This window comes from Lethenteron reissneri, chromosome 12 (assembly GCF_015708825.2).
Source record: "Lethenteron reissneri isolate LAM-NWPU_2019-01 chromosome 12, ASM1570882v1, whole genome shotgun sequence".
In the NCBI taxonomy this organism is placed as follows: domain Eukaryota; kingdom Metazoa; phylum Chordata; class Hyperoartia; order Petromyzontiformes; family Petromyzontidae; genus Lethenteron; species Lethenteron reissneri.
Window position 1 is genome coordinate 848,872 of NC_083790.1, and position 120,975 is coordinate 969,846.

At 52.2% G+C, this 120,975-nt stretch overlaps 6 protein-coding genes across 10 annotated transcripts; 1 reads left to right on the forward strand and 5 right to left on the reverse strand.

The window, feature by feature from the left end:
* Positions 1 to 3,937: 3,937 nt before the first annotated feature.
* LOC133341716 (proline-rich transmembrane protein 1-like) lies at positions 3,938 to 11,797 on the reverse strand. 2 transcript variants are annotated; one of them, XM_061550364.1, is made up of 5 exons: positions 11,741 to 11,797; positions 9,531 to 9,844; positions 7,384 to 7,625; positions 5,563 to 5,799; positions 3,938 to 4,998 (listed from the first exon to the last, which is right to left on the reverse strand). In XM_061550364.1, exons 2-5 carry the CDS (start codon positions 9,547 to 9,549, stop codon positions 4,810 to 4,812), a joined length of 687 nt encoding a protein of 228 aa, XP_061406348.1. In that variant the 5' UTR covers positions 9,550 to 9,844; positions 11,741 to 11,797; the 3' UTR covers positions 3,938 to 4,809. The 2 variants fall into 2 exon arrangements, with proteins under 2 accessions (XP_061406348.1, XP_061406347.1); XM_061550363.1 differs by lacking the exon at positions 11,741 to 11,797 and having other exon boundaries at positions 9,531 to 10,395.
* Positions 11,798 to 14,039: 2,242 nt separating this feature from the next.
* LOC133341713 (alpha-N-acetylgalactosaminide alpha-2,6-sialyltransferase 3-like) lies at positions 14,040 to 31,777 on the reverse strand. Its single transcript, XM_061550357.1, has 7 exons — positions 31,572 to 31,777; positions 23,588 to 23,662; positions 22,905 to 23,249; positions 22,532 to 22,775; positions 21,960 to 22,143; positions 20,795 to 20,902; positions 14,040 to 19,817 (listed from the first exon to the last, which is right to left on the reverse strand). Exons 1-7 carry the CDS (start codon positions 31,596 to 31,598, stop codon positions 19,622 to 19,624), a joined length of 1,179 nt encoding a protein of 392 aa, XP_061406341.1. The 5' UTR covers positions 31,599 to 31,777; the 3' UTR covers positions 14,040 to 19,621.
* Positions 31,778 to 35,280: 3,503 nt separating this feature from the next.
* Positions 35,281 to 53,283, reverse strand: LOC133341714 (alpha-N-acetylgalactosaminide alpha-2,6-sialyltransferase 3-like). Its single transcript, XM_061550358.1, is given in 7 exon segments — positions 35,281 to 35,459; positions 35,461 to 35,620; positions 35,848 to 35,955; positions 36,887 to 37,070; positions 41,667 to 41,910; positions 42,374 to 42,583; positions 53,194 to 53,283. Coding segments are annotated over 7 exon segments (972 nt in total). The 5' UTR covers positions 53,221 to 53,283; the 3' UTR covers positions 35,281 to 35,420.
* Positions 53,284 to 56,332: 3,049 nt separating this feature from the next.
* Positions 56,333 to 77,363, reverse strand: RAB14 (RAB14, member RAS oncogene family). The gene is made up of 8 exons (XM_061550365.1): positions 77,161 to 77,363; positions 71,390 to 71,475; positions 69,577 to 69,630; positions 67,675 to 67,852; positions 66,757 to 66,823; positions 66,427 to 66,514; positions 65,648 to 65,678; positions 56,333 to 62,906 (listed from the first exon to the last, which is right to left on the reverse strand). The coding sequence occupies exons 2-8, from the start codon at positions 71,439 to 71,441 to the stop codon at positions 62,729 to 62,731; spliced, it is 648 nt and encodes a 215-aa protein (XP_061406349.1). The 5' UTR covers positions 71,442 to 71,475; positions 77,161 to 77,363; the 3' UTR covers positions 56,333 to 62,728.
* A 4,364-nt stretch (positions 77,364 to 81,727) lies between these two features.
* LOC133341712 (keratin, type 1 cytoskeletal 11-like) lies at positions 81,728 to 90,162 on the reverse strand. Its single transcript, XM_061550356.1, has 11 exons — positions 90,076 to 90,162; positions 88,930 to 89,262; positions 87,795 to 87,877; positions 86,762 to 86,918; positions 86,067 to 86,231; positions 85,589 to 85,714; positions 84,941 to 85,161; positions 84,429 to 84,523; positions 83,990 to 84,008; positions 83,520 to 83,600; positions 81,728 to 82,858 (listed from the first exon to the last, which is right to left on the reverse strand). Exons 1-10 carry the CDS (start codon positions 90,160 to 90,162, stop codon positions 83,540 to 83,542), a joined length of 1,347 nt encoding a protein of 448 aa, XP_061406340.1. The 3' UTR covers positions 81,728 to 82,858; positions 83,520 to 83,539.
* A 5,850-nt stretch (positions 90,163 to 96,012) lies between these two features.
* LOC133341708 (interleukin enhancer-binding factor 3-like) lies at positions 96,013 to 119,123 on the forward strand. 4 transcript variants are annotated; one of them, XM_061550349.1, is made up of 19 exons: positions 96,013 to 96,143; positions 97,045 to 97,122; positions 97,860 to 98,131; positions 98,914 to 99,091; positions 99,812 to 99,968; positions 102,753 to 102,844; positions 103,260 to 103,355; positions 104,094 to 104,205; positions 104,653 to 104,750; positions 104,891 to 104,999; positions 105,837 to 105,962; positions 108,109 to 108,296; positions 108,825 to 108,947; positions 109,397 to 109,531; positions 110,030 to 110,146; positions 110,578 to 110,613; positions 112,843 to 112,933; positions 114,584 to 114,637; positions 117,398 to 119,123. In XM_061550349.1, the coding sequence occupies exons 2-19, from the start codon at positions 97,120 to 97,122 to the stop codon at positions 117,535 to 117,537; spliced, it is 2,127 nt and encodes a 708-aa protein (XP_061406333.1). In that variant the 5' UTR covers positions 96,013 to 96,143; positions 97,045 to 97,119; the 3' UTR covers positions 117,538 to 119,123. The 4 variants fall into 4 exon arrangements, with proteins under 4 accessions (XP_061406333.1, XP_061406334.1, XP_061406335.1 ...); XM_061550350.1 differs by having other exon boundaries at positions 105,837 to 105,947; XM_061550351.1 differs by lacking the exon at positions 110,578 to 110,613.
* The last annotated feature ends 1,852 nt before the right edge of the window (positions 119,124 to 120,975 follow it).

Here is a 120,975-nt window from a genome sequence, read left to right on the forward strand (position 1 = left end):
TTCCCGCTGACTTGACACTCACTCATTAGAACAGCCGTGTCGAGGACTCGGTCAAGCAGACTCACCGTCTCATTGACCACCCTGCAGGTCACCACAACGCACTCACTCACCCACTCACCACACTGCAGGTCACAACAACAATCACCCACTCACCCACTCACTCACCACACTGCAGGTCACCACAACGCACTCACTCACCCACTCACCACACTGCAGGTCACAACAACAATCACCCACTCACCCACCCACTCACCACACTGCAGGTCACCACAACGCACTCACTCACCCACTCACCACACTGCAGGTCACAACAACAATCACCCACTCACCCACCCACTCACCACACTGCAGGTCACCACAACGCACTCACTCACCACACTGCAAGTCACAACAACACTCTCATCCACTCACCACCATGCAGCTCACAACACTCACCCACTCACCCACCCACTCACCATACTGCAGGTCACGACAACACTCACTCACCCACCCACTCACCACACTGCAGGTCACGACAACACTCTAACTCACCCACCCACTCACCACACTCCAGGTCACCACAACGCACTCACCCACTCACCACACTGCAGGTCACCACAACGCACTTACCGACTCACCACACTGCATGTCACAACAACACTCTCACCCACCCACTCACCACACTGCAGGTCATAACAACACTCACCCACCCACTCACCACACTGCAGCTCACCCACCCACTCACCACACTGTAGGTCACAACACACCCACTCACTCACCACCATGCAGATCACAACAACACACTCCTCACTCACCCACTCACTACACTGCAGGTCACCACAACACACCCACTCACTCACCACACTGCAGCTCACAACAACACACTCACCCACTCACTCACCACACTGCAGGTCACAACAACACTCACCCACTCACCACACTGCAGGTCACCACAACACTCACTCACCCACTCACTCCACTGTGGGTCACCCCACTTCTCTTTTTGCCTCTTCCCTCGCAACTGCTCCACTTTGGAATTCCCTCCTCCCGTCATCATCCTCATCAGCATCATCTCCCAACCTCTTACATCACTCATACCCCGGCCGCTCAATTCAAGAAACGCGTGGCTACACCAGGATCCAGTCCACCTTCAGCCGTGCCGTTTGTTGCTGCCTGCTCGGCGTTTTGGCCCTCGGGCCTGTGCTTGGCAACCGTCGTTTCAGCATAAATTAAACCACTTGTATTGTGTGTAAACATTTATTATTGTAATGAATCCTCGTTACACGTGAATAATAATAGTAGTGGTTTACCTGCAGGCAAGTTCCCCAAAATGAACCCGAGCTCGCCACACAGCTCGGAAGGAAGCTAAGCCGGGCTTCAGCCTCGACAGTGCTTGTATGGGCGACCACCATGCGTATAACAGGTGCTATAGGTTACAGGCTGCGGGGAGGAGGGAGGGGGATACAAGCCGGAGAGCAGAGGGGCAGTGCAGCAACATGAACGGTCGTTCTGTACTGTGACGCCTCCACGGCTGTGACCTCCCCTGGCTGAGTGCACGAGATGGCACGACGGGAGCGATGAATCGAGCAAAATGATTAAACTTTTCGTTTCCTCGTGGTCGACTCCTGGTGCCCCTTTAAAGATGGTGGCCGCCCCCCACGTCCTGCCTCGCGAAGGCTGGAAACCCCCTACAAGCCACGCCCAGCGTGGCACGGCTGACGATGCTGTTGACCTCCCGTCCAGTGGCACAAGTGGGACCAGGGTCGGTATTTTTTTTTTAACCCCCAATCCCCCGGAATGATTTTCACGTATGATGTATCGATGAATCGAACCAATAATTGATAGGGTAAATCCAATTACTTAATTAATCGAATTACAGTCCATCTCGAGTTCAAAGTAAATTACCTCCGACGCAACAGGGAGTACAACCTCTAATATTGTGTTATAGCCTGTTAACTGTATATGTACACTCACATCCAGCAGCAGATAGAGAACGGCCGATATCAGCCCCACGCACCCATCACAGCTCCACGTCACCGCTATCGATCCGAATTTGTTGAAAAAGAAACAAAATGAAATCGCGACTAAAACGTTCAAAAACGAAAGTGCGCACGTAAAATACCCACCGATAAAAGAGACTGGGTCCCCTCCCCCCAATCCACCAACCCCCACTGACCAGCGTGGGGAAGTATGGTCAACTGATAACGAGATTCGGTACAGGCAAGGAAGCGATGCCCCCCAAGCCGCCACGAGGAGGTGCCCCTGAACGTGGTGGTCGAGAGGGTTGAGGATGGTCAGAGCACAAACCCTCCATTTGAGGCCAACACTCGTATCAACCCTCGCCCTTCCCTTACCCCCCCCCCTCACCTGAACCCTATAACCAGATCCTATACCTCCCTAACCACAAATAAAACCCAACCTCGACACTTGACCCTAATGCCACCCATAATTCAAACTCTTCCCCAGCCCAACCCTACTCAGTATTCCAACCCAACCATTATCTGTAACCCTATCTGTATCCCAATCCCAAACGTTACCACTACCCTGAACCCTGCACGCACTCCGACCCTGCCTCTACCCCATAACTCTATGCCTACCCCTAACTCAACCAGTAACTGTAGCCATAACCCTCCATTTGCCCTCAACACGACACCCTTAACACTACCCCCTAACACTACCCCCTAACACTACCCCCTAACTCAGCCTCTACCCCATACCGAATCATAACCCTTATCTATAACGCTACCCCGACCCAATACCGCATCTCCAATTTAAGTTAAAATCCCACCGTTTCGTTTCAGTTTTCATTCCAATTCCAGCCACCGGATGTACGTGTGTTGAACTTCTTTCGCACCGTACATAGCCAACCGTACGGGGGAAGGACAACAAAATATGCATGCCACCACATGCCACCCTTGCCTGCTCACTGACAGTCTATAGGACTATATACAGTCTATATATACAGTCAACATTGAGTACGCATCACCACGTGGGCCGCATTGCCACGTGACGACTCGCTGGGCGACACCGCTGGCGTGCGCGCTGGGGTTACAAAGTCTGTGCCATACTCATCGAGCCAAACTAAGGCACCCCTATGAGGGTTCATCGAGCCAAACTAAGGCACCCCAATGAGGGTTCTGTGTGGAATGAGACGATGGTTCTGGAACGGATGTAATGAGGGTTCTCTATAAGATACATTCTCAAATGCATGAATGCAAGTCAGCCCATTGTGAAGGCTACCCGGTCAACCGTGGGAACACAGGACACACACACACCACCTATACATCATGAAATATACAAATGCACGCAAGCTGATCTGTACAGGTGCGCACAGGTGTGCATGGGTAACAGTCCCGCCCTGCAGCCAACGAACAAATACATCAATAAAATTAAAATGCAACCCATTACAATCATCATCATGAGCATAACGCGCTTATTCTGCTGGCTGCGTGTGCACGTGAGAGTCGTCTTACTGTGAGGGCTTTGTACAAGCAACGCACCGTGGTGGGAGCCAGGGCCAAACCCAGCTGGCCAGATCTCACCGGTGGGAAGGGGAGAGAGGCCAACACGGAGGCTGCGCAACTGGCGGAGGCCGAGTTAGAGTCCAGGGTTGCTACGGGCGTCTGTGTGCGTGTGTGCATGCACATAGCCTGGCACCAGCGCCGTGGTGACGGTCACCATGTTGAAATGTCTGCGTGTTAGTCCCCAAGGTTGTTTTTGTGCAAGCGCTCGCAGGGCTTAATCTCAGCTGGGTCTGTCCCGCTTGCTGATCCTGCAATGTCATTTCACCACCTGGCACACCACATCCAGTATACCCTATTGCTATGGCTTCTGTGGTTACCCGTCACATGCCACACGCTCCAGTTTACCAGTGCGCTGTAAAATGATTAGTTTGAAATGAAGCCCCAGATGTTGGTAGACGTGGGTTGAGCCCGTGGTTAGTCCAAGAGGGGGGTGGGGCGCGGGTGTCAGACACGGGTCAGAGTCCAGGACTTGCTGCAATGCCTCGGCAAGTCAAAGCGCCTTGCGTTGCATCTCATCTCGACCGTTCCAAGGCCCTGCTGCAGTCCAGCCTAGGGGACCGCCAGTAGCAGCTGTCTCTGCGTGGTACAAGGTGCACGAAGAACCGGCCCGCACACGGGCATGACTCTGCCAGTAGGTGGCGATGTTATGTGCTTTTATTTCCCAATAAAATAATTGGCGAGGAAGTTATCAAACTTTATAAAATGTGGACCGTGACACGGGCACACATGGTCACATCTTTTCCCAATGATGTCACGGGACCTTTCACGTTCATAGTCGGAGGGGACAACAATTATCTTTGCGGTGAATAAACCCGCAGTTGTGCAATGGGCAGCACAGCCCAGAGGGCATCGGCTCGATTCCACCTCCTGGCGCGGCAGCCGAAACAACGATCGCAAGTTTCTTAAATTCACCCCACACCACCTCTGTCCGCAGGCGGTCGAGTCGGCAGGCCGCGTGAGTGGTAGGGTAAAGTGTGGGTACTTCCACCTCTTCTGAGAAGTCTGCCCAGCATAAAAGAGTCGGCCAACACTCCGTTCCAATGGGCTGCCCGATAGCTCGCGCGAGCGGAGGCCCTTTCCGCGGGCAGTGGCGTGAGCGAGCACTTGCAGGGCTGCACCTCTACCTTAACCGGGGTAGCTGGCGGGCTCGAACGGCGAGCCTCTGTCACAAGCAGCCCGGTGTGGCTCCGTGCCGTGCCACAGAGTCTCAGGGGTCCTCGGGGGGGGGGGGGGGGGGGGGGGGGGGTTGGGTGAGAGCGCTCCCCCCCCGGCCTCCCCCCCGCCGCACCGACCTTGGCGGGCCCGGCTAGTGACCCCCCGGCGCCCAGTGGGCCTCCTCGTGACCACGGGAGGCGATCACCACCACGCAGGTGACGATGGCGCACAGCACCAGCGCTGCGATGCCCACGGCCAGGCTGATGAAGGCGAAGTTCCGCGCCTGGCGAGAAGCGATCTCGGCCGCCAGGACGTCGCCACGCAGCAGGGCCGCACGTGCCTGTGGTGGTGATGGTCGTGGTGGTGGTGGTGGCGGCGGTCGTGGTGGTGGTGGCGGTGGGGAGAGGGAGGGAGAGGCAGAGAGAATCGTCAGCAGATTCGGCAGCATCACCAGAAGTAGTGGTGCCATCATTGGCAGCATTAATATCATGATTATCAAAAGTAGCAGAATAAAAGTCATCCTCATCAGCAGTAGCAGTAAAATCCTTGTCATTATCATCATCATCACTGCCACATTCATAAATCCCCCTCCTTAACCTCCTCTCTTAAAGCTCACCTATTCTCTATCACCCATTCTCTTCCACTTCCCTCGCCCCTCCACTCCTTTCCGTCCCTCCCATACCCCGTTGTGTCACTCATTCCTCAATCCTTGTAGCGCCCCCCTGCCATCTACATCGTTCCATTGTCACCGTTTTGCAGGCAATGCCAGGGTTAGATGACAGCCATCACAGCGAGCGATGGTCATCTTCATACGACTCTCGGCCTCACCGCCTCCATCTCCGGCACACCTCGGAAGAACCGGCGGATGCCATTGGCAGGCTCGGTGCATCTCCCGGCTACCCACCTGCACGGCCTTGAGAATGGCGAACACCCCCGTGGGCCAGAAGCAGCACACGGTGCTGAAGACGGCGATGGGCAGATAGTCGTGGGGGGGGGCCCGGGGCTCGCCTCCCAGGAGGGTGCCCCCCACGTGGATCCCCACAGAGGGGACCCCCCCGCCCCCTAGGCCCAGGGGGAGCGGCTGAGCGTGGCCGACGGCGGTCGTGCCGACGGGGACCGCGCCGTACCCCGACACGAACCCCTGCGGGAGGGGTGGGGGTGGGGTCAGCGTCAGGGGTCACTCATCCAGCAGTGTGCGGCCGTATCTGTGTGTGCGTCTGTATGTGTACGATCAGACGCGGTGCTGGCCAGCCACCCCCTCGTGTGCCGTGCCGGCCTTCATAGGTGCTGCTTGCTAACATCACCTGTCCCAACAGTCCGTTAAGGCTATATGGGGGATCTGTGTCTTTGTTGTGTGCACTTGCCCAAAAATCCTGTTGAGGTTATCGGGGGGATCTTAATCTTGCCTGTGTGTTTCTGTATGTGGACATTGTATGCGTGCAGTTCATTGTGCAGTTGGCTTACTCGTCTGTGTGTACGTATTCCATTGCGTATTATTTCAGTGTGCGCATGCCGGCACGTGTATGTGTGTGTGTATATATATCTGCGCATGTAGATATATTATATTTGTCATATATGTACGCGTGTGCAAACTATGTGCTTGCGTCATGAGTATTCATGGAGAGCCAGTAACGTAACGAACGCTGACTCGTGTGGAAACGCGGAGTTTTACGAACGCCGAGAATCAGCCGCGTTGATGGAGTGACAAATGGGGACTTATCGCGAAGAGCAGCGGAGAGGTGACCGACTTGTCGAGGTCACAGCAAGAGGGAAAGACGACGCGTGCTCGGGGCACGTGATGAGACGATGGCTTGGTACTGATCTAGATTCTAGAAACTACCTAAGGGGAGGTGGGGGGGGGTCCCAAAAATAGCCCCCACCACCCCTACATTAGTAAAAGAAAACATTTGATGCATTTTCTCTGCCAATATCAATACAATATCAACTTTCGTGGTCTCGGGGGGAGGGGAACGATTGAAATGGCGTCGACGGGATTCCGTCGCGCGCAGGGCCGGCACGTGGCGCGTGATGTCACCATCGGCATGGCGACGAGGCCTAAACCCTTCGAGTTCAGCCTCCACGTGGCAGCGCGACTCGAATTGTCGTTCGTATTGTGTCCCCTTTCTCTGTCACCTCCCCCGGTTCAGAGAGATGGACGATAACGCGTCGATGGTGGTAATGCTACAGCCGCACTGCAATGGAGTGCGGTGCCGTGGAGGCAGCGAGGGTTGGCGGATCACGCACACGTTCATGAAACTCCCTTCTTCCCGTAGGCGTCGAGGTCGCAATCTCCCGGCTTGCCGGGGTTTGTCGGCAGTACATCAAGTGGGTTAATCTGCATCTCTGTTCCGTCAATATGGAGTTTAAGTGTTACCCCCACCGCGTCGCACGCATGGGGCTTCTGCAGCTACTCCGGGCCTGTCGTGCCACGTGTATAATCACTCGTTAATAGTTTGCCGGACATCCCAATTGTAGGACCACCGAGCTTGAGCAACTTTGGGTCGCGTGGGTGCCGTCTGTGCTCCCCCCCCCCCCCCCCCCGCGTTTCCGTGCGAAATGTGAGCCGCGCGTTACAAATACTACTTGCGTCTTGAGGTGGAGCTTGAATGAATGACGACGCCGCTGTACGCAAGCGAAGCGAAAAATAATATTACAAATCATTATAAAGCTCGTGAAGAAGAGTGGTGATGAGCGACGGCAGTGAAGAGTGTAAGCACACACTGACCCCACCGACGGGGTAGGCCGGCATGAACCCCGCGTAGGGGACCGGGTAGGGTCCCGGCGCGGCGAACCCCGGCTGTGAGAACCCCGGAGGGGCGGCCGGGCAGGGGCTCACGGGAGCCGGGGTGTACGGGGGCCCGGGGTAGGACCCCCCTGGACCGAGGGGGGTCTGGGAAGGGGTCTGCACGGGGGCCGAGGGGATGGGGGGCATCACCGCCTGTGCGTACTCAGGGGGAGCTGCGGGGTCTGGGCGTGAGAGAGGTGGGGGGGGGGCCGAGAAATATCAGCAACAGCATCATCAGCATCAGTATCATCAGCATCAGTATCATCAGCATCAGTATCATCAGCAGCAGCATCAGCAGCATCATCATCAGCAGCAGCATCAGTATCACCAGGAGGCGCTTAGTGATACTGATGATTATGATACGGATTCCCCATAGCCCCGTGCGAACTGCTAAGCCCCCCCGCCCCGACACCTCCCTGCCTCCCCCCCAAAAAGCTCAGCCCCCCAAAATTCTTATAGTCAAGTAAAACAATGTTGGTGTCACATTTCTCCAAATACCTAGGGGGTGAGCGCGAGAGCGGACACCCTTCCGACCTCCGCTCGGCTCTTAATCTCCACGTGAATCCTTGGGTGGTGCAGAGTCCACCCGGCACGCACATTGCCCAGTAGCCGGAGTACCGGGACGTGTGCCAGCCGGTACTCTGGCCACCCGGTAAGACCAACTGGTACACAGACTAAGCACAGACAGTCTAACTGGTACACAGACTAAGGACAAACAGTCTAACTGGTACACAGACTATGGACAGACAGTCTAACTGGTACACAGACTAAACACAGACAGTCTAACTGGTACACAGACTAGGGACAGACAGTCTAACTGATACACAGACTAAACACAGACAGTCTAACTGGTACACAGACTAAGGACAGACAGTCTAACTGGTACACAGACTAGACACAGACAGTCTAACTGGTACACAGACTAAGGACAGACAGTCTAACTGGTACACAGACTCGACACAGACAGTCTAACTGGTACACAGACTCAACATAGACAGTCTAACTGGTACACAGACTAAGCACAGACAGTCTAACTGGTACACAGACTCAACACAGACAGTCTAACTGGTACACAGACTAAACACAGACAGTCTAACTGGTACATAGACTAAGGACAGACAGTCTAACTGGTACACAGACTCAACAAAGACAGTCTAACTGGTACACAGACTCAACACAGACAGTCTAACTGGTACACAGACTAAACACAGACAGTTTAACTGGTACACAGACTCAACACAGACAGTCTAACTGGTACACAGACTCAACACAGACAGTCTAACTGGTACACAGACTAAATGGTACCTAGGCTAACCGGTACACAGACTAACCAGCACTTAGGCTGACTGGTACACAGATTTATCGGGATGCAGATGACCCATCCACACAGCCTCACCAGTACCTAGACTAACTGTGCCCTCGACTAACCAGTACCCAGGCCAACCAGTCCACGGACTAATCATCACACACACGGATCACACACACAATACACTGATACACTTGTCAATACAAAAATCGGTCAATCATTAAACTGACATTTGCTGCGAAGCTCATCACCTTGACGGACAATTGCTAATCACGTGGGACACGTTCGTGATCTGTATTAAATCTCTGCGTGTGTGTATTTACAAGCAAACATTTGGAAGAAAATAGTGAAATCTGGTCCCAGACCCACACACACACGGGGTCTTGGCAATAACTACCCCCAAACCCCCCGTGTGGGGTCCTAAGGGGGTCTGGGGGGTACACGAGGTATGAGAGAGTCTGTGGGGTACACGTGGCGTGTGTGGATGGGACGGGGTCTGTGGGGGTACACGTGGCATTAAGGGGGTCTGAGGGGGTACACGGGGTCCTAAGGGGGTCTGAGGGGGTACACGAGGTATGAGAGAGTCTGAGGGGGTCCACGTGGCGTGTGTGGATGGGACGGGGTCTGTTGGGTTCCGAACGGGTCCCGGAATCTGAGTGGATGCGGGTATATGATGATGTCCTAGGTGGTATGAGGGGGTGGTCTGTGGGGGTACACGAGGTATTAGGGGTCTGTGGGGGTGCACGGGGTTCCTAGGGGGGGGGGTCCGTGGGGGTCTCACCGTGGGGCCGCTCGGCCATGGCGCGGCGCCTCCTGTCCCCGCCGCGGGGCTCCGAGGGGGTCGGCGCGGCCGGCGTCTGCGGGAACCCCGTGCATCGGGGCCCGGGCAAGGAGACCCCCACGACCCGCTCGGCCCACGACCCCTACGACCCGCGGGGGTCGTGGTCCCAAGCGAGGAGGAGCAGCAGCAGCAGGAGCAGCAGCAGGAGGATGAAAGAGGAGGAGAGGGCGGAGCGCGCCGCCAAGGGGACCCGGGACGATGGAGCCCCTCGGTCCGCGCTGGGAGACCCCCGACACGAAGAGCGGCGAGGGGGCCTGGCGGAGAGGGAGTAGCGCAGATCACGACTCGCTCTCTCTCTGCCTCTCTCTCCTCTCTCGGTGTCTCTCTCGGTGTCTCTCCCCGTGTCTCTCGTCTGTCACGAAAGGCCTCCCTCTCTCTGTGCGTCTCTCCTTGTCTCTGTCCCCGTCTCTCTCACGATCTCTCCCGGCTCCCCGTGTGTCTCTCTCCGTGTCTCCTTGACTCTCTCTTCCTATTTATTGCTGCCCCCCTTCCGTCTTACTCCTCATTCCTCTCCATGTCCTCTCTCTCTGCCTCTCTCCTTCTGCCTGTCTCTGTATCTCCCTCCCTGTTCACTCTCCCTCCCCGTCTCTTCACATTCTGTCTTCTCTCTAGCCCCGCGTGTCTCTCCCTGTTCTCTCCATGTCCTCTCTCTCCGCCTCTGTCGCCGTCTCTCTCTCTCACTTGGGCTCTGGCTCTTCCTCTCACTCTCCGCGTGTCGATATCTCGCCTTGTATCTCTCTCCCTTTCCTCTCCCCCCTCCACCACCACCACCCTTCTCCCTCCGTCTCTCTTATCGCTTCCCTCTTCCTTCCTTCCTTAATTTCCCCCCGACTCTCCCTCATCTCCCCCCTCTCTCTCCATTATCCCTCCGCTATCTTATCTCTCCCCTCCCTCTCCTTTAGCTCTCCCCGAATCTCACTCCCCTCTGTCCCCGACGTACCCTGTTTCTCCCCTTGCCTCTCCCTTGCCTCTCCCCCGTTCCCCCCCCTGTTCCCCCATTGCTTCTCCCCCCCCTTGCCTCTCCCCCCCCTTGCCTCTCCCCCCTTCCCCCCTTTCGCCTCCCCCCCCCTTGCCTCTCCCCCCCTTGCCTCTCCCCCCCTTGCCTCTCCCCCCCTTGCCTCTCCCCCGTTCCCCCCCCCCCTGTTCCCCCCCCGTCCCCCCCCTTGCCTCCCCCCTTGCCTCTCCCCCGTTCCCCCCCCCTGTTCCCCCCCCGCCCCCCCCCCCGTCCCCGCCCCCCCCCGCCCCCCCCCCGTCCCCGCCCCCCCCCTTGCCTCTCCCCCTGTCCCCCCCCCCCTGTCCCCCCCCCCTGTCCCCCCCCCGTCCCCCCCCCCGTCCCCCCCCCGTCCCCCCCCCTGTTCCCCCCCCCCTGTTCCCCCCCCTGTTCCCCCCTCCACCCCCCCCCCCCTCCGCCTCTCCCCCCGTCCCCCCCCCCGTCCCCCGTCCCCCTCCCCCGTCCCCCTCCCCCGTCCCCCTCCCCCGCCCCCCCCCCTGTCCCCCCCCCTGTCCCCCCCCCTGTCCCCCCCCCCTGTCCCCCCCCCGTCCCCCGTCCCCGCCCCCCCCCCCTGTTTCCCCCTCCGCCCCCCCCCCCTTGCCTCTCCCCCCGTCCCCCCCCCCGTCCCCCCCCCCCGTCCCCCCCCCCCGTCCCCCCCCGTCCCCCCCCCCCGTCCCCCCCCGTCTCCCCCCGTCCCCCCCCCCCTGTTCCCCCTTCCTGTTCCCCCCCCATCCCCCCCCCTGTCCCCCCCCCCGTCCCCCCCCTGTTCCCCCCCCCGTCCCCCCCCTGTTCCCCCCCCCGCCCCCCCCCCCTGTCCCCCCCCCCCGCCCCCCCCCCCTGTTCCCCCCCCCCGTCCCCCCCCGTTCTCCCCCCCGTCCCCCCCCCCCCCCGTCGTCCCCCCTGTTCCCCCCCCTTGCTTCTCCCCCCCGCTTGCCTCTCCCCCCGTTCCCCCCCCTTGCCTCTCCCGCGTTCCCCCCTTGCCTCTCCCTTTCCTCTCCCCCGTTCCCCCCCCTTGCCTCTCCCCCCCCCCCCACTTGCCTCTCCCCCCCCCCCCACTTGCCTCTCCCCCCCCCCCCCCACTTGCCTCTCCCCCCCCCCCCCCCACTTGCCTCTCCCCCCTTGCCTCTCCCTTTCCTCTCCCTCGTTCCCCCCCCTTTACCTCTCTCTTTCCTCTCCCTTTCCTCTCGGCGTGCTTCTCTCACGGGGACGGGCGTCGTCGGAGAGCGCGGTGACGTCATCCCACCGGGATCGGTGACGTCATCGAGGCGACGAGGATTGTCTCAATGTGTGTGCGTGACGTCACTACACGCGTGAGCCCCCACGGGTAGAGGCGCAGCTCTGCAGTGTCTCGTTCACGCCGCCGCTGGCGGAAGGGCCTCCACGAGAGGAGGGTCTGAAGAGCCCCTCCAGAGGAGAGTGATTGGCCTACTCGTCCACGCTCGTCGGCCAATGAGTGACGAGTCGTGTTTATTATTGTTGTTGTTATTCACGTGTAGGGGGCAACGCTCTATCCCCGTGCAGACGGGACACACAGATGGCGAGTGGTCCACCGGCTGCGCCGCCTTCTGGCGAGGCAGGGTACGGCACCTCCTCGAGGCCCACGGGGGAAGAGAGATGCATTCACACCCCATCTGTGCGGTGATCCACCAACCCTCGCTGCTGCCTCCACAGTCCTGCAGACGCTGCATGTCCAGGTCGCTTGACGTTTCGTCTGGTCAAACAAAGCAAACGTTCGCGTCATCGCGAACCGCTCTCGAGTAGTAAATTGTGAGCAATTGTCTGCAAAGCGCGTCAATTACAAGGAGTCTGCCACCTGAACCCTGTCACGGGGTCCCACGTGGCCTCGGCGGGACCTCCAACGTGAACACTTTGCTCCTTGCACGCTGCGGGAGACCCGGCATGGAGCTTGCTGTATGTGGGACATGGAGCTTGATGTATGTGGGGCATGGAGCTTGCTGTATGTGGGGTGGGATGCGGATTTGAGTTGGGGTGGGTGGGGTAGGTGAGGCTGGTTGCTTAATACTCGAGAGCTTATGTTAAATGTGGTGTTTTTCAAAATGTAAATTCCATCGAATTGCACTGTGCTGAGCTCTAAAGATGCATCTACAGAACCACTCACGTAGAGACCCGCAAACTCACACACAGATCTCTATGAAGGAGGATGCACCATCACAGCAATACGCCACTCCGCGACTGCTGACGCTGGCTAAACCACCTGAGTGTAACGTTGCAGCTGTTGCGCCACATGAACCATACAAAGCACGAGAGAGAGAGACAAAGGCGGCCGGGCGCTCACTGACAAGCCACGTGACGCAGTGACAACACCTCACCAACAGCACGTGGAGTCAACCTTCATCATTTTAATGCAATACAAGGTTCTTTACAACGGCCCTTCAGAGAGATATAAAAAAACAACCACAAACACCCAGGGAGTCCAACTTGGACCTCGCAGGTGTGTTGAGAGAAGAGAAATGACGTTCCTAAAGGGATTTCTAAAAAAGAAAATCGTTCAGGCGACGCTGACGGATCCCAGGCACAGGTTGTCGGGTTGGGTGAAGGCGCAGCCCCTGCAAGTGCTTGCGGGCCTCGCCACTAAAAGCATCTCTAGATGAGAGCACACCCCCCTTACCCGCCAAGAGGAGAGCAATTTCGGCCTCCTCTTCCACGCTGGTGCAAATGTCTTGGAAGAGGTGGGAGTGCCAACCCACACTTTAAACCCACCACGCGCGTCCTGCCGACGGACTAAAGCGTGAACCCATCCCGACCGCTGGGTGGACAAAGACGGCGGGGGTGGTAGTGGTGGTGAGGGATTTGAGAACCTCACCCTTATTGCTTTCACTGCCGCGCCGGGATGTGGGATCGATCCGGCGCCCTCTGGGCTGCAAGAACAACGGGAGAAGTGCCGCTGATCGACGTTTCACCACCGCTGTGGTCACCCGCAACGCGCACGGTGTTCCATGAATTCGTAAAAAAAAAATCACCAGCCAATAAATAATATAGTTCGTCAATATTAAATTGTTTTCCATTTTTACAAAATTACTATTTACCGTATTCTCCGGATTATAAGACTGACCGTTTCCAATGTACAGTGTTTTAAAGCCAATGTTGGTTGGCTGCGTCTTTCGAGTCCGGTAGCCATGTGCGCGTGTTGTTATTGTGTGTCTGGGGAGCGGTGGCGCAGTGGTTAGCTCACTGCAATCCAAAACCAACGACTCGAGTTCGATTCCCGCTCAAGACCAACACCAGTGGCGATTATCCGAACCGGTCCTGGGTCTCCTCTAGGTCGAATCGGCCTCAAATAAGCACCTGGTGCGATGCGAAAACATCAGCACTGGGGAGACAAAGGCGGTCCGGGCGTGGTGTTGGCCACACCCCCTCGTGTGCCGTGCTGACCTTCACAGGAGCTCGCTAACAGCACTTGCCCCGGCAGTCAGTTAAGGCTATAGGGGTGATCTTTGTTTTGTGTGTGTGACCAGATCTGTATAACTTTATTGAAAGGGGCACACGTTTTGGAGTGCGTCTTACTTTCCAGAGCGTCTTATCAGCCGAAGAATATAATATTTCTGTTTTTATTACAAGTTACAAAAAAAACACTGCAAGGTCATTCGTATCATATTAAGTTATAAAATATATATCACACGCAGGGCTTAATTTCTAACTTCAATCGGAGCTGTCCGGGGCTGAACTCCGGAAAAAAAGATTACACCCCACGAGAAATGAAGCCCTGATTGCACCTTTTGTAGTAACAACTGGGTGTGTGCCTCCCACACGGAGTGAAGTCGCCTCGATGGGGCTCCAACCATCGACAACACGAACATTTATAAATATGTTAAATACTATCGGTGGACACTTTCTTCAAAGGAAGGCGTTAGTTCGCCCAGAGCGTGCGAGACGCGCGGTCGATCTGCCCACCTTTGAGACTGCCAAGGCAAAGTACGTAAGACGTAGCCTTCACAGACTGCACGTAGCATTGTGGTTCTTTTATATTCGACGGCTTTTCGCCAACAATATTACGATTCATAACGAGTTTATTTTGGGTGAGATCGTGCCTGTAAAAATGTGAATTGTATTGACCGTAACCCTCCCCACACCGAGCGACAGAGCCAATCAACTCACGTTGTCACGTGGACGATTGTGGCCGAGTGATTTGGGTTTTCAGCACAGACCAGAGGGAGGGAGGAAGGTCCAAGCAACATGTTGACAACTGCACATGAACGATGCTTATCTGGAGATTATATCCAGCATCATCAGGCGTGAACAAAGCTCAGCTCTCGCTGACATTATACCTACACGATCTAAACCAAAAGAAAATTATTACGAATCAGAATGTGCTCGTGTTTCCGATGGGTCATCGTAATCCTTAGAAATCATCAGCAGGACCATGCCCACCTGTAGAATGCCAAGGAAAACAGTTTGTTATAAAAGTCATCTTAACCTTTAGTGCCCATCAGCATGCCATGCTTACTCATATGCTGCAAAGGCAAGCACGGAGTGTTATATTGATCTTCGTAGTTCTTGAGTCTCATCAGTGCATTATGCCCAGCTACAGGCTGACAATAGTATACAATAGTGTTGTGTCTTAATGACCACCACAGTTCATAAACAAGGCCATGCCCACTTACACACTGCCAAGACAAGCACGGATGGTTATATGGGTCTTCGTCATCATTCTAACTCATCAGCAAGCTATATACTTCCGAAGACACACTGGGGCATTACCAGTGTCTTCATAATTATTAGAGTTCATCAGCAGACTATATCCACATACAGACCTTCACAGACACTCGAGTGCCGTGTCTTCATGATCACCGTCTCATTAGCAAAGCTAAAGACTGCCAAGTTAACGTCAGTCTTATATGGGTCATCATGGTCATTTTGTCTCGTCAGTGACCCATGGCCACTTACGTGCTGCCAAGGCCAGTACAGTATTCCTATATCTATAGCACACGTGTCTTCATGATCACTGGAGCTCATCAGCAAAGCAGTGCACTGTCACAGACAGCCAAAATAAAGTTTAGTGTTATATGGGTCATCGTGATAATCAGGCCCCATCAGTGAGCCCATGGCCACTTACACGCTGCCAAGGCAAGACACAGCGCATCCATCACGCCCGGACGTGTCAGCCCTTAATTAAATCAGCTCTGTCGAACGTGCAGGCCACCCTTCAAATTAACGGGTTCCTCCATTCCATTAATCACCTACGATTCGTGGGTGGAAGGGGGGCGGCCGGGGCATGCCTGAACTTATCACCCCGCCTCATCTTGCGTTTGGCAATAGTAATAATAATAACACTACTACACACAGTGTTATAATTACTATTGTGTGTGGCTCTGTACGAAGTCTTCGTACTTTGTCAAAAGTACGAAGTCTACGAAGTTCCCGTCCTGTGCGCCGGTAGCTTCTTCAGGAGCTGACTTAAGCAGAACCGGTGTTGCCGCTTCGATCTTTTACACTATTTGAAGTTGCTGATTTGCTTTGTCCGGGAGCAAACCGCAGTGCCCGGATAAAGCTGCTCACTCGTACGTACGAGTGAGTACGAGGGCACAAACCGAGGTCACCCGGAGAGCTGATCAGTTCAGTTCGCGTAAAGATGCTCCCCGGCACGTGGAGCGAAACATCGGACATCATCCACCAAACAACGCGACGACACATCGGAGAGCTTACACAGTTTGGCACTCGCCTAAAAGCGGCAACAGCCAGCCACGCCGAACACTGAACAACAACATGGTTCTAACACTTTCTCATAGGCACGTGCGGGGTTTAGCACCACCTGGTGGTCGAGTGGGGCAGTTGCCACCTGCAGACCCACAGCCCCACCACGCCCGGTTGTCATCACCGCGCCCCGTGGCCCAGGCTATCTTTTTCTTAGGTTTTTTTCGGTAAAGTCACGTAGGTAAAACATCAAAATTAATAAAAAATAAAATAAAATAATTTTGATGTTGATGTTTTACCTACGTGACTTTACCGAAAAAAACCTAAGAATATGAATCCTTGCAGTCACGAAAGCTTCAAATCTAGAATCAGGCTGTCTTTGTCAAGGTGATTTCGTGTTGTTGTGGCTGCTGCTGCTGCTGCGTTGGCACTGGTACACAAGTACAATTAACAATAACAACCTCGACACATCCTCATGAGAACTAAGCCCAGGAATGAATCACTAAGCGGATGGTATGCATAGTTGTCAATCCCTTATCACTGCCTACCTTAATACAGACCAATTCAGACTCAACGTTCACTCTACAAAGTCCCATCACAAGGGAGAAACACAAATAGACAATTTTGTTTTGCCCATATTAAAACGGCTGTACGCTGTATGGACCTGAAAACTCAAGTGCCCTTTACAAGAATACGGGTAAACCAGTTGGGTTGACAGCTAAGGGTATAAATACTGTTCATCAGGACACATTTGTATTATGTAATTCTCAGCGGGACCAAATTTATATTTTACTGATGTATCTATCCAGGCGGGCCACGCTAAGTAGTAGCACTCTCTTTCAGCAGGGTCCTGCATTGCGTTATGTGTAAGATGCGTTCAGCCGGAGCACCCGGAGCACACACTCTATCCCCGTACAGATGGAAACAGATGGCGATTAGTTTAACACGGAGGCTTTCGCGACCAATATCATCCATACGTTTTTTTTTTGGGTTAGATCGCCTAAATATATAAATGTGTCCTTAAACCCGCCACAACGAAGCAGTAAGGTTTGTCGTGTAAACGGAACATGCCAATTCGTGAGAGGCCAGCTCGCCGGTATTATGGATCCACTGGTTGTGCGACTGCCTCCTCCTGGACGGAGATCAGAATCTTTATACTGCAGGAATCCGATGAGCTATAAAGCGGTCTGCAACTCTTATCCGCTCTCTTTGTGCTGTGAACAAGGGTCATTGCCCGAAACGTCGCCGACGATAGGCCACGGCGTTCTTGACGAGAATTGCGTTTTGTCGCTGCAGCGCAGAAGATGTCTGTCGGTGTGAAGAGTGAGGAGGGGGGAGGGATGGTCACGTTTGGACGATGCTCCAGCCCCGACACAACTCTTGGCATCAAGTTGTGTTGGGTAGTGCCAGGGACGTAACGGAGAGGAACTTTGGCGAAATTCTTCTAAGGGTTTTGAAGAAATTGGACACAAATAAATACTGTAATATGGGAGCCCCCCCCCCCACACCACCCCCTTCTCGGCGTGACGGCCATGCCGGCAGAGGTGCGCCCTCCCCGGCAGAGCCGCTACGAGAGCACCGCTGTCTCAAAATCGGCCTACGACAAACAATTATCGCAGATGTGATCCAATACGAATACAATTTGAGTAGAAAGTTGTGCTGCTCTTAGGCACTTACTCGAGAGAAAATCCGGCGAAATTGATCAAAGCCTTACCCAGAACTAAGAGTTACCCGCTTGGGTAACGAGCGCTAACAGTTACCCGCCTGGGCACGACGGCCCTGCCGGGTGAGGCGCGCCCTTCCCGGCGGGGCCGCTATGCAAGCCCTGTGGTCTCGGTCGCGGCCTACGAACACAACGGACCCGTGCGCCACTGCGGAGCGGGGCCCCCAGGAAGCCGCGGGCGACGTCCGCCCCCTGGCGGCCGCGTGCGGGAGCGCGCACGGCAGCCGCGGCCCGTGGTGCCACCAAGGGTGGTGGACACAGCGGGGTCACATCCTGACGGCATCGCCGTTATCATCGAAGTACCTTGACAATGACCATCGTCATTGTCACCAATTCAGCATCACGACCATATACTGTATTCATTTTATATATGGCCGTGATACTACATGGTCCATAGCAAACGGATATTGATGTTATTGATTATGGTTTGATTCAAACCCATGCGACGCGGACTCGGCAACTCCCAACCGCTGTTCCACCCATCTGGGTCCAATCTAAATAATTCCATCCCCACCCATCTCCGCGTTAGATGTGAGGCCTCTCCAACGAGTACTTGTGGCTTCCCCGTGTAAATTCGGTGGTGTCAATGTGAGTGTAAGCCCCCCCCCCGACCCCCAGCCCTTTTTCGCAGCATCTCGGTGAGGTTGGAGTCAGCGGTACACAACCACCGGACCCTGTGGGTAAGAGATAATGGTCGTATATGTTTTGTGTTCTTGAGCATGATTGGAATACGCCGCCATGGTCATTAACGGTGGCACACGACCGGAGCCACTCACCTCTCCGTTATGTGTGTGTGTGGGGGGAGTTGTGCACCTGAAATTCTAGTTAATAAAATTGTCCTTCAGTTTGCGGAGTAAATCGGCTGTGCGTCGCGTAACCCGCGACGGGCTAGCGAGTGGCAGCAGCGACGTAAGCATGAAATAAAAAGGCATTTTTGTTGTTTTGTGTGTTTTTGTCGAGAACGGAGAGAGACGAGTCACAGGCGGTCGGGGTCGTGACCCCGGGAAAGGGCGGCGGTCTCTCCGGCTCTCGCTTGAGGTGGTCGTCGTGCCGACTGTGAAGGCAGAGGTGAAGCAGAGGGACGGGAGAATACACCCCCCGCCCACCCCACCCCCCTCCAAATCAACTTCATCTCCAGCGGTGAAGAGAACGACTGCTGCTGTTGCTGGCCTGCACATGCAACCCGGCTCAGGGTTCGGGCTATGTGGATCCTGACTCACGTATTATCCAGATCAGAGCATATGCAGTGGATCATCATCTCGTCCAGATCACCTCGATCTGGCTAAGGGTAAAATTCATCCGGATTCCACACAGGAATCATAAAAAATTAAGTTCAGGGTTTTGGATAATCTGGATCTGGATGGTATTTCAGATGATCTAGATCTGGCAAAGGAATCTTTATCATCCAGTTCAGGGTTTTGGATCATCAGAATCTAACCGATGAGTCCAAATCCAGCACAAGCATCATAAAAAAACTGGTTCAGGATTTCAGATCAACCAGATCTCACCGATAGTTCAGATGATGAGGATCAGGCGGGCGATTACAGATCATCTGGATCCAGGATGGATTTCATAATCAGACAAAATCCATTACGGGCATAATAAAAAATCCAGTTCGGGATTTTGTATGATTCCGGATCCGGCCAATGGTCAGGACGATGAGGCTCAGGCTGGGGGTGTGGGCCACGTGGGGTGGGAGAAGGCGATGCGGTGGTGCTTGGCCCAGCGGCCGAACACGGCCTTCTCGGTGAAGAAGCGGTGAGCGCCGGTGCGCGCCCTCTCGTGCACCGCGTACTCGCTGCACTCGTTGCGTCCCTGAGGGTCGTAGTAGTGGTAGGGCACCGTGCGTGCATTCGGCCGGCTGGAGAGAGCATGAGACGAGAAACACACGGACAAAGATCCCCCGCGTAGCTCTTGGGGGCAAGTGCCGTTAGCGACCACCTATAGGCTGACACGGAGTAAACCACGTCCAGCCGCCTTTGTCTCCCCAGTGTTGATGCTTACACAATCGCACCAAGTACTCATTTATGGCTGAGTCAACCGGGTTCGTAGTGCAGTGAAGCGCTGAATGTTGCGCCATCGCACGCTCGTTCGACGCACGGGCGGGCTCGGGCGTGCGGGTGCGCGTGTGCCTGTGCGTCACCGAGGCTGTTTGCTTTGTTTGCTTTTTTGAGTTCCAGACCCGCGACCGTCGCGCTCCCTCTCTGCGGCGATTCGTTCGCTAATTTCTATTTATTTTAAAATGCGTGAGCTTGGGCAGGACACGTCGCTCGCAGGGATAAGGGAATTAAATTTCTATTTATATAAAAACAAATGTCAGATTATACCGCACAAATGTCACATTGTACTGAGCGATTGTGCTGCTGCCCACAATATTATTGTAGTGATGTACAGGGTTATTTTTTTTATGTTGGCCAATTAGAGTCAACATAAGTGAAACCCCACGCATCCAGTACAGTTTATAAACGACTGTAATTCACTTTGATCAGTTTATTGTGGACTCCGCCTGTTCCATCTGTATGGATGACGGTGCTCTGGTTTCCTCCCATGTGTGAACACATTGATTACATCTTCATATATAAGGGACCACAGAGCTCGTGGGGGAATTTGGTACCGACTCACTCTCTATGTGCTCTGAAGAGCGGCCATTGTCCACTGCGGTACCAATTATATACCTTTTATTTTTAAGGCCACAGAGTTATCGATGAAGCAGTAGAGTTATGGGTGAGTGGGGGAGTAAGTTAGGGTCCATGAGAATAAGGAATTGGCATCTGCAGTCGAGTTACGTGTGAGTGAGTGATGGTGAGCGCGAGTGAGTGAGTGAGTGTGGTGAGGCACCTGCAGTAGGCGTCGTCGATCATGCCGTACACGTGGATGCTGTCGCACACCTCCATGGCGAGCACCATGGTGAACCAGCCCGTGCTGAGGTACGCGCCCGACTTCAGTCTGCGCCACGTCACACCACGCCACACCACGCCACATCACACCACACCGCGCCACACCACACCGCGCCACACCACACCGCACCACACCACACCGCACCATGCCACGACACACCACCCCACACCGCGCCATGCGTCACACCGCACCACACCAAACCGCGCCACACCACGCCACACCACAACGCGAGAAGGTGGAGGAGGGGAAGAGTGAGCGCTTGTTCACATCATCATAATTTCCAACATCATCTCTACAGAGCACTCATTTTAGAAAGCACTTCACGATACACGCACTGTACCTGACTTCAGCTTGGGACCAAATCTGTGACAGCGACACCGCAAAATTACTCCATCAGTGGGACCGCACGCAGCAGCGCTCACTGTCACGCCAGACAGCGCAACCACCGCAGCCTGGGCTCTGGCAAACCCAGCGGCGCCTCCCTTCCTGACGATCGGCCCGCGCGCTACGAGAGCGAGCGAGCACGCGGGCGCCAACCGCGCGGAACCCAACCACGCGAACTTACGACCGTTAATTAATTCATTAATCATGGGAGATGAAGTAGAGGCGGGCTGCGGGAGGGGTGGGGAGAGGGGGATGAGGAGATGCGTTGCACCGAAGCTCCCGGCACGCGGAGCCAAACGCCGGGCGTCGTGCCGAACGACGCGTGACGACAACCCAACAACGACCACGACGCACCGCCTAGACAGCCTTGCGGTTAGCACAACCGCGACAACCCGCACAGCAGCAGCAACGGAAGCATTGGCGGGGCAGGTTGGCGGGGCAGGTTGATGTGCGCAGCGCTGGAGGTGGAGTTGATCGGATTTACTCACAAAGTGGGATTATCACCTCTCCTCGCCACGCTCCGTGAGTATCAGGGTTTTACATGGCGTTTCAGATTATCTCGATCTGGCAAAGGGATCTTTAAAATCCGCCTCAGGGTTTCGGATCATCGGAACCCCAATAGCACAGGCAACGTCAAATATCTGGTTCGGGATTTCAATCGCTCCCCCCTCCCTCTGCCCCTCCCCTGTCCCGTGTCCCCCCCCCACCCGCTGGGTCTCACCGGTCCTTGCCCGTCTCGTTCTTGAAGATCTCATCGCACCGCTGCATCTGCTCGTCGGTGAGCGTGAAGATTTGCGCCCAAGGGAAGCGCGACTTCAGCGCCAGCAGGGTGCGGTAAACGGTGCCCGGCGGGTCGCGCTGCATGTTCCTGCGGGGGCCCCAGACCACGTACGTGGCGTTGCCCTCTACAGGGGGCGAGGGGGGGGGGGCAGAGGAGGCGCGGGTCACACGTCCGTGTCGGTGTCCGTGTTGGTCTTCGTGTGTGTGGGGGGTGGTTTGTGCGCTGCGCTGCAAACCCGGCCAGCCGAGTTCAATTCCCACGGCCACCAACACCAGTGACGATTATTATCTGAACCGGTCCTGACTCAGCCTCAAATGACCACCTGGGGTGGTGTGTAAACATCGCCCTTGCCCCAACAGCCTGGGTAGGCCACAGTGGCGGGTGGGGGATCTTTGTCTTTATCATCGTGTGGCAAGAAAACTCCCTCCCCCAGGTGTGTCCCAGGTAGCTGCACATTCTCGTAGACGTACTTAAGGTATCTCCCCACTCCCCCCCCCCCCCCCTGTGCTCACGCGTGTTGTCGCTGCCGTTGCCGAAGAAGGCGGCGGCGGCGCGCGCCAACAGCGGCACGCTCGTGTGGGACACCACGCGCACGCTCGTGCGGGCGCCCACGTCGTCGCGGTAGCGCGGGGCGAGCACCGCGTTGTTCATGCGCCACACGCACTCGGCGCCGTCGATGTCGCGACCCGCGCCGGTGCCCAGCATCTGTCCCGAGCTCGACACGAGGGCGCAGTCCCCGCAGCGCAGGCGCAGCGGCTGCGCGGGGGCACACGGGGGAGTCGCGATCGTTATCACCGCCGTCGTCTTCGTCGCGCGATAAATCGTAGCGCCGTCACGCGGCGCGACGTCTCGTGGTGTCGTCGCGTGGCGGCGCCGCCCACTCACCTCCCCGTGCGGGACGCCCACGTAGCCGCGGAGAGGCCTGGCGGGGAGCGGCCGTCTGGCGCCAGGCGTGGTGCGGCGCTGCCCTCGTTCGGGAGGCCTGCCGGGCGGCGCTCTGGTGTGCTGCGTGCCGCCGGGCGGTCGGTGTCGCGCCGCAGTGGGCTCCGGGCTGCGCCCTGCACCCTGATCGGAGGGCACCGGTGCGTCCTCGGGGCCAGCTTCCTCCACCCGCCCCTGCTGCTGCTGATGATGATGCTGCGGATGCTGCTGCTCCTGTTTCATCAGCTGCTGCCGACGCTGCTGAGGCTCGGTGAGCTCCGCGGGGACAGCGGAGGAGGGAGGAATCACCTTAAAAAATAAAATTCGCGGCGTTACCGCGACGGCTTGAACGCTGGCGTTGTCGCACGTCTCGTTTCCTGCGAGACGTGACGTCAGACATCGTGCCGGGCGACAAGCGGTGTGACCCGAACACGCATCGGAGAGCCAGTGGCGAGGTTGTCCCACCTGGGCTATCGGCGCAGAGCAACGCGACCCTCCTTGGTGTCAGCGAACAGCCCCTGGAAGGGGATACTACAGAACTACCTCGGGGATTAAAATCGACGAGTCACTAAATCACTCCGGAGCAGACGGTGAGAGCGCGATTGCTGGGGGCGATGGCGAGGGTGCGAGTGAGCCCCATTGCTCACCTGCAAGTCAGAGATCCGGAGAGCCCAAGCCAACAGCAACAAGGTCGTGATGATGCAGATGAGGGCGCAGAGCCTCTGCACAAGGCGCACCGCACAAACCGCACATCGTCAGCATGCACCGCACACACCGCACCGTACCGTACACCGGACACACCACGCACCCCACGCTCACCATGCGCACACGCCACACCGCTCATACCACGTACCGCACCACGCACATTGCACCACACGCACCGCAAGCACCGCACCTCGTCACACCACACGGGACGAAGTGTCCATTCAGAGCTCCCGCAGAGGGGCGCATTGCCCCATGTTCGAGAAATCGCCGTGGAAATAGATATCACAGAGCTGCTTCCGAGAGCCCTTCCCGTGACCACGTGCCCACACGCGAGGCCTGCTCCCTCCCGTGAGCCCTGTGCGCGTGGTGTTCGTCCGGGCAGCGGTGGTGGCCACGCTGATGCACGTGCCTGCCTCTAACCCAGCAGCGAGGGTTGGTGGATCACACACAGACGGGGTGTCGAGGAGGAGCCGCACCCTGGCTCAGCAGGTAGAAGGCGGTACAGCAAGTGGGATCATCGCCATCTGTTTGTTGTTCAGTCTGTATGGGGATGGAGTGTTGCCCCCTCGCGCAAAGCGTGGGGCTATCTCCGGGTACTCCGGTGAATAATAATCAACACGACACGTCATTAACTCATCAATAATAGACACAGCTCAACATTGATTGGCTGAACATTTTACAAATAAAAACCCAACGTAGCAGCAGCAGCAGGAGCCTCCTCAAAAAGAGCCTTACGACTCAGCGTGGCTCTCCTGGACGATTAATTAATTATTAGTTAATTACATTATTTAGTGAAACCCCAAAGTTAATTATCGTTTTTTTCGCACAGTAATCGGTGAGCCGGCTGGGATCACCAACTCACCAACCTTGATAATCGTTGTTTAATCAGGGAGTGGTTGTCCTTTGGATAGTCTCGCTCCCTGCCATTGCAATGTGGAAATGGCATTCCTGACTCGGGGTCACAGAGAGGACATGAGCACTGCCTCAGGTCTCGGTTGAGCCGAGCTCAGCGATGAACTCCACTGTGTGCGCACGAGCGCGTGTTGCTATATGGAGCGTGTTCCTATACGGAGCGTGTTCCTATATGGCACGTGTTCCTATATTGAGCGTGTTCCTATATGGAGCGTGTTCCTATATGGCGCGTGTTCCTATATGGCGCGTGTTCCTATATGAGGGCATGTTCCTATACGGCGCTCGTGTTCCTGCAGGGAGCGCGTGTTCCTGCACGCGGAATCGGAGCCATGAGCGCACCGCACTTCTGACCCGGCCACCCGAGTTCGAGTCCCGCTCATGCACGGCCGACATCGGCGACGATAGACCCGGACCGGTCCTACGCCGACCCGCTCGGCCGACCCCGCCTGCTTTACACACGCGCCCAATTGAGTTGTAAGAACAACAACATACAACAACATAAACTTGGCTTTCTATCACGTAATTCGCAACAGGGCCTCAAGAGCGTTTCACGTGAAGATTACGTTCGGGAGAAAGCCGCCGCTGCAACAGCGAGCCGAGTTTCACTCGGCGATTTAAAAAATAAAAAAACTGCCACAGACTCGAGGAAGGGGATTCCACAATCGCGGAGCCTGGCAGGGAGATAATGTCAGTCTCCCGTAGCGCGACGTCTGCTCTTTACGGAATCGTGAGTCGGCCAGAATTGGTGGGCAACTTATAACCCCCTGACGGTGCCACGCGTGGCGCGGGTCCCAGGGAGAGGCGCGCCAGGGCACGCCACGAGGGTCAGCAATTGGTGCAGGGCTTGAGCTGACGACGTGGCAAGGAGGGCCTGGGGTGAGTGGCGGAGAGAGCGGAAGGGAGAAACCCTTGTGACGAAGCTGCTTCAATCGGAGCCTCTCCAGCTGCAGCAGCTGCTGCTGGAGTTGATTAGCAGAGTCACCGCCCTCTCCGCCACGTGTGTGTGTTGCCTGTGTTAAGGCAGCTGCTTGGATGATATTTATTTTCCATCAGTGTGTCTGTCCGTCGTCTGTGTCAACGCGTGTGCCCGTACCTGTGTGCATAACCTGTCTGTCCACCACACAGGTCAACCAACACTGATACGAAACTCACCACTCGACTCACTCACACCAGCACTAAACTCACCACTCGACTCACCCACACCACCACTAAACTCACCACTCGACTCACGCACACCACCACTAGACTCACCACTCGACTCACCCACACCACCACTAAACTCACCACTCGACTCACCCACACCACTAAACTCACCACTCGACTCACCCACACCACCACTAAACTCATCACTCGACTCACCCACACCACCACTAAACTCATCACTCGACTCACCCACACCACCACTAAACTCACCACTCGACTCACCCACACCACCACTAAACTCACCACTCGACTCACCCACACCACCACTAAACTCATCACTCGACTCACCCTCACCAGCACTAAACTCACCACTCGACTCACCCTCACCACCACTAAACTCACCACTCGACTCACCCTAACCAAGACAACCACTGTTGACTTCCCCACAAGTGGAGGCAATTGAATGAACCCCTGGGACCCTTGTTCAGGAACTCAAAGTGAGCAGCTCGCATTGTCCCTCGATGAAATGGAACTTCTGCGGCTGCCGCCAGTTCCCATGAGCAGCACGACTGTGAGAAGCGATGGCGTGGGGAACCATCCCCGCACACTGGGAGAGGATCACGTGGTGGGGTTCGTGTGTCAGAGTTACATTCACGCTCACGGCCTACACCCGCGACAATTATCTGAACCGGTCCCGGCCTTCGCCGAGGTCGACTCAACCTCAAATTAGTACGTCATGATACGTGTAAACGTCGCCACTGAGAGAGACAAAGGCGGTCGGGCGTGGCGTTGGCCACCCACCCCCTCGTCTGCCGGTGCGGGCCTTCATAGGTGCTGCTCGCGACCGGCCACTTTGCCCTGACAGTCTGTCGCAGGCTGCGCGGGGGGTCGTCTTTGTCTCTGCGTGCCCGGGGAGTGAATGCGTGACGGGGGTGGGTGCGTGACGGGGTGTGGGTGCGTGACGGGGTGTGGGTGCGTGACGGTGCAGGCGCAGCAGGAGCTGTCTGTGCGGGAGATGGGGAGCCACTCAGGATGAGACGGCCTCGGCCGAAGCGAGGCAGGAAAGCCTCGCGCCGAGTCCTTCAGGGCTCTCGTTCAAGAGGGTCACTTTGCAGTCACTTGTCTCGGCATTTCAATGTTTGTGGGGCCAATACCGGCCCCACTGCGGCTGTGGGTTGAGCTGTGGGAGGAGGAAGCTGGAGAACCCGGAGGAAACCCATGCCCACACACACACACACAAACCCATGCCCACATACACACACACAAACCCATGCCCACACACAAACCCATGCCCACACACACACAAACCCATGCCCACACACACACACACAAACCCATGCCCACACACAAACCCATGCCCACACACACAAACCCATGCCCACACACACACAAACCCATGCCCACACACACACACACACAAACCCATGCCCACACACACACACAAACCCATGCCCAAACACACACACACAAACCCATGCCCACACACACACACAACCCCATGCCCACACACACACACAAACCCATGCCCAAACACACACACACAAACCCATGCCCACACACACACACACAAACCCATGCCCACACACACACAAACCCATGCCCAAACACACACACACAAACCCATGCCCCCACACACACAAACCAAACTAAGGGGCGCACAGCAAACCCACTGTGGTAGGCAGCGCTCCTTCGACGGAGGAGGAACAGCGGCGACACGACACGAGCTCTCTCTCTGCTGAAGCCCTCTCTCGTCGTGGCCAGCAGCAGACCTCGACATTGAAGCACATCGCTGCTGCTGCTGCTGCCGTGAACTCACCCACCACACACACTCACACACTCACCAACCACACACACTCACCAACCACACACACTCACACACTCTGGGCTGTGGTGGCATGCGACCGGCCGGATGCGAGATTGCGAAATCTTGCACCAACCCCCTCAATTCACCCAAAGACAAAGATCCCCCGTATAGCCTTAACGTACTGTTGGGGCAAGTGCTATTAGTGAGTAGCACCTATGAACGCCTGGCACGGCGGCACACGAGGGGGTGGGTGGCCAGCACCACGCCCGGACGCCTTTGTCTCCCCAGTGGCGATGTTTACACACCGCACCAGGTGCTCATTTGAGGCTCGGGGAAGCCCAAGACTGCGTTAGGTGCCCATTCCACGTGTCCAATACCGCGTCCGTCCGGGCTACAAGACGCTCCGGAAAGTAAGACGCACCCCCCCCCCCCCTGGTGTCAATGAAGTCACACACATGATGATCTCTCTCTCTCTCTCGCACGCAGCGACACCGGATTACAAAACTTCCCGGCGCCCACCCAAGTTTTGCTCGTTTTAAAATAAAGGGAGAATACAGTGTGACGCCTATCTATATACAGTAGCAGTAGTCACAACGTTTCTGAAGGTCCCGTTATCACGTGGAGCGCGAAACGTCGGACATCCCTCGTGCCGAACAGCAACAGCAAGTAGGGCCCGGAGAAGCGACATCGAGTCGTGTCACTCAGACTCACTCAAGGATCCCCCCCGCCGCCCCACGTGACCTTTAGCAGGCTGTTGGACGTATTCGTGTTGAACTTTTTTCGCACCGTACGTAGCCAACTGTGCTCATCGGAGGTTCTCATAGCGAGTAGCGCCCATGACGGCCGGAACGGCGCACGAGGGGGTCCATTCTCAATAGAGTAGCAGTGCAAGGGAAGACAAAGGCGGCGTTGTCCTGTGGTTGATCGGAGACCTTTTTTAAAAGTCAGCTTTAGCTTGGTTAAAAGCACGCTCCCCACATTCACAATTCGTCCCCAAGACGACAACAAACATCGTGAGAGCAATGTAAACTTGTTTAAAGCTGCTGATCAGCTTGTCAGCTATTTGGGATTTGAGCATATCTGCCACTGTTGTTGTTGTTTCTCCGCATACAAGTGCAGGAACAACAGGAATTCATCGGAGAATGATTTTTTTCAGATCTGCTGGATATACAGCAACCAACGCATTGGCCCGCACAACAACAATGTCTTTCCTGTGGACAGCGATCTATCGACAAGGAAACTGAATCGATTATTCGACCTGGCACGAGCATTTCGCCGTTATTCAATATCCACGAGGCGTTGATTCACGTTACGATCAGGAGCTAAATGTGTCTTTTTTTCTAATTTAGCTTAAGATAGCAACCATGTAGCCCTAGTCCTGGCCACTTCTGCAATGCTAATACATCAGGTAAACTGGGGGAATATGGCAACTTATTTTTCCGTACTGTAATTTTTACATTTATTATTTTAGAAAATAAAAATAAACATTTAAATGTGTTTTTTTTCCATTTAAAATTTTCCCCCATTCTTTTTGCAACGTCATTTGTTGGCTGCTCTTTGCAATTTCTTTCCGGTGGCAACGAGGGATCGAGCCGTTGTTAGCGAGGCTCATCACAAACCTGAAATAAAGTCAAACTAATTTTGAAGCTGAAGCCGACGTGTCGCTCACCACATGGTCATCCCGCTAGAACATCGACTTTGCCGGCATCCTGTTCAAGCCGCATCATCCGATCCGATCATCATAGTAACACAAATTATTGAAGACATTTTCGCTTTTAATATTTTAGGCTTCACCTTGGTTTGTTCTTCTTCAATAATTTCTAATTAAATCTGCTTATCTGCGGCACACAGAGCGCGCGCCCTTCGAATGAGGGCACGGACTCAACAATGAACGCTCCCAGCAGTCCAGCGGCTGGGAGAAGAACCCCGCGTGGAACGAGCGGAGTGACATGGGCAGCAGTGGCCTACGAAACAGAAGTGCCCAGGGCCTCATCCGGCCCAGCAGACAGCCCAGTGGGCCTTACCTGGTCACATACCGACAATAGTTTAGTTTAGTAACTACCGCTCCACACGCGCGCACCCACACACGCAGCTCACAACTCACCGCTCGCTCGCTCACCACTCTCTCACTCACCACTCTCTCACTCACCACACTCTCACAACACTCACTCACAACTCACCACTCTCTCACTCACCACTCTCTCACTCCCACTCTCTCACAACACTCACTCACTCACAACTCACCACTCTCTCACTCACCACTCTCTCACTCACCACTCCCACAACTCATAAACAACTCACACTTTCTCTCTCTCTCACCACTCACTCACACTCACTCACCACCCTCTCACTCACTCACTCACCACTCTCACACAAACTGCACACGCACAAACCCGGCTGTGTGTGCGCGTCATGAACGAGGTTTCAAAAGCGAGGCTCAGGTATCATCAACCCTTCCGATTAGCACGGTTTGCTACGTACGGTGCGAGAGAAGTTCAACATAAAGTACATACACGAGCCCAAGCATACCGGACTGCACACTACACATAATAACGACCCCGTTAAGCTTGTCGCAGACTGTTGGGGCAAGTGCTGTGAGCCAGCACCTGTGAAGGCCGACACACAGACAAAGATTCCCCGTATAGCCTTAACAGACTTTTGGAGGCAAGTGCTGTTAGCGACACACGCACACGCACTCACGCACTCACTCACGCACTCATTCACTTACTCACTCACGCACTCACTCACGCACTCACTCACTCACTCACCCACTCACGCACTCACTCACTTACGCACTCACTCACGCACTCACTCACTCACGCACTCACTCACTTACTCACGCACTCACTCACGCACTCACTCACTCACGCACTCACACACTCACTCACTCACGCACTCACTCACTTACTCACACACTCACTCACGCACGCACTCACTCACTTACTCACACACTCACTCACTCACGCACTCACTCACTTACTCACACACTCACACACTCACTCACGCACGCACTCACTCACCCACCCACTCAATCACCCACTCACTCACGCACGCACTCACTCACCCACCCACTCAATCACCCACTCAGTCACTCACACGCTCACCCACACACTCAATCACCCACTCACTCACTCACACATTCACCCACTCAATCACCCACTCACACACTCACTCATTTACCCACTCACTCACACCCCCACTCACTCACACACTCACTCACACACTCACTCACCCACTCACGCACGTTTGCTCCGAGTATCACGGGACAGGTTCCAGGGCGCGCAGTGCACCAGAGCGCGCGCGTCAATCCACTGCTCGATGTCGCGACTCCCCGACGCAACGTGCGGCTCGTGGCACACGCGGGGGCTGGGTGCACGGGGGGGGGGGGGTACACGGGGGGGGGGGTACACAGGGGGGGGGGTACACAGGGGGGGGTACACAGGGGGGGGGGGTACACAGGGGGGGGGGGGTACACAGGGGGGGGGGTACACAGGGGGGGGGGGTACACAGGGGGAGTACACGGCACACGCGGGGGCTGGGTGCACGGGGGGGGGGGTACACAGGGGGGGGGGGGGTACACAGGGGGGGGTACACAGGGGGGGGGGGTACACAGGGGGGGGGGTACACAGGGGGGGTACACGGCACACACGGGGGCTGAGTGCACGGGGGGGATACACGGGGGCTTGGAGCACGGGGGGGGGGGGGTACACGGGAGGGGGGGATACACGGGGGAGGGGTACACGGGGGGGAGGTACACGGGGGGGGGGGTACACGGGGGAGGGGGATACAAGGGGGGGAGGTGTACACGGGGGGGGGGGGGTACACGGGGGGGAGGGGTACACGGGGGGGGGGGGGGTATACGAGGAGCAGCGAGGTACAGGGAACGATTAAAAGGGTGGATAGAAGAGAGAGAAATTGATAAAGGGGACGTGGGGATACGAGCAGCGAGGGGACATGGGAAGGGAGGGATGCTGAGAGCGAGTGGTTAACGGGAGCGAGGGGCATTCGGGGAGGGACTAACGGGAGCGAGGGGATAAGGGGAGCGAGGGGATAGGGGAAGCCCCTACCTTGGGGGTGCAGGGTCTGGGTGCCATCGCCTCATGCCGGGAGGGCGAGCGAGCGAGCGAGACGGAGTGAGGCAGAGCGGCCCGGACTCTCCTCCTCCTCCTCGCAGAGCTCCGTTACTGCGCTCCCAGCCACGTCCCACAATCCCCCTCGCTCCGCGCGGGTCGCGCTCTCAGCGAGCCACGTGACGCGCGAGGCTCGCGTTTCATCCACAACCCCTCCTCCTTCTTCTCCTCCTCCTCCTCTTCTCCCTCCTCATCCCCCTTCCCATCCCCCTCCTCCTCCCTCTGCTCCTCCTTCTCACCCTCCTCCTCCCCCTCCTCCTCCCTCTGCTCCTCCTCCTCCTCTTCTCCTCCTCTTCTCCCTCCTCATCCCCCTCTTCCTCCCTCTGCTCCTCCTTCTCACCCTCCTCCACCCCCTCCTCCTTCTCCCCCTCCTCCTCCTCTCGCACCCTCTTCCTCCGCCCTCCTCCCCGCTCCTTCAACTGCTCCTCCCACTCCTCCTGCCCCCCTCTCCATCCTTGCCCCGTGTGTGCATCACCGCGTCTCGCTCTCCGTGGACACGCCTCTTACTCCGTCATCCCTCCCATCCATACTTTACCACTCCTCCCTCCCACCCCCTCCTTCCCCCATCCCTCTTGAATCCTTCCACCATCCTCCATCCCTGCCTCTATTCCTCTCTCCAACTTCGCTCCCTCCGTCCCTGCCTGCCCCAGGTGCTCGCTCTCAGCCTGCGAGGCTATTCGACTGTCGTCGTGGTGGTGCACGGCACCACGCAGCTCGGCCACCCGAGTTTCATTCCCGCTCGCGACTCACAATCAGCGGCGACTTTTTATTTACACCGCTCGCGCTGCTGGGCCTCCCCTAGGTCGACTCAGCCTGAAGTGGCCACCTAGCGCAGGCGTCCCAGGGGAAAAGTGATTCAGAAGTCGAAGGGTCCAAACGTCAGTGGGGGTCCCAGGGTCAAGCGGTGCAGAGGTTACGAGGCGACTCTGACTGTGATGGCTCTGATGTTGATGACTACGACCGAAGGATGCCGCTGCCGATGCTGCTGATGATCAATATTAGCGATGAAGATGCCGATAGTGACGATGCAAGTCACTGAAAACGACGATGATGATTATCCACGAGCCTTTAGCCCGTCCCAGGACGGGTGTATTGCAGTGAATCTGAAACTTGCAAGCGCAAAGCAGACCGCGACGTGATATTCATTGCATCCATTCGTGTGCAATTTGTAAGGGCGCAGTGATACAGATATAGTTCATTTTAAGGTTATAATCCCTTGTTCATCATGACGTCCTTTTTACTTCGATGTTTCAACAGCGTTACGGAGATCACGTGACGTGAGGGTTCTGCCTTTGTCGTGAGGGTTGTGAGTTGACGCAAAGGAGGGGGCAGGAGGCGCCTCGCCCCCCATGTGGAGTGACGTCAGCCGCTAATTATTATTAATGGATGGGGGTCCATTTGGAGGATGTAGCCTGTTCATGATTAATGAGGGGGGTTGGTCGACGTGGAGTGACATCACGAGCCTTGCACACAGACATTCTTGGCTCATTATCGTCGGTAATAATAATGGGGGATGGGGGGGTCCATTTGGAAGACGTCACCTGCTCATGATTATTAATGAGGGGGGCTGGTCGATGTGGAGTGACGTCACGAGCGTTAAGGACAGACATTCCTGGGTGATTATAATAGGTATGGTTATGGTGATGATAGTGAATTATGATAATGTTGATGGTTCTGATTCCGATTGATGATGACGGTGGTGATGATGAGTATGACGACGACGTTGCTGCTGCTGATGGTGATGTGAATGATGATGGATTGGCACAACGCCAGAGAAACACAGCCACGATTACAACACATTAAATAAACACATCGTGATGTTGTTACGCGTGGCTACACCGCGGGGAAGGGGACGTGGAGCCAAGCTCGCGATGGATGGGAGAAGGGAACGGACCGGGAGAGGGACGGGAGGCCGGGATGGAAGCAGCAGGGAGAGAGGAGGAGGAGGAGGGGTGGTGCAGGAAGGGAGGAGGAGGAGGGAGGGAAGGAATAATCGGGCTAAGATGTTGGGGATGATGAGCTGGTGACGATGATGATGATGATGAGCTGGTGATGATGAGCTGGCGATGATGATGATGAGCTGGCGATGATGATGATGATGATAAGATGGTGATGGTGATAATGATTATGAGCTGGTGATGATGATGATGAGCTGGCGATGATGATGATGATGAGCTGGCGATGATGATGATGATGATGAGAGGGCGATGATGATGATGGGAGGGCAGGCAAGAGAGCGAGAGGGGGAAGGAGCGAGCAGCAAGCAGTGAACTGCACGGAGGAGCAGCGTCTGTTTTCAAAGGGGGCGGGAGAGGGGAGGGATGCAGAGTGGGGGGGGGGGGGGCACAGGAGTCACGTGATTTACGGAAGGCTTGAGCCGGTTGAGAGAGATACTCGGGAGGCAAGTTTTGAAGGGTAATGAAGAGTAGTTCAATACAAACGACGAGGATGCGTTCCATCGGCAAGACGTAAAACACTCAGTTTGAATGCACCGTACAATAATTGGGGTTCTGCAAACAATTTATTTCCATCAAGGACCGGCTTTGTATTTGCTTGGATTTCACCAGCACGGCGAGGTCCGTTACCCGTCACGTGACAGGCGATACTCCACAACAGGAAAGCGGCACGAGAGGTGTGCTTTATTGTGCCAGCATCACTCCCGACCGCCTTTGTCTCCCCAGTGCTGCTGTTGTTTACTTACTCGTTTACGGCCGAGTAAACCTTAGCGGAGGCCCCAGGGGCGGTTCAAATATTCCCTGCCACTGTTATTCGGTCGTGAGTGGCATTTTAACTTGGGTCTCGGGATTCGTCGCGCGGTGCGCTAACCACTGCGCCACCGCTCCCCAGGTACAAATATTGTATCTCCCGTGTAGCCTTAACAGACTTTTGGGGCGAGTGCTACTCGCGAGTTGCACCTATGAAGGCCGGCACGGTACACGAGGGGGTGGGCAGTGGCCAGCACCACGCCCGACCGCCTTTGTCTCTCCCAGTGGCGATGTTTGCACACCGCACCAGGTCCTTATTTGAGGCTTACTCGACTTAAGGGAGGCCCAGGACCGGTTCAGATAATCATCACTGGTGTTGGCCGTTAACGGGAATCGAACTTGGGTGGCCGGGTTTGTAGCGCAGTGCGCTAACCACGACGCCACCGCTCCCTACAAAGACACGCGCGCGCGTACACACACACATGGACGCGCGCGTACACACACATACACACGGACACACACACACACACGGACGTGGAAGTAAGTGCCTGCGTTTAAGTGCTCTCTTTACAAGCCAGCTATCATCTGTGGCCAGGTCACTTTTGAAATAAAAGTTAATAGATCAGTGGGCTTTGTCTGGTAGGCTGGGGATGGTTCAGTGCTGTATTTGTTTGTGTTTGGGTGATTTGTTTATCTCTCGCGTACTTTGCACTCCTACCGTGCTTTTGCATTGTTTGTTATTGTAACGTTCTTACCTGCCCCTACTGGACATATGTTAGATATTGAGCTTCATAGCTCATCGGATTCCTCCTGCAGTAAAAATAAATATTCTAATTCTGAAGCAACTAAACAATAAATACAATCAATTTTAATTCAAAACATTACGATTATCTGGCGAAGTGCTGAAGATCCGTAGAGAGACAGTCACGATGTGATCAGCTAGTCCTGAGATGGCCGTAAGCGCCTCTTCCGGAGGAGGAAGTTGAGTTTGCTGATCCGATTAAGAAGAGGTCCAGATCTGGCCAGGATGAGAACGAGGAGGAGTAGGAACGAGGAGGAGGAGGAGGAACGAGAAGGAGTTCTAAACGCGGCCGTCGGCTGGCCACTCGGGGTGCGAGAAAGCGGACGTTTCTCTGCGCCGCCCAGCGCCCGAACACGGCCTTCTCCGTGACGAAGCGGTGCGTGCCGCCCCTCGCGTGCTCCTGCCTCGAGTACTCCTCGCACTCCGTGCTGCCGTTGGGCTGGTAGTAGTGGTAGGGCACCGTGCGGTGATCGGGCCGGCTGCGTGGACCACGCGGGCAACAGAGAGAAAGCCACGTGGTCAGGGCTGAAGCCCGGGGGGGGGCAGCTGCGGATGTTAGCGGTTCGACCTCCACTGGACTGCCCCGGTTAATCCTGCCAGGCGCTAGGCACCTGTGGCGCAGGATTATTGGTGACCGATGGTGAAGGCGAGTGAGTGGGTAAGTGATGGCGAAGGTGAGTGAGGGAGGGTGAGCGTGGTGAGGCACCTGCAGTAGGCGTCGTCGATCATGCCGTACACGTGGATGCTGTCGCACACCTCCATGGCGAGTACCATGGTGAACCAGCCCGTGCTGAGGTACGCGCCCGACTTCAGTCTGCGCCACACCAAACCAAGCCAAACCACGCCACACCACGTCACACCACACCACGCCACACCACACCACGCCACACCACGCCACACCACACCATGCCACACCACGCCACACCACGCCACACCACGCCACACCACACCACACCACGCCACACCACGCTACACCATGCCACACCACACCATGCCACACCACGCCACACCACGCCACACCACACCACGCCACACCATGCCACACCACGCCACACAACACCACGTCACACCATGCCACACCACACCACGCCACACCACACCACGCCACACCACGCCACACCACACCACGCCACACCACACCACGCCACACCAAGCCACACCACACCATGCCACACCACGTCACACCATGCCACGCCACACCACGCCACACCGTGCCACACCATGCCACACCACACCACACCACGCCATACCACACCACACCACACCAAGTCACACCACACCATGCCACACCGAGCCACCCACACCACGCCACACCATGTCACACCACACCACGCCACACCACACCACGCCACACCACGCCACACCACACCACGCCACACCACACCACGCAACACCAAGCCACACCACACCATGCCACACCACGTCACACCATGCCACGCCACACCACGCCACACCGTGCCACACCATGCCACACCACACCACACCACGCCATACCACACCATACCACGCCACACCACGCCACACCACGCCACACCACGCCACACCACACCAAGTCACACCACACCATGCCACACCGAGCCACCCACACCACGCCACACCATGTCACACCATGCCACGCCACACCACGCCACACCACACCACGCCACACCACACCACGCCACACAACGCCACACCACGTCACACCACACCACGCCACACCACGCCACACCACGCCACACCACGCCACACCCCCCGCTGGGTCTCACCGGTCCTTGCCCGTCTCGTTCTTGAACATCTCGTCGCACCGCTGCATCTGCTCGTCGGTGAGCGTGAAGATTCGCGCCCAGGGGAAGCGCGACTTCAGATCCAGGATCTTGCGGTAGACGGGGCCCGGCGGGTCGCGCTGCATGTTCTTGAGGGGGCCCCAGATCACGTACGTGGCGTTGCCCTCTGCAGGGTGGGGTGGAGTAGAAGGTGATGTTGCCTACAAGTAGCAACGTCTATGTTTTACATGCGGCGTCAGTCATGCAAACGGCATTGTACACAGCCACACGTGCTAATCGGCAGTGCGGGGGAAGGACAACAAACTAAACTAAGGAGTGTTCCACCTCCACCCCAGGTGTGTTCCATCTCCCCCCAGGTGTGTTCCATCTCCCCCCAGGTGTGTTCCATCTCCCCCCCCCAGGTGTGTTCCATCTCCCCCCAGGTGTGTTCCATCTCCCCCCCAGGTGTGTTCCATCTCCCCCCCAGTGTGCTCCATCTCCCCCCCAGTGTGTTCCATCTCCCCCCCAGGTGTGTTCCATCTCCCCCCAGGTGTGTTCCATCTCCCCCCCAGTGTGTTCCATCTCCCTCCCAGGTGTGTTCCATCTCCCCCCCAGGTGTGTTCCATCTCCCCCCAGGTGTGTTCCATCTCCCCCCCAGTGTGTTCCATCTCCCCCCAAGGTGTGTTCCATCTCCCCCCAGGTGTGTTCCATCTCCCCCCCAGTGTGTTCCATCTCCCCCCCAGGTGTGTTCCATCTCCCCCCAGGTGTGTTCCATCTCCCCCCCAGGTGTGTTCCATCTCCCCCCAGGTGTGTTCCATCTCCCCCCCAGTGTGTTCCATCTCCCCCCCAGGTGTGTTCCATCTCCCCCCCCAGGTGTGTTCCATCTCCCCCCAGGTGTGTTCCATCTCCCCCCAGGTGTGTTCCATCTCCCCCCCAGGTGTGTTCCATCTCCCCCCCAGGTGTGTTCCATCTCCCCCCAGGTGTGTTCCATCTCCCCCCCAGGTGTGTTCCATCTCCCCCCCAGGTGTGTTCCATCTCCCCCCAGATGTGTTCCATCTCCCCCCCAGTGTGTTCCATCTCCCCCCCAGTGTGTTCCATCTCCCCCCAGGTGTGTTCCATCTCCCCCCAGTGTGTTCCATCTCCCCCCAGTGTGTTCCATCTCCCCCCCAGTGTGTTCCTTCTCCCCCCAGGTGTGTTCCATCTCCCCCCCAGGTGTGTTCCATCTCCCCCCCAGTGTGTTCCATCTCCCCCCCAGGTGTGTTCCATCTCCCCCCAGGTGTGTTCCATCTCCCCCCCAGGTGTTGTTCCATCTCCCCCCCAGTGTGTTCCATCTCCCCCCCAGGTGTGTTCCATCTCCCCCCAGTGTGTTCCATCTCCCCCCCAGGTGTGTTCCATCTCCCCCCCAGGTGTGTTCCATCTCCCCCCCAGGTGTGTTCCATCTCCCCCCAGGTGTGTTCCATCTCCCCCCCAGTGTGTTCCATCTCCCCCCCAGGTGTGTTCCATCTCCCCCCCCAGGTGTGTTCCATCTCCCCCCAGGTGTGTTCCATCTCCCCCCCCAGGTGTGTTCCATCTCCCCCCAGGTGTGTTCCATCTCCCCCCAGGTGTGTTCCATCTCCCCCCCAGTGTGTTCCATCTCCCCCCCAGGTGTGTTCCATCTCCCCCCCCAGGTGTGTTCCATCTCCCCCCAGGTGTGTTCCATCTCCCCCCCAGGTGTGTTCCATCTCCCCCCAGGTGTGTTCCATCTCCCCCCCCAGGTGTGTTCCATCTCCCCCCAGGTGTGTTCCATCTCCCCCCCAGGTGTGTTCCATCGCCCCCCAGGTGTGTTCCATCTCCCCCCCCAGGTGTGTTCCATCTCCCCCCAGGTGTGTTCCATCTCCCCCCAGGTGTGTTCCATCTCCCCCCCAGTGTGTTCCATCTCCCCCCAGGTGTGTTCCATCTCCCCCCCAGTGTGTTCCATCTCTCCCCCAGTGTGTTCCATCTCCCCCCCAGGTGTGTTCCATCTCCCCCCAGGTGTGTTCCATCTCCCCCCCAGTGTGTTCCATCTCCCCCCCAGTGTGTTCCATCTCCCCCCCAGTGTGTTTCATCTCCCCCCCAGTGTGTTCCATCTCTCCCCCAGTGTGTTCCATCTCCCCCCCAGTGTGTTCCATCTCCCCCCCAGTGTGTTCCATCTCCCCCCCAGTGTGTTCCATCTCTCCCCCAGTGTGTTCCATCTCTCCCCCAGTGTGTTCCATCTCCCCCCCAGTGTGTTTCATCTCCCCCCCAGTGTGTTCCATCTCTCCCCCAGTGTGTTCCATCTCCCCCCCAGGTGTGTTCCATCTCCCCCCAGGTGTGTTCCATCTCCCCCCCAGTGTGTTCCATCTCCCCCCCAGTGTGTTTCATCTCCCTCCCAGTGTGTTCCATCTCCCCCCAGGTGTGTTCCATCTCCCCCCAGGTGTGTTCCATCTCCCCCCCAGTGTGTTCCATCTCCCCCCCAGGTGTGTTCCATCTCCCCCCAGGTGTGTTCCATCTCCCCCCCAGTGTGTTCCATCTCCCCCCCAGGTGTGTTCCATCTCCCTCCCAGTGTGTTCCATCTCCCCCCAGGTGTGTTCCATCTCCCCCCAGGTGTGTTCCATCTCCCCCCCAGTGTGTTCCATCTCCCCCCAGGTGTGTTCCATCTCCCCCCCAGTGTGTTCCATCTCCCCCCCAGTGTGTTCCATCTCCCCCCCAGTGTGTTCCATCTCCCCCCCAGGTGTGTTCCATCTCCCTCCCAGTGTGTTCCATCTCCCCCCCAGTGTGTTCCATCTCCCTCCCAGTGTGTTCCATCTCCCCCCCAGTGTGTTCCATCTCCCTCCCAGTGTGTTCCATCTCCCCCCAGGTGTGTTCCATCTCCCTCCCAGTGTGTTCCATCTCCCTCCCAGTGTGTTCCATCTCCCCCCAGTGTGTTCCATCTCCCTCCCAGTGTGTTCCATCTCCCTCCCAGTGTGTTCCATCTCCCCCCCAGTGTGTTCCATCTCCCCCCCAGTGTGTTCCATCTCCCCCCAGTGTGTTCCATCTCCCCCCCAGTGTGTTCCATCTCCCTCCCAGTGTGTTCCATCTCCCCCCCAGTGTGTTCCATCTCCCCCCCAGTGTGTTCCATCTCCCCCCCAGTGTGTTCCATCTCCCCCCCAGTGTGTTCCATCTCCCCCCCAGTGTGTTCCATCTCCCCCCCAGTGTGTTCCATCTCCCCCCCAGTGTGTTCCATCTCCCCCCCAGTGTGTTCCATCTCCCTCCCAGTGTGTTCCATCTCCCCCCCAGTGTGTTCCATCTCCCCCCCAGTGTGTTCCATCTCCCCCCCAGTGTGTTCCATCTCCCCCCCAGTGTGTTCCATCTCCCCCCCAGTGTGTTCCATCTCCCCCCCAGTGTGTTCCATCTCCCCCCCAGTGTGTTCCATCTCCCTCCCAGTGTGTTCCATCTCCCCCCCAGTGTGTTTCCATCTCCCCCCCAGGTGTGTTCCATTCCCCCCCAGTGTGTTCCATCTCCCCCCCAGTGTGTTCCATCTCCCCCCCAGGTGTGTTCCATCTCCCCCCCAGTGTGTTCCATCTCCCCCCCAGGTGTGTTCCATCTCCCCCCCAGTGTGTTCCATCTCCCCCCCAGTGTGTTCCATCTCCCCCCCAGTGTGTTCCATCTCCCCCCCAGTGTGTTCCATCTCCCTCCCAGGTGTGTTCCATCTCCCCCCCAGTGTGTTCCATCTCCCCCCCAGTGTGTTCCATCTCCCCCCCAGTGTGTTCCATCTCCCTCCCAGTGTGTTCCATCTCCCCCCCAGTGTGTTCCATCTCCCCCCCAGGTGTGTTCCATCTCCCTCCCAGTGTGTTCCATCTCCCTCCCAGTGTGTTCCATCTCCCCCCCAGTGTGTTCCATCTCCCTCCCAGTGTGTTCCATCTCCCCCCCAGTGTGTTCCATCTCCCCCCCAGTGTGTTCCATCTCCCCCCCAGTGTGTTCCATCTCCCCCCCCAGTGTGTTCCATCTCCCTCCCAGTGTGTTCCATCTCCCCCCCAGGTGTGTTCCATCTCCCTCCCAGTGTGTTCCATCTCCCCCCCAGTGTGTTCCATCTCCCCCCCAGTGTGTTCCATCTCCCCCCCAGTGTGTTCCATCTCCCCCCCAGTGTGTTCCATCTCCCCCCCAGTGTGTTCCATCTCCCCCCCAGTGTGTTCCATCTCCCCCCAGTGTGTTCCATCTCCCCCCCAGTGTGTTCCATCTCCCCCCCAGTGTGTTCCATCTCCCCCCCAGTGTGTTCCATCTCCCCCCAGGTGTGTTCCATCTCCCTCCCAGTGTGTTCCATCTCCCTCCCAGTGTGTTCCATCTCCCCCCCAGTGTGTTCCATCTCCCTCCCAATGTGTTCCATCTCCCCCCCAGTGTGTTCCATCTCCCCCCCAGTGTGTTCCATCTCCCCCCCAGTGTGTTCCATCTCCCCCCAGTGTGTTCCATCTCCCCCCCAGTGTGTTCCATCTCCCCCCCAGTGTGTTCCATCTCCCCCCCAGTGTGTTCCATCTCCCCCCCAGTGTGTTCCATCTCCCCCCCAGTGTGTTCCATCTCCCCCCCAGTGTGTTCCCTCTCCCCCCCAGTGTGTTCCATCTCCCCCCCAGTGTGTTCCATCTCCCCCCCAGTGTGTTCCATCTCCCCCCCCCCCCCCCCAGGTGTGTTTCAGGTATCTCCACGCTCTTATAGACGTGTTCAAGGTCCCCCCAGGTGTGTTCCACCTTCCCCCCGCCCCCCCCCCCGCTCCCTCCCCTCCCCCCAGGTATCTCCCCCCCCCCCCTGTGCTCACGCGTGTTGTCGCTGCCGTTGCCGAAGAAGGCGGCGGCGGCGCGCGCCAGCAGCGGCACGCTCGTGTGGGACACCACGCGCACGCTCGCGCGGGCGCCCACGTCGGCGCGGTAGCGCGGGGCGAGCACCGCGTTGTTCATGCGCCACACGCACTCGGCGCCGTCGATGTCGCGCCCCGCGCCGGTGCCCAGCATCTGTCCCGAGCTCGACACGAGGGCGCAGTCCCCGCAGCGCAGGCGCAGCGGCTGCGTGGGGGATGGGGGTGGGGGAGATCGCGTGATCGTTGTCGTCATCATCATCGTTGTCATTGTCATCAAGATGATCGTCATCATCAACGTGATGATGATGATGATGATGACGATCGTCATCGTCGGCTTGTGGCTGTCATCGAACAAAGACGGCGGTCACCGCTTCACCGCGCGCTTTCAGATGCGCTTCTGCGGCCGTCTGGAACGCTTTTCCTTCTGATATCAGGAAGCCACTGGGAGCTCCGCACTTTTCAATCTGGATTGAAAACCAATTTATTTACAATTGCTGCTGTTTGTGTTGTTGTTGTTGTTGCTGTGCTTCCCACACACCTCCGATTAGCGCGGTTGGCTACGTACGGCGCGAAAGAAGTTCAACCTAGGTACGTTCTCGAACCCCCCTCTCCGGCGGGCACCCCCCCCTCCCCCCGGGTGCCTGCGGCCCATGCCCTGCCTGGCGTACCTCGCCTCGAGGCACGCCGATGTAGCTCGGCAGCGGCCGGGGCTGGGAGCGGCCGCACGCGTCGCCGAGGCGGAGAGCGGCGAGGAAGGCCAGGGGCCACGGGGGGGCCGCGGGGGGGCCGTGGTGGCGGCACGCGGGCTCCAGGCTGGACAGCAGCAGCGTGGCCAGCGTCGCCGCTCCGCCGAGCAGCAGCAGCAGGGCGGAGAGACTCTGCGTGTGGAGGGGGGCGAGGAGGACGGGGAGGAGGGGGCATTGAACTCAGGACGCCGGTCGTAGCGCTGTGCACTAAGTGCCAACCTGCCGCTTCCAAATCGACCCTCCCCACCACTCCCACGTGTATAAACACTCATTAATTGGCTGAAAACATCCTAATATGCAAAGGATTGCAGAGCCCCGGCAATTGTTGGTAGCACCGGCGCGCCTCCTGGCTGCTGCTGCTGTTGCTGCCTTGCTGCCATCCGTGGTTTCTCAGCGATTAGCGATACATGCAATTTACATGAACCACGATGCTATATACTAAACTGCACATCGTTGACATTATCATTATTAACACGCAGGCTTTCGCAACCAATATCATCCATAATAGAGGTTTTTTGGGTGAGATCACGTCAATATAAAATGTGTCGTTAAACCCGCCACTACCCGACACAGCCAACTAGTACGGCTTGTCACGTACACAGGACATGCCAATTCGTCACTAGTACAGCACACCGGTGTGTTGGAGAGCCAAGCCACAACATTTACAATCTGAGTACGATGTTCCTTATATAGAGGCGTAGACGTGGTGACCACATCCATAAAAACAAACTCTATTATGGATGATCATGATGACTCTTTTGTCCCGGTGGTTATTCAATCGGCCTGCATTCTCGTGACCGCAGACGTTCGGTTGACGCTGGAAGAACGCGATTGGTTGTGAGCAGCCCACGAGGATCAGCTGGAAAATAAAGTGGCAATCAATACGAGGAGAGGGGGGTAAACAACACTCGTAAACCCACTGTTGTGAAATCACAATTATCAGGTGACGATTGTGCAAAGCGGCTACAGTAGCACAAAGAGACAACTCCCGGGGTGAAGTCGCGGTCATGGGGTTAGGGAGGCGGGTCCGGGCCGAACCCACCCACTCACCCACCCACTCACCCGCTCACCCACCCAACCACCCACTCCCTCACTCACCCACCCACCGACGCACCCACCCACCCACTCACCGACGCACCCACCCACCCACCCACCGACGCACCCACCCACCCACTCACCGACGCACCCACCCACCCACCCACCGACGCACCCACCCACCCACTCACCGACGCACCCACGCACGGACTCAACGACCCACTCACCAACGCGCCCATACAACCCTACGTGCATCCTGGCACCTTTCAAATACAGTCCTGTCAAGGGTATGCGAATCAGCTCATTGTGCAATGTGCTCCCGGAAGGGAGGGAGACGAGCAGGACAGGGATTACGGAGCTGAAGATGAGATTCAGATGGAGCTAAGATTCGGATGGCGATGAGAGAGTTGTAGCTAACAGGAGGATGGTGGTGACGTCGTGACTCATGATCCATCACCGCCCGCCATCTCTTTTCTGGTGTCACAAAGACAAAGGTGCCTCGCAAGGCCTTTGCCACGCTTGTTAACAGGCGGGGTGGAGTGGACAGCACCACGTGAGGTCTACCAGCTTCTGAGTTCAGGATGGGTCTAAATGGGAAGGCCTAGGACCGGTGTGAGATGGTCGTTACCGATATTGGCCGTGAGCTGGAATCGAACTCGGGTGGCCGGAGACAAGATTCGTAGCGCGGTGCCGCCCTCACTGTGAACCCGGCGACCAAAAATGTAAATTCTTCCCACGGCCAACATCCGTGACGAACATCCCGTCCTGAGCTTTAAACGAGTACCTTGAGTGATGTGTTCACAGCCACCCAGGTTCTTTGTCTTCATCTGTGTAGCTTTGCACTCTGTTTTATCGATACTATACGATCGCGTATTTATGACTGCACTGTTTGCAGGCGACGGTGTTTGTTTAAGCCCGGGTCGCCCTTCACAAACGCGCTGTGTCTCAATCTTTTTACATTTTTAGTGAGTTCAACTGAGTCGCAGACGTATACTTGGAGGCAACACATTGATTTGACTCCAACACACGGGGTAACTTCCCCTTAACAGAATAACAACCTGTGGTGGTGACCACCAGGCTAGCTACACTAGTTACCACCGGGTGGTGACCACCAGGCTAGCGACACTAGTTACCACGTGACTGGTGTAGCTACCACGTGGTCACCACCAGGCTAACTATACCAGTTACCACGTGACTGGTGTAGCTAGCCTGGTGGTGACCACGTGACAAGCTACACTAGTTACCACGTGACCACCAGGTTAACTACACTAGTTACCACACTAATTACAACGTCACAGCTACTACGGACCGGGACCAGCAGCCCGGGTCCAGGTCCACGTGTTGGAGACTCGGTAGAACGTAGATGATTGCTTGAGAATTTTATTGTTTTATTTTAATTATTGTATTACTTCCCTTAGACGAAGTTTTCTTCAGGATGAACAACAACGCCGGCCCCTCTGGGGGACCCGGCTTGTATCCTCTGCGGCGTGGCCAGCTCCGCCCATGGCCACGTCCACCTTCCAGAATCCTCGAGCAGGATCTGGACCCCGACCACGTGACCACCCCTAGCCCTCACTTGGGGCCCCTTTGTAGACTTAACCGGTCACGTGTCCTCTCGGGTCAACCAGAGTGCCACGGCCTTGAGTAACCCCATTCCTACGGCCGGCACTCCCACACCCTGTCCTGTAGGGGCTGGCACTGCACGCCAAGCGTGGTGCCATCCAGCGCTGTCACTCAGCGCTCACCGGGCCCCTCTAGGGCCGGCACTGCACAGAGACATCCCGCGATGTCACTACACATCTACCGGGGTCGTTATAGACTCGTGGCCACGTGCAGCGACCACCTGAGCCGTCAATTGCTCAACCCGAGGTGCGCGACTGTTTGCAGGCGACGGTGTTTGTTTAAGCCCGGGTCGCCCTTCACAAACACGCTGTGTCTCAATCTGTTGACATTTGCCGGGGTTGTTATAGACTCGTGGCCACTGGCAGTGACCACCTGAGCCGTCAGTTGCTCAACCCGGGCCGCGCGATGTCGACACCCGTACAGAGTAGCCCAGCGCTGTGGAGGCAGCAGCAGCAGCGAGGGCTGGTGGATCACACACAGACGGGGTGTGAAGCTCGCCTTCTCGGGGGCGTCGGGGAGGATACGTACCCCCGGCTCGCCAGATAGAAGGCGGTACAGCAAGTGGGATACTCGCCATCTGTTCCGTCTGTACGGGGGTCGAGTGTTACCCCCTCGCGCAAGGCGTGGGGGGTTCTCCGGTTGCTCCGGGTTCCTCCTCCCACGTGAACGATAATAAACGACACGACTCGTCATGAATTGGCCGAACACATCTTAAAATTAAAATAAACCCCAATACAACAGAAGAACTCCGCTGAAAAACCAGCCCTGCTACTCAGTAGCGTGTCTCTCCTGAATAGAAAAAAGTTTAAATTCACGATGGGATGTCCACATAAATGCTGGTATGTTGTGACGCAGAGAGAGAGAGGGGGGAAGAGGGGCGTGCGGAGGAAACTCCTCGTCTGCTTGGCCACGCTGACGTTTGGATATCCTCCATCAGGAAGGACGCCAGTGTGGTGCAGCATGTCAGTGTGGTGGATGATGTGGTGCAGCACGTCAGCGTGGTGGATGACGTCAGCGTGGTGCAGCAGAGATCGGGCGCCAGAGAGAGAGGTGACAGAGCTGTGGACGGGATGTGCAGATGAATTACCTTCGATGCCGATGAGTGCGTCTGGTATTCACGTCGTCGTTGATGATGAAATAATAATGAGAATAGGCTTCACCACCACAGGTGTTAATATGTTCAAACATCAAATAAATACCGATCGCAAGGCAAACATGGTTTGATAATAATGTATGAATTGCCTTTGAAGCTGATTGACCGACACCAGAGTCTCACCAGCCTGAGAACAGAGAACAACCCCAAAAGGCAAACAGCGCAAAGGCAATGGAAATACCAGAACCATTTAAACTTCGGGCTGAGCAGGGACATCTATGGGAACTTTTTGCCAGTATCGATATTGGTCAGAAGGGTCCCCATAGCCACATCGTCGTCGTCATCATTCTCATGGAGGCAAGACTCGCGTCGTCGTCGTCGTCGTCAGCGCGCAGGAAGCGGCTGCTGCGCTTCCCACAGTCCGCGGTCGTTTCCACGGCATCGGGAAATGTTCACTCGCGCTCGGAGATTGTGCGCCGTGACTTTTCAAATCTGGCACTCACACCGATGGGGTGGCACTCACACCGATAGCACTCACACCGATGGGGTGGCACTCACACCGATGGCACTCACACCGATGGGGTGGCAGTCACACCGATGGGGTGGCACTCACACCGATGGCACTCACACCGATGGGGTGGCACTCACACCGATGGGGTGGCACTCACACCGATGGCACTCACACCGATGGGGTGGCACTCACACCGATGGCACTCACACCGATGGCACTCACACCGATGGGGTGGCACTCACACCGATGGCACTCACACCGATGGCACTCACACCGATGGGGTGGCACTCACACCGATGGCACTCACACCGATGGGGTGGCAGTCACACCGGTGGCACTCACACCGATGGCACTCACACCGATGGCACTCACACCGATGGCACTCACACCGATGGGGTGGCAGTCACACCGATGGCACTCACACCGATGGGGTGGCACTCACACCGATGGGGTGGCAGTCACACCGGTGGCACACACACCGATGGCATTCACACCGATGGCACTCACACCGATGGGGTGGCACTCACACCGATGGGGTGGCACTCACACCGATGGCACTCACACCGATGGGGTGGCACTCACACCGGCGTGACTGCGCCCCCCCCCCGCCCCCCGCGAGCGAGGCAGGTGGCGTGCGCGGCGCCTTTGATGGGTTTACAGCAGCCGAGGGGCGAACAACGCGAGGCGTGCGGTCGTTGAGAAGGTCTCGGGGGCGAGATGGGGTAGGAGGCGAAGGGGGTGAGATGGGGGTAGGAGGCGAAGGGGGTGAGATCGGGGTAGGAGCCGAAGGGGCTATCTGGCGATGAGATTATCGAAACGAGGGCCAGATAAGCCGGGGAGAGTTCAGGGCGCGAGAGAGAGCGGCAGAGCTGCAGACGGTAGCACGTCAGTGGTAGCTTGACACGGGTTCACGTCACGTGCATCGTCGTTAAGGAGCGTAAATCATCAACCACGCGAACTCCGCTCGGATTGTGGCTGCCCATCGATCAAAGGCGGCGGTCACCGCGTCGCGCACTCTCAGATGCGCCTCTGCAGCCGTCCGCAGCGAGCTGCTTCCTTCCGATGTTCGGAAGCCACTGGGGAGCAGCTGTGCACTTTTGCACCTAAATGGAAACCTAAATTCTTTATGACTGCTTTTTTTGCGTGTTTTAGTTGGCCGTGCGTACGCAGGTCTGCTCAAATGAAGTTCAACAAACGCGAGGAAACACCATCGCTGCACCCTGTCGAGTCGACCACAATGGGGGGGAGGGGGGGGGTGCCTACACAGCCGCCGCTGCGGTCGTGAGACGCCCGTGGTGCGAGATCCCGCGTGGTGCGATCGGCATCGCGCTCGCTGGAGCTGCTCATGCCTTCAGGGAAGTCGTGGACTGTAGACGCAACTGCGCACAATTTTGTGAGTCATTTATAATCGCTTTGCCGTTACTTATTGCCAATTATGGACTCAGACTATTGTCCTATCATCTCAGAGTCCCTGGCACGTAACACTATGCTACACAGTGGCAGTGGGGGTCGCAGAATGCCGATGCATTACTAATAAACCCCAATGATAGCGGATTCCTCCAGTGTATATCCATATTCTGATCCTGATAATAAAAAAAACTATCCCGATTCTGGGGGGGGGGGGGCGTGTTGGGTCCAAGCGACTCATCGCCTGCCTCTGCCCCATACGCTGCTCCCTCCCCTCCTCGCCCCCCGCTGTCACGCCGAGCCGAGGCGGCCTGCTCGCCTGGGCCTCTCGCCCCTTCGACGTGGACGTCTCTGGAACTCCGGGACGACACCGGCGTGGTCCCGGGAAGCTGCCTGAAGTTGGGCCCCACGTGGGGTTCGTGGCACCAGCTTGGAGCGACGCTGCGGCTCGCGCGGCTCTCACCACGTGGCGATGTTGGCCCAACGTTAGCTCGTTTATTGGAGATTTCCTCCGGTAAATATCTGTTGCTTAACAAAACCCCCGTTATTTCCATGCAGATCAATCTTGTCCCATTTATACCTTGTAATGTAATGTAACGTCATTTCTTGTTATTTTAGTTGTTTTTTTATATAATTTATATAACAATTTATATATAAAGGCAAATTAATGAGGTTAATAAAACCAGGTTGATTAATGAAACCACAGAGACACACAGAGAGACACACAAACACAGAAAGAGACAAATAGACACAGAGAGAGACACACAGAAAGACAGATCTGACATTAGGCGTAGTCCCAATTATGTCTTCACAAATATGGAGCCCTTTGGGCTGGTTGGGGCGCAACGCTTTTTTTGTTTGAAACTCGCTCAGATCAGCTGCCTGCACAAACTCAAAGGCACGCGTCACAACCGCGAAAAATGCTGACAGAGAAAATATCCGAAACCCTCACGTACCACGTCTTCCATCACTCACAGCCTCAGGGGCGAGAGTATTTATCAAGCAAGTCGCTCTGGACGTCATCGCTCAACTGAGTTATTGCCTGCAGCCGCTTTGTCCACATCTGAGCGAGTGGTTGTGCAATGAGAGGTCGCGAATGCCCAGCAGCAGCATAGCGCCACCACCACCACCGCTGCCAGACACGAATCAAGTCTCGATTTAAAGCTTTCGTGACTGCAGGGATTCATCTTCTTAGTTGTTTCGGTAAAGTCACGTAGAAGGAAAGTAATAAAATAATAAAAAATGTTTATGTTTTATTTTTATTACTTTATTATTTTCCTTCTACGTGACTTTACCGAAAGAACCAAGAAGACGACTCAAGTCATCAAACTTGTAATGCCTTCACATTTACATTCGTTTGTTGTGCGTGGGTGTGAATGGATTGTGTGTGATTTCGGTTTAGTTGCAATTTGGTCAAATATTTAATAATAATGATGATTAATGAACTTGCAGTCTCGACACATTCCTCCGCACACACGAACATGACCTTCGCGTCGCTCCGGCAGACACCACGCGCGCGTCAATGACTCCGACGTTCGAGTTGATTGATGATTGTCAACTGTGAGAGATTCGTACACGTTGCGGTATTCGCGCCCACGTTTTTATCATCGCCAACATCACCACCACCACCATCATTACCACCATCACCACCATCATCATGACCACCATCACCACCATCACCACCATCATCACGAAGGAAGGCGCCTTTTTGTTTCACCGTCGGGGCGGGCGGGGGTGCCGCTGCCGCTGCTGTGTGCGTGTGATCCTGATTTGAGTGATTTACGGGTATCTAGAAGTTTGCAAACGCGTGCCGTGGCGCGGGGCACTCAAAGGCTTACTCTTGCGAATGACGCCACGGGAATCTTTAAGGTCCACGTGGCTAAACCCAGCGACTCGCGTCCTGTCCCCTCGTCGACAGCTCCTCCACGCAGCTACACGAACCCCCCTCCTCGTGTTGACCCAGGATTGTATTCTCTAAACAAACCCAGTTCATGATTAGCAGCCGCTGTATAACCGAACAGTCGCTACGCATCTGTCCTTTTGGAGAGCGGTGGTGCAATGATTAACGGCGTGCGCCAATTGCATCGGGCGCGATTTCCGGCCACGGTCTGTATCTACCAGGGCCTCCCCTAGGTCGACTCAGCCTTAATTAACTAAGCAGTTCCGGGGAGACAAAGGCGGCCGGGCGTGGTTCTGGCCACACCAACCCTTGGTGCAGGTGTTGCTCGCTAAGATCACTTGCCCCACCAGTCTGTGTAGGCTGCACGGGGCATCTTTGCCTTTGTGTGTATGCGTGTCATTCCTTACCCAACGCGCGTCGTGGAACACAATCACCGGCGCTGCGTTAGAGATAGACAAAGGCTGTCGGGGGTGTGTGGTCCCAACCATCACCTATCTGCGTGTCCTACCCAGTCCTATCAGCACATGCATGCCAACACGACAGCGGATATCTCTAAACTTACTTGCATCGTGGCTGTTTCAACTGAACGCTTCTCAAAATAATTCAAGATCCTTTCATTCGTGTTCACATCATCGTCGTCGTCGCGATGTGCCGTGATCTACCCACTGCTGGATGAAAGGTGACTGGTCTCTGTTTTGCGCCACGATGATGGTCATGTCAGCGGGTGGGCGGAGGATCGGTTCGGATGTGTCTCTCTGTCTCTCTCTCTGTCTCTCTCTTTCTCTCTCTGCCTCTCTCTCTCTGTCTCTCCCGCGTGCCATCAAGGAGTGGCGTCTGAAGCTGGAGGCGCCGGGGGAGGGTGCCCCCCCCCTCCTCCTTCCCGGAGTTGTGCGTCTCCTGCGCGCAGCCCCCAGGCCACAGCGACTCCGGCAAGCTACTGAAGCTCCGAGGCTGCAGGAATGTGCCCCTGAAGAGCGCCCCGAACACGGCGCTCTACACGTGCTGTGTCAAGGCGCTCTACACGTGCTGTGTCAAGGCGCTCTACACGTGGCTGTGTCAAGGCGCTCTACACGTGCCGTGTCAAGGCGCTCTACACGTGCCGTGTCAGGGCGCTCTACACGTGCCGTGTCAAGGCGCTCTACACGTGCTGTGTCAAGGCGCTCTACACGTGCTGTGTCAAGGCGCTCTACACGTGCTGTGTCAAGGCGCTCTACACGTGCCGTGTCAAGGCGCTCTACACGTGCCGTGTCAAGGCGCTCTACACGTGCTGTGTCAAGGCGCTCTACACGTGCTGTGTCAAGGCGCTCTACACGTGGCTGTGTCAAGGCGCTGCATTCCCGGGACCTGGCCGACCTACTGGACACAAAATGGAGATACCATTTTTCTCCCCTCATTGCAGCCGCCCCTCAGTGGAAACAAATGTACAAGTCTCCCCCGTAGCCAAACGCTGCGGTGACCTCCAGTGGAGGCTGGCACACTGCACGTTGCTATCGGCCGTGTGGCTCAGCCGAATCTCTCCAGGGGTAACAGACTCGTGCATTTCCTGCGGTGCCAGGGAGGATCTGCCCCACCAGTACTTGCGCTGCCAGTACCTCAAACCAATGTTCCGCCTTTTGGGGGACATCTTCAGGAAACTGGGGGTGCCCTTTTACAACAGCAGCTTCGTATATGGGGGGTGGTGTCTTACCTGGCTAACAAGCGCCATGACCTCGACAACTTCGCCTGTGCTCAGGCGAAGTTGGCAGTGTACAGAACGATAAAAGAGATGCTGCAAGGTGACACTGACGGCTGCTCTGTGCTGCTTCCAGTGTTCAGGGGCCTGCTCAAGGCGCGGCTCCGGCTGGAGCACGCATACCACACACATGCCGGTGATGTGCACGTCTTCCTCGAACGCTGGGGAGCCGGACAAGCCCCTCTCTGTACCAGCGTGGACGGCACCCTCGTGTTCACCTTCTGAAGCGCTCGCTCGTCACCGTGGCGTGCGCGATGACCACCACGTGACTTTTCTTTTGTGTTGTGCGCGGCACATTTAGCGCCACAACGCGTGGATGTATCGTGTCTGTGATTTGTTTGCTGGTGGCTTTGTGTATTTCGTATCGAAATCGCCTCCAGTGCTGTTGCTGCTGGCGGCAATAAAAGTTGTTTAAAAGTCAAAGTCTCTCTCTGTCGCGGTCTCTCTTTTTTTACGATCAGGGGAAACAAGCAGATGCTCTGTGTAGTTGGCACTTTGCTTCGTTCATCAGTTAGTTTTTTTTTATCTTTGCTTCATGTAACCCCCCCCCCCCCTCTCGCTTTCGCTCACTCTCTCTCCCTCTGTCTCTCTTTCTGTCTGTCTCTCTCTCTGTGTCTCTCTCTCTGTGTCTCTCTCTCTCTCTCTGTCTCTCTCTCTCTGTCTCTCTCTCTCTCCACCACTCACCCGCCACTTGTGGCGGGAGCCGTGGCCCGGGATCGAATTCGGGCTGAGCAGACTCCATAGCGCAGTGCGTCAAATATACATAATGTTGTCGGGTGTCTCGTCTGATTTACACAGATACAGGCGCGGCCCTGCAACTACTCACCCACGCCACTGCTGGTGGAAGGGGCCTCGACTAGAGAGAGAGCTCGAGACAGCCCCCATAGACGGTAGTTGGCCAACTCTTCCACGAGGCCGAATGCGTCTTGAAAGAGGTGGATATCGCCCACACTTTTCCACTCCGCACGTGCTTTTTACCGATCACGGACATCAGCGAGAGCGGACGGATGCGGAGAGACAGGGGGAGGGGGGGGGGCTTTGCCCCGGCGTTTCAACTCCCGCGACGGGAGATCGAATAGATCAGCACCCGCTGTCTGGTAACACGCACACACACACACGCGCGTGATGGATGCCATCTCTTTATAACCGTACTCGTTGGTTCTTTCGGTAAAGTCACGTAGGTTAAAAATAAAATAAATCACGACGTTTCGGGCGCAACACAAGCGTGAATACATTTTATTTACGACGATTACACTTCTTCAAATGCTGTAATCGATATGTATTCCAGAAAAACAGCAGCTGAGTTAAGTGGACATCCTGGGATTGAGAGCGGAAGCCCATGTGCCCCTCGTGACGAGGGGAACGCGAACTTTCTCCCACCAGCGGTTCAATAGAGGATCTTGCGACAAGACGGGGATGAGTTCGGCTGTAGAGCACATACCTTTAAGTTGATCCGTCGATTGCCCATCGCTAATCCAGGTAACGTCTCCACTCCAGTTCGCGTATCACCTGACTCACCTCGCCCCACGGCTCAAGCAGGTAAATGAGTGGCCCCGCCTCGTCATCCCCCCCCGCACCCCCCCGCACCCCTCAATCTCCCCCTCCCCCTCAGCAACTTCGCATCCCTCCCCCTCAGCAACTTCGCATCCCACCTCCCACGTGTCGTCACCGCGTGCGTAATTGCAACGCGCCATTTGTCGCCACCGCAAACGAAATGTTCCACCTCACGGATTACCCGGGTCAACATTTGAATAAATCAGATAAACAAATATATAAAGTAACGAATCGCCTCCCACGCCATGCCATCACCACCACCACTCACCTCTTCCGACCACGTGTCGCCTCCTCGTCCCACCTCCCACCACCTCCCCCAACCACCTCCCACCTCCTCCTGTCTTCTCCCATCACTGGCATCTGTTTGAAGAGAGGACCCGACTCAATGTTCTTCACAGCTCATCGGCTCCCTCCCCCCACTGCCGCCTCTCCCTGCCACCACGTGTCTCCCTCCATCACCGCCACCCACGTCCTCCCTTCGTTACCCACCTCCTCTCACCTCTTTTCACGACCCCCCATCCACCCCCACGTCCTCCCCCCCCCCCCCCCGCTTCCTCCAATGAATCGCATCTCTCGCTCGGCTCAAAGGTCGCTCCTCTCCGGAGGTTTCCTCATTCTTATTCTTTGGGCTTTTAGGTAAAGTCATGTAGAAAGGTTCAAAGAAAATAACAAAAAACTAGTTTCTGTGTTATTATAACCAAAAAACTAGTTTTTTGTTTGTTATGTTATTGAATAAAGGATGAGTTCAAAGAAAATAACCAAAAATAGTTTTTTTTTATTTTCTTTGAACCTAAGTGACTGTACCGAAATACCCAAAGAATATGAATTCCTGCAGTCACGAAAGCTTTAAGTCGAGATTTTATTCATCATTCTTGCTTAGGTGACGTCACGGTGGAGGGGTCCGGTGGGGCTCTCCATTCAGCTCGTTTACCGAACGGGCAACGTTTCAAACAATGGCCCTCCTGACAAAGTGGTGGGCCCGTCTCCTCCCTCAGTTCCTGGGGAAGATCTCGGGACGTGGAGTGCAACGTCGGACAAAACACAGCGGAACAACCGGAAAACATCGGTCGTGAATGGTCCACGTCGCGGGCGGTCTGTGGCGATGTGTAGCTCACTGATGACCGGTCAAAGTCAAGGCGATTTCCTCCTCAAATCACGCACTGAGGCATTGGTGCTCAGCTACCCTTTACAGACCTTGGCCAGTGGTCCAAGTGCCACATTCTTGTGGTGCGAGCGGGTCTCACGCATCGGGTATCCACCACTGACTTCCCTACAATGTAGTACTGTACTGTAAATGTGTATCGCCCCCCGGCGGGGGAGATGATGAGCTGAGTTAACAGAGCAGCGGGGAAGATGTATGCGACGTTGTCTAACACGACGGGCCCCGCTTGTTGTCCTTCCCCCGCACATCCGATGAGCACGGTTGGCTATGTACGGTGCGAAAGAAGTTCACCATACATGCATTGCTCCGTGACATGTCCAAGCGGACTCATTTCGTGGCAAGACATCGATGGCACAATGGGGATGACTTGGGGAGAAAGATATCGAAGTGAATACAAAATAATATGGTAGTATGACGATATGCTACCACCTGGCTTAATATTGTTAGGTATGACTGACTTAATTCTTCTAGATAACCCTTTGTCTACTACTCGTACTTATTATTTCGTTTGTGTTTTATTCAAGATTGGTGATTTAGCATTATTATTACCACCACGTATTTTCATAGAGTTTGCTAACCTTCGTTTCACTGCCTGTATCCTGGGTTTGTGCTGTTTGTTCTCGAGTCATTATTATTATTATCTGATATCCCGAGGCTAGGGAATTCGTTTTGGCTTAGGAACGACCCTGACTGCCATAATTATTCTTTGATGCTTCGGTCAGGTCGCGTAGAAAATGACTAAAGGTAACAATAACATTAGTATTTATTAATAAATGAGGAATCATGATCCACTGGTGTAGATTGTAGCCTGATTTTTAATTGGAGTGTGAGGATCGATAATGTTCGCTTAATCTTTGTCGCTAAGTTTTGGATTTTCGTTATTAGAAGAAACATGAAAAAGTTAACCAAAGCGAAACGTCTGTGTTCTTTCGTTGGGGGGGGGGGGGGGGCGTGTGTGTTTTTTTATGACTGACCCTTCCGTTGGCGGGAGGGTGGGTGTCATTATCTTTTTATGGTTCAACACCTGCCCTCTGGCCTGTGAAAGGCAGCTGTGGTGAGGGTGGGTGCTACAACCTTTGTGGCCCCGCGATTGATTGAAAAATATTTTGGCAGAATTATTCTTAATATGAATTTTGGAAAAAGGGTCACATATACAACAGGAGAATGGGGCTGGGTGGGGAGGGTGGGGAGGGGCTGGGTGGGGTGGGGCTGGGTGGTGCTGGGTGAGGAGGGGCTGGTCACCACGTGGTGCCCTTATAAAACTCAACGTTTAACCTACTCACGCCGGCTTGTGCCCGCCCTCACAATCGGGCATATTTGCGGAATACACCACGCCGCCGCTGACCCTGGCCATTGACCGAGCAACCCAACGTTCCTACCAGCTCCCTCCGCAGGAATGTGTTAAGGGGAGGTAGACGCTGCTGATTGAAGATCAGGGTCATACTGTGCATGACATCAACTCCCCCTCTTGGATACGTATAACCTTCGAAGAGTCCACGTGTCACGATGGCGGTGGTTGATGATGGGAAATGATTGTGGTGGTTGTAAGAGCACTATTAGTGGTGGTAGAATATGATGTGCATGGCGGTGGTGGTGCTTTTGGTAGAATGGTGATGGTATATGATGGCAGTGGTTGTGGTCGAGATGCTAGTGATCACGGCGAAGGTCGTGGACTTGTGGTAAGTACAGTGATATCATGGTGGTGGTGGTGATGATAATATCGATGGCTGTTGTGGAATGACGGTGATGGTACAGATGATGACAATGATGGTGATAAGAGTAGTTGGTGACAACAATGCCAGGTTGTGGTAGAGATGATGACACACTCCCAATGCACACAGAAACAGGGACAACTCCTTCCCCATGAAGCACTCTCGTATGTGGTTTATTATTTATTTACAAATCAAGAGCAAATTAACGTAGAATCATTCGATGCACTTAAGCGTAACAGCAACGAAAGGGGATTTAATTACAGAAAGCCAAATTATGTCGTGTCAAACACAGAGAAAACCAGCGTCATTACCATACAAGGGGGTGGAGTCACGTGTTATATACGGGACCTATGGACCTACAGCAAAGCATACGTGTATATGTAAATATTTATATATGTATACCGTCCCTAAATATCATTAAGTACCAACGAACCGTCTAAAAAAAGAGACCGGGCCTGGTGCATTGCGCAGTGTGACCCACGTGAACGCACGGGAACTGAGGGTTCATGTTCGACTCCCCCGGTCACTGTTAACAGGAATCAACTTATCATGAACTGATCGTAGTCGAGGCGGCGGGTGCGTTCGCCGAGCGGATCATGGCTGCGTGCAACTCAATCGCTGCTCGTGTGTGGACGTAACCACAACCAGAGACGTCCACACATTAGCGACCCGGTTGCGCCGAGACGTGCAACCACCTGGTCGCCCAGGTGTGGACCCACCCCGCCTCATCAAAGGGAGGGACCGGAGGAAATTCGTCGCTTTCGCTGACAAAGTTGCCAAACTTGCAGTGTAGATGATTGATACATCGAGGTGCATCGCTTGCTAGTGTCACTCCTGGCCCTCGGGGCCTCCAATCGAGAGCTCCTCCAGGAGGGTAATCGGCTAACTCTTCCACACGGACCAAGATGTCTTGGAAGAGACGGGGAGTACTCCCAATTAACCCCATCGCCAAAACGTTTCACTTTTGCCCCTCTCTGCTCCCGAAGAAAGATCGGTGGGTCGGCAGGGCAGCCTCTTGTACACATGTCCATCAAAGCAGTTTTAAGTCTTGTATTGACAGAAATGGCAGCGTCTATACACACCGCCTCTCCCTCCCGAGCTAATGCGGCCAAGTACTGCCGACACCAGAGGCAAGCTAATGCCCCATGAACGACGACTTCAGCAATATTTAATGAGCTTAAATCCGATGGTTTTTAAAAGATGTTCTTTAAAACCCCCCAAAATCCCCCATGACCGTTGTCATGAACCATGCCAGGGTGACAACTCCAGCTACAGCCCTGACATGAAGGCTGAGTTGAGTTGTCCAGGGCTGATCTCTGGGAAAATTCTGCACAACTTCAGGTTAGACCAATAGCCACGAACCGTGACTCTAACCTGAACACATCCCAAAACCAGACTAAATCATAGCCCTGTGACACAGCTAAACAAGCGGCTTAACATGCTTAGAACCAAGGCTGTTTTACTGTGACCGGTTGCATAAAAGTGGGGGTTTTTGTCTCTGCTTAAGATGGCAAACTGAAGTCAACTCGATAGATTTTATGCAGTAATGTAGCGTCGTGGAACGGGCCCTGGTGAAAATAATGAAATGAGCCCCGACCACCATCTCCCTGTCCAATAGCCCCCCCTCCCCTCCTTTGATACCCTCGCGCCCATGAGCCAGTGCTATTGGACCGCCTGACCGCTCGAAAACGACGTCACTGGTTTTTATGCGAGCGAACATTGGCCCTGGGCACGATGACCAGCCCAATACGAGGCTTGGGCCCACGGCTCCAGCCCCGACCTGTTCAGCCACTGCCTTGTTCGGGGACAAAACAACAACTGCGTGGTCCTGCTTCCTTCCGAACGAGGAGCCAAAGCTTTAACGAGATCCCAGGGTGCCGACACCCGTGCGAGTTTTGGTGGCATCAGCATGGGGCGTGAAGCCCGCGTGTGAAATGTACTTAGAACCAGGTAAGACCCAACCGAGACGTAATACCCATTGTCCACTAGCGCAACAAAGCCACACCAGCATGGGGCCAAAACGATCGGGTAATTTTCCACTGGTTTTTTGCCAGGCTAAGCCAGAACCAAACCGTGATAATCTGGCCCCACAAGACACCTAAATCTGTCTCGAATCCAAGCAGGACCATGACCAGGGGTGAGCCATACAGTCATCGGCACAGCTCGGTTTCTGCAGTGGAAAAACCTGGCCCCTCCTGAGCTGCGCTGGCTCGCCACGGCTCGGTTGTGCAATGGGAAAAATATTGGTAAAACGGGTAGATCACCTTCGACGAACTTTCATTATTGTCAGTTATTGTAACGAGTACAAATGTCTCCATCACCAACCATCGGTGGGAGGGGAAGAGGGGGGGGGGGCAAACTCGGAGAGCCTGACGACTTTCGGGTGCTCCGTCAACACGAGTTTCTTCCTGCACAAGTTAATTTGGGGCAGGGTGGCGATGGCCCTCTTGAGCCCAGTGACGTCCCGAGCCCTTACGCGTTTACATACCACGCTCGCTTTTTCATTCTCACGAGATAAACGAGTTCCCGTCTCTCCCAACCACCCAAACATCTTGCAGCATTTAACTACCCCCCCCCCCCCCACACCACTGTGGAACGTGCCGTGCACCCCCACGACACGGCCCGTTCCTCGCAGCCTTTGTCGTAATCGCGCGTTAATGTAAAACGCCACCGTTCTTGTACGAATCACCACCGGGGATGAGAGGGGGGGTGCAAAGCCGCGAAGCCACTGCTATTAAATCAGGATCTGCCATGGCGAATTACTGCTGCTCCGAATAATAAAGCAGCATCAGCAGCAACCAATCATCATTGTTCGTGTGACTTGCACAGCAATGGTGATAGACGTTGCGCAACCAGGAAAGGATAATGACCGACAGCGCTTAAAATGGGCAGCTCTATCGATTGGCTGCGCCACGATTCTCCAGAGCAGTCGTGTTTTGCACGATAAAAAGCCACCTCACGCATGCAAGAGGTGTGAACACCAAAAAGTAAAGAGTGATAATATGGGACGGTGTGAAGAGTCAGCGGTGGGAATCGGATCGAGACGAGCACCACGGTCTGGTGGCCTCGATGTGGGTGAAGGGCCACGCCTGGCGAGGTTGCGAGTGAGCCAAGGCGACTACTCGTGTTGCATCGGTAGGCGAGCATTAGTTTCTATCAAACTTAAAAAAAGACTTGTCACGATTCTGGGTGGTGCTTTCGGAATAGTTTTGGGGGTAATTTTGCGGTGAATGGAGCACCTCGAGCGGCTGCAGGGGTCACGTGAGCGCGCTCCGTACAACCTTCGTCGCAGGAAAAAAATGATTGCTTGCAAACACGGTACGATGCGGATAACACGAGCGTAATAAATTACTTTGATCAACACATCGATGCCTTGTCGACTCGTCGCTGGGGTTGGAGCTCGAGCGTGTCGAGATGGTTGGTTCGGGCTCGTATTGGGCGACCCGTGTGCTCCGCTCCCCTACTAACCTCTACCTCTGAACAATGTAATCTTCTGGAATTTATAAAGGACTAACTCTCAATGTCACAGAGCAATTCACATCAACACGAAGCACAGACAGAAATGCAACGCAACACGACCACCTTATTTCAAAGTACGACCTTTTCATTTCGTGTTTTCCACTTCACTGTCGGGTGTTTGAAGCGCCATACCATGGACACGACCGGCTGGGCTCGAGTGCGCCGTTCCGAGTGTGGCGCGCACACACACAACGGTGTGGACTCAAACCTATGTCCCCCCACCACCACCACTCTTTTAGTGTGACATCAGCTCCGGCGTTTAACGATAGCCAAAAGGACCCGAAGAGGGGAACACACAATCGCGCCTCCCTGTAGATTGCATTTTGTACAAATATGCGCTAAATATAATTCCTGGTTTAATTCATAAAGTCGCAGAGAAACACAAAACAGGCACAGGTCTAATCACCTTCAGGGCACGTGTCATATATATGCACGGTCTGTTCAACTCAAAACATGTGGGGTCATGGGAAATTACGAAGGAATCGTTATGAATATAATCGTCATTATCGTTCTACTATAGACCTCCTCCTTAAAAGATAACAATGTACAGCGGAACACCCCTCAAGTTTTGTACAGTGGTACACGGGTGCAAATCTTAAGACACTAACCCGGGAACAGAAAGACAAAGGGGGGGGGGACCAGGAGAGGGGTTAAGAGGAGAGCGACCAAAGCTATCCCATAAAGAGCAGCACGCTTGCAAACGAGGCCGTCAAAAAGTCTAAAGAATCGAAACCAGATGATAAAGATTGGTCGATATATATTAATTTTATTTCCGTATTGTAATTTAATTTACCAACCTTCTCCACCTATAACTTCCACCTCAAATTGCAAGTTAAGCCTGTGAAGGCCGGCTCTTAAACAATAGATCCCTGGCGTTTGCACGGTGGGCGCGGTGCATGAGCTGGGGACACCAAAACTGAATAGCGAGGGCCACATTGACAAGGGGAGGTCTGGCACAGTATGGGGTGGTGGGCTTATCGGTGGGGCTCGTACTCGCTGCCGATTGGCCAGTTCGTTACAATTATGGGTAGAGAGATGACGAGAGGCTGGTTGACGAGAGCTGGCTATTGCTTGGCAAATGTTCTATAAATGTTGCTTTGCCCTTCTGCACAATTGTAACATTTCAGCTTTTGGCCGCATTTAATTTCTGGTCTCGACAGTGTGGATCTCAGAACTTTTTGACCGCCGGTCGTGCGTGTGTGCAATTTTTTTTTACTTGACACAACAGTACACAGGACGCAAAAGGTGTGACTTTTATGCTGTAAACGCGATGTCGCCATGCGAAGCTTTCTTTGAACAACAGAGCCTCATGCGGAGTTTACATTATAGATCTATCGAGGCTCGCAAAACCTCACAAAAACCGGGCCGATTGAAGTGCTCACAAGGCAGTGCCATTAGACGAGGGGACTGCCAATCAATCTTCACAAAATAGTGGATTGCTCGAACTAGACTCAATTACACGGAGTGGTGGAGGTGGTGGGGAGGAGGAAGTCACCCAGCGCTCGGGAACTCGAGAGATGCCCACGGCAACGCGCGCTCGTTGCCGTGGACGGAAGTGAACCGCGCCGTAGTGTTTTGAGTAAATTTTACATCGGCGGCGGTCGGGGATGGCGCAACGTCAAACCTGTAACGGCCGGCCCCACACGGCGACGGACAAGAGAGGCCCCGGTATACGCAGGGCATCGCTCCAGCGGTGGCGCTGCCGCCGCAGACACGGAGTTCACCCTCCTCCCTCTGCACAATGCCTCTCGCAGATTCGTAATGCATTTTCTTTTTTTTTAAAAGCAGAGCACGGTGAGAGAGAGAAAAAACAAAATACACACAACACCAAAAAAATTTAAACAAAAAAATAAAAACAAAAATACAAATCATCAAGACCACCTCCAGTGCAACAACGGAAAAATAACGGTACTATTATTTTGGACTCATTTAAAACGTGTAGCGCCGCGCCAAGCATATTCCAAGCAGTTAACGCTCTTTAGTACAGCTAGCGTACAACATACGTGTGTGGTCTACACCCCCCAGTGGCCGAGCCACTCGCTTCAAAGGTGCTAACCAACAAACACTCTTCCAACTCGCAGCCACACGCCAAAGGGGTACCCACCCCAGAAAGCAAACACTCAGTCGCCACAGTAACTTTCACCCGGGGCGGTAATGTACATGCGCAGCACGCAGCAGCGATGACTCCCCCCCCCAACCCCCACTGGCTCGGTCACCTCGCAGAACCGGCAACTGCCGCCCATACCCGCTCAAGGTCTGACGCTGGCAACGCTCGTGCGGTAGCGACGGCGTGTCGGCAGACGAGCGCTGGTGCAAGACACCACGAGTGGAGGGGAGGGAGGACACGGCCGGCAAGTCGGTCAGATGGGACGGACGGCAGTGCCGTGCCGTGCCGCGGATAAAAGGACGAAAATAAAAGTCGGCCGCTTGTCGTCAATCCCGATACGCGTGTGCACGCGAACACGCAACGGCGGGAGTTGGTTTACCACGGAAATGGAACGAGGAGGGGGAAATTAAAGCTCCCTGACAAGCAACAACCAGCCGTGGTCCCTTCAGCCCTCGCACACAGGAAGAAGACGGAGTTGCTGTTTGAGTCAGGGGCATGACGAGGAGGAGAAGTGAGGCAGGAGCGGGAGGAGGAAGGAAGAGCGGGTGACCAGAGCGCGGTAGGTGACGCGCACAAGGCACGTCCCTCCGTGGCCTTGAAGCAGGGCTCATAGGACATAGCCTACCGGGTGACGTATGAAATGATGAAGTGAAGCACAGAGGAGACAGTGGGGAATGAGATGAAGACCGGAGGTGGGTGGGGAGGCCAGAGATGCCGAGGTGATATGGAATGCACGTTGAAGCCTGGCAGGTGGGGGGCGGCATGGCGGAGGTGGCGTGTGAGCAGCTAGCGTTGGTCCCGGGCGGCTGGGTGGGCCCGGGTTGATCTGGGGTGGGGGGCGTGGCAGGACGAGTGGGAGTCAGGGGCCAGGGCGAGTGCGAGGAGGGGCCAGGGCGAGTGCGAGGAGGGGCGGGGCTCCGGCCTAGCAGGAGCAGCTGTCCTTAGCAGGCTGAGCGTCGCTGGCGAGGCGGCCGGGCTGTGGTGTGGCCGGCTTGTGCTGCACGCCTGACTCGGCCGCGTTCAGGTCCAGGCTTCCGTCCTGGATGTTCTGGTAGATCTTCTTTGCCGTCTCTAGGAAGGCCTCCTCAACGTTGTCGCCCCTGGGACAGGCGGTGGTGGGGTGCGTGGGAGGGGGGGGGGTGCAAAGACAGCGTGAAAACATTAACACTCTACGCTCTATCAAACAGCGAAGGCAAATGGTGCATCTTCTAAACGTGTGATTTTCCTCGGATATATTTACTATAAGTACAGAAGCCCAGGCGGTCCCCGTGCATTTGCATAACTGCATAAAGTCCTTTCCAGCACTGGTTTGCTTCTGAAAGTGTTGGGTTGACACTATTTGGCCGGTTCTCTGCAGGGTCCCTAAGAGCAATCAGGTCATCTTTACGCGAGTTATCGTGGCGACAAGTTACAGAGCTCACGCGTTAACGCCATTAACCTCGTGTCAAAGCATTAAAAACGATGTAACTCAAGCAACAAATAGCTGTATTTCAGAGATATGCACAAGTTTAGTTGATTATGAAAAAGCGTAACATTCACTTTTAGAGGCGTTGTCAATACACACGACTAGTAAGATCACTCCACTCTGCTGTCCATTCTGAGGAACATAAATGCCCGATACAGTGCAGGCAGTGGTGCACGCTCGACGCATCCATCGGTAACACTTCCTCTCTGCTGCGACGGAGGTTTATTGCTCCAAACACCGTCTAATACTACGTTTTCCTCTTTCAGGCAGTGCCATCTTATTTGTAAAAGATCGTCCTGTCTCAATAATATTAATACACAGCTAATCGGCCGCCTTCCCATTCCTGTCCTTCCACAATTGTTTTTTACACATCCCATCCGCCATAAACTTCTGGGAGTGCACAATCTCAGAAGACATCGCAGCGACGATACTCTGCTGCTGCTCCTCCCGAAGTGGTTGTCTGGCTTGAGCAACTGAACGTGAAGTTGTAGTTGTTGCTCTGCTTCCACATCAGCCGTAGGACAAGACTACCGCAGTGTGCAGTGACAGACAGATCCTGGCTATCATTCTCAAGCATTAGTCTCTCTAATACAAAGCTGGAAACTTGGGAGACGCAACATAAAAACGTATCTGTGAAAGTATTGTTTCTTTGAGGTGCATCTTCCTTTAAGCCGCTTGAAAGCAACACACTAGCGTTGTCATGCGTGCTACATAAAGCTTCTGACGCAAACGTAAAATTGTGACATTCCGAGCCCAAGGAACCATCACAAATACCACTGCTGAAAAACGAAAGGAATCTGCGATGTTCGGGTCGTCTCCTCATCTCCCCCGATGGTCACAATCTATTACAAAAAACTGAACACCACGGCCTTAAAAATAAAAACATAGAAAATTGGAGACGTTTCGGGCAATGCCCTTCCTCATAGCATAGACAGAGAGACAGTGGAGAAGAGTTGGAGACTGCATTTGACACCACAGGGTCTAATTTGAGTGTCTTTTTACAACTTGCTGTCCTATTTTACTGAGGAATCAGCCGTGTTAGGTAAACAAATGTGTATTTCAAGAGGTATTACACTGTATATGAACCTACAAAGGAGAGGGTTTGTCGCTCGATCAACAACTATGTTTGGAGTGAACGGTGAGTCCTGTCGGCTGAAAGATATCATTCAGTTTGAATGAGGTGGCCTTCTCTCCTTTGTCTGGTCTCATTGCCAGCATAACTCAAGTAAAGGTCGCATACCGACATGCCACTGGGGCTAAGGTCCCCACTGTTGAGGTGACGAGCCAACGGGTGGACCTAGAAAGAGCTTGGTCAATTAATAAAAAAAATTGTAAACAATGAAGAACAGTTTTTTTTACTTGGCCAATAGGGGCATGCCAACACTTACAAAACGAGCTGAGGTGTGTGCTTGCGTGAGCGTTTACAAGGATTTCATTCGGCGCTATGTGACATTTTTGAAAGGCGTTTTGTAAAACTATTTTATAATTATTGTGCCTTTGAGTCAAATAATCACCTTCCAGGAGCACAACCACACTGCTCAAAATACCAACCTTACTCGAAAATACCATACGTAACAGAAGCTGTCCCTTGAAATTGTTGTGTTAAAAGGTAGTGTTTCAAATTATGATGTAAAAAAAATGAAGGTGCAGCTATGCATTTTTTTTGTTCATGCCACTGCTGCTTTAAGGGCCTCCTCACGACAGGAAGCTCGAGATGGCCTTTCCAATCAGGGTATTTTGGTCTACCCTTCCACGTTCAACAGATGTATTTGAAGAGGTGGAAGTACCCATTATTTTCCCAACCACAAAACAATTTCAGATACCCGAGGTTGACATCTCGGGCAGTGACCATCGTACCCTGATTGAGGAATGGACAGTCTGCCAAATGTACATATTTGCGTCAACTGCGGTGCACCTATTTATACTGCTGGCGGAGGCATTAAAAAAAACTTGTTTCAACTGCTGCGGGGCAGGAGATTGAATTGGTGACCTATGAAATGCATATCATTCTTTTCAAGTAATGGAATGAAAAATTATAAACAGCTTTTATCATGTCGATAAATATCTCAGTCATGTCACAGGCTGTCCTTTGAAAATGCCTTTCAACCAAATTACATTCCAATTGTGCTATCCCACATGTCGGGAGATACGGAACCTTTTCATTTGGAATTCTGGCTGCAAGCTGCACATCGTCTGCTTTCATCTCAGGTGACCAAAACACACGTATTTGAATCCAGATCATCAGCATTGGGAAATACGGTGAGTGTGTAGCTACAACAGTCGTTAGGTTTATTAGGTTGGGTATTCATTGAATTGAACCGTTCTCTCTCGTTTCATACTAATTCGCAAACAATCCCAAGTGAGGGCATCACTTACGTCTTGGCGCTGGCTTCCAGGAACAGCAGGCCTGCGAGGACCACACGGAGACAGCACACAGAGACACTATTAACCAATACTACACTGCATACAAGGATGTCACTATAATACAGGAGTTGTTCAATGTGTTAGTTCATTATATGATGTTGTTGGTTAGTCTTGGAATCTACTTTAGATTCTGAGTTTGTAAATGCTACTGTGTGCAGTGCTCTGTTCAATTGTGCTTCTGAATTCCGTTGGCCCTCTGGGCCGTGTTTAATTCTTGTACGAGGTGCGACATCAATACATGATTATAATGAGTTTATATTATTACACAATTGTGTCCAAATTCCAATTCAACAGGGAACAGGTAGTTCTGATGAGGAGTTTGCTTTCAACCATTAAACAGCTATGCACTTTGCCTCTCCCCCAAAACAAATAATGTCAGTCAGGGACCCAGGAAATATTTCCTCACTCATAACACCACACCCGGTGTACCTCTCACGATGGCTGCGGCTACTAGTCATGCGCCCCCTACTGCAGGCTTCACACGACCCTGTAAATATTCAGTGACAACTTACGCACTGCGGCCAGTTGCGGAAAACACCGAGTGAAAAATCTCCCTTAGCCGACACCGATATATACAAGAGCTAAGTGCATCCATCGCACGCAAGTTGATTTATGCAACCAACCCCCGGCCTAACGGAATGAGATAGATGACCGAGCAAACGGTAGGCGGTGTGTCGATTGCAAGTGTCCGATCGTGGCGATTCGCTTGTGGCCGAGCGGCCCTTCCCCACCATTCTCCTCCGCAAACTGCTTCGCCTCCTCGTACGTGACGTCCCTCTGCGCCTCCAGGTCTGCCTTGTTGCCGATGAGGAAGATCACCTGGGCGGGCAGAGAAGCCAGATCCACACCGTTGTGGGGTTCATGCACTGCTGAGATATCTGAATGGAGTTGAGGGTTGAGTGTGGTGTATGCTTTATCATTTCGGGGCTGGCGAGGGGAGAGAGAGGTGCGTGTGTGAGATGTACGCTGTATAGTTTTGGGGTTGGTGAGCGAGTAGTGGTGTGTGCTGTATAGGTTTGTGTCTGGCAAGTAAGTAGTGGTGAGTGTGCCATATGCTGTACCGTGTTCGGGTTGGTGAGGTTCCGAGCGTCCGTGAGCCAGCTGCTGAGGTGGTTGTAGGTGCTCCTCCTGCAACGACGGCGCTCATCAACAACCAAAAGCTACCGGCACACTCGTGATGGCACAGCGGCAAGTTGGATGCGCAACCATCACTATTTTTGACAGCAGATACAGATCATTATTGTTAGCCGATTAAAAAGAACAAACATACGATTTTAATGGTGACGGTGGTCATCTTTTGTGGCGAAAACGGTGATAGTGATGACAATGATGGCAATGTTGCTGATAACGATGAGCAGCGCAGTGGTGTTGATGATGAAAGCAGTGGTGGCAATGTTGGTAAAGATGGACATGATGACAGCAATGGTCTCGTGACAGTTGCGATGGTGGTTAAGGCAATAATGGTGTTGATGGTGGCATGTTGTTGATGGCAAGGATTATGGTGGTGGTGGTAACTGCGGTGACACGGACTGTGACGATGGCTGCAATTCCAGTGAGTGGCGATGATGACAATTATTGTGACAGTTCCACGACCATCCCTCCCATCTCCCCTGACCTTGACGAGATGTCTTCCACTTTGCTCATGAGCAAAGAGAATTGTTTCAGTACCAACTTTGGGTGCCAAATACCACCAAATATCTGCCATGAGCAGTATCCATCATGTGAATACACTGTATTATAGACACTTGTCATATTTATTCTAATATTCTGCAGCTGTTTCATATCACATTCGTTTCTTTTCCCCCCCCAAAAACATTCTCTATCGAACATACGACAATAAACCTTCTTCAACTACCATTTTCTCATAAAGAGTTGCCATAATGACTTTGCCACCAAACACATTTGTGACTTAGAAGCAAATTGCTCCAATCAAATCCGATAAAGGCATCTTTGGGGGCACCGTCTCAAACGCCTCGCACCTGGTGATGTCGTAGACCATGAGGGCGCCGGCAGCGCCGCGGTAGTAGCTGCGCGTGACGGCGCGGAACCGCTCCTGGCCGGCCGTGTCCCAGATCTGCAGCTTCACCTTCTGCCCGGACACCTCGATGATCCGCGTGCCGAACTCCACGCCGATTGTGTGGGGACAGTCCGCCATGACTGCACGCGAGAGCGTCGCACGGGAGGGTAAACGCTCACACGTGCGCACGTAGCGAGCATACTTATGCAAGCGCGCACGTAAGAGTGCGCGTGTACACACGTGTACGCAAGCAGACACAAAATGCAAATAGCCCCCGGATCGCCTATACAGGGTTGGGGGCAAGTGCTGTTCACAAGCAACTATGAAGGCCAACACGGCGCACGTGGGGGGTTTGTGGCCGGCACCACGTCCAGCTGCCTTTGCCTCACGAGTGGTGATAAATACACACCACACGAAGCACTCATTTAAGGCTGAGCTGACCAAGGAGAGGCCCAGAATCGGTTTAGATATTTGTCACTCATGTTGGCCAAGCAAGAATCGAACGCGGGACGCAGGTTCATACCACAGTGCGCTAACCACTGCACACAGATTACGAACACACGTAAGCACACATGTGGATGTGTTCCTTTTTAGCATCTTAATCCAGGGATTTTTACAGCTGGTTGTATTAAAAGAGGTTTCAACACGATGTTTCATTACTTATTTTAGTCTTAAGCAAAGCTCTGTCGAGCGTCTTTAGTTGTGGTAGCATGTAAACGATTTAAAAAAAGATTTTTTATTTGATCAGGTAAGGCCCACTGAGCTATGTAGCCTTTTCAAAAGCGACCTGGCCACAAATTATAGCTCAGCCAAGTGGCTTATCGTGGAAATTTTAAGCAAATACTCTAAACGCATGTTGATGCTAAATGTGGACAGAAAAACCAGAGGACCCGGAGAAAATCCACGCGACCACGGGGAGAACATGTAAACTCCAAATATATAGGCCTCAAGTGTCGAGATTGAACCCACGACCTCCTGCATACCAGATGAGGTCGCTAACATCAAGCCACCTTGGCGCCCTTAAAAATGCTTATACAAGTTACATTTGTCTTGTACAAGTAGAAACAAACACATCCAATCACACATGTACACAAGCACACGAGAATACCAGGCTCAGGCTGACAGATGTCAAGCAGATGGCAGTACAGCAGTGGATTCCCGAACCTATGTGCGTGTGCTACGCGTGTGCTACGCGTGTGCTACGCGTGTGCTACGCGTGTGCTACGCGTGTGCTACCATCGTGTGCGTGCGAGTCTCCCCCGGGTTCTCCGCCTACATGAAACTCATTGATGGAATGGGCCAAACAGCATAACGCGGGGCGCTTCTGAAAAATAGTCTGGAGACTCACGTCGTTATCAAACTGTTCTTATCTTGTCAACGGCCAGTCAGGGGAGTTTTGTGGAAGGTCGGACAAGTCAGGGGGCTTCGAGGTAGAGTGAGTGGCTCACAGTCAGTAGGTTGCGAGTTCAAATCCTGGTTGGGAGTTGTCTCAGCCCATCATCCCGAGGGAGTTGATAAAATAAGTAGCAGTTTGTGGGGAGATCAACAATTGCTTTGCTAGGGATAGACTCTCTTCTGCCACAGGAATTGGGAATTTACACCGCTGGGTCTGGGGCTGCGAACAAGAGATTAGCACCAACGCAATGCTCATTCGAGCTGGAAATCACTTTAACATTGACAGAAGATCCATTAATTTGCCTTTCACCCACACAAGGTTCATTACACATTCTGACTCCCCTTGCCATAGAGATGTCAGTTGCACGCCAACATGAAATTTTTGTAGCCCTGAAGAGATGGGACTAAATTCCAGGGTATGTGTTTACATGTGCTCATTCGTGATCCCATCGCTAAGCCCAGAACTTACATTTCTTCTCTGTGAACTGATGGAGCAAGCAGGACTTCCCCACTCCCATGTCACCTGGAACGTGCGGGAGGAGGGGGGGATGGGGGACAAGGGCACACGCGGTTCAATGCATGAAGCATGAATTGCAAGGATAAATTACATTCAACAAATCGTTATAGCCCAATATTTATACGGCACCTTTCACCGAAGACTCGCACCCCAGATAATCTTACAGTGTGCGGGTGATGCACACACTCTATGACATCACTGCCAGCGCTGTCGACTGCTAATCATGCAAATTAACCCAGGGTGATGCAATGTCAGCAACGACGCACACTGGCAAAGCCTGCGCTACAAAAATGCCCGGAGCAGCACTAAAGGCGACGGCATATTTGCGGATTTATGCAAAGCGACTGTGTGGCGCACGGATCGGTTTAAATCAAGAGTAGATTTGGTATTTGTGCCATTCTTATTGTGCAAGGCCATCACAAAGGCACTGTTTCCCAGTCTGCAATACTTTTGCAGTATGGGACGATGTTGCTTTGTGCAATCCCAATTCATGAATCTGCGGATACACTTTTCAAAGGAGGCTAACTCAGACCGTGACACCAGCACACGTGGCCCGCTTTCATATAACGTTGCAGGATCTTTGAATCTCCATTGTGAACCAAATGGCACGGAGGCACTTGATGGTTATTCCACCCGCAGCGTTAACCAGGGCGGCGGTGGGACTCGCATCGTGAATCTCTGCAACGAGTGGCGAGGCGCTTCCGAAAGTGTGTCCGTGATTGTTGTAATTTACACGAGCGACAAACAAGACCGTCCTCGTCTCCCCTCCGCCTTCCCCCTTCCCCTGAAATAATAACAGCGGAAATAACTCAATCGTGTCGTGATGAGTCACTGCAATTTTACCGCATGTTATAAATACACCAAGTTGCGGCGTGACGCCAGAGGCTGGCTCCTGCTCCCCCTACCAGGGGGCAAAGGGCTTTAAACCCAGGCAAGAGTCCCGATTTAATGTGCGACTTGCGCCCAACAAAAAAAAACTGAATTTTCTTGCCTTTGCTAGACATCACAATAATCACGTGCACTTTGCGTCGTAAAAACAAGCGTCGGTAACTGCATGGCGCAAGATGGGAAGCAAGTCCAATTAACCCAAGCCTCGCTTTGACAAAATCACTGTCGAGTTTTCAGGAATATGCAAGAATGAATTTGACAAAGCTCTGTCTGGGTAGGCAACGAAGAAAATATTTCCACACCCAGGCACGCAATATTCAGTATACCTCCTCTCACTATGGCCATGGCTTAATGGTCACACACCAACTACTCCAGTCTACCAGCGACCAGGAAAATGTTCCGTGCGACATTCATCCGTAGTTACTTGCAAAACTTAAGGGCCATATCCTTAGTGACGGCTCATCTCTGGCTTGTCCGGCGAGTACATTTCAAAGATATACAAGTGAGCGGTCCAGCCATGGCTTGGCTCAGGCTCAACTCATGAAAATCCTAAGCATGCATGGGACCCACCTCAGAAACGGCTCAAGTTTAGTGTGGCTTTGAGCCAGCTCAATTCAGCTACAGCCAAACGTGAACGAAGCACGGCCCAAAGTGTTTATTAAGGGAAACGAAAGTGATGAAAACGAGTCACTTTTGAAACCCACCGTTTAAATATCGCCACCTGTTTGCACAGCAAGAGGCAGTCACTCACGGTTTACTCACCTAGAGAAACGCGTGCACCTCAGCGGCAAAAGTTAATCATCAGAGGCGGGGGGGGGGGCTACTGTGCGATAAACGCTGGCACCATAGAGCCGGCGGCAGCCTGCATGTAACTCACCGATGATGATGTACTTGAAGATGTACGAGTAGTTGTAAGGAGCGGCGGCCATGACTGCTCCTGGCTTGCACGGGGCGCTTGCAACCCTGAAGCAGAGCAAGTTCACAAGCACACAAAGTTCAGCCCGACATGCAGTGTGAACAGCGGGAACAACAGTGTGGTGCAGGAAGCCTTATATCTCATCTCAATAATTTCAAAGCCAGGAGACCCAATGATGACAGCGGTCCCTGTGCTGCACAAGGTGACGCAGCACCGGCCTGCAAGTCTGCATTAGTTTGTCAGTAGGGGGCAATGTTGCTATTGGCTATTATAATTATAAGTAATTTGCGAGTGGCCTTTGGTGCAGGGAATGAAATGGGGCCCCACTCTTTTCGTAGCCGGCGCTCGTGTCCCTCCAGCCCATGGATTCTCAAGTGAAGATGCACTGCTCGCATGCTCGATAGCTCCGCCACTGGCAAGGGCTGGTTGATTACAGAGTTGTCAAACTCCCAAACCTGCTGTGCTGCGAGGCTACCAGGAGGTGGCAGTATCGAATGTGAGAATTGTACATACAGTCAACTCGGTTTACGCTGCCATCGATTCACGATATTTCGATTAACGATCCGCCCTCCCATAGGGGTCCCATTGTCTCTATTAACGATCTTGATTTGAAGCTTTCGTGACTGCAGGAATCCATACTCTTTGGTTCTTTCGGTAAAGTCACGTAGGTAGAAATTAACATAAATCGCGACGTTTTGGGCGCAACACAAGCATCCGTCATCAGGTGGGAAAGCATGATCTGCTGCTGATCGTGATTTATTTTTATACCTACTTGACTTTACCGAAAGAACCAAAGAGTATCTATTAACGATGTTTACAATATCACGAGGCTGCCAATTTCTGGCAATCGGAGCGCTCCTAAGAGGACTCAGCAGACCTCAGCCAATCAACGAGGCCCTTTTGAGCGTTTGGAGAGCAACTGACTGCTCGCTTTCAACGTTTGATGTTCGTTGCTTATGGAAACAGCTCTTAAATACTTCGTGTTTTTTTTACTTAAAAGCTAAATAAGATCGCTAAAAATGGCCCCTAAACTGAAGGTGAAGAAAGACGAGAGAGTGAGGAAAATAATTATTGTGCAAATTAAGCAGGAAATTAATCCATCCATCTTCTTACCTGAAGGCAATAATTTTTATATCATGCTCTATTTATTAATTATGTATCCATGTTCATAATAATATTAATGATTTAATATGTTCTTGTTACGTTTATTCATTAAAATTGCGTGCTTAAATATTATAAAATATGTTTTAGGGTGAAAAAGGTCAACTTCCAATCGACTTGGAACAAATGAAGCCTTTAACGTGCATTTCCTATATTCCATAAAAAATAATTTCACTTAACGATGGTTTTTGTGGAACCAAACAATATCGCTAACCGCGGGAACACTGTACTCTATATACTTTATTTATATTTAATTATGAATAGTGACTTGCTCACCTTTTCTCTATTTTGCACTCGTTTTTGTATCGTTTACTATTGTAACTTTCTGACCCGCCCCTACTGGACATTTGTGAAAAAGGCCTTTATAGCTCATCGGATTCCGATTTCACCATCTTTCCATGTACATGAGGACGTGCCAATTGAATCGCTCCCTCTTTCCAATGGACATCCTCTCGGGCATGCTCCTTCCTTTGGCTATCGCCGTCATTCATCTCAACCACCAAACAACATCCCTCCGAGCAAAACGTCCTTGGCCACGCTTGTGTGTGCGCTCTATTTCATTTGATCCTCTTTCTGACACAGTGTAAATCCACACACGCACATAATCCTTGCTTGTCCGTACTTTTCAGCCTGACAAAGCAGTTTGCGAAAAAAATACATTTGTTCTATGGCCAAATCATACGGTATTTGTCTGATCACTCAGAAGCTAAGCAGATTTGGGCCTACATGGAGCTTGGGGCAAGCGACCACAAAGCTAAAAAAAACAAGTGTAATAGGCATTGTGGGCAGTAGGGGGCAGTGCAGCAAACCCCACTGCTGTTTTGTAACCGCTCCCAACCCGCGGCATTTACCAACCCACACTGCCCAACGTGAAGCAGTTACGGTCAGGTAACTCTCTCACTGTCTGCATGGCATGAGGCTCTCATCCAGCAGTGAACTGATAAATGGGCTGTACACTGCTGGATGATTTCAACGAAATGCTGCAACTTCGGATAAAATTTTTATTCACAAATGTCCGAAACTAAGTATTTTTCTTATGAATTAAGCTTCAAGCGCACGCCGTACAAGCCTGAAAAACAGCCAAGGTGTGTAGCTACGGGCGCTGTTTGTTTTTCTGGGTCATGTCTTGCGGTAACAGCTGTTCACCTCGCCGTGTTTTGGCGAGGTGAGGAAATGCGGAGTGAGAGTGCACCATGACAGCAGTGACACTCATAACGAGTGGGCGGCTACAGCGGAGAGGGGGCTCCTGACACCGACCCGGATTTTGGCGACCGCACACTCACATACTACGCCTCCACGGTTGCGTAAAGCAGCGGTGGGGAGCTTTAAATTAAGCGCCCACAAAGTAAACAAGGGAGACCGTATTGGCGGTGTTGTAAAGCACAGACACAAAACCTTCACTTTTAGCACTGCCGCTTTAGCACAACAACACAGAAGCCAGGTTACATTTCCCCTACTTTTAAAAATACCTATTACAGGGCCAAAAATATGCTATGTGCCAGAAATTTGGAAACAAAAATTGCCATAATTTCCAATACCAACAATGAGACAAATCGCCCAAGTGGCATGTGTCGGCTATGTTAAGATGTGAATTGGGTCTTAAAATATACGTTCTGTTACACTGTAGCATAAATGACAGGACGCGTGTGTGTGTACATTTTCTTTAGTGACGCTTTAAGTTACCTGGGAAAAAACTAAATTATTTAACAATGGATAAGGATTTCACATCCACAGGAAACAAGGCCTGGGCAACATTACAGATCAGCTGCACATTGTGGAAAATGGGTGTTACAACTTGCACACTCAGGCATTTGTGGTGTTTATCGCCTTTGGCGAAATGTAGTCGTATTAACCACGTACGCGAGGATATTCAATCACTACCCATCAAGGAAGAATGCACGAGGAAGCTATGTTCAATGAAAATTGATACAATTGGCACCATTTCAAAGGGTGCAGTGCTCACAACTTTATTTACAGCCCTTTAATAATCCACTGCTGGATGAAGGCAGCCTCACGTCACGTCGGTCACACGGGTAGTCTGACCATACTTCACCAGGCAGGTCAGTGCGGGTTGGTGAATGCGAGGACCCAGGCCTGGTTCAGATATCACTCGCCATTCATTTAAGGCCGAGTCGACCTAGGAGATGCCCAGGACCGGTTCAAATATTCATCATTGGTATCGGCCAAGAGGGAAAATCGGTTTGTAGCAGTGCGCTTGTGAAAGGAACACACATCCATGCACGACGAGGAAGAGGTGGTGGTGTCAAGTGGATGGAATTTGATGGGAACGCGGTGCCACTAGTCGACCTTTACAGATAATTTTCAATTGTGTTGCAAGAGTCACGGTGTGTCAAGTCGTTAGTGGCCACGGGCTCACGGCGATGATTGGAGTGGGACCTTTCATTCAGGCGAGCGTTTTTTCGTGCTCATCCAACGGTTTCCACGGAGTCACCTGATCAGTCACCCGATGCGCCCGTTTATTGATACTTTTTCAAGGCAATAACTTAAAACAATCGGTTTGAGTCATTGTTGAAGGCGCCATGGCGCAGGAGGAAGAGGCAGCAGCTACTGTCAGGGCGTGTCGCTCTAAACAGAAATCTAATTACAGTGGCCGCATGACGGGCGATATGCTGTGCTCAGCCACAGAGAAGCTGTTTACACAAAAGACCATCTGGCAAAATGCAACTAGGATAGCGCACACACACGCTCGCTCAAACACACACACACACGTAGGGAATCACAAACTACGCTACGGAGCAGTTATCACGTGCCTGCCACTTCTCTCACATTTTGATGAAAATGAAGCATACGCTTGTACACACACCACAAACAGAACACCGAAACCCACAGGGTCCCACCATAAACACGCAAGTCCTCAGCCAAATTCCACTGTACAAGGGGTAAGAGTTGAAATCGCACCGGAAAGATCAATCACCGCCCGTTCTCATGTGACAACAACATGGCTGGTGTCACTTTTTTGCCAGACCACAGGGTTACCACCCCAACCAACATGTCACCTTTAACCTGCAGCTGTGTGCCAATCCATTGTCAGGCAGTGCTAGAAAAAAAACAAATGGCTGCATTGCGTGGCCATAAAAAATGGGGCTGTTCTTTCAATTAGCTAAACTCTGAGAATGACTGCTGTAATAACCCAGTATCACCACCTTCCCTTGTTACCCCCCCCCATTCCATGGACAAGCCTTCTACCCCGAGTACGACAAGTGGCGAAACAGGTTGTTCAGGGTGCAACCTATCTTTCCTGAACCACTAGGTAACCTGATCGTAGCTGACGATATACATACGCAGACAATACGCCTCCTTCCCATGTGTCTCGCCACATTAAAAATAAGTGTATTGTCTTACACATCCCATCGGCCACAAGGCCTTCTGGGAGTAATAGCCACAATACCGTACACCTACCCAGAGATATCCAACCCCAATTGATTACACCCTCAAGAATGCTGTGTTATGCTGGTCGCTTTGCGTTGTAGGCCTGTGAGCCTGTGCTCAGCAAACGTGATGATACAATACTTCCACTAGCACCAGACCTGTAACCAGTCCTATTCAAATGTAACCAGTCCTACTATAATGTAATCTGTACGGACCGAACCAACCAGACCCAACTAAAAGTGGCTCAACCTTTTCCAGATAAAACTGAAATTGACTAAAACCAAACCGGATCAATACGGTCCACAACGAAACAGTCTGCAAATAGTGTAACATTAAACCCATCAAAACACGATCCACTCCAACTGGGCCAGATCCGACAAAACGAACCACAACGACTCTCATCTAAGGGCACAGAATAAACATACATGTGACAAAAAACAAAATGAACCAAACTTGAACCGATCCTACCCAGACAAAAATGCCCCAACCGAAGCGTCCCCAATAGAGCCGGACCGGTCCCAACCGAACCAGACCCGGGCCCTAACCGAGCCGGGCCCAGCCTAACGAGGCCTTACTGAGCCGGACAAAAAAGCCCACCGCACAACCGAACCAAATGAGGCCTCAACCTGGTCCCAATTAAACCAGTCCCAGACCTAACCTAACCGAACTCGAACCGAACCACAATCCAGCCCGATACGAACCAAATATAAACCCATCGAACCCGACTCATCGATCCAGACGAACGCTGAACGGCACGCCATCGCGATAGAAGCCCGGCCATACGAGCTGCGCGCGTCAACAAACGTGTTGTTCACCGTGGCCAAACAACAACCCAGACCCCGACACCCGCGCCAGGTGCCCCACCACCACCACCACCACGAGGCCCGCAGCTGCGCCCGGCAGACGCCTGAGGCCGCCTGAGGCCGCCTGCTCCAACACAAAAACAGGGCGGCCAAACACGACGCCCAGAAACACCCTCAAAACGCGACGCTTAGCGTTAGCTGCCGCTACTAACACCTCGAGAAATGAAACTGAAGTCGCAATAAAAACGACAGCAACAACAACAACAGCAGCAGCGGCAGCAGCGGCGGCAGCTATGAGGAGGTGTGAACCAGAGCCCGAGACGGGAGGTTGGGGAGGCGCGCAGCCGCAGCGCAGTTGACCTCAGCACCGGCGCTCACCGGGCCAAAGAGACGATGAAGAGGGAGCTGACGAGGGCGACGAGGTAGTGAAGGAGCTAATTTGGGTTGACGAGCAATTAGCGAGGAGGAGGAGGAGGGTGGTGGAGGAGGAGGAGGTAGCGAAGAGGAGCAGGAGACGAAGAGGAGGAGCCGAGGCGCTGGGCCCGGGGACGCGGCTTCTTCCGGATCGGCCAAGATGGCGGAAGTGCGAGACGGGGTTTCCCGCGGCCTTGGGCAGGGGCCCCCCCCCTCCCGCCCGTCGTTGGCGCCCCCCCGCCCCGCCCCCCACCCGCCACCCCCGCCCCCCCCACCCGCCCCCCACCCGCCACCCCCGCCCCCCCACCCGCCCCCCGCCCCGCCCCTCCACACCCCCCCGCCCCGCCCCCCGCCCCTCCACACCCCCGCCCCTCCACACCCCCCCCGCCCCGCCCCCCCGCCCCCAAGGCGCCGTCTTCAATCCGCGGCGTTCCGCCCCGCTCGGCCGTCGGGAACGCTCCGCGTGGTCGAGGCGAGTCGCCCCTTGTCGCCCTGCCCGTCACCACTTGTCACCTGCTGTTGAGTTATTTTTAACGCGCTTCGCCGGATTAGATTCCTCACCGTCGGTGGTCGGATTGCGTAAAACTCCCGAGACGAGTTTCCCCCCGAGGATTGCTTTGCGTCACAAACTTAAGGGACAATGGCACACAACGCCGACTTACGTAACCGTGCTATCTGTGGAGTTCTCGTATCTTTTGTTAAGATGCCCGTTTTTTTTATTGTTGGGATATTGAGATGTTTGCTCGGGTCAAAATGTGCAGCGTTTTGAGATGCAATTTGCACGAACGACGCGATATGAAAATCATTTCTTGTCTTCTTGTGGAGGTTTCCAGGAGATGTCAGTACAGCAAGTGGGTTCATTAGTCTACGACGTGTGGATCCCCGCAGTGGTGGAGGAATTTCTCCAGGTACTCCAAATGTCCTTCCAACGAATGAAAACGCGTCTTGGATAATACATTATTAGTCATACTCGTGTGCCATTGTCCATCAAATACAAGTCTTTATCATCGCACTATTCAGGCCTCTCGACTTCTCCCCTGGTTAAAACAAATGTAACTTGAACAGATCTAAAAAAAAACTACTCTCTACACAACTGCGTTTTTGTTAAAAGGTCGCTTGCAAGATTTTTTCCGGATAATTTCTGCTGCTGCCCGACAGTCGGGCGAAATGTCCGGCAAGATATTCGAATGGATTCTTGGACTTACGACGTGGACACCAACAACACTCATTTTCGTGTTTTGAAACTCAGCATTGCAATTTGGGGAAGCCAAAATAAAAAATATATATACAGTATACGATAATTCGGATGTTTCTGGTTCATAGCATAGACGTGGTTCTACTTGCGCCAAATGTCAACACCCGTCTCACTAGAACATAATTATAATTTACGCTGGGTTCCTGCTTTGCTTGAGCCAAGCCCTGATACAGCCACAAGGTGAGTGGCGTGCTCTGATTAATCACAAACCCCAGGTCAACTCAGCCTTAAATGGGCACCTAATGTGTAGTGTATGAACTAGGAATAGAGTCCAAATACATAACCACCATTTGTAGTGCGGCCACCCACCCCTCGTGTGCCGTTCCGGCCTTCATAGGACCTCGCTAAAAGTACTTGCCCCAAAAGTCTGTTGAGGCTACACGGGGGATCTTTGTCTGGTATGTATTTGTTGTGACCAGAGCATAATGTGCTGTGCTTTAGTCGGGGCTTAATGTCTCACTATTGTCCAGGTTGCTGGTAGAGTAGGTGATACTTGACTCGTAGCCACAGCCATAGAGATGTTTACAGGATGTGGTGTGCCGGGTGTGGGAAAAAAATTATGGGTCGTTGATCCGGACAGACCCGGCTGATTTTAAATCCTGATCAACATTACCATGATCTCCATCACGACCACATGTCTGCCTGTGCATTGCAATAACCACTTACTCAGTGTGTACTCATCACCCGAGACTGGGAGATATTTGTATTGTTTTATTTTTATTACTTTTATTAATGTTAATATAATTGTGTTACCTACGTGACTTTACCGAAAGAACTAAGAGTATGAATCATTGCAGTCACGAAAACTTCAAATCTAGAATTCATCGTCAATGGTCTATCCCTACGAGCAAGGTCAATGTTGCCTGCTCCTGTGAACTTCACTCGCCGATTCCTCCACTCGTGTTGAGGACTCGGTCTCCCAGACTATTGCAGCTCATCCTCACTGTGTTCAACCACCAAACACTGCAGGTCACAACGGTGAAGACAAGGATCCCCCGTATGGCCTTAACAGACTGGTGGGGAAAGTGCTGTCAGCAGAGGTGTGGACTCGAGTCATGTGACTTGGACTCGAGTCAGACTCGAGTCATGAATTTGATGACTTCAGACTCGACTTGGACTTGCATAACAATGACTTTGTCCCACCTCTGAGGTGTGGACTCGAGTCATGTGACTTGGACTCGAGTCAGACTCGAGTCATGAATTTGATGACTTCAGACTCGACTTGGACTTGCATAACAATGACTTTGTCCCACCTCTGGCTGTCAGCGAGTAGCACCTATGAAGGGCCAGCACACACACTCACTCGCACACTCACTGAGCCACACACTCACTCACCCACCCACTCGCTCGCACACTCACTCACCCACCCACTCGACCACTCACAAATCCACCCATTCACCCATTCACTCGCCCACTCGCACACTCACTAACCATCCACTCCCTCGCCACACTGCAGGTCACCCCACTTCTCTTTCTGCATCTTCCCTCGCACTGCTGCACTTTGGAGTTCCCTCCTCCCGTCATTATCATCGTCTCTTTCCCCCACAAGCTCTGACATAACATTGCTACTCAATTCAAGAAACGCGCCAACTCTCATTTGGTACAACTTAGACGGTGCTGTTTGTTGCTGGCCGCTGTCCTGCGCTCAGCAACTGCGTGAAAAAGAAAATCCCATCCAAGCCAAGGACTGTCTGTGGTTCGTGTGTCTGTGCGTGTCCGCTCACAACAACGAGCGGAGCTCCGGGCGGATAAAACACAACAAGTTGGCATAGTCGGGGGCACAGCTGGTGCATCGTCCAGTCGTCTCAGTCAACCCATGGCACCTGGGTCTGTCCCGTGACCTGCCACTGGGGGTTCGACACTGCACGTGTCCTTACGGTGCACGTAGCCTGGCACAAGCGCAGTTGTGACGTCACCGCCACTCATTGGCGAATGGCGGCGGTTGTTGTTGTTGGTGTCCGCGCCGGTTGTGTGTGTGTGTGATCGGTGGTGCAGCGGTTGGTGCTCCCATTCGCCCCCCCGCCCCTCTAGCAACTCAATACAATAGTTTGTCATATATTCAGAGAGTAGTCACTGAGGTTGTCATTATCAGTTTTCTATTTCGCTTAGACTGTATTGTTGTGAGTGTAGCTTTATTTTTACGTCCAGCGCTTTGAGATACTTCAATATGAAAGGCGCTTTATACGATTCAAGATTATTTTTTATGATGACTCGGGGTCGTGGTTCGATGTTAAAATCGATTTGTGAACATTTCGATGAGAGGAGTACCTTGAGTGGCGAGCGGGTCACACAACCCCGTGACGTAACAACTTCACAGATCAGCAGAGACCAGATGTCTCTTCCATATGTTTCTCCACATGCACAAAAAAGTGTTTCTTACACAATACATCGACCCCCGTGGCTTTCTGGGAGTGCATCATTTCAGCAGGATTAATACATTGCAACTCATCTCTGGACGAGTTTCGACACCCAGTGTCTCATCAGCAGAGTCGGGCTTTGCTTGACTCAGTGCTGGTGAGCGTCTGAAAGTCACAGGCAAGAGGAGCCCTCTCTTGAAGACATGGGTCCTCGTTCGATCAATTTAAGCTGCATACAACTAGGGTTGTCAAACTAAAACCACGACAATTTGACTCAAAGATCCCCCGTATAGCCTTGACAGTTTGGGCAAGTGCTGTTACAGATGGCAGCATGGCACTCGAGGGAATTGGTGGCCATCACCTTGCCTGGCCGTCTTTTTTGTTCCCTCGTGGCGATGTTTACAAATCGCACCAAGTAATCATTGTGAGGCTGAGTCGACCTAGGGGAGGCCCAGGACCGGCTCAGATAATCGTCACTGGTGTTAGCCGTGAGCGGGAATCGAACTCGGGTGGCTGGGTTCGCAGCGCAGCACGCTAACCTCTCACTACACTTGCCACTCCATACTCAAACAACAACCACCGTCATTCCCCAGGTTGTGTGCACATTGAAGCCATGCTCAAACAACACGCACACACACATGTGGCAGGAGTTGCAAACCACACATTTTTGACGGCATTATATTTGTTCATGCAGACATTTTATTGTTCCAATGTCTTGGCGGGGTGGATTTCTCCGGTACAGAAAATAAGCAGGCGGGTAACGGGGGAGGGGGGGGGGGGGCTCCGTTACACCTCACCTCACGACCCTCGTCACGGCTCACACCGGCCTTCTCACACGTACACACGCAGTACCGCGATTGCCAATCCACTGCTGGATGAGGGCCTAACCATGCGGACCGTGGGGGTCATTTAACCGTGCTTCATCACGCTGGTCAGTGCAGGTTTGGTGGTGGTAGTCGTGGGGAGTGCAATGCATCACCCTCTACTTCCTACAACTGCACACAGCGGTGGTGGTGGTGATGGTTATCTTTGCCAGCGCTATCCAGGCTCAATGTTGTTCGGCGTCCGAAATCTGCTGAGATGGGGCGTGTTGCGGATGAGTTTGTCGTAGCCGACGGTTTTTAAACTGGAAAACATCCACACACGCATTGACCCGAACTCTCAGATATCTTGGCTTGGTTCCGTTAAAAACGCAGCCCAAAATAATAAAAACAAACCGCTCTCATCTTAAATGGTCGTATTTTAAATTGAGTTTCACAAATGACGGTACACCTCCACCCTCTCCCTGGCTGACAAAAGCTACGATGTCCCCTCGCTTCAGTCAAAACGCCTCGGCGTGTCGATGTCGAAAAAATACTGCCGTGCTCCGGAGATGATGTCTCCTGGGATACGTCCTGCGGAAACCCGGAGGCTTCCTGAAGAAGATGGTGACTCACGTCTCAGACACAGAGGCCGAGGCTGACTCAGAAGGGCTGGGATTGATGACACTGTTGCTGGAGCAGGGCTCGGTGTGGGACAACGATTCGCAAGAACGGCCAAAACAGAGCCCAGTGGCGTAGGAGAGTCCCATCTCATGGCCAGCCCCTCGGATCGAAGAAGGCTAGAAACGGAAAGCCGACGAATGTGCCCCAACGCGTCGTGATTAATAGAGCTCTTGTCTTGCAGCTACACACCGAGCCTGTGTGCCACCGACTATGCCACATGGGCTAGAAGATCCGTTAATTATGTTTAAAAAAAAACACTTCAAATCGACTTGATTTTAAAGTATTTTGAAAACGATAATTATGATGATTCACGAAGGTTAAAACTGCTGTCGGACACCGCAGGACAAACCCTTACGTGCTTAGCTACAAGAGCTGATCGTTTCTCGGGTCCCACCCTCCCCTCGTGTCACCGATGTGGCGCGTGTGTGAGCTGCCGTTGCGACGCGCCGTGTGAGTCGAGATGTAGAGAGTTTATATGTAAAAAATAAGATCAAGCAAATGCAAGCCACGTGTCACCCTCGGCTCGTGCGGTCTGCAAACCGATGACACCTTCCTCTCGTGGACATCTGCAAAGCACACACGGAGACACGCGGGCGTCAGGTGGAGCACCAATATTTGATTTGCCCATTTGCGGAAGCCACACGTTACTGCTCTAATTTAATTAAAATACAACTTGGAACGTAAAATGAAAGCATTTTCATTAAGAAATTTCTCATGGTGGTTGTCAAGGGTGGCCCAACTCGTAGCTTTGGCCACCAGGGGAGGCCAAGGTGCCCCTTTCCCCCACGCTCGTTACGCTACTGGGTAGGTCGCTAGCACCACGCCCGGCCACCTTTGTCTCCACAATGCTGCTGTTTACGCACCGCACTCGGTGTGCTCCTTTAAGGCTCCGGCGACACACACACACGCATGCATACACATACACGCACAATGATGCGTCATGGCTGTGGATGAGGTTAGTTGTCTCAAAGTGTAGATTTTCGTAGCCAGGTCAACGATTCATATTTGATTATGGGTTAGGTAACGTGGTATAGCTGTATGCCAACGTTCGTTGATGTTCAACTCAGTCATGAGAAGACTCAAGTCAGCACATTTATTTTTGTGGTGTACATCACGTTAACTGTGTAAATGTGGCAATCTCGTCGGGTGGTGGAGGGTTAGTGATACTGCACCACGTGGCCTAATCCGCCACGTGGGTTCGGCGATCTTGGGAGTCGTCGGGCGTACCGTGCCGCGAGTCCGCTGCTCTAGTTGACCTGGCTGCCCGAGGACGAGCGGGTGATGGTCATCGTGCTGCTGGAGCTGCCACTGCATACACATCATCATCATCGTCATTCACATCATCATTCACATTATAAGCATCTACAGCATCGTCATCGAAATCATCATCGATATCATCATCAACATCTTTGTCATCAATATGATCATCGTCACAATAATAATAATGATCGCTACAATAATATTGTCATCATCACTAAAATACTGTGATCATCATGATCTCTTGTTGTTACGCTGCAATGATAAAATAATATCATAATCTTGCTATTCATGTATCTATTTACATTCTCACCTCGTCGGGCCTTTAAGCGGCATCATTGTCTGAACTGTCTCTCGTCTGGTTAGAGTTGAAGGTTTAACGATAACTCCGATAACACCATCATCATCATCATCGTCGGTGTGAATTAGGAAACACTCACCCCATTCCGGCGCTGCTTCCTGTGGGAGGTCAAAACGAGAAATATTAAAAGATGCCTGTTTGATGTTATTATTGCATCGTTGTGGAGAACATAATATAATAATGTAACAAATATGACCGGTTTTGACGTTCAGTGTCTCAACCGTCGAGTCAGGCTTTCTGAAAGCGTTGCTGGTGCACTGCCAGTTGTTTATAGGCAAGAAGTTGGGGCAGCAGGAGGATTGGGAAGCGCAGGAGGAGGTGGATGAGTGGGAAGAACAGTAACAGGCGGAGGAAGAGGATCAGGAGGAGTAGGAAGAGCAGGAAGAGGTGAAGGAAGAGCAGGAGAAGGTGGAAGAATGGGAAGAGCAGGGGCAGGAAGAGGAGGAGTGGAAGGAGCAGGTGGAGGTGGAGGAAGAGGAGGAGTGGGGTGTGCAGCAGCAGGAGGAGTGGAGCCTCACCGGTGGTGTAGAAGCCGCCGTGGTTGGCGGTGGAGGAAGAGCCGCCCGAGGGAAGCAGCACCGTCGGGGCCTGGCCCGCGGTGATGTTGGCGAGCCTGCGGGGCGTGGCACACATCACCACCATCAACATCACCATCAGCACCACCATCACCACCACCACCACCACCACCACCATCACCACCACCACCACCACCATCACCACCACCACCACCATCACCACCACCACCACCACCATCACCACCACCACCATCACCACCACCATCACCACCACCACCACCATCACCACCACCATCACCACCACCACCACCATCACCACCACCACCATCACCACCATCACCACCACCACCACCACCATCACCACCACCACCACCATCACCACCACCACCATCACCACCACCACCATCACCACCACCATCACCACCACCACCACCATCACCACCACCATCACCACCACCACCACCATCACCACCACCACCATCACCACCATCACCACCACCACCCTCGCGACTCACTTGGTGTCCCCTCCGTCGAGCAGGCGACGGTAGGTGGCGATCTCGGCCTCGAGCTTCATCTTCATGTTGAGGAGGTCCGCGTAATCCTTCAGCTGCCGGTTGATGTCGCAGCGCAGGGACGTGAGCTCGGCCTCGAGCCGCGCCAGGATATTCTGGTAGCCGGAGAGGTCGCGCGCGTTGCGATCCTCCGTGTCGGCGAGGGTGTCCTCCAGCGAGCGGATCTGCGAGGTTAAGAGACTCTGTGTGAGCCTATGGGTCTCTGTGTGAGTCTATGGGCCTCTGTGTGAGTATATGGGCCTCTGTGCGAGTATATGGGATATCTATATGAGTCTATGGGCCTCTGTGTCAATATATGGACCTCTGTGTGAGTATATGGGCCTCTGTGTGAGTCTACGGGTCTCTATGTGAGTATATGGATATCTATGCAAATCTATTGGTCTTTGTAAATATATGGGTGTATATGTGAGTCTTTGGGTCTATATGTGAGTCTATGAGTCTGTGTGTGATTCCATTGGTCTGTGCGTGGTTCTATGAGTGTCTATGTAATGCTGTGGGTTTATATGTGAGTCTATGAGTATCTATGTAATTCTGTGGGTCTGTTTGCGAGTCCATGGATCGATTTATGAGTCTTTGGCGGACGCCACTCACCATGCTGCGCATGGAGTCGAGCTCCACCTGGAGCCCCTGCATGGAGCGCCGCGTCTCCTGCAGCTCTGTCTTGACCGTGATGGTCACCTGGTTCTGCTGCACCGACACCTGCTTCACCGTTTCCAGCTGCAGTAGCAACAGCGGCAGCAGCAGCAGGGCGGGGAAGAGGGGGGGCGGTGGGTGAGAGGAGCAGAGAGGCCCGGAGATGCGGAGGAAATGGGTGAGCAGAGAGCGAGCGGGGGAGGTGGAGGAGAGAGTTGGGGAGAGGAGGAGAAATGAGGAGAGAAAGGAGGAGAGCAGAGCGGTGGATTCATAGACAGAAGAGAGCAAGGAAGAGAGAGAGAGAGAGGAGGGTCAGGGTGCAAGCGATTAGTCGAGTGGTGTGTCTTTCATCCTCAAACGATGGCTCGCTTGCAGCACTCGCTCCAACGGTGTTTCAGGAGGCTACATGGGGGAGCTTTGTCTGTGCGTGCCGCACCTGCTTGCGGAAGGCCTCCTCCGCCTCGTCGCGGCTGCGGGCGATCATCCCCTCGTACTGCGACCGGATGTCGGCGAGGATGCGCGCCAGGTCGGCGCCCTTCACGTTGTCCACCTCCACCGACATGGACGTGTCGGCGATCTGAGCTCGCAGCGCCAGCACCTCCTGCAAGCGGGCGGCACGGGGCCAGCCACGGGGCACAACCACGGGGTCATCATCAGGTGGTGCGTCTGCCGGTCATCTCAGTCAGTTAACACATGGCACCTGCTGGGTCTGTTTCAGTAACCTCCCACCAGCGGGCCTTCGACACTTCATGTGGCCTCGAAGTAGCACCTAGCATGGCATGAGCGCCGTGGTGACGTCACTGCCACTTAGTGGTGAATGGCAGTTGTGTCAAAAAATGTCTGTCTTCCTATCTGCCCTTCTTCCGTCTATCCGTCTGTTTCGAGATTTCTCTGTCAATTTGCCCGCCTGTCTGCCCCTCTGCCTGTCTGTTCGTCTGTCTATCCTTTGAGTTGCCCAGCTTTCTAGAGCTCTGTCTGTCTATCCGTCTGTCAGTCTATAGATCTGTCTGTCCATCTCTCTCTCTGTCCCTCCCAACCCCCATCCCACCATGATCATGAATGCACGGCAGCTAAATCACGGGCAATGTAAATTCGTCTTGCCGAGGCGGGGGGGGGGCACGTGGAGGGCACCTGCTCGTGGTTCTTCTTCATGAAGATGAGCTCCTCCCGAAGGGCCTCGATCTCTCCCTCCAGCCCCATGCGTGCCATGTTGTACTCGTCCAGGAGGCACTTGAGGTTCGCGATGTCCACCTCCACCGAGTTGCGCAGCGCCAGCTCCGTCTCCCACCTGAGTGGAGCGGCACCGGCGTTGTCAGACGGCTCGTCGCGGCACAATGGGTAGGGCCGGACGACCAGGAGAACGGTCCGCGGAAGCAGATACCACAGAACTACTTCTGAGGTCACGTCAAGCGAGCACATTTTATCCAACGGGTCTGGATGGATGTTGAGCACAAACGTGGGTGGCGAATGCCAAGGGTTGTGCTTGCGTTACAGAACAGCCCAAGGAAGTGAATACCCCAGTAACTACTTCTGAGATTCCGTCATATGTGTAATTTGGTACAATTTAGCTAACGGAAAGGACATAGGCAGACACCTCACGCAAAGTGCCTTTCTTCGTGTTAAAGGACGGCCCGCTGAAGTGGATAGGACAAAATTACCTCTTACATCTCTTCAAGCGAGCAGTGACATCTGCAACGGGTATTAGTGAAATACATTAAAGACGAGGAAGGTGTCTTGACTTTAATGCCACCCGGGGGAAGCACCACTGCCTCTAATATTGAGAGCCTTGATTGATTAATTGATAGACACACTATCACGTTCAAATTATATTTTGCAGTTAACTTGGAATATATCCAGCACTTAGAATTAAAGAAAACTATCACGTTTATAGCAGGGCGTGTGAGAAGGTGATACCACACAGTGTGGATAAAAGGCAAATGAAGGGATATCAGATGTAGTTCTGTGATGTCAACTTCCACAGGTCGTTGTCTAACACGGGATGAAGCTACACTGATTTGTAAGTCCCCAGTAAAAATATCTGTGCCTCATAAAAACACATTCTACAATGACATGGGTGTGGAGCAGTGGCGCGGTGGTTAGTGCACTTCGCTGTATACCCAGCGACCTGAAAAATGTTTAACTGCATTTTAAAAAAGTCACTCACTTGGAACGGAAGTCATCGGCTGCCAGCCTGGCATTGTCGATCTCCAGGCTGACCCGGGCATTCTCCAGGGTCTGGGTCAGAATCTGTGGTACCAAATGAAACATAGTGAGCAGATGCGGACACAATAAGTGGACGTAAGCCAATGACCAAACCACCTGGAGTGCACCCAATCTCATCAGGCCTTGGAAGATAATCAGGTTTGAGTCTGACGAGTGCCTGCGTGGGTGACCACCAGGCACAAAAACAACAACAACGTAGGAATCTGGAATGTCTTCGACTGGTGCAGGGCTGGGGGTGCCACGGTGGCGAGATGTTAACTACCTCGCCTGGCATACAGGAGGTCATGGGTTCAATCCCGACCCTGGCGCCTGCTGTATATTTGGAGTTTGTGTGTTCTCCGCGTGGTCACGTGGATTTTTATCCAGGTCTTCCGGTTTTTCTCTTCACATTTAGAATCAACATCACCCGTTTAGAGTTTTTGGTTTGCGATAGATGTCCACATGATAAGCCACTTCGTTGAGCTGTCATTTGTGGCCAGGTCGCTTCTGAAAAAGTGCTACACAGCTCAGTGGACCTTACCTGGTAAAATAGAAATAGTTTTATTTTAGTTTAGAACCTGAGATCATGACCTCATTCCTTTGAGTGGGAAAGCACCTTGAATTTCCAGATTTAAAAGCAACAAAAATGAGATGCACTTGGTGAGGTCAGTGTATTGACTGACATCATAGGCCACTCAATAGCCTACCTAGGCTCTCCAGTTTAATTAACATTCGATCATTCTTACGAGAGTTATTGTGGCCTCTATTGCAGACACCCCACAGATAGACAGATGGACACAGTGAGCTAAAGAGTTAACAACTGTATTATTAAGGATAGTTAAAATCTTATCAATAAATCCCATAGTGTCTGGGACATTGGGAAGAGATGTGGTTAGGGTTGGCACCTTTCCGAGTTTGACCGGGCCAATCCAGGAATTGGCATCTGTGTGTCAGGTGGCAGCAGGATTTTATTTCTACCGAGATCTGGTCCGCCTATTGCTGAGTTCGCAGTCGACTGCGCAGTGTTCATAATAGAGAAACACGTTCGGGTTTGGCCTGCAGTGTAAAAGCTGGCAGCGCTGGGTGCGGCCGAGTACCTTGGCCCTCAGGTCCTCGATGGCCGAGTAGTAGACGCTGTAGTCCTTGATGGATGGACCTTTCCCCTTGAGCAGCTCCTTGATCTTGATCTCGATCTCCTTGTTGGCGTGCTCCAGGATGCGAACCTTCTCGATGTAGCCGGCCAGGCGGTCGTTCAGGCCCTGCAGCTCCTGCTTCTCGTCACTGCCGTGGATGATGCCGGCGCCCAGGCCCATGCCCATGCCCAGGCCGTAGTTGCTCTGGTACCCGAGGCCACCCCCGTAGCAGCCGCCGGCGATGATGCTGTGGCCTCCGCGCAGGCCGCCACCGTACGTGCTGGAGGAGCTGCTCACCTGTTGCCGGGGAAGAAGAATTAAAATATCTTATATTCACAATAATAATTGTGTAATGTGAATGTATGCACTGTAGTAGATAGAGTAGATTTGGTATCCGCACCATTCGGTGTGATAACTGTGTTGATGTCCCATTTCTTCAATTAGTTCGTCATTGTTTTATTTTCTGAGATTTTTGTATTTACTTAACAATTGTTATATAAATAAGATTTAGCCCCTTCGTGTGATTATGGATACAATTATTGTCCAGCGTTGTGAGATGCAATTAGCATGAATGACGCTATATAAATCTTAGATTATTACTACTTTATACTCATAGCCTACTGAAAGCGTAAAGCATGTTATTTTTTCATCATCTTGATACTGGCAAAAAGGGTCCCATAGATTGTTTTGACACTTGTTAATGTATACGCAAACACGATATATTGTTATTTACCCTGTTTGCACTAAGTTCTAGCATGGGTTTCGTGTAAATAATTTGTTGTTTTTGCGTTTGTTAGTTTGCACATTTCTTCCGCCCTGCGATGTCCTCTGACTGTCGCCACTGCTGACGGCCTTGGGCTGTGGTTGTCCTTGTAACGGAGCTGCTGAGCTCAACAGGGCCCTCCCCGGTTGAGATCATTCAGCCTGAGTCACGTTCTGGTCCAGTGTTCTTCACTAATGTTCAGAGCGGGGCCACTTTCGCCGATGAGACATCATCAGTGTGAGGGCCACCACACATTTGAAACTGTTTGGGTTTTGGGGATGTGTCCCCCCCAATATATATTATAATTACGGCCTTGGCTTCGAGGCCCCCCCTCTCTCAACACTCACCACGCGCCGTGTCCCCACGCTGCCACCAGCCGATCGACTGGAGAAGCCTCCCACACCTCCGTGACGGATCTTCATTGTGGACGTCATGGTGGCTCTGTCACGGCGATCGACTGGGCGCGGAGAGATGTTAAAGTGCGGCGGTCAGAATGAGAGGAGACCACAGAAAAAGCAGGAAACGGACATCACGATACATCGTCGTATCGTGAACATTAATATCGTATTGTATCGCGGCAACCCTAACCGCAGCCGTAATCACAGGTAACAAAAACTCAACACAGAATATCAATAGCACTGCCGTTAAAGGAAAAAGACCACGAGGGACAACATTTCTGGTTCATGGCCCTAGAGATGAAGGGCCATTGCTTGAAATGCCGAGTTTAGTTGTATATGTAACGTGCGTTGTTAGCGAATGTGTTGAGTTCATTTGTTCTTTGTGCTCCAGAGCCACTGCCAGCGCAGCAGCAGCATTATCATCACATCTCTGCTCGTCGTCTCATCAGAGGCGAGCATCACTCCAGCCAAACGCCGCCGCCTCCTCCACGTGAGAGACCCGACGGCGCAGAAGATCCCTGGCGTCTATCTTCCACCCTGAAGCTCATGGACCACAACCCCTGATCCACATCCACTGCACAAACCGTGGCGGCAGCAGCAGTTGCCGATACTTATCAGAATATTTATTTAGACTGGAGGAGTCCGATGCGCTACGAAGCCCTTTTTGTATCTACGTATGTTGCACTTCTTTCGCACCGTACATATCCAACTGTGCTAATCGAAGGTCCAGTTGATACTCGATGACAGACAAATGGGACGTGTGCAGCACACACAGAAACAGGCAATGTGCGGCGACTGTGGGCACCCAAAACAGAATCGTGGAACATCGAATGACTCAAAGCCTCAAACACAAATACAGGTACCGTACAAAGGAGGAGGCATCATCACAGGGATACACCACTCCGGTACTCCTGACACAATGATCTGGTTCATTAACCACCTCAATGTGGAATTGCAGTTGTTGAGCTGTATCAACATTAGCCATACGATGAAGACGATCGAGATCTACGGATTCACAATGAGACCCATAGACTCACATGGAGACCTATAGACTCACACAAATATCTACGGATTCATACTGAGACCCATAGACTCACATGGAGACCTATAGACTCACACAAAGATCTACAGATTCATACTGAGACCCATAGACTCACATGGAGACCTATAGACTCACACAAAGATCTACGGATTCATACTGAGACCCATAGACTCACATGGAGACCTATAGACTCACACAAAGATCTACGGATTCATACTGAGACCCATGGACTCACATGGAGACCTATAGACTCACACAAAGATCTACGGACTCATACTGAGACCCATAGACTCACATGGAGACCTATAGACTCACACATAGATCTACGGATTCATACTGAGACCCATAGACTCACATGGGGACCTATAGACTCACACAAAGATCTACAGATTCATACTGAGACCCATAGACTCACGTCGAGACCTATAAACTCACACAAAGTTACATATGAAGGCATCGTCAAAAATCAGTACATCACACTCCACGACTGTTGACAACGATTTGCCTCTACATCAACATCAGCCATCCACAGAAGAAGACCACTGCAGCCATACCTGTGGATGTGTCGGGTGATGTCTGGCAGGACAGGAGGTTCTGTGAGAAGATTCTGGTGAGAGAATGAGGGACAGAGGAGGATACGGGTCCTTATATCTCCACTCAGATTGATGGGCGGAGCGTGACTCCACCCATCTCAGGGTTGGGACATGTCCAGTGGATTAGCTCCCTAAGCCAGAATAATTCATGTCAATTTTTGTCTATGGAAAAAATATATAACACGTTTGCTGTCTCTTTGAGAACACCGCGTAATCCGTGCGGTGTTGAGAAATGAGTTCGCTCAGACGTTACGCACGCATTAAGGAATTCAACAAAAATCCACCCTGCAAAAACTGAGGCTTCATACTGAAACGCGTGCAGCGTGTCACTGTGTCTGAAGAGTAACGTTTGCAATCAGTGCGTAGTCTCTGCTTCAACATGTGGCAACATAGATACTGATAAAACAAATACATGTATAATCAGTTAACGAAATACTAGGCCATCAACCATCACTAGAGACCATCGCTCATCAGTGCAGACCATCACCCATCACTAGAGACCATCACCATCGCTAGAGACCATCACTAGAGACCATCACCCATCACGAGAGACCATCACTAGAGATCATCACTAGAGACCATCACTAGAGACCATCACTAGCGACCATCACTAGAGACCATCACCATCACTAGAGACCTTCACTAGAGACCATCACCCATCACTAGAGACCATCACTAGAGACCATCACCACCACTAGAGACCATCACTAGAGACCATCACCATCACTAGAGACCATCACTAGAGACCACCACTAGAGATCATCACCCATCACTAGAGACCATCACTAGAGACCATCACTAGAGACCATCACCCATCACTAGAGACCATCACTAGAGACCATCACTCATCACTAGAGACCATCTCTAGAGACCATCACCCATCACTACAGACCATCACTAGAGACCATCACCCATCACTAGAGACCATCACTAGAGACCATCACTAAAGACCATCACCATCACTAGATACCATCACTAGAGACCATCACTAGAGACCATCACCATCACTAGAGACCATCACTAGAGACCATCACTAGAGACTATCACCATCACTAGAGACCATCACTAGAGACTATCACCATCACTAGAGACCATCACTAAAGACCATCACCATCACTAGAGACCATCACTAGAGACCATAACCCATCACTAGAGACCATCACTAGAGACCATCACTCATCACTAGAGACCATCACTCATCACTAGAGACCATCACTCATCACTAGAGACCATCTCTAGAGACCATCACCCATCACTACAGACCATCACTAGAGACCATCACCATCACTAGAGACCATCACTAGAGACCATCACCATCACTAGATACCATCGCTAGAGACCATCACTAGAGACCATCACCATCACTAGAGACCATCACTAGAGACCATCACCATCACTAGAGACCATCACTAGAGACCATCACTAGAGACCATCACCATCACTAGAGACCATCACTAGAGACCATTAATAGAGACCATCACTAGAGACCAGTGGTTCTCAACTGGGGGTACGTGGACACCTGGGGGTACATGGCAATGTCCCAGGAGGTACGTGAGGTGATGTATAAATGTGTGAAATTATATAATGCGCGAGAGTCATTGGTAAATAATCATGTATGAACCTGCCAATATAAAATAACGAAGACAAATCTTAAATCCATATGGAAACCTCGAACGCTATGAAAGACCTTTCCAAACGCATTGATCGTCAACAATGTGGTTTCCAAGAGTAACCAGCGAGCAAAACCAAATGATGTAACGCGTGCAGAGAGTCCGGAGAACATTTTTAATTCGCTTGCAGCTACTAGCAGCTCGTTAGGATACCTCACCAAATGGACAGTTGTTTGAAATGTTGATTTATAATATTTATTAAATACTCTCAAACACAACTATCGGCAGTTGCAGAATATGCTTGCCAACAAGGACACTCAATTTATTTTGAAGTGTTGTGCAAAACTAATATTACTGGCCAAGACTAATTCGAGAATTCATTGAAATTGAGAGAAATACAAATCATTTTAACCGTTCTGACAGCTCCAGGCTCAGTGCGGCCTGGAAGCGTATTATTAAGTAATTGTAAGAGGAAGGCAGAAGAAGAGGTGCGGCGATGTGGTGCGATCGGACGTGGTGGCCAGAGGAGAGATTTCGTGGAACGGGGCGGTGTGGAGAAGGTGGCAAGGACGGTGGAACACTCCACACGAGTAGGGCACACGCGTGGAAAAAGAAGACATCTGACAATAATTACAAATAGAGGAAACACAAACTAATTAAATTATTACCAATCATATTATTTGGGTCTTTCGGTAAAGTCACGTATATAGATTCAAATAAAATTGCAAAAAACTACGACGTTTCGATCGCAACACAAGCGTTCGTCCTCAGGAAGAGGGGTTTAGCTTCTAAACAGTTTACCTTTAAACGGTTTACCTTTAGAAGCTAACCCCCTCTTCCTGATAACGAACGCTTGTGTTGCGATCGAAACGTCGTAGTTTTTTGTTATTTTTTGGTTATTTTCTTTGAACCTATCTACGTGATTTTACCGACAGACCCAAAGAATATGAATTCCTGCAGTCACGAAAGCTTTACGTCAAGATTACCAATCAATTATGTAATTACAATACCCCCCCTCCCTCGCCTCTGATTCATGCACCTGATGGGTTCAGTGATGACGTCGTCCTGCTGCTGCTGCTCTGTTTAAGACCGGAAGCAGGTGGATGGCTTCACTATTCTGGCAAATCGCCCGATGATGCTGGATGTAATTACCAGCGAAATGTCGTACTCAAATTGTAAATGTTGTGGATTCACTCTAATACGCCCGTGGGCTGAAGTAGTAACTGATTGGCGTTTTGTTTACGTGACATATCGCTTACTAATTGGCTGTGTCGGGTGGTGGAGGGTTACGACACATTTATACTTACGCGATCTAACCCAAAAACCTTTATTGCGAATAATATTGGTCGCGAAAGCTTGCGCATTAAACTAAAATATTGATGTTCATTATTCACACTTTTATTTCTCAAAACCAAGTTGGGTCGAGCAATTGGGTACTCTTGAAACAAAATTCAACTGGGGGGTGGTACAGCAGCCATAAAAACGTTGAGAACCACTTGCTCTAAAGTCTAAACCATCACTCATCAGTACAGACAGTGCCGGATAATTCTAGTAGCACAAGTAGCAAATGCTACGGGGCCCGCGCTTTCAAGTGTCACTTGTTAAATGCTTTCAAGCTATCAATTCCGATTCAGTGATTCTGCACTTGCTCTATTACTATAGTACTATACTGCCTTCAACTTTTATGAACGACTGGGTGTTTAAGGTTGCGTTATGTCGTATTATCTGGCTGTATAGCAAATGAAAAAATACAATTATTTTACTATGCAAGTAAAAATTAAGTGTGAGAATTGTATTTTATTATGTTTAATTTTTTTTATTATTTCCCTTCTACGTGACTTTACCGAAAGAACCACGAAGATGTATAATATTAGTTTAGGGCCCCTATATAACACGTGCTACAGGCTCCGCACGAGCTTAATCCGTCACTGAGCACAGCCCACCATCCATCACTATGGACCAGTGGGTCCCAGCCCGTGGTCCGCTCAATGTCTGGACGTTGGCAAGGGGTCCCACGCACTCGGCAAGCTTGGGCGCCGCTGCACAGTATCGATGGGACCCCATCACTCATCACTGCAGACCCTAGGCACCCATCGCCATTACACAATAACGCAGCACATTCGCTAATAAGACTGCTTGAAGAGGAAACGTGTATAATCATCGAGAGGTGACGGAGGGTCATTGCCCGAAACGTCGCCTATGATCTGTTTTTATTTTTTTTTATAGCCACAGTGTTATTGATGACGGACGTGTTGGGTTTCTGTTGTTTGTGCTTTTGCACCACAACTGCCACCACCTCCTCCACCTCCTCCACGTCCACCACCTCCTCCACCACCACCACCTCCTCCTCCACCCCCACCACCTCCTCCACCACCTCCTCCACCACCACCTCCTCCACCCCCAACCACCTCCTCCACCTCCTCCACCACCACCACCTCCTCCTCCACCCCCACCGCCTCCTCCACCACCACCTCCTCCTCCACCACCACCTCCTCCTCCTCCACCCCCACCACCTCCTCCTCCTCCACCACCCCCACCACCTCCTCCTCCTCCTCCACCATCACTAGAGGTCCATTGAGGGACGGGGTGAAGGTGGTGGGTGGGATGCGGGGGGGGGCTCTGTGGGGGAGTTGAGTTAAGGGGCGGGGCTGGCGATCACGTGGTCCCCGCGCCGCCATCTCTACCTGGGTCTCGTCTCGGCTGTGCGAGGCGCGGAGACCGCACGCCTCCTCCTCATCCTCGTCGTAAACTTTCTCCTCATTTCCCCTCCGCGTGCGTTACACTTCTTCATCACAACCGGCGGCGTTAGTGACGACGTCAACGATAACGTTCGTTGACACGAGAGTCAATTGCGTTGGCGGCGGTGAAGGTGACGGCACTCGCCTGAATGAAGCCTGCGCACAGGCCACCTCCCGCCTTTTTCAATTAAAATGTTATTTTATGAATTAAACGAGTTGCTCGTTTAACTGTAGAATGTTTTACTGGGTGCACACTGTCGCTTTTTCTTGATCAAAACGCCGAGTGAGTGGCGATTTTAAAGTTTTACGGCGCGAGGTCAGGCTCGCCTAGACGAGGCCTCGGTGCAAGGCCGCACTCATTTAAACTTAAATTCGTTCGAAGGTGCAGATGCGAATGAATTAACAGCGCGCGGGTTTTCATGGCTGATGATGATGAATCCTGGGATGTAAACAGGAGATGCCCACCGCCCGGCACTATAATTAAAGCGATGTATTAAAACGCTTCGAGCAATTGAACCCTCATTGGCACTGGATACCAGACCTGGGATTTCTTACAATTGTAAATGAACGATTCGTAATAAATTGCAATCATCTAATTTCAATTAACGTCGGTGCTGTAACACATTATAATTGATATCACGTCTGGCAGGTAGTTTGTCCCTTTATTAAACAAAACATGCATTTGTATTTGTCAACTGCTTGGTCGTTGGAAAGTGCTTCCATTTTAAATCCACTGAAGCTAATTTAATTGCATTTATCCCCTACCACATGAGGACTTTCACAATAAAAACAAATATACAGCTCGCTTGGCTTGGTTAAATCAGCTTATCAACCTGGTGATGTGTAGTTTTTGAGATTGATTGTCTTGATATGGGAGGCTGTGGTGTAAACCATGCGTGTGTATGGATTATAATATTGAGTGCTGTTTGTTACAGGTGACGCTTAAAGAACCATTACAATATCTGGTGCAAGCTTCATCTCTTTGCAGCTCATTCTTCTATTCAGCAAACATGGTAGGAAGTGAACAACGCTACGAACACATTCATACGCGTATAAGCGCTTAACATAGTTGTTGATTGTATCCATTTGCTTCTGACCGCACTGCCCTGATCATTACCCTATTCGTAAACGTGCATTTCATGCAGTTTTAATATCTTCCGAAGCACAAGTATATAAAAACGTGTCGGTGTGCCTCACACCATCAACTGTTGAAATAAGTGAATATGACAGTAAAACGATAGGTAATACATTCATTATTCAAATCAATACAATTTAAAATAATTTTTTTAAATGGGCAAATCAAGTTGGCTCTTTTAAAAATGGGACTTGGGAGAGGTTAAAGAATACAGAAGCATAGTCATTGTCTTATCGGAGTCTCCATACTAAAAAATATCTTGCGCCACTCACCTCTGTTTTGTTTAGTGGAAATATCACATTCTATTGGGTACTAAACTTGCAGCCGGGGTTGGTTAATCTATCAGTATGGGTGGGTTTTTGTAATATTTTAATTGTGGGACATGAAGAAAATTACGTTGCAACGATTTGAAATTGGATTTATAATAAGTGGGCAGAAATTAGATTGAAATAACAGTTTCACCCCAAGGGATATTCTCAAATTGCCTTGACTACAGTGGATGCAATATGTGGGTCATCGACCTGTGAAGACCCAGCTGAAACGAATACCTTGCCACAACTTAACCTGTATGCATCCGCGTGTCCTCTCTCCTATTTGTGCTCGCGCGTACCGTAGTATCGCCCGTACCGCATGTTTGCGCGGGACGACCGGCATGCGTTGGCCAAGCACACGGAGGTGTACCCGACGCAGGCCGAGCTGGAGGCCGTCCAAGAGATGGTGACCACCACCGAGAAGGCGCTGAAGCTCGTGTCTGACTCGATAGATCAGACGGACCAGGCGAAGCAGACCACCGAGCAAGTCGACGAGGCCCCGGTCACCGTCAAGGCCGAGCCCGTCGACGTCGCGGTCAAGTCAGAGAATGGCGAGGAGGCCAGCGATGGAGAAAAGTAGGAGATCATCTCATATTTTGACCCACGTAGAATTCTGACCCCTGTGACATAATACAATATATTATTTGAAAGCTGTCACTCACAAGTCTTGATGGTTTAACCCTCCTGTTCAATTCTTACCCTGGGAAGACAGGGGTGTCAATTGTTGTACTGAACTCTACTCCCACATTACCGAGTGCAGTGTGCTGTGCACCTGGCAATCTTAAGTTAAATTTCTTGCCATGGCCAACATTAGTGGCATGTGATATCTGAACTGGTACACCCCCATCATCAATCTGACCTATGACAAAGTGTAGAATAATACATATATTTGTATCAATCTTTATTTTAAGCTTTCGTGACTGCAGGAATTCATACTCTTTGGTTCTTTCGGTAAGTCACGTAGGTATACAAATAAAATAAATCGCGACGTTTCGGGTACAACACAATCGCTCGTCTTCAGGTGGGAAAGCATGGTCTGCTGCATTAGCAGCCAGGCCCTGCTTGTATCAGTTGATACTCTTGTTAATATTACGTAGGTTTTTGCGTTTTTTGCTGTACATCTCTTCATTGTGTTTTGGAGTATATTGTTCCACATGGTGTGTGACGTTTCACCTCACACTGGGAGTTTCGGCAGGAACTGAATTCCATAAAATTTTTGTATTCAGTTCCTGAAGAATCTCCTGCCATGTTGAGCAAAAATATGGACATTGTGATGAACAATGTGCGGTACAACCGAAACACTGATCCGAACGCTAATCACTTTCTTGAAATGCTTTCGTATTCTTGCACCGGCGCAGGGAGAAGCCGGCGGAACCCCCGAAGCGTACCTTGCGCGGGGTGATGCGCGTGGGCAAGGTGGCCAAGGGCCTGCTTCTCACGGGCGACACAGACCTCGAGCTGGTGCTGCTGTGTCGTGAGAAGCCCACGATTCACCTGCTAAGCCGCGTCTCTGAGAGCCTGCCGGCGCAGCTCAAGGTAAGAGCAATGCTGGTGCCACTGAACAGCGGTTATGGAAGGATAAATGCTGCAGGGGGTGGGGGAGGGCACGTGTAACAGTCGTGGCGTGTTGGTTCCTTCAAGCATTCATCGCAGTCACAGAGGTTGCCACGGTTATTCAGGCGCCGAAATACTGAGACATATCGATCCAGCACTGCTGGATGTTGAGTTGGAATTCAAACAGCCCGCTCATGATTAAACTGTGTTATCAAGTGTAATAATTTTATGGTCTCAGCCTGGTCACCATTTATTTACATCGAGATTCAGACTCGCATAGAGACCTTTAAACTTGCACAGAGAAAATAAAGGGAATATACAATGTAAAAGTAATAAACACTTACATTACTAAACTCTTTGGTTCTTTCGGTAAAGTCACGTAGATAGAAAATTAATAGATCATGACGTTTCGATCGCAACAAACACAGCAGGAGAACTGCTGTGTTTGTTTCACCTGATGACGGTTGCTTGTGTTGCGATCAAAACGTCGTGCTCTATTAATTTTCTATCTATGTGACTTTGCCGAAAGAACCAAAGAGCATGGATTCCTGCAGTCATGAAAGCTTCAAATCAAGATCATTGACTAAATTCAAGGAATAGCACGCAGGTCGCTTCTTGTATATTTGTTTGATATTACAGATGCATCGAAAGAGGTGGATTTAAATATCCTAAACAACACCCCTCTTTTGTTTGTCCTTGCAGGCTGTGAAAAACGAGGAGTTCCTGGTGGAGATGAAGGCAAACGAGGCGTCTGTGGTAATCTCACGCCAGACTGAGCCGTTCCTCACCCTCACTGTGACGCTCACCTCACCGCTGGTGCGAGAGGAGATGGAGCAGCAGGAGGAGGGAGGAGACGGAGGTGCGCCTGCACCCAGACGCTCCCTTACCTGGCGCACGCCCATACACATGCCCCTCACTTTAGCTCCTGCCATTGGGCCTTTGCAACCTCGCATTCGGGTCAGAGCTGAGGTTGAATACTTACAGGCAACACTAGGCTCTGCACTTGCATTCTACATCTTGCCGCTGATTGTTGACGTATACACAAGTTACCGTGTATACATAATTACATAATTCAGATATAATTGTTGAGCCCTATTAAATTACACCGCAATATTTGTTTGGATTGTACTGTGTTTTGTTCAGCATGATGTCCCATATTTCACTTGATGTGCTGGGAGCTAATAGAGGAACTGAATTCGGAAGAATTTGGATAATCAGTTCCTAATGGAGCTCCCTGTACATGGCGTAAAATATCACACTTGCCGAACTATATGTGATACAACCATGAAAACCTATGCAGTATTAAAATCAGCCTTCCTATCAAGCATTCAAATTAGAAATACATTGTTTCTTTTCACATTGTTAGCAATGGGTCGTGTCGGTGTCCTTGACGTTTTTTTTGGAAGGGAGCACATCGTGTTTTGTAGGAAATGTTCTCAGACACACGTGGCCAAGGTAAAATAGTTGGAAGGCTTTGCGAGGGTCACTACCAAAATTCATTATTCTGGCCAAATTGTAACACTGTTTGTTGTCTGCACTCTGCCTGGCGAGTCTTAACGGATTGTCTTGATGTGTGCAGTGAAAACAGACCGTGCCCGTTCATAATGCGGTCCCGCCCTGCTGCCAGCTCAGCTCCTCCTGGCATGGACCCCCTCTCTGCCCCACTCCCCATAGTTATCTCACTGCCTCCCCCGCCCCTCACTACACAGTATCAGACTCGTTACTTTGTGGAGCCTGCTTTCACTGCACTCCTCAATTGGGCTGTCGTGACTGGCTAATGCAAGTAATCGATCAACCAAAAAATAAGTTGAGGGTCGTTGAAAGCTACTGCTTAGCTCATGCAGTTTTTCAGCTGCACAACAATTTGCAGTTTCCTAAAGTGTGTCATGCATTAAAGGGTGCTGATATGGCCTCTTGGTAACATACCTATGAAACCATCTTTGCTGGTATCAAAATGATGAAAAAATAAAAGGCGTCACCCTTTACAGCAATAATGGAGGTGAACAGCTGTCCACCTACTCTTTGGGTCAAGTCACGTAAATAGAAAATAATAGGCCACGACGTTTCAGGTGAAGACGATTTGCTTGTGTTGCGATAGAAACGTCGTGACCTATTATTTTTTATTTACGTGACTTGATCGAAACACCCAAAGAGTATGAATTCCTGCAGTCACGAAAGCTTTACATCAAGCTTTACACATATATTATCTTATTGCTTGAATGGTTATAGCAGTAGCATGTTCGCTGCTTTTCGCAGAGATTTACGGTTCAAATTCAGCAGCCGTCCTGATTAATATTAATCCCATGACGTCCTTTGCAAACTTGGGCCATTTTATACTGGTGTCATGCTCCAAATTTGGATAATTACCCACAAATTACATAACTGGAATATACAGAGCAATCATCGCCCCTTTTGTGAAAACTTGGCAGGATTCTCCTCAAAATGATTGATGAAACTTGGTTAGACTTCCTTGGATCAGCAAGTGTTATAACATCAAGTAATGCAATCATACAGCAGCTTACTTTATACATGAAAAGGGAAACGGTTGATGGCTTGCTTTGCTTTAATCAGTTACATTGGCCGAGAATTGCTCAGGCGTTCTTTCTGGTCAGAATCAATGACTAACTTGTTAGTTTGTCTGGTTTTATCGCAGTCTGGATTTTTTTATTTTTGTTTCTCCTGTGACGCCAACGCCTGCCCAAAGCCATCTAGTTTGTCCAGGAGCCCAAGGACCTTTGACCAACCGGACGCTGTCTGTCATGTTGGAGTGGGTGAGGGGGGAAGGAGGAGGAGTGTCTTGATAGGATGTTTGTGGCTTGTGTTTGCGTGTGGCAGGTCATGCAGTCGTTGAGGTCTTTGCTTATAAAGTTGTCAGTTTTTGTACCAGTTGAAAGGGTAAAAACCTACTACTATATTTTGCCACTGGTAAAGAAGGTCTCATAGTGTCTTTGCTTTGTTCAATTTGGCAAGACCACACCCGCACTTGTCTAATGTGAACCTCATTCACGATGTGAGAAGTTGGAAACGGCCCATTAACTCGCCTCGTTGGTTTTGTTGGCGGCTTGGCGATGCTTGTCACTGCTGTCAATTTTAGTAAAAGTTTGTAGGTGGCCAGGTATTGCAGAGGTCAATGCGCTGAGCTGGCACCGCTAAGGGTCTAGGTTTAGATCCATTCTTCTGCCTATGTTTAAATCATGTCCTCAAGTGTTAGTTGATGGTCTTAGGCCAATCACCATTGATTGCACACAAACATATTTTGTAAAATTTGATTCTCCACTCAATTTGACTAAATCCCAGCTGTGGGGATTATAATATTGGTTTCATTGTTGCGATGAAACCTTCGTCTTTTATGCTGACCAAGTGGGAAGTGCTTTCCTGCACTATATGCAGAGGAAAGTGTGTGTCCAGTTGTCATGTTAAACCTGGGCAGGACGATGTCTGGCTGCCTCCACCTGCCTTGCCTGCCACACGGGGAACTCGAGAGATGCCCGCAGTTTATCTCTAATCTTTATTTAAGATTTTTTTTTCATTTGTGTTACCTCTGGTTTTTGCTTCCTTCGCCTCCCCACCCGCGTCTCCGACAAATGACAGATTCTCTCTTGGTCAAACCGTGCCCGTCTTTTACTCCCCGCTCGCCCAATAGAGAAGGTTACCGTAAAGGAAGCTCCGGATGTATTGGACAGGCAGCATTGCCTTAAGGCCCTGGCATCACTGCGCCGCGCCAAGTGGTTCCAGGTTTGCCCACGTTTTACTGCCTTATTGTTATTGTAGCCTTATGAGCTGCATTGTTGTTGAAAAGTAAATCGAATGGTTAATTAACTGCTCACTTGAATTATTGTTTGAAACTTGATGCTTTCTCGTGTTGTTTTTGTACTTGAAGCACCTGCCAGGTTAAACTAAACACGGCTGATCATTTTCATGAGGCTACAAAAGCAATTAGAGGGTTTGTGTTTACCCATAGTCGGCTTGATTGATTGTAAAGACAGGAGAGAAAATCATGCGGTCGTTGCTATTTAGGACCCGTGAAATGTTAACTAGCAAATACTGCAATGCATTGCTAACATTTACACAAGCATCATTGTTGTTGTCAAGTGAAACCAGCCTAATATGTATTCATTGTGATTTCTATTCTTATTTTGTATCATTCCAGGCAAGAGCCAGCCCTCTACGCTCCTGCGTCATCGTTATTCGACTCCTCCGACACTTGAGTTCATTCGACCCGGCATGGGAGCCCCTAAACGGCTGGGTGAGCGGTGGGGGTGTTCAGAAGTTCCACTGGGAGGAGTCGCCCCCAGTGTCCACTCTATACTGTGCAGGGAAAACGCACTTCAGATCAGATTCTGTCCATGCTGCCGCGGTCATGATGGCCTGTGGGCCATCAATGCGGTTCTGAGCTGTGACCTGCCAAAAGTTGTGACTCCCTGTGATATAAAGAGATATAGATGAGTGAGGTGAGAAATATTACTGAGAGAGAGAGATGAAAGACTTGGAGACAATAGATGAAGAATATTGAATTGAAAGTGGGATTAACGAGGTATATTTGAGAGAACTGGAGACAAGAGGTGCAGGTTATAGGACACATGTACAGACGATATTGCATTATTCTGCCACGTGGGCAGCCAGCTCATGGCAAGTTTACGGTAGCAATTTTTTATTCTGGTGGTTTCAACAAGGTTGAGAGCATTGTGCGTGCCATATGGTGGTCATATGACACACATGCAAGGCATGATTTTGGCAATCTTGCCTTGCTGCTTGTGAGCAGCCCATTGTGTATTGTTACGTCTCTTAGAGTCTAGTCTACAAGGATGTTCCTCTTGTGATGCATTTTGTCTATCATTTAAAGGAAGTTTTGCGTTTGAAATTCATGGTTTACAAACGGTTTTAGAGGAAGGATTTTACAATCTTTCCCTCTCCATGGTGGTGGTCGTGCAATTCAGCCGTAGCCTCGGCTCAAGCGGTCTTCTGTGCCTCTGGTGCGCCGCAGGCGTTGGAGCTAATTTGCGAAAAAGCGATGGGAACGTGCAATCGTCCGATGGGAGCCGGCGAGGGCTTGCGACGCGTCATGGAGTGCCTATCTTCTGGCCTCCTCATGCCAGGTAATGTCCTTCCCCCCTCTCGGTCACCATCGGAAGGTTTCTTTCGCTTGGTCCTAATTCCAATGGGCAACATTTTGATATCCACCCCCACCTCTGTCCACCCAATAGTATAAAAGGGTTCCCCACAGTCAATCGGCAGCGTGGAAGAATAGGCCAAATATCCGAGTGGCGGCCACTAGTTGAGGCCTTTCCGGCAGCAATGCCGCGAACAAGCAATTGCTTCCCTTTTATGTGCACATGTAACATTTTGGACTGAAGGAGTGAACGAGAAAGATGGAAATGGGACATTGTGCGGTAGACTATACAATTTGGGCAATACAAACGAGACAAAAAAAATCACTACTAACGATACAAAAATGATAAAGCGTTGAATTGAATCTGCACCTCACATCAGCCACCACAGTGGGCAGCAGTGGTCACCTATTAATGGTGGTGTCTGCTTGGCAGATGGCCCCGGCCTGGGCGACCCCTGCGAGAAGGTCGCCACTGATGTCCTGAGCGACCTCAGCGTACAGCAGCTTGAGCAGCTCACCTTCAGTGCCCAGGTGAGGCGGGTGACCCTCACGACGCCCAACCCGGACCTCACCTGCACTTTGTTAGCACTACCTGTGCTTTGTTGGCCTGGGCGGTTTTAAACGCACGTTGTGCTGTTCTTCGCCTCCCTCCTTGCCTTCTTCCTTAACAGAACTACCTGCGAAACATGGCCTTCGGACATGTGCACAAGGTCTTGGGCATGGAGTCTCTGACGTACGTCAGGCCCCAATATCGCAAGGTGCCAAAGGACGACACCTTGGGTGAGCTGCTCCCCCCTCCCACCCGACCTTGCAACCTCCTCTTGTGGACGCTGCTGCCATGCTGTCTACTGCGGCAAGCCCTCGGTGTCAAACGATAAATTGCATGATTTGAAAACAGGAAACCGAGCTAAATTGAGAGGCTCTATTCGGTTATATGTCACATGGTGACCTTGCGTTGAGCATCATTTTCTATGCTTTTTGGACATTCATTATTTACAAGAGAGCCATGCTCAGATACCTTGTAAAATATGCTTTTGTGATAGACCGTGACGATTCCAGGAGGCCAGTTGACTTGTTGAGTACAAGTATCCTCCTAAGTTTGAAGTTCACTACTGGGCTTGCCGCAGTCCTCTCACCGACTGCGCCAATGTGTCGGCGTCTCGCTGCCGTCAAGTTCGTGCAGGCTGTCGCGGCGCGCCTGCAAACCCAAAACGCTTTGATCCCAGCTCTGCTTTTGACCGCTGCGCACTCAGAAGCCTCGGCCGGAGCGTGATGAGGAGGGGTTTGTTAGTGGACATGAGCGACGGTTGCAGAGTACAGAGAGCGGAAGCGGTCGTCGGTGCATGCGCGGCAGGCCGTCCCTCTCCACCTCTTCCTAATGGGCCTTCAGGGAGCATTGCGAATGTTTTTTAATTGGTGATTACCCAAAAAGAAAATGCAAACAAACGAAAATAAACCCCCCCCACAAAAACTCAATTGCACAGGAATGTTCGGTTTCTAGCATCTCATTTAATAATAAAACCTAAAATCCTACCAACCCGACAATTATTCATTAGCTTAACTAAAATTGTGGCAGATTGCTGGTAACGGGTAGTATGGCGGTGTTGTGTGCGCCAGACCCACAGGCGCACGCGGACTCGCCCTCGTTGGTGCCCCTGAAGCGCCCCTTGGAAGACGGGAATTTGGACGTCGTCCTGGGCAGCAAGAAGCTGCGTGACCGGCGTAAAGGTCTGCCAGACAACGGTTTGTGTGGTTATTCGCCCGGCGCTATAGCGTTTATACAGGGCCCCCTTCCCCCCCATGCCCCACACTGTCCTCCGCCCTGCAACTCCGACGCACCGCATTAACGGTCTGGTACTGCGCCGGTCGATGAAAATGATGGTAGCCTGCGCAGCTATGTTGGGAACACTGGCGTAGTTCGTTGCTGCAGTCTAGATTGAAAATGAAAACTGCATGCGTACAAATCCACCTTGCGTCGGAGGGCGCCGCCGACAGGTCGTCTGACTCGGTGGATTTTAGCCGGCTGCCTCTGCTGAGAAACATTCCTTCGGCAAGTTCTGCTAATGGTGGTGGTGTATTGCGATTCTGGAAGTGGCGATGTGCTAATTTATCGATATGTATAGATTCTTCGACTCGCGATACTTGCTTTGGATCGTGCGTGTGAGGATCGGTTGGTCAATATTGGCATGTTGTATATGGCTGGTTCGCTTAAGAGTGGAGGCGGTGCATTGCATGACATTGTTAAGGTAAAAGAATCTTCACAAATCGAATTGCTATCCCGAAATCAATACAATACAATCAAGTTGCGAGGCTTGGGCTAATCATTACGGGCTTATTTGTGACCTCAGTACCACTCTAAACTGACCAATGTTTACCCAGGTACCCTGTGGTAAATTTGCCTCAGTTTGTGGGAACCTATTTGGCTGGAGTTTAATGTGACCTGGATGGAAATGGACCTTGTGTTAAAGCACTTATGCCTTGCTTCAACGGCGCTTAAAGTAAGGCACGCTCTAACAAAATTGCTGCTTTGTTGTGCATGTAAACAATTGTTGTCATGTCTGCAGCTGACTGCATGCTTGTGTTAAAGATCAGTATTAACGTATTGGGTGTTGTAAAACGATGCAACACAAACGGCTTCTGCTGTGTATGTTTCCAGGTTGTGCAATGTGTGCTCAAAGCGTTTTCTAAAGAAAAAAATTGCTTTAAGAGTTTGGGCCAAGCATGCCATTATGGCACTGCAGTAGCATCAGTGTCACAATTGTACATTCTCATATGAGATCAACCCAGTGTTGTCACGAGAGGGCGAGTAGTCGCACACTTGTCCGTGATTTTAAAGAATGTTTTTTTTTTTCTCATAACGTTTTAAACCTTTCTAGGATAGTCCAGGACAGTCTGGGTACGTGCAATGTTAAAGGATGTTCATGTAACAATTGTTTAAAAGCCACAGTGTCTCAAAGTGACTTTGAGATACATAGACCATACAAAATGCATCGGGGCAAAAAAGTAAAGGATGAGACAGGAAGAAAAAGAAAACAGTTTTTAAAGTATCTCGAGAATCAGAATAATTTCTATATTAGGTTGTTGTCTTCATTTGGAAACTGGCATGGTGTCATGGTTAGTTAGCACACCGGATTTGAAATGCACAGTGCGAAGATTAGATTAGACATCTCGAAGCGGCATTTAAAATACCACTGCAAATTTCTTAAATCCCTCGACCAGTGGTATAAATGGGTTTACCATAGTCAATCAGTAGGTCATGTAAAGTGTGATTACTCCACCTCTTCCAAGACACCTTGCCGGCATGGAAGAGGAGGTGACACATACCCTCTAGAGCAGCGGTCCCCAACCTTTTTGGCACCAGGGACCAGTTTCGTGGAAGACAATTTTTTCACGGACGGGGGGGGGGGATTCATCATTGGGTCTTTCCCCCTTTTCAAAGAAGCTCTCCAGCGACGTTTGTGTTTTACTCATTAGGCTAGGGGTTAGAGCTTGTGGGCTGACTGAGACATGTGCGCAGTGCGGGGAAGAGGCGCGGATGGAAGTGGTGAATAATAAAACAATGGGAGGGCCACGTGCGGACTCGCCGCTCACCTCCTGCTGTGTGGCCCGGTTCCTAACAGGCCACGGCCTGGGGGTTGTGGACCCCTGCTCTAGAGGAGCTTTCTAGAACTTCCTGTCGTAGAGGCTCTTCCACCAGCAGTGACATGAACAAGCAATTGGCAGGCATGCACGTGTTTGTTGCTATTTGCTTTCTTCATTTAAAATGCATCCAATTAAAACTGGAGGATGCCCATGAAAACCGTGCTGCCATATCTACACCCATCGCAGCTGTTGCGACAACACACTTTGGGTTTTCTTTCCCGTTCCTCCTGCCCCCTGCGACGCGCAGACTCGATGCTCAACTCCAACGCCCTGATGCGCCTCAACAAGTACTACCCTGGCCTGCAGTACAAGCTGGTGACGCAGTCGGGCCCCGTGCACGCGCCTACCTTCACCATGAGCACCACGGTAGAGGGCAAGGAGTACACGGCCGACGGGCCCTCCAAGAAGCACGCACGCCTCAACGTGGCCGAGCAGGCAAGCTGTCCTCTGATCACTTTCGTCACTGCCAGGGCCTCTTTATATCTCGGTCGATATTTCTCATTGTTATTGGTTAACGCTAAAGTGTGGGTTAGGGTCTAGTTGCTCGCCAAAACATTATTTTGAGTCCTTCTCGACTTTGAGCAAGGAAAAGTGTTCTTCACTCCTATTCTACAAGATCATTGTTAACTTAACACTTGGGTTTTTGTATCCATCTTGATGATTTTATTCTGACTTTCTGGATCTTATTCGGAAGATGTTAGGCATAGTTTCGTGTAACGTATCCCATTGATAAATTTGCTTATCAGTGTGTTAAACATTTGCATACGTGCAATTTAATTTCTTTGGATATGTCGGTTGGTGAACGAATATTAGAAATTTGGCCAGGTGATCCCGTGACACAACCCAAAACTCAGCATAATTGTTTTTGTGTTTGGGGTTTATATATGTAAATGTAGTTCTAAATATTAATTGTCGTGTGTGTTTCCTCTAATTTGCCTGGTACCGCGCTTTCCCGACGCACAGGTCTTGAAGGACCTGGGTTACGACACACTTGAACTCGACCAGAAGTCTGAGCCTACGGAGCAGAATGCGTCCACACTCGAGGACTCGGGCACTCCGACTGGCGCCTCCGTCAGCACCACCGAGGTCTCGCCCCAGTGCACAGTCTCACCCCGGTGGTCTCCACCGTGGTGTTCAGTGTTCTCCTGTTTACACGACACTCACAGTGGGAGCACACAGACAGACAGATGGCATATACTCCTTTCCTCTGGCATTTGAAAATCAATGTACGAGTTTTTAGCTGTATCTTGAGTTTGTGAAGCCGTTCGATGGCATCTGAGGTTGCCAAGATGGATTCAGTTTTTACTTCCGGCTAAAGCGTGGTGTTGGGCAGTGATAGGTGATGTGAGTGATGTGTATTGTTGATGCAAGGCTCTTTGTGTTGATGAGGCATTTAAGCACCATATGAATGCAGCAAATACAAGTAAAATTGTTGCATACAATATATTATTTTTCAGAGTAGTTAGGCCTGTGTGCTGCACACACCGCTCGTTAACACCTTGCTCCACCCCCACCACCCTTCTTCGCCCACACAGTCGGGCAAGCAGCTCCCTGTCCTCACCCCGAATGGGAAGAACCCCATCATGGAGCTCAACGAGAAAAGGAAGGGCCTCAACTACGTGGTCGTGTCGGAGACCGGCGGCAGCCACGACAAGCAGTTCGTCATCGAGGTCGGTCGGCGCCACTGGTTGCGTGCTCCACGACTTGCTGTGCGTCCCTTACCCTCGTCGTCTTGGACGTGTCCTTGCACAATTGCCGTCAACGATCCACGGCACTTTCTGATGAAGTGTATCCTGTAAAAACTTTGTGATAAAAATATATTTTCCTCATTTCATTAACGCATTTCATCGATCCACTTCAAAGGAAAATAGTGATCGATTCGTCAATCGAGGTGCAACTCCAAAATTTCGACAGTTCCATTAAATCACATGGGGGGGAGTGGGGGGTGCGGCATGGGGTTTGAATCATTACAATTTATGCTCCGGCTCACATGCTTGATTAAAGCGGAACATTATTCAGCTTGTACATAATGATTGGGCAGATCGCCATAACCACACGCCCATCTACCGTTAGCCCTAGCGGTTGTGTGTGTGCAGCTGTACGCGGGTAGAGGTGACCGTTGGCTGGTGAGGGAAGGGATCGTTTGGTTTGTGTGATGGTACATGCAGGTGGAGGTGGACAGCCAGAAGTTCCAGGGGACCGGCTCCAACAAGAAGGTGGCCAAGGCCAACGCCGCACTCGCAGCCATCACGGCCCTCTTCACCGGGCCCAACGCTGCCGGCGCCGTGAGTTGAAGGCACCACCATGCCCCGCCATGATGGGCTATATCCTCGTGTCTTTGTGTCGGCATCGTAACTGAAGGTTAATGAAGACAATAAATGTGTGTTCGATTGAGCGTGCTTCATGCCTGGACTTCTTTAAGGCGATCTACACGAGATAAAAAGTTATTGCATGTTTTATTAAAGAAAGGGATTAACATAGCTTCTAAGTAATGAGATTAAAAAAATAAACTACATTTTTTGCAATGAAAGAGGTTGAGGAGGGAGGGTGAATGGAGGAGAGGGAGGGGTGCAGAAGGGGGGTGATGCCAATGACAGATGCTTTCCGCATGTCGCAATCTACAGCATCTCAAGTAGAGTCCCGTCCAACTCCTCACGTCCCACCAACTGATCTGTCTCCTTCCTCCTCCCCTCTTCTCTTCCACTTTCCTCTTTAGGATCACCATCACATCTCCAGCGGTGACCCTTTCAGGGTAAATAAGTAATTATTGGGTGGCAGGGCGGCGCAGTTGGTAACACGCGTGCCTCGAAGCAAGAAAGGGACCTGTGTTCGATTCCCGACTGGGTGCCTTCATGTATGGAGTGTGTATGTTCTTCCCCCTTTCTGCATGGGTTTCCAAAGGCGTTCTCTGTTCTCCCATAGCAAAAAAATAAAATGCCATTGAATTGGCCAAACATCTAAATGCAAGAGTCTTTGCAATCCGTATGGCTATCCTGGGTAGATAAGCTATTATGATTATTATTAGCATATTCCCACATCAGCCACATTCTTTCTCATCAGACTTCTCTGCAATTCCTGCTTTGAGCCATTCTCAAACACGTTTTCATTGTCTTAGGTTTTTTTCAGTAAAGTCACGTAGGTAAAAAAAAAGAAAAAAATAATAATAAATGAAAATACATCAATTGAATCACGATGTTTCGGAGGCAACACAAGTCTCCGTCTTCAGGTGGGGCCGTCACAGCTACATTTACTGTATCAGAAGACGGAGACTTGTTGCCTGCAAAACGTCGTGATTTAATTGATATATTTTTATTTATTATTTTATTTCTATTATTTTTTACTTACGTGACTTTACCGAAAAAAACCTGAGAGTATGAATCCTTGCAGTCACGAAAGCTTCAAATCTAGAAACATTTTCACGGCTCTTTTCATTCTCGAGAATTACTTGTACTCGCATTTGGCAGAGACAGCTGCATGAATGTTGCAGACGTTTACACATTTCCTACTTGCTAACAAAGCAACTGGAAAATACATTTCTGGCATTTGAATACAGGGGCATGTGAAGGATGCTAGGAATTTTATGGAAGGATGCACAACTTTGAAGTTTGAAGCCGAATGAGGCAGGAATGTATTGATGTCATCAGGAATAAGAGGTTGTGATGGTTGGAACGCATGTGCAAGGTGGAGGAAGATGAGGTAAGCCACTTGGAGGTATAGAATAGGACGCGGCAATAAGCGTTGTAGATGTCGGCATGAAGAGGAGGCTGTGCAGGGTGGAGTGTGGCGGGTCACCGACACGGGCATCGCAGTGGCACCCAGAGCAAGGGGAAGGCCGAGCATTAGATGGCGTGGGCACACTGTAAGATCCGTTCTTGGAGTTCCTGCGTTAACTTTGCAGAAAACTGGGATCTAGCAGAAGGGAGGAGGCGAGGTGTGGTGTGGCATCAATGGCATTTGCCATGATGACCTCTCAACGCCTGTGCCTGTAACATTTTCCTATCGGTGGGTGGATGCTGCCACACTTTACTCAGTGCTCACCTGCTTGCATTTCTGAATTTCAAAGACCAGCTGCCGGACTTGCGAATAGTTTGAAGCTGAAATGTTTTGGTAATATTAAGCTTTAATCTAATAATTGCTGCTCCAGGAGAACAAATGACTGTGCCCGGATAATTGTTGCAATTAGCAGGCTCACACACGATGGCTTTAGGCTGTAATTACTGCCCTTGCCATGACTACATCGAGCCGGAACCTGGCACCAGGGCGAGACAGGTTGTTCTGGGATTAAGCCACCGTTTCAAGGGATTACGTGAAATGCCATCTGTGGGCTCCTGCATTCTTGCTTTCACTCGACGTCGCCGGTGTCTGACTCGGAGATTATGGAATGATTTTAACACGATTGCTGAGCTCAGGCCCGATGGCCTAAAACGTCAAAACGACCACCAATAAAAACATCACTGTCAATGTAATAGATTCGAGTTTTTAATATGTTTCATGGTCATCATCTCCACAACCCGCATGGTGTAGTGAGGCCCTTTTCCAGCAGTGAGTTAACAGAAAGGCGCTGTGCATGTACCATGGAATTATTTCTACAAAACACTCGTCGATTATAAGTAACTTCACAAGTTCAGCACATGCCCCGGAGGTTGATCTTGACCCTTGTGTGTGTGTGGGGAGCGTTAGTGTAGCGGTTAGCGCGCTGCGCTACAAACCTAATGACCCGAGTTCGATTCACACTCACGGCCCATATCAGTGATGATTATCTGAACTGGTCCTGGGCCTCCCCTAGGTCGACTCAACCTCAAATTAGTACCTGGTGCAGTGCGTAGAAACATCGCCACTCGGGAGACAAAGGCCGCTGGGCGTGGTGCTGGCCATCCACCCTTTCGTGTGGCGTTCTAGCCTTTTTTGGTGCTCGCTAACAGCACTTGCCCCAACAGTCTGTTTAGGCTATAAGGGGGATCTTTGTCTTGTGTGTGTGCAGGGGCGGTCTCGCGGTCGTGGCCGAGGTCGTGGTCGAGGATTCTTCAGAGGAGCGATGTTTGGACGTGGAGGCATGGGCCCTGCCGGTCTAGGTAAGGCCCTCGGGCTCCCTGACATGAGCCGCATTACCTCTTTGTCACACTTGTAGAACACAACACAATGCAACAAACAAACAGCAAAAAACGGCTCTTATTTTGAAACGCAATTCATTTTTGCGTAAAGCCATGTAATGATGTATCCAGAAATCTGGTAATATTGCGTGGCCTAACCCGAACTCCAACGTGTTAAGGCTCTTTATTTTGTAGCTGCACGCCGAGATGTGTGTATCATTGTGTGTCAGACTTGAGTTGGAAGCTTTGTCAGTCTGAGAAACATAGTTTCAAGTGACTTAGGAGTGCAACCCCAGTGCGCTGGGGTTACAGCATTAGGCTATGAACCTCTTTTATATTCCAACTACATTACGGCTCGCAGTGGGTTCTGAGAACCAGCACTGCAGTTACATCACAATGGGAATTGGCATTGTTAAGTCAAGGGTAGTCGCCAAGTGCCGGGGAATTTAAAAACAGCGATGTCCCTCTTGGATGGAGAGGAAGTTAAGACAGCGTTTCTAAGTGGTGCATTCATAGGTTTCTCATTGACAGCAAATGTAACCTGCCACTTTGCGATGGATTAATATTGGCTAACACTGATACACATTTTGCTTTACATGGGCCGTATTCTTAGTCATGGCTCAGCATGCATGAACGCCTCAGGCTAGGTTGGCCTCAGGCTCAGCTTATGTAAATGCTAGGCATTTACCTTTACCGTTCTAAGTTATTTTTTATTATCGACATAAGAAACGCAAGAGAGCATTCCCTCCTCTCACCCGTTGGAAGCCACGGTGGCTAGTAGATGTTAAATACTTCGCCTGGAATGCAGGAGGTCGTGGACTCGATCCCGACCCTGACACCTGTATATTTGGAGTTTGCGTGTCTCTCCCCGTGGTTGCGTGGATTCTCCGGGTCCTCCGGTTTTCCCCTCCACATTTAGAAACATGCGTTTAGAGTATTTGGCTGCTATAGATTTCTACATCCTAAGCCCCTTCGAAGGGCTATCATTTGTGGCCAGGTCGCTTCTCCAAAAGAGCTAAATAGCTCAGTGGGCCTTACCTGGTAAAATAAAAATCGCCTTTAAGTTGAAGTCTATGATAGTTTTACCTCGGCCACATCGTAATGTGTGTCATTGTAGATGGAGATGCTGATTGTTTAAATTACTTTTTTCAAAACTACAAATATGTTCTTAACGTTGCGTAACAAACGAAATCCCGTGAGTAAGTTAACTCGTGGAACGTGTAATCTTAATCTGTTTGAGCTTTGCACATTGGCACATATGTGCGATCGTGCAATATGTACAGGTTACATTCGCAATAGACTTTTTAGCACTCACCAGTTTGAGTTACAACATTCAATGAGATGCCTAAGTCGAGATCAGTAGAAATCAGTGGGTTTTCTATATGTCACCCTGTAATTTCCATCCAAACCATTTAACAGATGCTGAGTGGGACGCTAAATAGCAGTGGTATCGCGTGAGAGATGACAGCAGCTTTGGGGAGGCCTTCCATCGAGTAGTGGATCGACCCTGGCTCTTGATGATCATCATGATGATCGATAATATAAATAAATGGTGTTCGATACACATACAGTGCGTTGTGTGTCGTCTGACGAGACCTCTAACCCCCTGACTGTGGCTCTCGGTGCGTGCAGCGGGCGCGTACAGTCAGTCCTACGCCTTCGGATCCATGGAGAAGCCCTCATACGGTGAGCACCGGTTCGCGATGAGAGGGCACCACGGGTACAACTGGGCAGCTCCTCGTCACATGGACAACAGGCGCTACTGCCCTGTGTGACCGCAGACGGCGGCGGAGCGAAGAAGCCTTCGTAATGCCCATCTTTCCCTCCCGCAAGCATGCGCGTACCGGAAGAGAGATGTAGTTTTTTTATTATTATAATGATTGTTATTATTATACTGTCGTTTAGAGTTGTAGCGTTATGGAACGGTTTTGAAACATTAAACTACTTGATTGTGAACGCCTCACAATTTTCACAGCTGGTAAAACTGGTGGGGCGGGGGCGGGCGGGTGAAGAGAAACAGTCACATCTTCGGAAAGTTAAAAGAGTCCATTGAAAGAAATTATTTAATGTACTCGAGTACAAACCCCTCAATTTCACATTAATTTCTGAATGCCCTTGCATAGTCTGGCATCTCTGCCAGTCACACATTTGGTGGGAGGGAGAAAAAAAACCCACATGCATTTTAGAAAAGTATGTTGCAGTGTGTCCAGACCTGCCTTGGGGCTCCAAAATTAATGCATCTTCTCTGTCGTAAGCGCCACATGGAGCCTCCCTTAATCCTGGCCCTTCCTCCGTGTGTCAACGCTGCTTGGGCGTATGCGCGGGCCGTAAGCGATGGGAGTCCAGGGCTTATGAGTCTCAGCCGACGCCCAGATTAAGGCTGCCCTCCTGTTGGCTAACTCCGCATGCCACCCCCATCCTGCTGTTGAAGTAATCTCAAATCTCCCGCTGCTGGTGCTGGGGACATTAGCAACGACGGCGGCGGTTGTTGGGTCGTAGTTCGGTTGTTGAGACCTTAGTCTTGTATTTCTTTTTACGCCGCGTTATTTTTACCGCTGGCTTTGCCCAGTAGCTGAGAGTAGCCAATTGCTGGTGACGGCAACGCGAGGGTTTAAGGGTGGGTGGCGACGGCGGCAGCGGGACGGGGATGTGGGCGTTGGGGGTACCGGGGGGGGGGTTGGGGTATTGAGTCGACGTTGTTCTCGCAGCTTCGGGTGTTTAGCTGTTGTGAGACTGTTGTGCTGTTGCTGGAGCAACGTGTAATTGCCTCGCACAGGTGTTGCACGTGCTGTGCACATGAGCAAATAAACTTGCGTGCATCTGTGACTGAACCACGCAAGCCATGTGGATACATTATTTTTGAGTCGAAAATGTCTTGCGCCTGTATTCGTCGCCGTTCGCCTCGGGCTGGCTCCAACGGCTCAACTGGGGCTTGAGCCGCTCTGTTACTTTGTATGTACAGTGTGTTGTACTTATTTCCCACCGTCTGCAGCCAACCGTGCTAATCGGAGGTGCGGGGGAAGGACGACAAGCTAAACGCAAAAAGCAGTTGTAAAGAAATGAATTTTCAATCTCGATTTGAAAGTGCATAGCTCTGGTGGCTTCATAATATTGAAAGGACGAGCGTTCCAGATTACCACAGAAGCGAATCCGAAATCGCACCGTGCAGTGACCGTCTTTGTTCGATGGCTAGCCAAAGCCGCTGCTGCGAGTTCACGTGATCGGTTTTTGTTCCTTGACTTTCAAAATACTTTTGTGAGTTGCTCGGCCATGGATGGCTTGGCTCAGGTTCAGCTCACCGAGATTCAAAGGATGGCTCGTGAGCCGGCTCAAGTTAATGGTGGCTCTGAGTCGACTCAAGTTAATGGTGACTGACCCGGCTCAAGTGAATGATGGCTCTGAGCCGGCTCGCTTGAGTCGGTAGCCTTTCACGAGGTGGGGGTGGGGGGTCCCTACTTATGTTTGGCCAATTCTTTTTGTCAGAAGTGCTTTTTTTAATATGCAGAAGCTTGACTTGGCCTGGAAGTTTCTTGTGGTGATCTCGCGGCGTGATTACCCCGGCGTGTGCGCTCAATGTTTGCCGCACGTCTTGTCGCATAGCCGTGCTGGCGGCTCACTTTGGAGGCGAGGTGATTGTGTTTAGTCGGTGGAGTCCTCTCCCTGCTATGGAAGCGCTCTTACGTTTAACTCGTTGATGCTCAACTCGTTCGTGTCCTGACTATAACTGACTGGGCCATAATTTCCTGCGTTTTAAATTTGTTCCCTTGTGAGTTATTGGAAGTGTTCTTGGTGGTGTGCGGTGACTTGTCTGAAGCTATTGAGAATGGGAGACTTGGGTCGGGCAGATAAGGAGTTGTTTTTGCGTGGCTAATTTCAAGAATTTGAGCGTAACGTCTGTGCGCAGCATCCGGCTGACGGCGTGCTGTAGTAATGTGAAATTCAATGTAATATTTACACCTTGCGGATAAATATTTTGGATCTGTCTTTCGGCCCATCTTGCGTGAGATTTAACCACCGGTGTCGTCTTTAAAACCATTCTTCTTGCATCTTAATTTGTCTCTTTAACACACTGCTGTAATATCTGACTGAGCTCGTTAAAGTTAGAGTTTTGCCAGGTTGTTAAAATATTCTCCTCTTGTACCTGATGAGTACCGCTAGGATTTTGTAGTGACGGATGTACGTCGTTGGCTGGCCGTTTCGAGGGGTTAAGACCACGTGTGGCCACGGGCCGTGCGAAATGAAGTCGCGGGCCACGCTCGCTGTCGATTCCCCAGCAATCGTGCCACAAGATTAGAACCGTTAGTTTTTATCAGTTGCGTCCTTTAAATTCCTTTAAAAACATAGTAATTCCCGTAGCGTAAGCCTAGCGTCAAGCTGGCTGGCAGCATGGGGGTATAGACCCGGCACTAATGTGCGTCTTGTATATGCTCTGTCTCCCCGGCACAGATTTTGCGTCGGAGGCCAGCTTCGAGAGCACGGGGGAGACTGTGGTGCAACTGGGTGTGAGCGTTCCTCGCTCGGGGCCGGGGGGCGGCGGCGGCGGCGGCGGCAAGCCACACGGCCCGCCGTACGGGAGTTACTACTAAAGCGGCCGGCGGCCCTCCGTCGGCATCCTAAACCCACGATAACGTGCGCTACCCGCCTAACGCTCGCCCTGGCGCCGCCTGCCGCCCGTGCGCGCGTCCCCCCCCCACCTCCGGTGATCGCCGCAGCGGCGCTTTTGTGCCGAGCGTAGGTGTGAGGGGTTAGGAGGAGGATGAGTTGCAGGCAGGGGGAGGTGGTGGCAGCTGTGATGGTTGTTGTTGTGGTAGTGGTGGTGGTGGTGATGGCTTGGCCATTCCTTGCTTAGGGAAAATTGGTTTTTTGAGAAGGTCATTTGTGAATGCGGTAGTTCAGCTGTGCTGCAAGTTACTGTGCGTCTGTGTGCGTGTGTTCCTTGCCTGTGTGTGTGTGTGCGTGCGTGCACGCGTGCTCTGTCTTGCACTGGTCTTTTGTAAGATGTTTGGCAGCTGGCATGTCCCGTACGCTGCTAGATCTACGCAACGTAACGCACCAACCTTGCACCACCTCCTCTTCCTCCCCACCCTGCAGTAGCCGGGTTTGCCCCGCCCTCGGCGTTAGGCATGTGACCATTAACGAATCGTCAATTAAAATCTCAACGCTCGTAGATTACGCGCGTGTACGTAATAGGTTCTTACAAATAATGTGGCCATTGACGATGACGATACATTATCCCCTAAGTAGCACAGTGGAATGGGTTGAAGTAGCGACTTCAAACTTTTTATGACAAATCGGATCATGTGGTGTGCGGGGGAGTGAAGCATCGCGTGGCCTACGAGGCAGGCGTGCCTCGCGTTTTTACTCGCGCTGCACCGACGGACGCTGCTGCCACTGGCCACATTGCGACCGATGGGCCAAGTCCTCGGTGGCATTCCCGTGCACGACCACCCGTCGTGGTGGAAGGGGGGGGCAGCAGTAGGAATGTGGGTGCGAGACCTCGCGATCACCCCTCCCCCCCCATGCATGTCCTATCGACCGTCCAGCTCTCCGCACGGTTTTATCCAAACCGGTGTCATTATTCTCTTCGTTTAACGTAGGCGACATAGTCGAAAGGTTGCTGTTTTAAGACCATTGCTATCATCCGACCTGCTAGTGGCATGATAATTGGGGTGCCTTTTGGAATACTTTTTATTTTATTTTACGCATGGTCTTGCAGACCCTCGTCTCGTCGTGGGGACAGTTGTGTTTGCAAGAGCGCAGTACCATGTCTCAACGCTTTTGTGACGTTCTTCGCAAGGAGAGGTTGCAACTCCGTCAAGGATATGAAGGATGAAAGGATGCTTTCCTTCCCGACACTTTTTTCGGCAAACTCAGACGTTCTCTTATATTCGTATAAGTTACAGTTGTATTGTTTGCCGTTTTTAATATTTTCATTTGACGTACTCCCTGATTTTCGGTGTGCGCGTTTTTTTGTACGACTTACCAAGTGGATTTTGCGTTGAGGAAGGGGACCCACTGTCCGCTCGGGGTCCTGACGTCCGCCGGTGGCTCACGGCTCCCGTTTGAGGAGGATACGAAGTCCGTTTCTGTTTTTTTTTTCCCTCGGGGGACAAGTGCCAGGTAGATGACAGGAAGATGCAGTCTAAGAGGAATAAAGGATTCTTGTTACTGACCTGGGCTTTGCGTCCTTGGCTGCCCTTCATTGTTTCGTAGCTTTGCTAACGAGGTGAAAGGAAAGGCTCTCAACGGACTTTGATGCGCGCTCTGGCTTACCCCTTAACATATATTTCATAGCACCGTGCGGCGTGCTTTCGGATTGTGCCGTGTGATGTTCGCCTCTGTGCAATGTTGTGCTCCACGCGCCACAAGCCCTCCCAGCACGTTGACCGAAACGTCAGACGTCATGCCGAACGGCACGCGGCACAACCCGAAAACGCGACGGGAGACCTGTACAAGCGTCACAACCTACCCAGTCGTGTGTTTTTTTTATCATTAATAAAACTGCTCAACAAACCAGGGACACAGTCAAGCAAAGTATCGGCAAAGTAAGAGCTATTAGTTCCTTCGCTGCATTTTTATTTATTTGTGGATTATAATGCTAAGACCACAAACGAATGCACCAGTGCTGGGCTCTCTAAAGAATATGTCTGTTGGGAAGCTGGCTGGGCTTCATGTGCCTGTCTGGTGGCGAAAGTGCCAATGATGAAGCCACTGCCAGCACATTGCAGTTCCCCAGTGGGCCTCTGAGTCTGGGCCTCTTGAGTGAGTCTGTGGGTCTCTGTGGGACTCTAAAGGTCTCTCTGTGAGTCTGGGCCTCTTGAGTGAGTCTGTGGGTCTCTGTGGGACTCTAAAGGTCTCTCTGTGAGCCTGGGCCTCTTGAGTGAGTCTGTGGGTCTCTGTGTGACTCTAAAGGTCTCTTTGTGAGTCTGGGCCTCTTGAGCGAGTCTGTGGGTCTCTGTGGGACTCTAAAGGTCTCTCTGTGAGTGCGAGGGTGCTGATGACGAAGCCGCCTGCCTTCACATTCCCCTGGTCTCGCCGTCGCGCACGCGTCGTCTTGAGACCGGAATACCCTTGATCCGACGTTGTTGCCTCCGCAAGCTGGATTGGGGAGCCACCGCCTGGTACTGGCTGTGCGAATGAGCAGCAGATCCTTGGCCATTGTGACGCGTTCCATTACGATGTGTATCGGCGTTTGGAAAACCGTAATCAATGTGAAAGGTGTCTTCGCAAAGTGGCAGGGTGAATGTGTGTAAGGAAAAGCGGCTGCTGTCAAGGACAATATAAAACGCACCTCTTAACGAGCATTGTCTTACAAAATGTAATAATTTACAGTATGGAGGCCTGTCCATGCAGAGTGAGTCGTTGGATTTGATTTAACCACACTTCAATATGCTGGTCAGTATGGGTTTATGGAAGGGTGGCAGTGGCCCAGGACCGGTTCGATATCAGCCACTGATGTTAGACGTGGCCAGGAATCGAGCGGGTTCGTTGTGCAGTATGCCAACCACAGCGCTGCCTTGGAACAGAAAAGTATATCAACGTCGACAGTGGCCTCCTTTCAGATCAGATAACTTCTTAAGGCCTGGATAATGATTGCATACGTGAGTACGTGTACAGGCAAACTTTTTCAAATCACTGCTGGATGAAAGCTTCTCCATGCAGTGCAGGTCGTGGGGATTGTTTGACCATACTTGCGCCTTATGGTCAGTGTGGTTTTTAAATGAAGGGAGGAGCATAGACTGAGTATGTACAACCGGATTTTTCTGCACGGCCCTCCGTTGGCAGCGCAGTCCCACGTCCCCTTCATCGCCAGCAGGCTGGCATTCGGGTCATCGGGTCACCTGGCGCCAACGCAAGAGGTCGACTGAAATCCAATCTCGCCGCAATAAGTCGTTAACACTGACTGAAGTAAGAACACATCTTAATTCGCTTTTTTAAGAAGTTATCTTTGGGTCCAAGGGAGAAAACATTTCCGGTAAGACATGGTGGAGATGTTGATATTAATGCAGTGTTTGTTGATTTTT

Coding starts and splice junctions, on each gene's coding strand:
- LOC133341716 (XM_061550364.1), bottom strand. Junction 5,800..7,383: donor CGGCCTACCCCGTCGGTGGG/GTCAGTGTGTGC, acceptor CCCCTCCCGCAG/GGGTTCGTGTCGGGGTACGG. Junction 4,999..5,562: donor CCATTCTCAAGGCCGTGCAG/GTGGGTAGCCGG, acceptor TCACCACCACAG/GCACGTGCGGCCCTGCTGCG.
- LOC133341713 (XM_061550357.1), bottom strand. CDS start 31,598: ATGGCACCCAGACCCTGCACCCCCAAG. Junction 22,144..22,531: donor CAACGGCAGCGACAACACGC/GTGAGCACAGGG, acceptor CGCCCCCTGTAG/AGGGCAACGCCACGTACGTG. Junction 20,903..21,959: donor AACGAGACGGGCAAGGACCG/GTGAGACCCAGC, acceptor GACGTGGCGCAG/ACTGAAGTCGGGCGCGTACC.
- RAB14 (XM_061550365.1), bottom strand. CDS start 71,441: ATGGCCGCCGCTCCTTACAACTACTCGTACATCTTCAAGTACATCATC. Junction 66,824..67,674: donor ATGGTCTACGACATCACCAG/GTGCGAGGCGTT, acceptor CCGTCGTTGCAG/GAGGAGCACCTACAACCACC. Junction 62,907..65,647: donor CTGGAAGCCAGCGCCAAGAC/GTAAGTGATGCC, acceptor CGCCTGTCCCAG/GGGCGACAACGTTGAGGAGG.
- LOC133341712 (XM_061550356.1), bottom strand. CDS start 90,162: ATGACGTCCACAATGAAGATCCGTCACGGAGGTGTGGGAGGCTTCTCC. Junction 87,878..88,929: donor TCGAGGACCTGAGGGCCAAG/GTACTCGGCCGC, acceptor TTGGTACCACAG/ATTCTGACCCAGACCCTGGA. Junction 85,715..86,066: donor AGGAGGCCTTCCGCAAGCAG/GTGCGGCACGCA, acceptor TTGCTACTGCAG/CTGGAAACGGTGAAGCAGGT.
- LOC133341708 (XM_061550349.1), top strand. Junction 98,132..98,913: donor GAGGCCAGCGATGGAGAAAA/GTAGGAGATCAT, acceptor GCACCGGCGCAG/GGAGAAGCCGGCGGAACCCC. Junction 103,356..104,093: donor GGGAGCCCCTAAACGGCTGG/GTGAGCGGTGGG, acceptor GGTGCGCCGCAG/GCGTTGGAGCTAATTTGCGA.